This window comes from Rattus norvegicus, chromosome 2 (genome assembly GCF_036323735.1).
Source record: "Rattus norvegicus strain BN/NHsdMcwi chromosome 2, GRCr8, whole genome shotgun sequence".
Taxonomy (NCBI): domain Eukaryota; kingdom Metazoa; phylum Chordata; class Mammalia; order Rodentia; family Muridae; genus Rattus; species Rattus norvegicus.
The window spans coordinates 208,737,129-208,881,307 of record NC_086020.1 but is presented as its reverse complement, the minus strand read 5'-3'; the positions used below and the strand labels follow the sequence as shown (position 1 = coordinate 208,881,307).

Below are 144,179 nucleotides of genomic sequence, written 5' to 3'. Positions count from 1 at the left end.
TGCAAATTAGTTTTTCCTCATCAGTTCCAAAGCCTTCACTCTGGAAGCAGCTTTGCCTGGTCTTTCTCTTCTCTGCCAACTCTTTCTCCACACCCTGGATCAAAACACAACGAAGGCTTTATGTCTTTAACATAATTAGGACGGGGAAAAAACTAACCTCAATTGCCTCTTTCTGATTGTGACAATTGATCTACTGAACTAAAGAGAAAGGAAGAAAAAAAAAATCTGTGTGTCTGACAGAATACTACACACTTTTTTTTACATATGTTTCTACTGTGATAGAAATTGCCATTTGCCCAAGTACTTTTTATATAAATGCCCTCAAATTTCTAAGATGGTACAGTGTGTTCCACCCACTTCTGGGACAGATGGAACAGACATTTGGAATTGTAAAATGCCTGTATGGAGAGCACAGCCTGCTAACGTTGTAGTTTTACCTCGAGATAATATAGTTTTCTCTACTCCAAGAAGGTTCTGAAAAAATGAATCAATTTTTATTGAGCTCCCCAATGCTCTTGTCCCTTTTTATTTAAAAGTCTCCCTGCACTTTCAATGTGCTTTGGTCCCGGGGTACTTTCTGTGGAGTGCTAATAATGTCCTCCTTGATGTCACTTAGAGACCTCATTTTGTCTCAAATCTGTCTTCAACCGTGTTATTCTCTTAACATAGCCAACACTTCTCACTGTCTGAAGATGTTTGCACTGGAGTCTCAGCTTTACTCCAAACAAAACATGTCAAGATAAATTGACTGTGCTCCTGACTATTCATACCAGATAGAACCTTACTGCCTTTGTCTCCTTCCTATGTCAAATAACCAATGCCATGCATGTGCACAATAAATGCTTATTCATAATTTGTAAATAATTATATCTTGGTCAATGCTAGTACATCTTAATTATTACATTCACACATACCAATCATCTATGCATGTATATACTCTAATTTAAATTGAAAATATTTTCTTCTGGTTTATAATATCCAATCAATTTCCAAGCCATGCCCTTATCGCATGCTTGTGGTTACCACTATAGTTAAGGCTGTTATCATTTCAGATCAACACTGTCAATGTGATTTTGCAGATTCTAAATACCCAGTAATATCTTTTCAGAGTAATCCAACATAAAGTCATCTTCCATCATTGTTGTAGTCAACAATCATCCCATGTTTATAGGAAAAATTCAAACACCTTGTTAGTATATGTAATCTTCCCTTTTCCTCTTCTACATCTTCTAAAATTCTTCATGTCCAACTGCAAGTGATAGTCACTTAGGAGACTGGAAGAAGCCTTTATGTAGGAGTTATAGACACTAGATTATAGTGTTCACTGGGCCTTAAATTTCTTTGTAATCATTTAAAAATGATGTAAACTCTGTGAAACTCAGACTTATAATATGAGGGATAGGAGCTAAAACAATGAATATGGTGCATGACATTGTACTGGCCTCAAACTTTCTGTATCACCATCTCTAGCGTTCTACTCATTCTTCCAAAACTTGATCACATCTGTGTTTACAAGATGCACATCCTACAACACACAACCAAACAACTCCCCTACTGGAAATTACTTTCTTCATTTATTTCCCATTTGTGTAATAGCCTCGTTCAGGGTCTCTGTCCCACATACCTGTGTGGGAAGCTTTCTACATTATTACACAATATTCTATACTACTTAACTTTATCATCACTGATTTTCAATCTCTGTGTCTAATACACACAACAGATAATGTTCAGCATATTTCTCACTGCATGTAATTTCTGCTCACTAATGGTCTGGCTACTTCTTAGTGCATTGTGACTGCCACTTTTCGAGATTATTCTTGTGTTAATTAACATTCCTATCATCTATGGCAGACGCAGATGATTAAATATATCAGTCAATGAATTTCTCAATTGCCAAGTTAACTTCTGTTCATTCCCAACAACCTTGACCATATTTTTGGTCCATCATAATCCTTTATCCAGTTTAATATGTTTTATGGTCTTTCAGATGGGGCAAACTCTCCATAGGTAGCAGAAATCCTAGAAGGCTGACATGTGCAATTCTATGCTAAGGAAGCAATTTGAAGTTACCTGGTAGTTCAGGCTCTTGCCTCAGACCAGCATTTCTTGTCTTGTATAGGGAGACACACCACAGTCATCGTCCCCATACTAGGTTATAGGAGCCTACTCCCAATTGGTTCCATTGTTTAAAGCAGAGTAGGATAAAATAAAAAATACCTGGTGCCCAAATCATAGAACATCACTTGGAGGAGCTCCAAGCTCCACAAAACTTTGATGACCAATAATTCCTGGCCTTTTAAAATTTCTAAATGGTAGATTCCATTCACAGAAAAAAAAACCCAAACACTGTAGAATGTTTTTTGTTTTTGTTTTTTTAACAATTAGTACTTGATCATGATTTTCCAGAAAATTCTACTGGTAAGATCAGAAAGAAAGTAGGATATCTCTTCCCAGCAGTCCTTCTCAACATCATATGGGACATCCTAGTTAATCAAGTAAGACAAGAAAAATAAATACAAGACATGTGTATTGGAAATTGAGCCATGGAATGATTGTCACACACATGAGACCTTATTACTTTTATAGAAAAGTTTGAAAAACACATGACCAAAACGATCTCAAGGACATACACAAAATGAGTTCACAAACATCAATCACTTTCTTACCTTCCAGAAGAGGGAAAATCAAATTTGAAAATGAATGTGGAATACTATTTCTATTGGCTGTCTAAAATGCATAGACATCAATACAATAATATACATGGAAATATATATCAGAAAAGTGCAAGGGTCTGATTTGATTGAAATACAATAAATTGTCCGTTAGTGGGAGAATATCCCCATGTTCATGTGATGTGCGTTTTGGTGTTTTCATAATGCCTGATCCTTGTAATTTCATTATTGGGTTCAATGTCATTCCAGTAAAAAAAAATTAGACATTTATTTTGTGGATACAAAAAAAAACATATTCTCAATCTTAGATAAGTAAGTTAGGGACCCATTTGTGAGCAAAATTCTGAGGGAAGCCAAATTGGATGGAAGGAGCTACTGACGTCTAAAGCTACATCAGAGATTCTGAAATCACACACGATGAAACACTGTGTAATAAATAGGTAAATGGAGGAGAAGAGAAAATCACAAATTTATAAGTGTTCACCCAAACTGGGAAGCAAGCATGATATTGTCCTTCCATACGTGAATGAATACATGGGGCACAACAGGCAATGGAATATTATCTAGTGCAAACATAAAACAGAAATAAGCTGTGCAATCAAGAAAAGCAATGGAAGAAACCTCACAGAACACTGCTAAGCCAATCTAAAATGTCCATCCAATGGACGATTCCAACTTTATAGTGAAGATATTTATTTGCTGCTACAATGACAGTCGGGTGATAAGAATCATAGAATAGATGACATCAAGAGATGACTTTAGTGCAAATTATGAGTATTAAATAATTATGCTAGCTGACTGTCTTCATCAAGTATGTTTGATAATGGTCGAATTGTGCCTGACAGGGTCAGAGATTGCCCACTGAAGCAAGTAGGGTGTCAGGGTCCTTAAAACTGAAGTTACAAATAGTTAAACCACCTGCTGTGGGCGCAGACCATCAAACCCAGGTCCACTGGAAGAGCAGTATATGCTCTTAACTGCTGAGCCATCTCCCCATCCCTGGAACTTTTTATTTTAAAAAGTTTATGGAATATGAAAACATCCAATTTTTCCTTTGCTGTCACAGAAAATTTGGAACAATCATAATTTTGCACTGAGTAAAGCCACACTCACATTTCGTTTTTTTTTCTCCTTCTTGCAAGCTGCTAAAAACCATGCTAAATATGTTTTGTTCTAATTTTTAATTTAGCATTATGTCATAAGTAGCTTATCCATATTCACATTTTTATTAAAATTTATAATTTTAATAACATTTTAGAGGAGGATATGCCATTCTTGGAAATAACCTCGAATGCGTTGGCACATGGCAAGGTTCCTGGAAAGCACATCCATGGCTCTAGGATCAGCAATAGATAAATGGGACCTCTTGAAACTGAAAGGTTTCTATAAGGCAATGGTCACTCTCAATAGGTTGTACTTGATGGCAACCTACACATTGGTGAAAAATATATAGAGCCTTCAATAACAATATCCCATACATATATTTTAGCTAATATCCAAAATATATAAAGAACTGAACATGTTAGGGTCCAAAAAACCCAAAACCCTATTAAAAATGGGGTATAGAGCTAAAGAGAGAATTCGCAACAGAAAAGTCCTGAATGACTGAGAAGCACTTAAAGTTCAAGACTCTCTTTTCTACTTTCTCTTCAATTACATTCAGTGTATCTGCTTTTATGTTGAAGTCTTTGATACACTTGGACTTGAGCTTTGTGCAAGGTGACAAATGTGGGTCTATTTTCATTTCTCTACATAATAGCCAGAAACTGAAAGCAAACCAGAAGTCCCTCAACTGAAGAATAGATACAGAAAATGTGGTTCATTTACACAATGGAATACTATGAGCTATTAAAATTAAGGACATCATAAATTTTGCAGGCAAATGGATGGAACTAGAAAATATCATCCTGAATGAGATAACCTAGACCCAAAAGGACATGCGTGGTATGTATTCCCTGGTAAGTGGATATTAGTCAAACAGTTTAGAATATCCATGATGCACCCCCATAGACCCTGAAAAGATAAACAGAAAGGAAAACCAAGTGAGGATACTTCAATCCCACTTAGAAGGGGGAACAAAATAATTGCTTGTGGGAGGAAAAGGGAGGGAGAGACCTAGGTGGAAGAGCGGGGGTGGGGAGGAAGGTGAGAAGGCCAGAGGGCCCGGAGAGTTAATAGAAATATGCAGCTGCTGGCCTGAAGGGTAGGGGGTCCTTTAGAAAATCGCAGAGACCTGGAATGGGAATGCTTTCAGGACTCAATACGCATTACTAGCAGTGGGGAAATGGAACGTGAAGACACCATTTCCAATAGTTAGACAAGGACGCTAGTGGAGGTATGGGGACAACAATCCACTTCAAACTTTTCCATCCCAAATTGTTTCCACCTACTCATCAGGGAAATACAAATCAAAACAACCCTGAGATTCTACCTCACCAGTCAGAATGGCTAAGATCAAAAACTCAGGTGACAGTAGATGCTGACGAGGATGTGGAGAAATAGGAACACTCCTCCACTGTTGGTGGGATTGCAAGCTGGTACAACCACTTTGGAAATCAGTCTGGCAGATCCTCAGAAAATTGGACATAGTACTACTTGAGGACCCAACTATACCACTCCTGGGAATATACCCAAAATTGCATCAACATATAAAAGGACACATGCCCTACTATCTTCATAGCAGCCTTATTTATAATAGCCCATATTTCCTTCAACAGAAAAAATGGATACAGAAAATGTGGTACATTTACATAATGGAATACTACTATTAAAAAACAATAACTTCATGAAATTCTTAGACAAATGGATGGAACTAGAAAATATCATCCTGAGTGAGGTAACCCAGTCACAAAAGAATACACATGGTATGCACTCACTGATAAGTGGATATTAGCCCAAAAGCTTAGAAGATCTAAGAAAAAAATCACAAATCATATGAAACTCAAGAAGAAGGAAGACCAAAATGTGGATGCTTCAGTCCTTCTTAGAAGGGAGGATAAAATACTCACGGGAGGAAATACAGTAACAAAGAGTGGACCCAGACTGAAGAAAAGGCCATCCAGAGACTGTCCCACCTTGGGATCAATCCCATAAGTAGCAAACAAACCCAGTCACTATTGCTGATGCCAAGAAGTGCTTGCTTACAGGTGCCAGATATGGTTGTCTCCTGAGAGGCTCAGCCAGAGCCCTATTGATACAGATCAGGATGGTTGTAGCTAACATTGGATGGAACAGGGAACTCCAATGGAGGAGTTAGAGAACAGACTGTAGGAGCTGAAGGGGGTTGCAGCCCCATAGGAAGAACAACAACCAACCAGACCCCACCAGATCTCTCAGGGACTAAACCACCAACCAATGAGTACACATAGAGGGATGCATGACACCAGCCACATATGTAGCAGAGGATGGCATTGTCCAGCAACAATAGGAGGAAAAGCCCTTGGTCCTGTGAAGGCTCATTTCGCCAGTGCAGGGAAATGCCAGGGCATTGAGGTTGGAATGGATGGGTGGGAGTGGGCACATCCTCATATAAGTAGGGGAAGGGAGTATGGGAGAGAGGGCAAAGGGGATAACATTTAAAATGTAAATACATAAAATATCCAAGAAAAATAAAATTTTGAAAAATATCCAAGAAATACATGGACAAAAATGGATCAGAGACTAAAGGAAAGGCCATCCAGAGAACAATCCAACTTTGAATCTATTCCATGAATCAGCACCCAATTGTGACACTATTACTGATGCCATGTTGTGCTTACAGACAAGCCTAACATGGCTTTTCCCTGAGAGGTTCTACCAGCAGCTGACTGAGACAGATGCAGGTACCCACAGCCAACCATTGGACTGAGATCAGGGACCCTCATGGACGAATTAGGGGAAGAATTAAAGGAATTAAGGGGATGAAAACCCCATAGGAAAACCAACAGTGTCAACTAACCTGGACCCCTGAGAGCTCACAGAGACTAAGTCACCAACCAAACAGCGTACACAGGATGGTCCGAGGCTCCTGGAGCATATGTAACAGAGGACTACCTCGTCTGACCTAATTCTATAGAGACTTGATGCCCCAGGAAGGGGTAGTATGTGGAGGATTACCCTCTCAGAGGCAAAGGGGAGGGGGGATGAGGAAAAGAATTCTGTTAGGAATGGCTGTGAGAGGGTCAACATTTGAGATGTAAATAAATAAAATAATTATTAATAAAAAGATGATGCCATGTGCCTCTAGAATGGTTCCTAGTTCTATTAGAATTGAGATTAAATTATCTTCTTCCAGGAGAAACCAACCTGGTTGTTTGACCGAAGCTCACTCAATTCAAGGAGTACATTCAGGGTTTTTATGTCGTAGATTTGTTATTGCTTGCACTGAGGAAGACTCCACATACATAGTGATAAACAGAAAATGGATTGTTCCTTATCTTCTGCAAGTGTGTGGTTTTATGTAATAAGCAGGGACAGCAGACAATAGGTAGATTCAAACTTTGTAAGGGCAGTTTAGAGTAACATTATGAATGAATCAAACATTTTAGTATGAGAATAAATATTTGGGGAATTAAAGGAGACCACTAATTTTTAGTAGGGTATTCAGGGAACACCCCTTTTTTTGAGGAAAAAAAAGGCTTCTTTTTTTATTCTTATTGATTTTGTTTCTGTTCTATTTGGTACTCGTTCGGTTTGGTTTTGTGTTTAGAACCCAGGACTGAGGCAAGCACTCTGCACCTGTGCTATTCACCCAGCTATGACTTTACATACAGAAACGTTCATTTTAACGAGGCCTAATAGGCTAGTCTTGACATTGACATCCTTCTGCTTCAGCCTCCGGAGTTGCCAAGGTCACAGCTATCCTATTAGGCCCCATTAAAACAAGCATTTCTGAGAAGGGAATCAATTAACCTGAGATTTTGCTAGGCAGTAGAACACTTTGCCAGTATCTGTGAGGACCAGAGTTCAACTCCCCCTAATAAATACACGCTTTGAGCTAAAGAATTTAAAATAGCAAATGACTCAAAAAAAAGAAAAGGCAAGCAGGTCAGAAGGAATTGTGTGTGTTTAAGTCTGAAATAAGAAATGAAGCAAAAGAAAAACAGTGGTGGCTACACGCTTAACAAAGGAAAAAAAAACCCAGATGAGTCCAGATAAATCAGGTTAAACAATGTGTTACTAGAGAGTTTTAATTTGTGTATCATGAGAAGATCTCACAGACTTTCTGTGTTAGAGTTGTTGGTGACATGTACATGTGATATACATGTCTCTGTAGTGTGTGTGTGTGTGTGTGTGTGTGTGTGTGTGTGTGCGTGTGTTGTATACATACAACATATATATATACATGTGTGTCTTTTTTTGTAGTGAGTTAGTAGTGGTGCTGGTTGTTGTGGTAATGATGGTGTATGTGTATAAAAACTCCTTTTTCTTGTTTCAAAACAAACTGCTTTGCTACTGAAAAATTCTTTGGGCCAGCGGGAACAAATGCAATTTTGTTTGTAGGAAATAAAAGAGCCAACTCCCCTACCCTACATTAGTATTCTTCTAAAGATATTGAGAACAAAACGGGCTCTTACTAGACAAGCCAATAAAATAAGGCCAAGTTTGTGGACTTGCTATATTCCTAGAAGTAGTTTTATACTTGGAACTTGTATAAACACTGTGTAAAATTTTAAGAATGAAAATAAGAGCAGGAAAGAAAAAAATGATAAGTCAGGGAGTCAGACAGGGAGGAAAGAAGGAAAGTATTGAGGGTGGTTGGGTAAAACGGTCACACTTTTTTAAAAAAAAATCAGTAATTGAGAAATATGCTATGAAAGGGGCTCACTCTTCCTTCTTCCTTTCTTCTTTCCTTTTTCTCTCCATCCTTACCTCACTCTCTTCCCTCTCTCTTCCTTCCCTCTCTCTTCCCCTTTCTTTCTTTTTTCTTTCTTTCTATCTTTTTCTTTCTTTCTATCTTTTTCTGCCTTTGTCCCCCTTTCTTTCCCTCATCACCCTCCCATCCATTCTCTTCTTTCTTTCTTTCTTTCTTTCTTTCTTTCTTTCTTTCTTTCTGTAATTCTATTTCTCTTTGGAGACAACATGATAAGAGAAGAGCATTCATTACAGAATTTCTTTATATAATCAAATGATTTAACTGACTATAAAAGAAGGACACTCCAGAAATTTTGAAGACAGACATGTCCAATTAACCAACTATTACAATTTAACCCTTATTAACTACTCAGGCAGAGTCTTTGCATATAGAATAGAAGTAGATGATTAAAGAAAAACACCATTTTCTAAATTATCATTTTGATAAATGGCTATGAAATTTCGAATATTTTAAAAGACAGTCTTAATGGGAAAGAAAATAACCATATATTTTAAACAAATTGTCTTCTATCACTGACATGTTAGTCAATATATTGATTGGTAAAATGAATGTAAGTGATAATTAACATAGAACAAAGTTCCTTTTCATTTGGTTGCTCCTTCCATAAACACATGTATGCCCATGTTTTCCAGATCTTGTAGCATTTCTATGTTGCAGACACAGAAATACAATGATCCCATCTAGGCATTATAAATACCCCATGTTGGAATGTTTAACTTTAAGGCTAGTTATAAAAATGTAGGTTCCATGTGGCTTTTTCAAACACCCTTTGTCCTTCCTCTAGCCCCTTCCCTTCCCTGAGCTCTCACCCCTCCCCACATTTAAACATTCCTCTCCATTAACCCTCCTTCCTTTTTCATATCCATTTGTGTTCTACATCTCCTTCTCTTATGGCCCTTCTACTCTTCCCCACCCATAGAAAACCTCTGGCTTCATGGATTCCATGCTCTGATAGATGGCCCTATATCTAGAAGTATATGGGTGACAAAATTTGGAGTGTATGGGTTATCTAAAAATAGGACACAGAGGTTAGGAAATAGGAAAGTGCAGGTAGATCTGGGAGGAATTAAATGATGGAGTTGGAATGAATATGATCAAAATTCATTGAATCCAACTTCCAAAGAATTAATAAAAGTGTTTGTTTTCTTTTTAAGATGAGGGTTGGTCTTTTAATTGTCAAACGATTCAAAGACACCACTGCTTTATTTTAAAGTAGCATCTAGTGTAGACCGTTAGCACATCAGTGTGATGACGTTTTCACATTTTTATTGCATGTACAGCTATTAGATGAAATAGGAATCAGAAGTAGGTTGTACTGCTGGCTTTAGTCCAGGTGTGCCGATACCACTGACGTTTATACAAGCCGAGTACCGTTCTCGGGGCTGAGTTCAGAGATGGACAATTTTCTCCAGGTTTCCCCTTTAACACTAAAGTTAGTTGTGGAAATTAGCTGGACACTTCTGAGTTGCCTACTGACTCTTGAGGGCTAATTAACTAATTTTCAACACCAATAGGAGTTTTTGAAATTAGTGATTTAAACTTCTTGTGGAGGGATTCTCAGAGGCAGATATCCTACTAAGAGAAGTATGTCACTGTCTTTACCTCTTCTAGTATAGAAGTGGTTATATATAGCAATATATGGTAGTTTCTATGAAGGAGTGGAAACAGTAGTGTCTGGAAGCCTGATTATACCTGTTCTTTCTGGGACAAATGTGGTGATTCAGCTGCTAGAAATAACCAACATAAACTACAAAATAAACTTCAAAAGGTAATAAATACTCCGAATTTTATACCCTGCTTACTTCAATACAATCTACTCTCAATCATGCTCTTAAAGTTAAATCCATGTTTTATATCTCCGTGGTGAAGAGACTTCATAAATGTTTCCATGTCTTTTTAATTTTACCTCCATTGTGCAGATAACTCTCAGTCAGTAGTAGTAGGGATAATGGCAAGCGATAGGAATCACTTTTATTTCCTTAAAGATCTGTTTGATAAAAATTTTCTAGAATATGCCTAACTGATACTCACAGAAGCTAAGAATGAGGCCTCCTAGGTGAACGCACTGAAGTCCCCATACACAGAATAGACATATATAAGTCTTCTTCCTATCCAAAGCATGATCAAACTGAAAAGAGGACCAGAGGAAAGGATGGACTGCTGCTCTGATTTCAGGGGCAGGAAAGAAGGTTCTGGAAAGGCAAATGCTTATAAAAGAGGAAGGAATCCTGGGCAGAAGCATGAATATTAAGGAACTCATGTCAAGATCCAAGGAATATGTCAACAAACTAGCATGAAAGAAAAATTGACTTGGCAGTGGCAAACTGAACAAAGAGAAAATGTGGGACTCCAAGGCCAAGGATTGGGCGAGTGTGGTAATTAAAACAGGAGCTCTGCGAAGCCTGGGTGGGCATGCTGGCAGGGCTCGGGGCAGAGGGATTATGTGTTTCACTAAAAGTGATAGGGACGAATACAGCACACCCTTAATCACTTTACAACTAACTGGCATGTGTCTAACAAAGAGGAATCTAAATGTTTCTAATAAAATGGAATTCTCAAACAACTCAGTCGGGGGATGAGACTAAGAGGTTGAAAAATGAATGAGTTCCGAACGAGTGCCGACAAATCTTAAGAAAGACAAGGGAGAGAATCCAAAATGGCAGAGTGCACATCAATTTCCCTGGGCTGGCTATTTTCCTTGTATTTGAGAGTCTCGATAAGGAGCTTTGTGGTGGCGGTGAGGGGGAAGCAATGGAGTTTAGCTGCCCATTAGCTGGCTCTTCCTGATCGTATCCTTCCTCTCCTCTCTTGTCTCAGAACCCCTGATTCAGCCAAGGCAGGGTCAGCCTATGCTAAATGAGTTCTGATCAGCTGAAATCACAGTAATTTAAGTTGGAAATTTTAGTTAAACCCGAAATCTTCCTAGGATTTGTTCAACAGCATGATTTTAAGCAGTACAGTGCAAACTAAGAAGAATATCGTCGAATCAGAAAGTAGGAGTAAAACCAACAACAGCAAAACAACTAAAAACCACGACTCCAGAAGTGGGAAGGGGTAGTGTCCTTAGAATGCCTTACCCTTTATCTTACTGGAGGCTTCTATGTGAAATTAGCAAAATGGTTCAGGCACTAATGTGGTGGTGGACCATATGTTTACATGGTACAAACTCTCCAGATGAACTTTGCAGGAGCCTCCTATAAAAAGAGGATTAAATTTGGGAATTCGATGCTTCATTTTGCTTTTTTTTTTTTACATCATCCAAAGATAATCATGTTTACTTACGCATCTGGTATGCTTATATCCAGGTGATCCCATGCAGATGTGGCTAGAGTAAACTGGAATGCTGTATACTCCATTGCATGGGGACCACCCCTTAAATCCAGGACATGAATGGAGTCTGTGGGTCTGTGATGTCACTGATGACTTTTATTTTTTGTGCAGCTAAGGTTGGCCTTGAACCTGTGGTCCTCTTGCCTTAGCCACCTTCATCATATCCTACCAGCATATGCCACCACACCCAGCCATGGCCGGTCTTTTATTATGGCAGATTTCCTTGTTGTAAACATTAAGTTTTTATAAAAAGGGGGTGCAAAACTGAAGATGGTCCCGGCATTACAGTACTTACTTTGATGGATCTGACTTTGCTCATAGGAAGTTGCAGTTCAAAGGTTGTTGGGAGGAGCTTAGCAAACGCTAGCCATTTCCCCTGACTGGATGGGTGTATACAGTTAGGTTGGCCAAACAAAAGAATTGACTCTCTGTAATGAGGGCTGCTTCTACGCATGAGCTGCTTACACAGCTAGGCACCTGTTCCTCCAGGGTGGTACAAGGGTTGGTTCCATGACAATAATTTGTAGAAGGCATTTGACAAATAGCATCTGGTCCATCCATTTCAGCAGAGGCTCCAAGATGTAGACTTCCAGGTCCTTCCGGAAGAACTGAATTGGTGGGAAAAGACCAAAATGGGGGCCACAGGCTGACAGATATTTGGAAAGACTCTCAGGGCAAGTGGCAGTTGCTGACAGAAAATATTAGAATAGAGGATCCTGGGTCAATATATTGTCTCATTAATAAAATAATATCAATGCACACACTGTTGGAATAGTGGAGTGTTCCTATAATCCAAGGAGTGAGGAGACAGAGACAGGCTTATGTCTGTGGCTAGCTGGCAGACCAGATGAGTTTAATTGTTAAGCTCTAAGCCAATGAAAATTCGATCTCAAAAATAATATGATTTTTGTGGTTGACGTATGAATGCTCTCAAGGCTAACTGCTCTGCATTGAACAATGATCAGGACGCTCATCCCTGGGACACACCTCCTTCTCTCATCAGTCATTAGTTGCCTATAAAGTTCTTCTTGGAACAAGACCTTGCAAAATTTCCCTCCTCATTAACATGTCCATTGTAGGAGCATTGCTCCAGTACTTTTTATGCAACTATTTTTTAAGAGAGATCATTTCAAGGCAGACTATATTGACTCACCATCACAGAGTGGTCAGCCTTAAAGCTATATACATCCCGCCAACAAAACTGGATTCAGAAGGTTGTATTCATATATATTAGTAGACACAAACACACACACATGTACATATATATTATAAATAATAAAGAAAAATATATCAACTGGAAAATGGAAAGGGAAAAGGTTGAAGTGTGAGTAGAGAGCAGAAAAGGATCCACTCTCCTTCAAACCACCACAGCAGTGAAGTTGAATTTGGTTAAGTATCATTATGATTATGCTTAGTGATTTCTGCTTAAATTTAGAAGTTTGAATGTAAGAAGAGCATGTTGTATATGACCACCAATTTTCTCATATTGTAATATGCAGCAGTGGTACCTTCACAGGGGTCTTACCTGTAAGCCCTCATAATACTGCTGTAAACTCTAGATACCTTACGTCAACATATAGATCAGGCTCTTATTATAAGTGGATTGATGGATTCTAGATGTCACAATCTATGACCAACATATACAACTCTGCAATATAAAATATACTGAATTTTTAATGCTAAGTTTTTAGGAAGGACATTTCATCTTCCAAATTTATTGAAGTTGACATTAAAAACAGCAGATAGAATTTACACCTAGTGACATAAACTATATGCATAAAATATATTCATCTTGCCTTGAGATCCCTGCCACTCACATTGACTTGCAATATTATCACTGATAGACATTTAGACTACAGAGTTCAGGCAATTACATCTAAGCAATGCACTGATAGTTCTTGCCTTCCTATTTTCTCTTCCCTTTGGAATTTCTTGTGACATGTACTTTCATTTTGTAACACCCCTCCCAGCACTCAAAAAACTTATTAAAATAAATTAGTTGCTTACAAATCAATGGCTTGGTTCTCCCAGGTCAGATGTTCACCTCTGACTTAATCTGATGTCTATGAAGTGAAATGCTCCATCAATGTTTGTTTAAACCAGAGCATGGGCACGAATTCAAATACTTAGAGATGATAGAATCCCAAACCCTGCTCTCACATTTTATCCAATACATTTATCAGCACATTTGAAAATATCTATACCAATAAAAATAAGAGTAGGAAACTCAAGATAGTATTTACAAAAGCAGCAGGGACTGGAAAGTTGGCGCAGATGGTAGACCACCAATTTAAATTCCCAGAACACATGTAAGAATCCAAATGTAAGTGTTGGGAGATAGAGGAAGGGAGAACACAGGGTCCACTGCCAGCCAGTCTAGTCAATCAATGAACTCCGGATGCATTGAAAGACTGTTTCAAAAGTGAGATGAAGAGCAATTGAAGAAGACATTGGATGTCAAGTTCTTGTTTGCCTTCATACTTATGCCATACTCATGTGTGAACGCATACAGGAACGTGTGAAAAATATGTATGTAACACACACACATGTACACATGTAATGTGTGTGTGTATATGTGTGTGTATGTGTGTGTGTGTTCTCTCTGCGTGTGTGTTTTGTGGCTGGGAATAATATGTATATTCTCAGGTATATTTTTCAGCTTTATTCATATCATTTCATACTGTTTTAGAATATTTCCACTGCATAGCATAGTGCTCTCTGAATTTATAAAACATAATTATACTACTTTTTAATCTTCCTCCCCTCACTGGAGGATAGGCGTATATGTCTGTGAGGATTATAATTTGGAACCTTCTCTAGCTTTCAAAGTCTCCACCCTCTGGCATGATTGTTCTGCCTTCAGTTTCACTAGGCAACTAGAAGACATTCCCTTCCTGATTATTCCAGGTCTATAGAAATCTCTCTCTCTCTCTCTCTCTCTCTCTCTCTCTCTCTCTCTCTCTCTCTCTCTCTCTCTCTCTGTTTCTCTCTCTGCCTCCCTCCTTCCCTCATTCGTTTCTTCCCTCCCTCTCACCTTTTTCTTTTATCTTCTCAAATCCATTATTTCCTCTAAACAATTCTGAGTCTCTTTTGTAGTTACACAACTGTTGTGAATATTAATGGTATCCTTCAAGGGACATTATTTATGGCAGAAATTGCAAGTCTTTGATCAATGGTTTTGCTTAAATAAAAAAACCCTCATGCATTGTGGGTAGATTATACTTCTCTTATCTTATGTTGAGCACCGCATTGCTCATTTCCGTCATTCCTCATATTATGGAGTTGGAGGCCATTGGAGCCTTTTAAGTTGTTCTTTTTCAAAAGCCTCTTTCCTCTTATTGTGTGATCTCTCTAATGCTCACTCTGCGTATGGTGATGTCTTTCCTGGTTGGAAATTCTTTTGCTACACTCCCTAAAGGCAGCAAGTGATTCAGAAGGGAGTGTGTAATTTGTTTTGTACCGTGGAATTCCTGCCATGCCTATATGTATTTAGACCACAGGCAAACCAATAAAGTTGTCATAGAAACAAAGCATTTCATGAATAAATCAATCCATAACAAACTTGTAAACTTCAAACAACCCACTGTGCTTTAACAACACATCCGTTACATACACAAAATGATCATGTTTATAATGAGCAATGCACAATATTATTCTTTCTCATGTATTCGGTCCCGTTTGCCATCTTATAAATATTCCTTAATGTATTTTTATGCAGCCTGTGGATTCCTACTGTGTTAGAATGAAATAAGTAACCCCAGCTGGCATGATAATGTTGGAGAAAACAGACGTTTAAAAATATATCTCCTGGTGAACCCTAGTTCACACAGTGTGTTTGGAATACCTGCTCAGAGGACCAGAGGGCACTGAAATGACAGCTAAAAAAGAAAGTTTCCCCATTTTCAGCAACTCCAGTATTCTTTTTCTACCGTCTAGTTTTCTTGTTTGATGTTCAGTTTCTTGTTCTGCATTCAGTGAGCATCTTCAGGGAATTTGCTTGCCTGCAAGTAGGGTGGGGTGAGCTACTTGAAAAGTGACCCTGGGTATTTTTAAAGAGCCTTGACCAGAAACTGCCGTGGCTGGATCAGACAGAGCATATTCTTTGAGGAGGAAAAGATCGTGTGATTGTGTAAAGCCCATATTCCTTTACAGGTGGTTAAAAAAATATCAAGGGAGAGACAGACCTAGAGGAGGTCAGTGTGATACATATCCTCTGGGGCTCGTTCTGACTCTTAGAATATTTCCTTACTTTCCTGCTCAGTGAAATTCTGTCTGACTCTATTTGGGTATGATACTGCTTAGAAGACATGTTGAATTACATCCCTTTCTTCTGTTCTTCCTGTATTGGTTAATCCCTCAGCTAGACATTCATTTGACATCAATTCGACATCTCCCAACATCTCCCATCTATATTATAATATAGATGTAAATTTTGTTTGCCAATAACTACTTCTCAAATTATCATGTTGAGTCTAATTTTTACCCTATTTGAAACTATTTCAAACTCTTAAACCACTATCTATTACTTTAAAAAAATAGTACCATTTAAATGATAACCTTAATCCTGTGTTTAATTCCTAATTCTCCTATCATTTAAATGCATAGGCTGGATTTGGACATGCCTCTGTTATTTTTGTATTGTTCTAGGGCTTGAATGGACTCTTGGAATAGTCTTTCCTGCGCATTTTTAGGTCTGGGCAAGGGGGATGAACACAGAGGTCTATATTTTCTAAAAGTTCTTAGAAGACTTGTTGATTTACCTTCAATATTTCTACTGTCTCTAACAACTGACCTCACCCAGGATGTATGTATGCCTTTCTTGGTTCTGTGTTGGGCATTCCCAAGCATACCAGCCCCTGATCAGACACACGTGGGATAATATCAGTCTTTACTTTTAAATTTTTAACATATATATATATATATATATATATATACACACACACACACACACACATATATATATATATATATATATATATATATATATTACTTGAGCACACACATATGGCTCTATCATGTTCTGATATGGGCTGACATTGAATAATCTTTACATCTGGCTAAATATGCCTGTATCCTTAAATTAGTATATTTCTTCATCATAAAATATTCAGTATCTTTTTTCCTATATTTTCCTGAATAGCTACAGTACACAATTGTATTCAATAGTCACCCTACTGTACAATCCACACCACAGCTTCTAACTTGGATCAACCTTTCCCCATTTCTGTTTTCATTCTATTCTCCATGTATGTAGTCAACACTACTGTCACCCATGAATATAGCTGTTTTAAATTATGTAAGTTCACATTGTATGTATGTATGTATGTATGTATGTATGTATGTATGTGTGCATGTATGTATGTATGTATTGTAACATGAGTCTTATCTTTCTGTCCATGGATTACTTCACCTCACATGGTGATCTTCAGGTATATCCATATTTTCACAAGGTTTAATTTCTTTTCATAGATGAATAAGATTGTCAAGAAAATACTGGCTGGGATAGTGTCCTCTCAAAGTACAAACCCATTGAAATTTGTGAACATGATCTCATTTTGAAATATAGAACTTTTTGAGTCAAGTTAAAGTTAAAATAAATGTATCTTCATTTAGAGTCTCTTTTTAATGACTAAGTTCTATTTAAAGATAAAGAAACTATGGCACAAACCATAGGGCAGATGAAACCCTAGGAAAGGCAAAGCCAGATATTAGAATGTTGTATTTACAAACCTACAAGTAGGAATGGTCTCTGGAAACCCCAGAAGCTGGGAAAAGTAAGCAGGGTTCTCTCAAGACCAAGAGGGCACATGGTCCATCCAGCACTGGTCTCAGATTTTTTGCCTTCAAAAGTTTAAGAGTGTGGTTATCCTGTATTGTATGGCTAATATCTACTTATAAATAAACACATACTGGGCATTTTCTTTGTCGTCTGGTTTACCACATTCAAGATGGTATTTTCTAGTTCTATCCATTTGCCTGAGAATTTCATGATACCCTTGCTTTTAATAGCTGAGGAGTATCTCATTGTGTAAATGAACCATATTTTCTTTATCTATTCTTCAGTTGAGGGACATCTAGGTTTTTTCTAGTTTCTGGTTATTATGAATAAAATTGCTATGAACATAGTTGGGCAAGTGTTTTTGTGGTACGGTGGAGGATGTTTTGGGTATATACCCAAAAGAGGTATAGCTGTGTCTTCGGGTAGAACTGTTCCCAGTTTTCTAAGAAAATGCCAAATGATTTCCAGAGTAGTTTTACAAGTTCGCACTCTCACCAGCAATGGAGGAATGTCCCCCTGGTTCCACATCCTTGTCACCTTTTCGATCTTAGCCATTCTGATAGGTGTAAAGTGTAATGTCAAAGTCATTTTGATTTGCATTTCCCTGATGACTAAGGACATTGAACATTTCTTTAAGTGCCTTTTGGCTATTAGAAATTCCTCTGTTGAGAATTCTCTGTTTAGCTCTGTACCACATTTTTTTTTGGTTATTTGTTTTGTTCATGTCTAACTACTTGAGTTCTTTATATGTTTTAGCTAATAGATCTCTGTCAGATGTAAGGTTGGTGAAGATTTTTTGTTATGCTGGAGGCAGTTTTGTCCTATTAACAGTGTCCTTTGCCTTACAGAAGCTTTTCAGTTTCATAAGGCCCCATTTATTAATTGTTGAACTTAGTGTCTCAGCTATTGGTGTTCATCTACAGTCCCAAGGAAGCCAAATAACTTGGAGGGCCCAAGGAAGGATGCTTGAATCTTACTCAGAAAGGGAAATAAAATAGACACTAGATGAAAGGAGGGAACTGGGTGAGAGAGGGAATGGGTAGGGAACATGGCCAGGAAACACATGCAAGGCAGGAGTAGGGGGCGTCTTCAGGATGTGCCAGAGACCTGAGACTGGGGAGGCTCCAGGGACTGGTTGGGTATGACTCTAACTGAACCTCATAGCAGTGTGAGATATGGAGCCTCTAATAGCCACCTCCTGTAGCCATACAGGACTCCCAATGGAGGGATAAGGTCACCAGACAACCCAAAATGTGTGCTGTGTTATAAGAATGCAGGGTCAAAGATAGGACAGAAACTAGGGGAATGGCCAACCAATGACTGGCTCAACTTGAGCCTCATCCCATGGGCAAGAACCAATCCCTGACATTATTAATGATACTTTGTTGTGCTCACAGACAAGGGCCTAGCATAATCATCTTCTCATGAGAGGCTCCGCCCAGTATAAATAGATGCATATGGAGGCTCTGCTCCAATGAAAATAGATGCAGAGGCCCACAGACAAACATTAGATAGAGTTTGGGGAGTCTTGGGAAAGAGCTGAAGGAGGATTGAGGGCTTCAAAGAGGACGGGAACTCCACAAGAAGTCCAAAAGAGTTAACTAAGCTAGACCCTTAGGTGCTCCCAGATTCTTAACCTCCAACCAAAGAACAAGTCTGGCCTGGACCTAGCTAACACATATGTAACAGATGGGCAGCTTGGTCTTTGTGCAGGTTTCCAAAAGTGGAGCAAGCACTGTCCCTGACTCTGTTGCCTGCCCCTGGATCCTGTTCCCTTAACTGGTCTGCCTTGTCTGACCTCAGTGGGAGAGGATGTGCCTAGTCCTGCAGTTGCTTGAAGTAGCAGGTGGGGTGATACCTAGGAGGGCACTCACCCTTCTCAGAAGAGAAGAGAAAGGGGTATGAGGAGGAGCTATGGGAGACTGGGAAGAAAAAGGAGTTATGACGGGGATGATTAATTAATTATATAATTAATTAAAAAGGAAAGCAAAGTTGTCAGAGAATGTTTATGGGTCTCACTTGATTTATGGGTCTTTATTACACTTACCAAAATTAACAGACATAGGTTTAGAACTTTCTAAACCTACTTTAATAAGGGCTTTCAAATGCTTCTGTCTACCTCACCATCCAAGAGCATGAGAGAAAAGATGTAAATAGGGCAAGGGCATATGAATCTGTTTAGAAGTAGTTCTTGAAGCAATTCTAATCTCCATTTGTCAGGATCCTAGTAGTCCAATTCAGTCGTGTCAGGACACCAACAGTACAGTTCAAAATTATCACCAACGTGAATCAGTGATGGCAGCATGGTCCGGTAGAGACTGACAGGCCTACACCAGATCAGCATGAGTTAATGGGAGCAATCAAGGCCAGCAGGGATGCCAAGAGTTCTCTGTTTTGCATCTCTCAAGGAAGTGAAGATCAGCAAAGGCACAATACCACTGAAGAATTACACAGCTAGTTATGCAAGCATTTCATTCACTGTCCATTGAATCCCTCTTATACTTTCTCCAAACATCACTTATCCTCCATTGGGTCTTGTCTCAGCAAAACACCTCATGAGTCTACATCACACAACACAACCAGGATGGGTTCCCTGGTGTTGTAGCTGTGAGTCCTCCATGGTCCTGAAGTTAGCCCCAATAAACTCATTGGTTCACTAAGCTAGACTCACATGAAACTCTTTCTTTTGTCTGCTTGGGACAAATAGATATTACTTCACATCACTTGAGGAAAAGTCACATAACACAACACTCCCCATGCTAGCAATTCTGCCTTGCTTTCAGGGGGCTGTCCAGAGTTTTGAACTTTGTCTGAGTTTGTCATTTGCTCCTATACCAGAGATTTTACACAAGGCTACCTGGACACCTGTTTAACCTATTATGTCAAATTCCATCCTTTATCTAGCCCCCAGCTAATGACCCTATCCCTTCTTTATTCCTTTGCCAAGCCACTGGTATCACCTTCTCAGGAAGGAAAGGACATTAGGAGATTCCTAATGTTTCCTTCCTGACTCAGTGGCTTGATTACATCATGGTATGACAGAAATGTATGGTATAGATGGAAATAAATGAATAAAGCTTTAGTATGAAAAGACTAAAGACTCAGAAAGGCAGTATGTCCCATAATGGGTTAACACTCCTGGAACTTCACTTCTCATAAGTAGTGAAGGGACTCCTAAGAGATGTGTAATAAATGCATGCCAAATGACAGAAAAATGATAATATGTACAGATGGCTTATGGTGGACCAGACCTGTGCTGCATTTCACCTGCATCTCTCATATCATCGACGAAATGGTGTATAACAAAAGTGTTTTCCTCTCATTAGTGATGCAAATCAGACCCTAGGCTATTAAGTAACTTGGCCAGGGCCACACACTTTGTAAGAGGTAGGTATGAGAGTCAAACGCGCATATGTCTGAATGTAATCACCGCTTCTGCAGGTAAACTTTGTGGCAGTTAAGTGATGAGAGGCATTTTTATAGAGCTGGCTAATGCTGTATTTTCTTTTTATGGACCATATCAATCTAAAATCTCTAAGCGATATCTTCACTAAGAAATTTTCACACCTAAGCCATTTATTTAATTATTGTAGCTGGAAATGTAGCTCAGCAGTAGAGCAAGGAAGGGTAGGACATTGGCTTGTATTTGTATCACAGAAAAAGATGTATGTTAATGATTTTAGAATAATAGTGAAAAAACTTTTCTTAAGTATTTATGATGTTAATTTTGTAAAAATAAGATGGAATTATCATTGAAACTGATGATATGTGAAATAGTAGAAAATGTTAATATTTTGTCTTTTCTATTGGTTATATGAAATACTAGGAAAGGTTAATATTTTGTCTTTTTTCTCTCTTTTGAACAAGTTATTATGCCATAGCAAATTATACTGGTATTAATTGCATATGTACAATATAGAATAAGATATGTGAATAATATATGGTTGGTAGTGATAGATATGTGAAGACTCAGCCCCTAATAGATTCTCACCCTTAGCCTGTGCCACATATTCTGGGTGGTCATCAGTGCATGTCACCAACTCTGAGTGGACATTCTGCTCTGGAATTCTTTTGCTACCTGGTAACCAGTCAGGAATTAGTTGTTTAGCACATCACAGCCAACACTCATTATCAGGGAAGCCTTGCTATGAAGAGTGCACAAGAAGAGTCATCATTCTAGATTACAGCCATTTGTAATTTTAGGCTCAAGGTTTTTTCTTTCAGTTTTTTTGGATTATTACATTTTTATTGGACATTTTATTTATTTACACTTCAAATGTTGCTGGGGTCCAGCCTCGACACAGGATCAGAGTTCTCATCTGGAAGCAGGGATATCTGGAAAGCACATAATAAATATACACAGACTACTCTTTGGGTACAAACTGACAGGCAATTTCAAGGCTTAAAGTTTCTCTCTCTCTCTCTCTCTCTCTCTCACATACACACACACACACACACACACACAGCTTGAGGCTGCACACACTGCATTCTCTTGCGCACTCTGCTTTTTTAATGCGTTTTTTTCCTCAAACTTCCACACTCATGCACACCTCTATTCATTACCCTTTCATTCTCACACACACTCTTCATACACACCTCACACATATCTCACACACACCACATGCACTCTCCTTTCACTCATGCACACAATCTTCAGGCACACCTCACATTCTCTCTCCACTCACTCTTCACATGCTGTTCTCATGCTCTCTCACTCGCTCTCACATTTGTTCTAGGACTCGCTCTCTCATTTACTCTCTCATTCACTTCCTCATGCCCTCTCTCATTCACTCTTCACATTCTCTCTCTCATTCACTCTTCATATGTTCTGTAGTCTTTCTCTTGCCCCAGTCTTTTATTGATAATCCAAAAGCAGGTAGAAAAAAGACATTGTATAATCATTGCCAAATCAAATTCAAAAGAATAACCACATTCCACAAAGAACTAAGAATTACAATTATTCTCCAAAGTTTCAAGCTTCCCCTATTCCCAGGTCTGTGGCCAAAATAATAATAATCGTAAACTTATCATTATTTAAACTTTAACGTTTAACTTATTATACTCCAGAGCTCAAAGCTCTGAGGTCAGCTACTTGCATTTCCCTGTGAAGCTCTAATGATAAATGACATAGGCGAAGCTGCCAGGCAGTGGCCAGAAAGAATCAAGTTAACCCTTAACTCAGTCATTCCGCTAGCTTTCTGTTCCTTGCACACAATGACTCTCGTAAGAGTCCCAGTATTTTGACTTAGTTTACTAGTATATAATTTTATATATTCTATACTTCCTTACCCAGGTACCACTCTCACATGTTATGTAAAACTTATTTTCTAACTTCAATAACTTTTTCCTTTCTTAAGGGCCCATTGTTGGCTCTAATTCATTTTCTAATAATTTCTTTAAAGTTACATTGCAAGTCAAGCATTAATCTGGAACTACTATTGTGCAGTTAGTACATTGTTTCCAAGATGAGAACACTCAGCATGCACTTGGGCCATTAGGGCTGTGCTGTGCTGTGTCCTTATGCCTCAATTTCCAATGTTTAAGAATCATAACATCAAGGAACATCTAGTTTCACAGAATTCACCAAAGCAGGAGAAAGAGGTAGGAAAGTCAGATTTAATAGAATAATTATGCACACTAAGGCCAACTGAAAGGCAGTCACGCACAAATGAAATCTATGCAGCCGTTGTCCAGGGCTAAGGGTAGGAGAGATGGGAACAACCAGTTTTTATAAAGAGCTTCTGCGGGCTATTGAGATGTCTCCATCCTGGCCTACTGCTGGCAGCCCCTGTCATTGTATGCTGTCCCCAGCAAAATGTTATCCCCTTTCCCATTTAAATACCAACTGAAACTTGGTACTTAAAAATCACTGGCACAAAGTAAGGTCCCTATGATTCCTATCCTATGTACACAAATGTGTCTCCTCTCTAGAAAACATTGGTACTCCGATTCAACAGATTTCTGAACATTGTTCACGAATCAATAATAGTAAAGAATCTTTTTTGCAGGACTGCTCTAGGACCCCTAGGAACTGCAGAAGTCTGATCATATAAGGTTCCTTCCTCCTCTGAAGCCATTTGAAGTTCACTTAAACTTAAAAGCCTGTAAAAGCAGGTCTAGGCTTTGCACAGCTCTCTTTCTTACTGCTCTTAATTCATTTCCAGGCTGATAATAGTCCTGGCGTTTCACCCATTGATGCTGCGGAAGGATTAGAGCATCAGATACTTTGACTTCCTATGTGCCTGTTCGTTGAATCTCTCCCATCTTGGTATCACCCATACCGCCATTTTCTCCACCTGAATTTCTGTGAACATTAGATTATAATAAAAATTTACAGTTTGAACGAGTTCTCTGTGTCTCAGTTATGAACCCCTCTGACGCATACAGATGCCAAGTATCTATTTTTTAACTCGTTGGGTCACACACACACACACACACACACACACACACACACACACACAATCTAAGTACTTAGGAGGCACGATGGGATGGATTTAGTGTTAAAGGAAAGGTTCTGCCATAGGTTATGGAGAGGGAAAATACACAGAGTTTACTAATACATAGTTTAGCTACGGTTGTTGTGATAAAACACTCTGATTAAAGCACCTTAAGAAATAGATGGTTTATTCTCCTCACAGTTCTAGGTGAACGTTTATCAAGGCAGAGAAGTCACTTTGCAGGAATTTGAGGGAGCTGGTCATATCACATTTAACTCAGAAAGAAGAGCAAGATGGATATTCACTCCTGTCCTATTTGTTTTCCATTTATACCATCCACGATCCCATGCCCAGGGAAGAATCCATAATTGAAATGTTTATTTTTTTCACATTGGTTAATGTAATCAGGAAGATATCTCATAGGCAAGTCCAAAATGTCCATCGTGCAGGGGATTCTAGATTCTGCCAAGTTGATAACATTATCACTAAACGTATATAAAGTTTTCAAAACATAAAAAGTCAGTATAAGACAATTCTTTTAACTGTCAAAACAAACCTCTTAAAGAAATCTCTTTAAAAAAATGCTTAAAGAAATTTTAAAAAAAACTCTTAAGGAAAGGCCAGGAACCCTTATTCATTGATTAATCACTGTCATGCCTGTGTTGTTCCACCTGTGAAAACTTACAATCACAGTTACCATCTCCCCCAATGCAGTTCTCCTAATCAGTGAGATCCAAGTTTCCACATTCTGTCTTCCCCACTCTGAGCTAAGAGCTAATCGTCATAGAGATAACACACCCAATGTTCATGATGGTAGTGGCCACACAACGACTACAACTATGTTTTTGTATCACCCAGGCATATTGCCAGGACAGCACTGACACTCAAATCTGTGGACCCTAAAATTCTTCCTGGAATATGATGTCTGCACATGGCCCTCCCAGTCCTCTTATATACCCTAATTGTCTCTAAATTACTTATAGTACTTAATACAGTGTGATTGTTATAAAAGTGGGGTTTATTCTGTGTTGTTCATAGAGAAATGACAAGATAACTCTTCAAATACCTGCTACCGACCATGGTCAAAAATTTCCTATCTGCGAGTAGTTAAATTTACAGATGAAAATCACCTTATGGGAAATATGCTAAATTTGATGGTATTTACTGAGTGGGATTTGTTAACATCTCAGTCATGACATTAAGAGGTATAATAAGGTATCTCCTGTTAATATTTTAAATATCCAATGTTTGGGCTGGAGAGCACTTGCTTCTCTTGAAGAGAAGCCCACTTTTGGTTCCCCAAAACCACATGGTTGTTCACAACAATCAGTTATCTCTAGGTCATAGGGATCTGATGCCCTCTCCTGGCATCTCTGGGCACCAGCCATGCATGAGGTAGACATAAATATATGTAGACAAACACATAAAATAAAAATAAATATGCTGAATTAAAGGCAAGGATTTTAAGCTTCAGGGAGATGGAATAGTGATTCAAGACCATAGTTAAGCCTTATACCCAATACTCTCTCAAGAATTGGGGAAGAGCATTGTCTGTGAAATATAAGATTGCTTTTTTGTTTCTTTTTCACACAACTCCAACCCACTGGAAGGTTATTTCTTAGGGCCCCACCCCATGGTTTTCCCCTCTTCCAGAACTCTCTAACAAAAGCAGATATTTTACTAAGAGGCAAATACAGACATTATCTGGTAATTAGGCTCATTAATTTCATAGGAAATTTTTTTTTCGTTTTCTGTGGAACCGAGCTCTTGAAATGCATTACCTCCCTTTTAGGACTTCATTTGCCTGGGTGTCAGAGCAGATGAAAGGTGACGTACCCTGCTGGGAGCAAACATGATTTCCAGCAGCTGCGTTTTGTTTTCCTTAATAATTAACAATGGCTGCTGACTAACCCTCCCCGCATCAAGTGCCCACCTAATCACAAAGAAGTGGGCATTGGCTTGAGGAACTCACAAGGGATGTCAGAAAAAGAAGTGTGATTAAAGCATTAAAGTTTTAAACGTTGGCATTAGGATGAAAGGTGGAATTACAGTAAATATAACGCTGTTTAACATTAAATGGAATGTGTGTACTTGAAACAGTTTCTCCCTTCAACATTAATTATTAAGGGTGCCTGACAAGTCATTTTTAATTCGCTACTAAAGACACAATTTCTTAAGATATAAATACAACAAAGGAGCTCAGAGACTTGCCTCTTTTTCTTTTCATGGTTCTGTGTTTCTTCCTTGATGTAATCTATAAACAAATTAGAATGTGATGTGCTAACCTCTACACATCCGGTATGGTTTATGGCAAGTTGATATCTTGACACTAGGTAGATTTAAGAAAAAATGTTAAGTTACACTGGAAATTGTCTTATACAGCACTTGTTTTGACTTGAGTGCATACTTCTAGGAATACACAATTTATAAAACATGTAAAACAAACTACAATATATACTTTAAACCTTATTCTGGGGGCCAAGCCAGGGGACTAATTCTTCGTTCTTTAGTAAGAAACGAACAGCAGATGAGAGATCAATCGAATTAAGCATCGCTTGGTTCCCAAGTAAAGCTGATAAATATTCAAATTGGGCGCTAAATCTACTGCCCATTAGGATCTGAGTGGTGCTCAGCAAGCAAACCTTTGGAGGAGATTCTTGACCATGTGTCACTGTACAAATGTCCCCACCAAAGGATGGACAGATGGGCAGGGAAGGGGATTAGTGCAGGGATTCTAAGGGCAATCTCAATCATTCTGCTGGCAAAGTATGATAGCAGTTAGTCATGCCTCTGTCGGATTCTGGATTTATTTTCATATTAATAGCTGTCCAGGGCCCTCAAGATAACAAGGTCTGGGCACTTTTATTCCATAACCGGAATTTTTAAATACATACCAGTGGCATCTAAGATCTTGAAATTCAGGCAGGAAAAAATGATTCCATGAGTAAAGGTGCTCGCCAATGAGGATCGCGATGAGGATCTAGATTCAATCCCTGATGTGGGAGTGATGAAGAAAGAAGAACCCTAGCAAGTTATCCTCTTTTTTTTCTTAATTGGATATTTTAATTATTTACATACATTTCAAATGCTATTCCCCTTTCTGTATTTCCCCTCTGCAACCCCCCTATCCCAAAACCCTTCTCCTGCTTCTATGATGATGCTCCCCCACCCACCCTCACCACCTGGCATTCTCCTACACTGGAGCATCGATCCTTCACAGGACCAAGGAGCTCTCCTCCCATTGATGTCTGATAAGGCCATCCTCTGCTACATATGCAGCTGGAGCCATGGGTCCCTCCATATGCATTCTTTGGATGGTGGTTTAGTCCCTGGGAGATCTGGAGGTGCTGGGTCAGGTTGGTTGATATCATTGTTCTTTCTATAAAGCTGCAAACACCTTCAGCTCCTTCAGTCCTGCCCCTAACACCTCCACTGGGTTCCCTTTCTCAGTCCAATGGTTGACTGTGAACTTCTGTATTTGTCAGGCTCTGGCAGAGCCTCTCAGGAGACATTCATATCCAGCTCCTGTGAGCAAACTCTTCTTGGCATCAGCAAGAGTGAATGGTTTGGTGGCTGCATCTGGGATGGATCCCCAAGTGTGCCAGTCTCTGGATCCATACTTTGTCCCTATATTTTCTTTAGACAAAGGCAATTCTGGGTTAAAATTTTGAGAAGGTTCAGTGGCCCTATCCCCCAACTGGGGGCCTTGCCTAACCTTTGGATATGTTCTCTATAGGTTCTCCCTCCCCTTTGTTGGGCATTTCAGCTAATCTCATCCCCATCGGGGCCTGGGAGCCTCTTGCTTTCCTGGCATCTGAGACTTTTTGGTGGCTACCTCCAGTTCCCCATCCCCCATTGCTACACACCTCTGTTCAAATTCGACCCTCTGTACATCACCTCCATCTCCTCCCATACCTGATCCTGCCCCCCTCCTCTTATCCCCATGTGAACCTCATTATGCTATCTCTCTTCACATACCACAGACTAAATGTATAGATGTGGTTATTTAAAACAATCTTTTAATGTAAACATCAATTGGAGAATGAGAAATACAGAATACTGACAAAATTGAATTGAACAACTATCTTTTTGCTTTCCTCTTGGGTGAGTTTCACTATTATAATCTCAGTTTATTCATCTACTAACAAGAAGATATCATCATGAATGTATAAGTGGTCAATACTCTGAATATATTGTCACACTCTGTCTAGGGTACTGATTACGTCATAATGGGGATGGAGCAAGAAAGCAGCAGAATCCTACGATGGTTCTAGAAGTGACTGCTGGAAAGGAGCACATGTCATTTTCTACTCACTTTCCACGGGTGAGTGCAAACCATGATGTCGATTTTGATGCCAAGGTATAGGAAGAGGCAAACTACCTTAGAGAAGATACTAATGTGGGAAAAGTTACATTTGCTTCCCTTCTTTGGACGGAAATACTGAAATGGTTTCATAGTGATATAATTAGAAATCTATGAAAATCACAACATGTGGAGGGTTTTTAGGTAGATAGCTTGCACCCATGCTCTCTTTAAAAATATCATGAAAAAAAAAGTCTTAAAACTGATTTCACAGAGAGGCATTAAATATAATAGTTTATGTAAAACAAAATGAAATGCCAGTTAATGTGCTAGATTTACTGCGAAAACAGAATTACATCAATTGGCCAAAGCTGCAGGGATATGAATGAAAAGAAATCAGGCAGGTCTTATCAATAAGAAACTATTTTTATATTGCTCTCCTGCAGTATGCATCAAACCAATACCCTATTGGTATTGGACAGCTAACTTGTACTTTCCACTTTGAGAATAAGATAAAAGTTATTACAGAACATAAGGACATTTCTGTAGATTCTTCAAGAAGTAGGTGTCCTGAATTAGTTATAAAACTCGGATTTACAAAGAATAGAAATAAAATGTATTGATGGTGACAGAACTAGTTTTTAGAAGGTCTCTTGAATTAAGTTAAAAGTTTGCAAAGCTCTATAGGGTCTGTATTAGAGAATGACACACATATACAATAGCCTTTTAGTGAGGTCATCCTGTCTTCAGTGTGAAGGAACCCAGGGTTAGGGTATGAAGTGACTTGTCTAGGAAGTGACAGAGCTGAGATTCAAACCCATGTTCCTACACCAAGTCCACTGGCTACTTTGCTGGCATGAATTGGTTTCCAGTACACATTTCCAAATCCTACCACAGTTTTCCTTCCTGGAAAAGAGGGAAGAAAGTGATGGAAATTCTTATCTGAAAAAGCTCATGGACTCAATTAGTCCCAGGAGTGGTCCAGTTATGTCGACTGCCTCAGTGTGCTAAGCCCCAGAATCTTCACGGGCAGAATCTAAGGTTTTGGTTATCCATAGTACTTTACCGATGGGAAATCATCCAACGCCTACGTCATTTAGATCCTGTACAGTTCAGAATCAATATTTACTCTACCAACAGTAATTCTGAACACATCTCAACCTTTCAGCTTCTGTGATGCCCATTTCCTCTTTTCCTTCTCTCTCATCCTCACGTTTATTCTCTTCATGATCAGTTTTGGAGCTTTAGATCCTCCATGGTGTCATTGCAGAGCTCACAGGCTGCTTCACAGATAATTTTTCCTTGCTTCCTTCCTTCCTTCCTTCCTTCCTTCCTTCCTTCCTTCCTTCCTTCTTTTCTTCTTCCCTTCTCCCTTCCTCCCCTCCCTCCCTTCCTCCCACTTTCCTCTCTATTTCTCTCTCTGTTTCTCTCTCCCTGCCTTTCTCTCTCTCTCTCTCTCTCTCTATCTCTCTCTCTCTCTCTCTCTCTCTCTCTCTCTCTCTCTCTCTCTCTCTTTCTTTTCAAGAGAGGGTTTTTTGTATAATCCTGGTGCCCATACTGGGACTTACTTTTAGAGCAGGCTGGCCTCAAACTCACAGATCCATGTGCCTCTCTACCTCTGGAGTATTGGGATTAAAGGTGTGTACCACCACCACTACCCAGTCAGATACATCCTCTCAGCATCTAAAATATGGGATGGAAACTTCAGTGTTCCTTAGGCCTATGCGAAACAAACTTTGAAAAGGATTCCAGTGAGTATGGCTTGACCCTGCCTCACCTGGACTCATCATTGGCAAAGGACATGTCAACTATGACTCCCCGGGCCTTCCATCACTTTCTCTCTTTCTTCTGCCTACATCAGGAAAGCACATTAAAAACTACAGTTTACCAATATGGAACTACTGCAGACAGTGGGAAGTTGCTCGATAGTAGGATAGAAGCAGAAAACATTTGGATTGTCACAGCTGCACTCCCTGAATAACGAATGGGAACTTGACCAGAAACACAACTGTGGTGCCATTCTATTTCAGAAGAATGGCAATACCACATACACATTATACGAATAGGCCTACAGCCCAGGCTGTTTTACTTATTAAAGGCATTGAGAGAACCCAGTCTTTGGCATACTTTAATTTTATACATTACCACACACACATACGTATGATCCTTTAAGGATACAGTGAAAATGAGTTTTGCAAATGTGAGTAACTTCTAAGAATATTTCCCAAACCATATTTTGAGGGTTTCCAGTAGCAGAAGGTGTTGTGAGAAGACCTAAGGTTAAATTCTTGGGGTAAATATTTCATATTAACACATCCCTGGAGAGGCAGGATCTATGTGAAAGTCTTCCTTTCAATCAGCATTACCCAAATACATTTGGTCACGGAATGCTTCAAGCACACACACACAACAGAAGACAATGGAAAAGTCAGGAGGGTAGCACAGGATGTTTGACAATATGATCTGAAAGGCCCTCCTTGGAATACATTTTGGAAACCAGTGACCAAAATCATTATAAAACTGCATACATTTGTCTTACACCCCTGATGGGGCAGGAAATTCTTCCAGTGTGTCCCTGCTGCGCTGAGTTAGCTTTTTCAAGTTTCATGGGGGGAGCCAAGAGCTTTAAGCTACTTTCACATGGAAAATAGATCAAAACCTACTGAATAAATACGTTTCTTGATTCAAGTAGAGACTTTTCGGATTCAAAGAAAAAAACATCTTCCCAACATAAATTCATTAGTTTGCTTTAAAAATTGATCATTGCATACTGACTGTAAGACTATTACTCACAAGGAAATGTGTATGCATGGAAAACAGAGGCAAACAAGAGAGAGTATCCTTTCTCGGGGTTAATGAAATCCTGCCTGCTGGTTTTCCTGAATTTTACTTTTCTGACATGGAAACTGAGGTAATATTACAGTCTTTTCAGGACTGTTTGAAAAAAAAATATATATATATATAAAATAGTTCCCTGAAAATAGTTTCACCATTTCTCAATATATTTCAATTAAATTAATTCATTAGAATTCATGTTAATTTAGGGTAAATTTGGTGAGCTTCTACTGAATGAAGGACATCCTTCTAGGTGCTGAGGATAAGGCTGGTAAGCTAAGTAGAATTAAGCTGAAACAGAAGAGAAAGAAACAGAGCTCGGTGGACATGCATGGCTGCTTTTCTTTCCCAGAATCACAATTTCTTCAATAACTAGAACATGGACTTGCCATAATCAGAGAAAATTCTTCAGCTTACTTAATTAGTAGATCCACTGAGGCATTGCTCCTTTTGAAGCACAAGGCTTCACACGTGCTTCCTAGGAACTGATTCCTGAAGTCCAGGAAGAAGAGGGTCACATGCTCCCACCACCTCAAGTCACCTCTCCTGCAGGAAGAGTCTCAATGCTTTGCCAGAATGCACAAGCCTGTAATGCCTCCCCCATAACCTGATATCATGAGAGCTGCGAGAGGCTGCCTAGGCTTATGTGCCTTCCATGAGGAAAATAATTAGATTTGAAATAAAGAGACGTCTACTAGCTGCTTTTTCTAAGTTCCAATGCTCGTGAAGAGCCTCGAAAAAGTATCCCTGTGCTGCCAAGCCTAGTCCCAGACCTGTCCTAATGGTAGATATTTTTGAGCTAGCGGTGCATGCAAGGACAAATCTACTTTGGATGTGGATGAGTAAACAACTGGGACTATCAAAGTATGAATTTCTCAAACAACAACCAGCTTCTCCCTTTCTATTCCAATTCCCATCACTGTTTCAAGGTTTGGGAAATAATCCAAACCTGAGTACTTATACGTCTATAAACACTTTCCTACTATACTCAGACATGTGTGTGTGTGTTTGTGTGTGTGTGTATATGTGTGTGTATGTGTATGTGTGTATGTGTGTGTGTGTGTGTGTGTGTGTTCATGAGCTATGCATGAGTGCATGCATCCTTTTGCATGTGTACAGGGACTTTTGCGTAAAGTGGGTTGCTTACAAGACTCATCCTCAGACAGTGGTTCACCATATCCATTGAGGCAGGGTCTTAGTCAAACTCAGAAATTATTTATTAGACTAGTTTTGCTAGCCAGCTTGCTCTGGGGATCTCCTGTTTCTGTCTTCTGAGAGTGGAATTGTAGACAAGCTACCATACCGACCTAACATTGGTATGCCTTGTTCAGATTTAAATTCAGGTCCTCAAATTTGCCTGGCAAGTGCTGTAACCACTGAGCAATCTTCCCAGTCTCTTGTTTGTATTTCTAAGGTTGTCATTGGTTCAACAACTGTCAAACGGTAGTAATAGGCAATCATTCACCTGACCATATCTTCAGTTCATGCTAATTATACAAGAAGGAATATAGGTATATGCATTAATATTAAGTTAAATGTGCTTAAAAGGATTCTTCAGACTTCTAATTCCTATTAAATTTCTTTCTTGTACTTTTACACAAACTGTATTTTACATAACATCATTTGCCCACACATTATGTTCTTATTAAATTTAATTGACAACAAGGAGGAAAAAAATATGAGTTGCCAATTTGAGGGAATTAGTACTTAAGTAAATAAAAATCAAACCTGCCCCCCACACTGAACAACTAAAGAAGGATCCACAAAGAGCCATAGTCAAAACAAGATCATTAAAGTACAAAATGTACTTTGATTATTTATCTTGACCAGTGTTGTTTGAGTTGAATTATTTATGATAATAATATCCTTATAAATGTACAGTAGGCTATTTTCTGTGGTAATGAAGTTTAAGTAATGTGAATAGCCAACACATTACTCTGTGCTTGCAAGCCTTTTCTGAGAAAAGCTAGATGGAGTATCTCAGCACATTCCATTTATCTTATGATGTCACAATGCGTTCATGAGAGTTTTGAACATTGATAAGTAACCAGAATGGAAACTGTCTCGCGCTGTGCACAGACGTGTAAAAGGGGACTTGAGTAGTCCCTAAAATCACGAGTTTCTTCATATGTTCTGCTATGGTGGGTTGTCATTTCTGCTTGTCACTCGCTATCCTGAAGAGAAGGTAGAAAGAACAAGAGGACAGACTGAGCTCGTTGCTTAGAAGGCTCCTTTGGTACCCTGTCATGGTTGAATAAATGTCAGCATATCTGCAGGCACTTAATGGGTGATATGCAAATGAGTTTAGGAAAGTCCGCCTTCATCTTGATAATACAATGCTTCAGAATACCTACATTATCATTAGACCACTTATGATGTAGTGTTGCCTATGTGCTTTTGATTCTTTGTGACAAATTGTTCGTTAAGGTTTCTGAGTTGTACTGTTTCTCACCTCATGTCCGTTTCTGCGCTGCTTCTTTTCCTCTTTACCGCCAACCCATCGATAGTGTCTCCAGCCTGAGGTTTTTGGAGGGTGATGCTTGTGACTCTCTCACTCTGAGAGAAGAGACTTGATGACTTCTCTTGGGATATATATGCTGAAGAGATAAAGGGAAGCTTTTGGGAACAAACCGCACAGCTGACCTTCATCCCTCCCTGGGAGATAATACCATAGAGAAAAAATTGTTAGCCAAGGGAGTTTTAGTGTTTGAGGAATTCTGTGATTTACTGTTCAATATAGCAAAACTTACTGTAGAAAATACCGTGGAACACCCTGATGTACTGTGAAACACAGTGGGTCTTATCATGTAACTATTATATGAGAGTGTTAGGAAAGACAGGGTTTTTCAGAGACTATTAAGAATGGCTGACAAACTTTTCTCCAATGAACCAAAGCAGACGTTTACCGGCACCTGAAATTCTACTCTTAAATGTATAAGAGGTGTTAGGGGTAAGTTATGTCTTTTCATCATTTGTAGCTTAGTTTCTGCCTTAAAGTAAATTGCTATATGGTGGTTTACTGTCTTATGATTCTAACATCCATTCTGCAGGTTTTAAAGTCTTTTTAAGGAGACTTTGTAGCTGAAGAAGTGTCCTATTAAAGACACATATAGCACTGGGATTTCCAACCTCACATCGACCCCTGATTTAAGTCCCTCTCAGCCTGCCTTGACAGTAAGATAGGATCAGAACTCCACAGATGCAGACACATGTCCTGCAAATTAAGCTCTGATGTCTTTTCTTAATGCAGAGTCTATGAAGTGGACAGACACAGTATTGTACAGTGTGGAAATGTAGTTCCTCTATTCTCTCCTTCCAAACAGTCTGTGATAGACCTGTGCTCTTTCTCAAACTAAACTCCAAATTAGGTTTTCATGTCTAGTATTTTTGGCTCTATTGGCTCTATTCTAAATTGAATACCCACTTTAATTTTTGAGATAAGTCAGGTATTTGCTATATAACTGGATAAATGAACTTTATCCTTCATAGTTAATAGGGATTATTTGGGATAACTAATGACAAAATTGACAGCATTCCTTTCAGGAACAACAACTTTTAAACAATACATAGAAATAAGCAGGTTAAAGAAGAGTGTAGAAATTGAGTAATAAAGGAAAGCGAGAGTTTGTAAGGAAAAGAATTAAATGACAGCGTGCTGAATAAAAGCAGGAATTTGAGGACATCGATACTGATTGATTTTGTATTAATTTTTGAACTATGTGTGTCTATGTGTATCTTTATGTGTGGGTCTGAGGAGATGCAAGGTGAAGTATCCTAGAGTCTAGTAGAGGGCATCAAATTTCCTGGACCTCAAGTTAGAGATGGTTGTGTTGGGAGCTGAACAATCTGCAAGAGAAATACATGTTCTTAACTACTGAGTCATCTCTTGAGTCCTTAGCTGTGACTCTTTTGGAAGATAATAAACTTCAATGCCTGAGTCTCTTCACCTGTGAAATAGATTGTGAGCTTCCTGGTTAATGCCAACTTAGATAGTCACTGGAGAGGATGAAGACTCAATTGAGAAAATGCTTTAATATGCCTGAGCTATCAGAAAGCCTGTAGAGTATTTTACTACTAAGTAATTGATATGGAGGGACCAGGCTTTTATGACCATGGACAAGTAGACACACCTGGTTTCTATAATAAAGCAGATTGAGCAAGCCATGTGGGAAAAGCCACTAAGCAGCACTCCTCCATGGCCTCTGCATCAGTTCCTGCCTCCAGGTTCCTGCCCTGCTTGAATTCCTGTCCTGACTTCTTTTGCTGATAGAACAGTGATGTAAACCAAACAAAGCCTTTCCTCCGAAAGTCGCTATGGCTGTGGTGTTTCATCACAGCAGCAATATTCCCAACTAAGACGGATCATAATCCTGCACACTGTGTGACATTACTAAGACAATCATATTGAGTAGTTATGGGAAGTACAGCAAAAGCCACCCATCATCTAGATGCTTTATATGCAGACAGTGACTGTAATGATGATTTGATCTCTGGATGTTTTCCTCAGTCTCTTTAGAAAGACGTCCTGAGCATAATGGTCAATGATATCATCCCTAAAGAATTTTCCAAGTGAATGTTGATGGTTAAAATTCCATTCCTTCGAGTTGTACTGGAACTCAATGGGATTCGATGCCCAGGGTTAGAAACCCAAACTTGCTACAAAGAAGAATCAAGAAAAATGTTCACACTTGATTTTTATGCTTATATTGCCTTTTGGAAAAGTCTGTGATCCTGACTGCAGAATCTTAGACAATGACTGTGGTTTACCCTCAGGGAAATCAGGAAGTTTCATTATGGAAAGCTGGGGTTGCAAAGATTCCTACTTTCTGTTCAAGAGTGAATCAGAATTAAAGGCCAGTGTAAATCATGACCCACCAAAGCACTTCCCCAATTGCTCATGTTCTAAGGTCACGTTTCAAGAGAATAGACTGGCATATTTGGTGGAGGACATTTCAAGGCAGTGCAGGCTTTAGGAAAGCAGCAAGTTGGTCATGAATGGATGCTTTTAACCAAAGGTCTAAGAACTGAGAGCACAGGTGAACAGACAGACAACATTCGTGCAATTTAAACAGAAAGGGCATAATTAAATTTCCTAGAAAAGACAGAGATGTTAAAAGATTTGTGCAACAAAAATTAATCCAAAGGTCTTTTTTAAAGGATATTAGAAAAAAAGGAATACAGGGCATCTCAAGAATAGGCAAACCCAGTCTGTCACATGCTTAATGGTGGAAAGACACAAATGTGCGTCAATGGTTGGAAAACTCATTTTAAAAATAAACTTTGAAATTTTTGACTGCATACAAACATAAGAAGTATCACTTGACAGAGCTTATTTCAAAGAGCAAAACACTTCGAGGCAATGATAGGCGTGGATCCTGCAAGGCTGGGTTTACCTTGAGATGATGACTAACATTAACAAGGTCTACATGGTACTTTTATTCTTTCAGTCATAAAGAAGTACAAGAGTCACAGGGTTACAGAAGTTTCCACTGAAATTTCCAAAACGAGACTGTAAGTCAAAGAGCTTGTGGCAACATCTGAACCTTTAGCTCCTGTGACCAGAGAAAATAGAGTGAAGCTGTGAAAAGGAAGTTAGAGTTTCACTGGAGCAGAGAAAAACCAAAGATACAAGCATCATGGAATACCCACTGAGGGACACGACAGGCTATGTGCAAAGCCAGCGCAAGAGAGTGCATTTGAATCTTGTAACCTCAGAGCCAAAAGGGTGAGGCCACCAAAGCCCAAGTCTCATTACAGTATCTCTCCAGATACAGGTACCAATAAAAGATGCAGTAACCTCCAAACTGTGATACAAAATAATCCTTTGCATCACATATCTTGGGTTAGATGATTCTCAGATACTTTGCTACAGTAATAGAACACCAACTAACGTACTGTTAGTGGTTCTGTTATTACCTCTCTGGATTACTTTAATGCCTTCCCAACTGGTCTAAAGACTTCAACACTTTAAGATGTTTATTGACTCTCCTCTCAGTTGCTGGTTTTATATGTGTCATATGCACTGAACCTTCAGCTGAAATGCTCCTCCTAGGTACCTTCTGATCTATGTATTCATGTACCACCGTCTTGGTATTCTCCGGTCACATCCTGTAGAAATTCTATTTCTCATGTTTCCCATCTTTCGGTGAATTTTCCTTCTGTAAACTTCATAATTTTGTATAGAATATGCTTAGGTTCTGACTTACCCTTTCTAAGTTATAAGATTCACGGGGTGTGACATTCCTTTCTCTTTTATTGACTGTATCTCGTCACCCCAGATAGTGTCTACATACACCATGCATTTATAATCAATGGACATATGGCAGTTTAAGCAACCGAGAGAAAAAAAATCAGCCAAGGAAAAAGATGAATCAAAGATTTCATTCATTGTAAATGGTGTATATTGATGTTAACACTATATATTGGGAGGATGAGGGTGGGGTACGGGTGAGCATTGCAGCCTGGGTGCAGAGGTCAGAGGACAGCTTCTAGAGGTATGTTCTTTATTTCTACTGTATGAGTCTTGAGACTAAATTGAGGTTTTCAGACTTAGCAACTATTTCTTTTAAGATATTTTCAGCTGAGCAATTATCACAACTGGCATCACAAGAAGCAGAAGCTATGGGCTGAGAGTCAATAGGGAGAATAGCATTAGGAGAGAAGCTTGCGAAGACCGTGGGAGAGGGTAGATCATATAGTCTTTTGCCCTGATGCTAACATTTAAGAGCTATGTACATGTGGAGTTTTCCATTAAGATTTATTTATATTTTCTTGTTCACAGTATACAATCTATATTCTAGCCTGTCTACCGTCTTCAGCTACTGAGGAACTGTGACTCTTGAACCAATAATTACCATCTTCACCCCTCCTGTGTCTATGTGTATGATAACTAACCAGAGGATTTTACACACACCACCAGTCGGAGTGGATATGCAGTCCTTATACCCATTACTTGGTGTTCTAAGATTTGCTTTTGTTTTTAAAAGCTCGGTCCTCCATCCTCTTGTGGGTAAGGATGTCCCTGTATACTGTGAGGGGGTTTAGTGTGACTCTTTAGGGCAGTTATCGTTTCCTTGAAGGGGCTATAAAATGGATATAAGCAAAGAAGAGATGCAGGTTCAGCAGTGGTGTACTAGGAGGTCTGGATTTTGGCAGCCCACAGCAGCACCGCTTTCTTGGTTCTGAACTTCTCTCATGGCTTGAGGAAGTACAAAGAAAGGTGTAACAAACGTAGGATCTGAACAAAAAAAAAGGTGTCCATGTGTTAGGACTGATGCTGGAAGATAAAACCAAGAAAACCAATTAGATCTCTAAGCTTTAGAAGAAAAGGTCTTGTCCAAAGATTTAATATTTCTAACTTTAGCCCCTAGTGCCTCCCTGTTCTTATTGATCTCTGATAGTGCCTGGCTCACTTTCTTTAACGGTCACCCTAGCAACCCCATATCCCAACAGATCTAAGAATTTTCTTCATGTTTTACACATAACTTAGTTGGGAAAAACAAGGCAGCTGGGATTCCTAACATGAAGAGATTTTCTTTTTATAACTGCTAGTTCCACTCTTTAGAACAAAGATATTGGACTCAGGCTAGAGGTCAATAAAAACTGTAACCTACTTGTAAAACCTCTGCTCCTCTTCCGTGCTTCCAAGCACCGTGCTGTCCCCGCAGGCACTGTGAAGTGTACAGAGGATGACGCTTCTGCCGTCCTCATCAAATTCTACCTATTGTAGATGGGATCGTATTTTTCAAGGTTATTATCAATTTTGAAGTTCAAGAAATAAGAGAGAAAAATCAACAGTCGGTGTTTGGGGAGCAAAGAGAACTGTTTTAAATAACTCTGTAAGCCAGTACTCAATTTTACCGCAATATCCAGGAGAATGCAATCAGTGATTTTATTAGATAGGGAAATACTCTAGATGACAGTGTGTGTTATAACAATAAACAGAATTGGAATGAAACATTGCTCTATAGAGCTTAATTTATTAAATGAAAACTTAAAATACAAGGCAAATGTCTGAAAGAAGTGAAAACATGAACAAGGCCAGGAAGTCAGAACTGTTCCCTGGACTGGGAAGATGGTTGAGTTGGTCTCTTGCCTACCTTGCAAACATGAGGACTTGCCTTCAGATAAACAGCTCTCATGGAAAACGTCAGAGTGGTGGTCAGCACTTGTAATGTCAATACAGAACGACAGTCAAGAGGATGATCGCAGGGCCTAGCAGCCTACCTGTCTAGTCAGAGTCAGTCTCAAAATCTAAGATGGACATAACTGAAGCAAGCTTCTGCCATGAAATTCTGTCCTCTACACAGTTATACCCACATGCCCTTCTACACACATGCATACACTCACAGAATAAACAATATTTTTAAAGGAGGATATCGTTTATGTTTAATGTGAAAATCATATGGTTATACATAAAATAAGGTTAAATCTTAAAAGTTTTTAAAATGAATTGGATGTTTTTGTCATGCTTTCGATACAAAATCATCTACATTTTATTTCTCATAATTAATAATATATGGTAATTGCTTGGCGACAGTTATTTACTCTTTATTAAGAGTGCCGTTTTTTTCCAACATATTATAGACATACAACTTGATATCTAAATTTGAAATGGAGGTATTTGTGTCTTTTATTCATTCTTTATTCCACATGTCAAACACATCACAGCAGGTTTTACATATAAGCTTCAAAATGTGAATTAGGAACTCATATAACTCGATCATTTTTATAGTCATGACTGTCTCCTTATCTCCCTCAAATTTCATTTTTATAGTATATAGTATTTGGAGAAGAACAGAAGAGATTTTTGGAACTATGAAGCAGAGCATATATCCATTCAAACACTTGGGAGATAAAAATGAAATAAGAGAGATAAAATTCTAAAGGTAGGCACGAGCAGAGCCTTTGCTAATGTAGCTTCGTAAGGCTCAAGTCCAGTGTATTAGCGAATGGACCTTCGGAAATCTTTTGCCCTCGGTTAGTCATAATTTGTCATAATGAGCGGTGGCACAATATGGTGTGAATATAAAATTGCATAATGTGTGTTAAGCACTTGCTACAGAGCTTTGCAATTCTATTAGATCACCACCACTTCCACTACTAATGTAGTAAGCAGTAAAATAGAAAATATGCCTCTTCCATTCACATATGGACACATTATCATACTGAAGAAAACTAGACTACTTTCTCCAATTTTTTTAAAATTCATTTTAGTGTATGGTTTCAACCGTAACACTTTCTTCCTCTCTAAATTCCCAAGTATGAAATAACACAGGTGTACAATTTATGGAGTTCATGCTCTTATGCCTGCTCTTGAAAGGCCACACATACTCTTTGTGTCGCCAAATTACATTCCACCTGTTTTCATATGTACCTCTTTTATCCTCAAATCCTATCCATCAATTTCCAGATGGCTACACCTCCTTGATCTTATCTGGATTTTACAGTTGTAATTTCCCTGAGTTCCTTGAAGATGATAATATTCCTACATCTAAAGGGAGCCAGTGAGTCAACACGTAAAGTTAAAACTGCTCATGAGGACAACAAAGGTTTAAAGATGCTGTACTTAGCTTTCATTTCCTCTTTCAAGGTCCTTTTGGTTAATTAGTATGTTTAGCTTGCTTGCGTGTGTTTAGACTCTGAGATTCTTATTCTTTTCCATCCCTTTAACTCTTTCCCTTTCTTTGAGTCTTTTGCATCAACTCTATACAATCACCACGCTCATTGCGCCCCCTTCCCAGCCCAGAGAGAATCTTTTTTCTGTTGTTAATGCTCCTAACACTTCTCTACTGAAATCATGCTCAGTGTCCTGCTAGAAGAATTTCAATCAAAGTTTGCCATCTGGTCAATCTTATATAGTAGAGGGATGGCAAATTTAGTGTAACAGATAGAGTAGGGCTTGTTACATATCCCCATGTGCTCCCTGAATTTCCCAGCCTCTTGTAATTAGTTTGAAATTGGGTAATGAGTCCTGGCTGATAGTCGGAGGATGAATGACTTAGGGCTCCTGTATAAAGGAGCAAATCATAGAAGCTACAGAGCAATGGCAGATGACAGATGCACCGATGTTGGTGAGTCCTTTAATGGCTACAAGCCCACAAATATACCCTTAACTACTGGTGTACGTACATCACGATTGTGAAATGTATGTTTGTAGTGTAATACATGATGTTTCTGATTAGGCATCAGTCCTCAACATACCCCAGCCATGGTCAATTAAACTAAGTAGTGATTAACTTAGTAGAAAAGTCAAGCCACCAGTACAGGCAACAGCACTGAATCACGGCTGCCATTTCTCCAACAGTAAAATCATTTCCAGGAATGACTGCTTTTTAATGAACAGAGTCAGATAAAACATTAACAAGAGTAAAAGTAATCAAAACCGTGAAGGTTTTGTGTGGCTATGCATGCTTCATTAGTGCAGTACTGGGATGGGGCATGGATGGCTTTCAAACATTTGGTAAGCAATGCCCATTCAGAAAAACATGAGTTCTATCAACTGACTGACACAGAGCATAGATACAGACGAGTCATATTATCAGACTGTTACTTGGACTCCTTTAAACATCTGAACCTTGTTCTAAATAAAAATTGGGATTTTTCCATGTGCCATGACTCCGTTTCATATTTTCATAATCTGCCTACTTACATTTGAGGGAAAAAGGTGGAATCAAGACATGATTTTTCTTTGGTTCTTCAAGTTTAATTGGATCGAGAGGCTTTTATGGAAATACTCTGTTTCATTTAAAAGTAAAGACACCTTCTTAGCTAATCTAAGATGGGTATTTGGAAATCTGCAACCAGAGAAAGACTCATCAGCAGAGCACAGTAGTTTCTTTGGGAAAGTTGTCTCTATCTGAAGCATTTGCAATAAGAGAAAAGGAAAAAGCAGCCATTGGCTAAGTGCACCTTTCTTTGCTTTTTAACTTTAAAGCTATAAATAGGCCCTGGGAATTTCCTCCCTGTGACAAACTCACCAACCCTTCAACGTCACATTTAAGTTTAGTAGTTCTACTCTCTATATCCACATATCCTAGAGCTTCTCAGATCCCTCTAGGGAAGTGTGTGGCAAACACTATGTTCAGACCAGGAGTTTAACCTGTTCTTGGGAAAATTTTTATCATGATTTCTGTTCCAATAACATGTATTTTGGTAGTTCATGAAGAGGGTACTCTGAGATATTAAAAGGTAGACATTTGTCAGAAACTGCAGCCAGGGGCAGTGTTCTTTACAAACATGACCAAGCAGATTATTAGAACCAAACATGTATAGTTTGCTTCAAAGAGAAACCGTTCATAGTTGTACGTAGGTGTGCTGGATTCTTGACCACCTTATCCATGTATTTAAGGGTCATCTTTGACACTAGAATTTAACCTGTACCTCTTTCTATCACATACATATTCTAAAGATTTTTCATATACCTTTCTACTCACTCCAGTATGACTGGATCACAGCTCGTTAAATGTTTCCTAGCCAACTATGTTTTCTCTTAAAATAAAGCTAAACGGCCATTATGAACCTTAATCCATGACTTATTGCTATTTATAGTATCCATCTCACTCTCATCATTCCAGCCACATTGACCGTCTAAAACTATGATTTGCCTTCTTCATGCTTCCTTAAACCACAGGGCTCTGGTACACACTGCCACCTCCTTTGGAACCTGAGTCTCTCTTGCCTTCATCAGCCCCTTAGTCAAAGTAGATGTGCAATCTTCCTTCAATGAATCCTCAGTGATTCTTGAGAAATGTTTTCTCTGGGGTCATCTTGTATCATTTTGTATGCCACTAATCAAAATTGGAATTCCATTTTTCTTCACATGATGACATATACATATATATACATGTATATATATATATATATATATATATATATATATATAAATTAAACTCCTCTTTACAAATGAATAGATCCTGACTGCTTGTTTCTTTTAGAACTGGATATATAATAAGTATCCAATAAATACACATTAACCAAATGAGTATAACTTGTGAATGAGCCTCAGCCTTCTATCCGAAAATCTTTCATACTTGCTATGAGGATGTGTGAGATATGGTTCATAAAGTGCTTTGCACAGTGCCAGGAACTACAAGTATTCTCTATAAATAATAACCACAATAAAAATAAAAACAATATGATCACATGTGATTTCCTTCTTTAAATAGCACCAGAGAGTCAGTCTACAGAGCAAGTGATTTGGGGTTTTTTTTTCTTTTCTTTTTGGTTGCATTTTAATGAGCTAATCATCAATGCCTTTGCAACCAGTAAAGTTGTAAGGTAGATAGCCAGGTGGGGTTAATAGTAGATTAAGCAGAAACTGAAGAATGAAGTTTAAGATCAAGCCTAGCAAACTTCAGAGAGAAACTGGTCTGCCAGCCCCGCACAGTTGGCACTGCAGGGTGACAGGATTTCTGCATCTACAGGAACAAAGAAGCACTAAGCACAGTGCAGACCAGAGATTCCACTTTCCATACAGAGTCATGTCACGAAAACAACAGGTAAAAGAGGCTGAACTGTGAGGATACAGTAATCCCTTCATTCTATCTCACTAGTCAGGTAAATAACTCCTTTCGAATATGAGTAAAGAGGCAGGTTAATGAAAAGGCAAAAATTCCAAGTCAAATGGAAACCCACCCGTATGTAATGAGACATTGAGGTGCAGGAAGGTGGCTCATTTGATAAAGTACTTCATATGCACGCCCGGAGATCTATACATAAAAGCTAGGCTAGCAATTCTTGGGGTGACATTAAATTTCTGTAGGACGCTGGCCAGCCTGTTAAACTGTCCGAGTAAACTCTAGGCTCAAAAGGAGACCCTGTTTTCAATAACAGAGATGCAGGCACACAGCTTTGGTAGCAGTACTTAGGAGACAGAGAGACTTGGATTTCTCTAAATTCAAAATCAGCTTGATCTCTGGCCTCCACACATGTGTGTACACATTTGTATGCATAGCTCCACATAAATACATATACACACACATACACACACTACACACATACACACACATATACACACATACACACACATACACACACTATACACACACACATACACACACATACACTACACACATACACATACACACACATACACACACTACACACACATACACACACACATATACACACTACACACATACACATACACACACATACACACACATACACACACATACACACACATACACTACACACATACACATACACACACATACACACACATGCACACACATACACACATACACACACATGCACACACATACACACACTACACACGTACACATACACACACACACACACGCACATCAGAGAAGAGCCTTTGATCCTTGTTTATGTTCATGTTAAATATGATATGCATCTTCCTAGAGTCCCTCTTTCCATGAGAATTTTCAGTGTAAAGTCCTGTGCGGCCAAGGTGTAATGTGTGTTTAGAACTACAGTATCACTTCAATGAACTTGATGAGCCTGAGGCTCTGAGAAGCAGTGACCTCATAGGCATGGAGTACCCCCACCTCTCCATGCTATCTTTTCACCTTCAACACCTCTGTGATCACTGCCTGAATCAAATGGAGTTCCTTTAATCCTGTTCTCAGGCTTCCTTTCTGAAGGAAATATTTTGAAGTATATATGATATTTAAAATGAAATTCTATGAGCCCATTTGAAAGTCATTCATCTGCATGTGAGACACTGCCTGCTGTTTCCCTGTTATCTGTTCTCTTTCCCCGTATATTAATAGGAGTTTAGTGGAGCACATTTCTCAGATGCTGTTTGTATTGGTTATGGCTATTTAAATTAGGTGCTGGCAAACAGAACAAGAACAGAAATAATATTTATAACTGCAAATTTCCCTACTTGTAAAGAGTGCATTCCCCCTTTTCTGATTCTATCCCTATTAGCTGGAATTTTAATATAATGGCCACATTAAGTCAGTCCTCTTCTATCAGAAGGTGCGGCTTTGTGTGAAGGGTGACAGAGAAAGAGGGAACCAACGCACTAAAGCACCAATCAAGATGAAAGTGTAAACCAAAGACCAGTGAGTGCAAGAAATATATCCTCATTTCATTTAAATCATCACCATTCAGTTCACATAGGTATAGGCTACTTGTAGTCTGGTGTATATTGTAATTATTTTTAATTAGTTACTAGAGAAATGTGAATGAGGCACAGAAACTTTTTTCTCTCTCCCTACCTCTCTCACTCCTTTTCTCTCTTCCTGTCAATCTCCTTCCTTGTTCTTTACCTTGTCTGTCCTTTAAAAACAAAACAATTGCTTTTATTAGGGCTTGACAAATGGCTCAGAGGTTAAGAGATCACTGTTCTTGCAAAGGACTAATTTTGTTTCCTGATACCCATGTTGGATGGCTCACCACTGTCTGCGTCTCCAGCTCCAGGATGTTCTAGTGTCATCTGGCTTTTTTCTATACAAACTAGTCACGTGTGTGTGTGTGTGTGTGTGTGTGTGTGTGTGTGTGTGTGTGTGTGTAGGTCAGCATACTACTCACAGGATTCAATTCTCTCCTTCCTCCATCTAAGTCCAAAGGCTGAAACTAAGGTCATCAGGCTTGGTGGAGATTGCCTTACTCGGTCTCTTAGGCATTGTTCTAGGGTTGCAAAGACACATCATAACCATGATATCTCCTATAAGAGAAAGCATTTAATCGGGGGCTCACAATTTTAAAGGGTTAATTGTGATCATCACAGTGGGAATCAGAGGGGTATACTGCTAGAGCAGAAGGTGACAGCTTTACATCTGACACAAAGTTAGCAGGCAGAAAGGATAAGACTGGGTCTTGCACAGGCTTTTTAAACCGGAAAGCTTATGCTCAGTGATTTACCTCCCCCAACAAGACCATACCTAGTGATCCTTCCCAAAATATTCCACTCCCCAGTGATTAAGCATTCAAACGTATGAGGCTATTGGCAGGTGAGTGCCTTTCTTATTTAAAGCATCTCATTGAATAATTTTGCCATCACACTAGGATCATGTTTATAGTTTGTTTTTGTTTGTAAAAAAAATTTACAGGAGTGTATGAAGTGTACATTTGTGCCCTTGTGCCTGTACATTTGGAGGCCAGAGGTCAATAGTACTTGCCTTTCTCTATTGATCTTCACTTTATCATCTAGAGACAGTCTGTTAGAAAACCTGATGGTGGCAGTTTTGGTCCAACCAGCTGGCCAGTGAGGCTGCCTCTGCCTCACAAAGGCCAGATTATAAACATGCGTGACTACACTTAGCTTCCATGTGGGTACTGAGGATCTTGATTCAGGTCCCCATGCCATACAGGAGACACATTACTTACTGTGCCATCTTGCCAAACCCTCATTCAAAGGTTGGGCTCTAGAACTATTCCTTAGTCAACTTTAGCTGTTATAAAGACTCAGCTGACTATGTGCCGACCATGGGCCAGGCCCTTTAGGGTAACTAAAGACTTAATGATTTTAATGAGGCTGTGTGTGGTGTGAAAGCAAAGTATAGTCTCTGCTCCACTCTTTGTCCCCATATTTCCTTTACACAGGAGCAATTCTGGGTTAATACTTTTAAAATGGTTGGGTGGTCCCATTCCTCAACCAGGAGCTGCGCCTAACCCCTGGATATGTCCTCTGCAGGTTCTCCCTCCCCTTCGTTGGGTTTTTCAGCTAATGGCATCCCTGTGGGTCCTGGGGGACTCTTGCTTTCCTGGCATCTGGGTCATTTTGGTGGCTACCCGCAGTTCCCCATCACCCATTGCTACACACCTCTGTTCTATTTGCTGAACCTTTTCCCTCTCCCTCCTTACTCCCTCCTAAGTCCCTCCCTCCCTCTACCTTCTTTAATTAATTTGTTGCCCCTTCTAAGTAGGACTGAAGCATCCACACTTGGTCTGCCCCACCTGGCATCCATCCCATATGCAGACACCAAACCCAGACACTATTGCTGATACCAAGAAGTGCTTGCTGACAGGAGCCTGATATAGCTGTCTCCTGAGAGGCTCTGCCAGAGCCTGACAAATACAGAGGTGGATGCTTGCAGCCAATCATCATCAGGCTGAGCATGGGGACCCCAGTGGAGGAGTTAGGGGAAGGAGCTGAAGGGGTTTTCAACCCAGAGGAAGAACAACAATACCAACCAACCAGACGACCCCCCAGAGCTCCCAAGAACTAAATCACTAACCAAAGAGTACATGGAGGGACCCATGGCTCCAGCTGCATATGTAGCAGAGGATGGCCTTTCTGGCATTGCTGGGAGGGGAGCTCCTTGGTCCTGTGAAGGCTGGATGACCCAGCGTTGGAGAATGCTAGGGGAGTGAGGCAGGAGTGGGTGGGAGTGTGGAGGAGCACTCTCATAGAGGAATGGAGGGGGAGGATGGGATAGGGGATTCCAGAGGGGAAACCAACTAAGGGGATAACATTTGAAATGTAAATAAAGAAAATATCCAATTAAAAACAACAACAAAAACAAAAGCAAAGTACTGTTTTGGAAGCTGAAAGTTCTGTAAATCAATTTCATTTCCATCCCATCAGTCTGCCATTCTTCCTCCAAGTCTATTGACTGGACAGTCACCCACTGATGATCTATACGGCACAAGCTATTGGGTGTCACATTTCTAGATGTTTCTAAAAGCACACAAAAGATAAACACTGGGTTTCTAAAAGAAGGAGCACACAATGTTACACCACAATCAACAGTAACCAGGAAAAAATATTTACGAGCATGTGTGTATGTGTAAATTATTTACACACATATGTTCATGTGTAGACAAAAGAAGGGAGACACATTTTTCCCCACAAAATCCATTTTTCCTTTATCAGTTAATTTTTTTCTTAGCCATAGTTCCATCCACACACCTACTAGTTAACTATATGGCATTTAGATGTGCATAGAATCATAAAGTAATACAGGAAAAATGTGAAGGAAATGGAAAGGAGGGGAGACAGGATGGATGGAAGAGAAGAAGGAGGAAATACAGCCAATGATTACCAGAACCTTGGTGTAGTGTGAGGCACTTGGGCGCCTGAGTTCATGAAAGTTAAACTTCCCCAAGGCAGAACAAAGTGTGCCTCCTCCTTAGTGCCCACTATTTGTGAATATGGAGGAAGAACCATTTTAATAACCTTCAAGTGAAAAAATGGTTCAGAGATAATCAATGTCCTACATGCACACTGATCACAATTATGGCAGCATCACAAAAAAAAAGTTTTTCTCTAAATCTCTGTATGTTTCCATCAGAAACTGCCATCACATAGGGCGTAGGGACTCCTGTGTGGACTGAGGGCTTCCCCCACTGGATTGTGAACACAGAGGCTAAGTCCCTAAGCTAAACCACAGTTGTTCCTTTGTTTAGGCTCAGTAAAACTTTCCTGGTCAGACCTTTTACCCTGTCATGGAGGTTATAGCTAAAGTCATATCTATAAAGTAGTAAAGGGTAAGTGGGAAAATGTCTCAAATTTTCATTTGAAGAGGAATGTAATGGTGGCTCCTGTACATTTCAAATCAGCAGCTCTAAATTATTATATTCGGTTCATCAACATATGCATACGAATGTTCCATATTGTAGGTTTATCATTATTGCTAAGATAGCTCAGATCAAGGACTAACACGATGATGTCATTCACACGGACTTATTTCAGGCAGAGACCCTGTTACTTGCTTCCTTGAAATAATTATAGATAGTTTTCGAAATGGAGCTCAATGGAAAGAGCTAATATTTTCTAATTAATTTCTTGAGGAATAGTGTCTTTATTATATGACTCTGAAAGTTATATCAAGGTGATTTCATAAGATTTTTTTTTCATTTTGAACAAGGGTTCTATTCAATTTTTACATGTAAATTTTCATCCCTACTATCCATTTTTACTGTAAATCTAAGATAAAAGAGTTTTTTTCAAGCCTTCGAGCTGTAATCCAATGTCATATTAGAGAACTTTAATACGTTTTAGAATTTTATTCCATATTCCAGAATTCTCGAGTCACTCACGGTTGTGCAGCAGTTAGAGGCAAGGGGAGAAATCTAGAGCTCTAAATGGTATTTTAAGCAATTTCTTTTATTTCCATTGAATAAAATCATTTAAAGTAGAAAATGTCTCTAATGAAACTGTTTCAATTTCTTTTGAACTTCCTGGGTTTTCTACAGCCTCGCATGGCCTGAGAATGACAAGGGTTATGAAAGGCGCATGGTAGAGCAGAGCTCAGCACTCCTGTATGAGGAAAGATAGACATACGAAAGGAAGGGTATAGACTTTTCCCAATCTTTTGGTTGCCTTTTTAGCCTATTGACAGTGTCCTTTGCCTTACAGAAGCTTTGCAATTTTTACAAGGTCCCAATTGTCGATTTTTGATCTTAGAGCATAAGCATATGTTCAGAAAATTTTCCCATGTCCCTGAGTTCAAGGATCTTCCCCATTTTTCTCTTCTACTCGTTTCGGTATGTCTGGTTTTATGTGGAGGCTCTTGATCCACTGGACTTGAGCATTATACAAGGAGATAAGAATAGATTCTTTGCTTTTGTCTACATGCTGACCTCCAGTTGAACCAGCACCATTTGCTGAAAATGCTATCTTTTTTCCATTCGATGATTTTAGCTCCTTTGTCAAAGATCAAGTGACCATAGCTGACTGGGTTCATTTATGGGTCTTCAATTCTATTCCACTGGTCTATCTGCCTGTCTCTGTACGAACACCATGCAGGATTTATCACAATTGCTCTGTAATACAGTTTGAGATTGGGGATGGTGACTCCCCTAGAAGTTTTTATTGTTGAGAATCGTTTTTACTATCCTGCTTTTTTCTGTTATTCCAATTTTCTCTTTCTAAATCTATGAAGAAATAAGTTGGAAGTTTGATAGGGACTGCATTGAATCTGTAGATTGCTTTTGGCAAGATGGCCATTTTTACTATATTAATCCTGTCCATCCATTAGCATGGGAGATCTTTCCATCTTCTGAGACCTTTCTCAATTTCTTTCTTCAGAGACTTGACGTTCCTGTCACACAGATCTTTCACTTGCTTGGTTAGAGTCATGCTAAGGTATTTTATATTATTTGGGACGATTGTGAAGGTTGTCACTTCTCTAACTTCCTTCTCATCCTGTTTTCTTTTGAGTAAAGGAAGGCAACTGATTTTCTTTGAGTTAATTTTTTATCTAGTCACTTTGCTGAAGTTGTTTATTAGGTTTAGGAGTTCTCTGGTAGAATTTTTGGGAACACATAAGTATACTATCATATCATCTGCAATTAGTGATATTTTAACTTCTTCTTTTCCAATTTGTATCGTTTTGACCTCTTTTTTGTTGTCTAATTGTTCTGGCTAGGACTTCAAGTACTATATTGAATAAGTAGGGAAAGAGTGGGCAGCCTTGTCCAGTCCCTGATTTTAGTGAGATTGCTTCAAGTTTCTCTCGATCTAGTTTGTTGTTGGCTGTTGGTTTGCTGTATATGGCTTTTACTATATTTAGGTATGGGCCTTGAATTCCCAATCTTTCTGTAACTTAAACATGAAGGGATGTTAAATTTTGTCAAATACCTTCCTCAGCATCTAATGAGATGATTCTTTGAGGTTGTTTATACAGAGGGCTAATGTCTAATGCAGACAAAGAACTCAAGAAGTTAGACTCCAGAGAACCAAATAATCCTATTTAAAAATGGGGTACAGAACTAAACAAAAAGTTCTTAACTGAGAAATATGGAATGGCTGAGAAGCACCTAAAGATGTTTAAAATCCTTAGTCATTAGGGAAATACAAATCAAAACAGCCCTGAGATTCTACCTCACACCAGTCAGAATGGCTAAGATCAAAAACTTAGGAGACAGCAGATGCCAACGAGGATGTGGAGAAAGAGGAACACTCCTCCATTGTTGGTGGGACTGCAAACTGATACAACCACTCTGGAAATCAGTTTGGTGGTGCCTCATAAAATTGGACATTGTACTACCTGAGGCCCCAGCTATACCACTCCTGGGCAGATACCCAAAAGATGCTCCAACATATAACAAGCACACATGCTCCACTATGTTCATCGCAGCCATATTTATAATAGCCAGAAGCTGGAAAGAAGCCAGATGTCCTTCAACAGAGGAATGGATACAGAAAATATGGTATATATACAAAATGGAGTACTACATAGCTATTAGAACAATTGCTTCATGAAATTCATAGGCAAATGGATGGAACTAGAAAATACCATCCTGAATGAGGGAACCCAATCACAGAGAACACACAGATATGCACTCTCTGGTGGATATTAGCCCCAAAACTTGGAATACCCAAGATAAAATTCACAGTCCATATGAAGCTCAAGAAGAAGGAAGACCAAAATTTAGATGCTTCAGTTATTCTTAGAAGGGTGAACAAAAGACTTATGGAAGGAAATACAGAGAAAAAGAGTGGAGCAGAGACTGAAAGGAAGACCATCCAGAGACTGCTCCACCTGGGGATCCATCCCATATGCAGCCAGCAAACCCAGTCACTATTGCTGATGCCAAGAAGTGCTGACAGGAACCTGATATGGATGTCTCTGAGAGGTTCTGCCAGAGACTTACTGGTACAAATGAGGATTCTTGTAACTAACCATCAGACTGAGCATCAGGACCCCAATAGAGGAGTTAGAAAAGGACTGAAGGAGCTGAAGGGGTTTGCAACCTGTAGGAAGAACAACAATACCAACCAATCAGACCCCCAGAGCTCCCAGGGACTAAACCACCAACCAAAGAGTATACATGGAGGGACCCATGGCTCCAACGACATATGGAGCAGAGTGTGGCATTGTCTGGTATCAAGAGTAGGAGGCGCCCTTAATCCTGTGAAGGTTCTTTTCCCCAGTGTATGTGGAATGCTAGGGTGTTGAGGTAGGATTGGCTGCGTGGAAGGGGGAGCATCCTCATAGAAGCAGGGGGAGGGGAGAACTGGGAAAGGGGATAACATTTGAAATACAAATACATAAAATATCCAATTAAAAAAAAGAAGGGTATCGCAATAATGCATGAATGAACAGATAACAAGCACTGAATGTATGCTGCTTCATGATAGCTAAGAGCAGGCAGTGGACTCCTGCATCCTTTGAAGTTACTATGAAATGAGTAAACTCTGTTTTGCCTAATGATTTACATTCTCCCTTTTGCTACCTGTAGTCACCTACATCTAAAATTATTTTGAGAAAGCACAATGCAGACTATCAACATTCACTATTAATACAATGTCTTACACTGTAAACAATGTAACCCTGTGGAAAGATTGGCATATGATCAAAGAATTGCCAAAATTAGACAAGAGGAACAGGTCAATTCAAGCACTGTGCAGGAGAGTAGTGGGCTATCTGCCTTGGGCTAAGAACCAGAGATATTTTATGTAGGTGCTATCATTTTTATTTTTCAGTTTCTGCTCCTCTCACCATGTAAAGTAGGGTAGTGCTTATTGGTCAACGTTTGACATAGGCTGTGTATAATGGGTTCACAGAGTGACAGATTAGTGGGAAGAGGTCCTGACTGGTTATGCTAAGACATGGCACTCCTTCAATATTGCCCATGCTTGGGTCAGGTTTTAAGCATCTGGGTAGCTGGAAAAGTGTTTATTTGGTCCACAGTGAGCTGCTATTTCTTTTGTGACAGCTAAAGGATGATTCCAAGACAACTTTTATGCTGTAGAAAGTTCATGCTAGGACTGTTGCTTCCATTTAAATTCTCAAAATTGATCTTCTCTCCATAATACTTCTTTTGGCATAGGTACTATTCACAGTATATGTGGTGGTTTGTTTGTGAACGTGCTCCGCAGGCTCATATATGTTTGAGTTTATTGTCCTCCAGTTGGTGGAACTGTTTTAAGAAGTGTGGCCCTGATGGAGGAAGGGTGTCAACTGGGGAAAGGCTTGATGTTTCAGAATAGCATGATTATTTGCAGTTAGCTCTCTCTCCCTGCTTCTGCCTTCTGCTTGTGCATCAAGATGAAAGCCTTCAACTACTGTCCCATGTTGTCCTGCCTGCTGCCATGCTCCCAGCCATGATGGTCATGAACTCTAACCCTGAAACTATAACACACTCTTCTGTAATTTGCCTTGGTCAAGGAATCATATCATAGCAAGAGAAAAGTAGGACAGTGAGCTGTAATACCTCATTGTATTTTTGCCATTATTGCTGCTAGACTCTTATTGTTGTCGAAATACATTGTGGGAAGTATGAAAATACTCTGACAATAACTTTTGGTGATATTAGAAGAGAAAGAAACTACAGGACAGAGAACACCTCCTATACCATTTAGCTTATAATTTGCTGTGCAAATAATGTTTACAGATATCTAGATTCTTGCATTACACCACACATGAAAAAAGGACCCTTCTGTAGTATAGATTGAATAAATTCCAGATAAAATTATTCCTATCAGATATATTTTCACATATGCATTACATTGACAAAGCACATGTACATAAATGCACTCTCTCTCTCTCTCTCTCTCTCTCTCTCTCTCTCTCTCTCTCTCTCTCTTTCTCTTCCTGCAAGTTCAGTAAGCACTTCTTGTTACTTTCTTATTTTTACTCCTTACTTTTAATAGAAGAGGTCAGATCTACCTAACTCAAGGTGAAGGAAATATTCCTCAGGGATATGGAGACCTCATAGAATCTATAGGAAAGCTTGAAATGACTACCTATCTGCTCTCAGGAGTGAACCTGAAATGGTAAGAAGGGAATGGTCTTACAGCAAACAATAAGATCAATTGTTGCTAGGACATATGATGGATGGGCCTGTATACAACTAGACAATCATGATTCACAACAGAAACACTATTTGGACTTCTTTCTAGGTTTCAACCCCAGTGGATAGAGTGCATCACTTCAGTCCAGTGTAAGATACTATTCCAGTCCAGAGAACCGGAAATGGGTCCAGAGAGGAAAGAGGGAAACCCTACCCCAGCAATACTAACAACAAAAACAGTCACTCAGGTCGCAGTGCAGTGTACTGTGTAGAAAGAGGAGGAGCACAGAAGCTGCTGCATTTCCTTCTACATGTTCTTCTGAATAGACACAAAGGACTTCACAGTGTTCATGTTCTGGACCTTAATATTAAAAACCAGAGGTTATGGCCAAATGCTTTGAAGATGTTTCTTCCTTAAGATATGTGTGTGAGAGAGGGCAGTATATTTTCTGTGGGCATGCAGTCATTGGAGGAAGAAAACAAAGTATGGCTGACAGAACTCAAAGCAAAATGGAGACACAGTCCTCAGTCTCTCTGTCATCCCCACTGTGGCCATTTTGACCTGCTCAATTCCGTCATCTCAAAATGCCACGCAGTCGCTGGTTTCTGAGAGACATAAAGACACAGACTATTTTTGCATATTTGGTAAAAACTTGTCCATTTTTTAACCTGTATTTCTGTGGGGAAGTAGGAATTCTATACTAGCAGTTTGACACGCCACTATGTGAAATTTACTTTCTGATGAGGAGCCTGACAGGTTAATGTTTCCAAGCCTTTTCCCTTCAGAGTCAGGGACCATGGGTCTTGGCTCTCGATAGTGATTGTTGTGGCAATCTTTTCCCCTCAGCTTCATCTTCTCTTTACGTCATACCGTACTTCTTCCATGCCAGTCAAAAATTGCCTTTGTATTCGAGATTCTATCACCCTGCTCGTTCCATTTTCCCATCCTGGAATCTATCTAAAGTCGACTTCTTAAGTGGAAATTCTTCACCGCTGATTTAGAAGCAGCTGTACTAGGAACTCTGCAGCCACTACTGTTTGAAGTCTCACACTTAGGCTGGCAGAAGCAAGGTATACAGCGAGCATACTCACCATGCGACAGAAGGGAAGGAGTTAATTATCAGACCCAGACTGGGCTAGACCTAGCAACATCTCATTAAGATGTCTGGGGGCATCAAGGAGGAAATGAAAAGCAAACATCAGAAAGCTGGAGATGAAAGGGAAGCAATACAATAATAAGGAAGAGCTTCTAATTTCTCAACTGTTGCAATTTTTTTTTCCTTTAAAGAACCTAAGTCTTTTTTGGTTTCGAGCCTGCTTTGTCGCAAAGCCATTAATGTGCTGAGCCACAACCACTCTATAACAACAGCAATCAGACCGGGATTGAGAAACATGATGTCAAATTGGATGGTGGGTACATTGGAATCTTATTTCCCAAACACCGGATCAAGAAACGTCAAGACTTCAAAGTGGATAAAGAGAAAGGGTCAAAATTGTTGAAACACGCATAGATTTATTCACATATACACAATTATAAAATAAGAAGGTATGGGCAATTTCTAGGGGTTAAGAGGGAGTTACCCTTTATTTCTTTCATTTGAAAGATGATTTTTTTCCAAATGCCTATTAATTCTATAAACATACAGCCTATTGGCACAGAGAGATGGGAGTAAGACATGTCATAAGAAAAAGACTCGGATATTAGAACTATGGAAAGCAGAGTAGATCTTTAGGACACTGAAAGATCCATGGTAGGGGTGGGGGGATCCTCTCTATAAAAGAATAAAATCAAGGAACCTCAGAGAGAAATTTGTGCTGATCTATTTCATGATATTTCTTACAAGACTGAAGCCCACATAACAATACAGATAAATATATTATTAGAGTCAATAGGGTATATCTTCATATATTTATTGGAAGGACTTCTAAGTGAGACATATTCTATAAATATTAACTAGTAGGAGAATTATTAAATAGTTAAATATAATGACCTACCAAATGTTTCTTTTAAATAGGCAGTGCTATAATGAAATAGAATGGCAGTAATACTTAACATCTTAATAAAGGGAATGAATGTTACCGGAAGTGACTGCTTGTACAGAGCTTAGTTTAGGTTATAGAGCATGGAAAAATGTACACCCGCCCCTTATAAAGCCCAATCTGCTGCATAATTTTGTAAACGGGTTTTCACTGGGGTACAAGCACACCTCTGAGTTTACCTGTTAGGGCTACTTTTCCTCAAGCTGAGGGGAAATGTTTTCACAAAGTTCATGGGGTTCATAAAGTCTATTTGTTACCTTGTCTCCTGAGGAGTAAAACATTGTTGATCTCTAGAGAATCAGTGATGAAATCAGTTAACATTTTCTAAGCATTCACCATGGGTAAGTTCATGAAGGTACTGGTATTCTGGTGTTCTACCCATTCAGTAGAAGAACCAAAACCTTAGTAGCAGAATCTCAGATTGCCAAAAATGACAAATAAAAGCATAGAAAATCTGCCTCCATTTAAAAGGCTCAGGTATCCAATGAGTAATTTCTTAATATGGGTGTGCCCTCTGCAAATCTTTCAGTACATGCTCATACCAATAATTACCTACATTCTTAAAATGTAAATTCAGAATTTGACTGGACACCTTCTAATCCGAACCCCACGTCTCTGGGCCTAGCATTCATTCTAAATCTAATCTTTCTTGTTTTAAAATGGCGGTAAGTTTATTTGAATAGGTGCAGAGTACATGTTGTATTCTGTCCGCTAAGTAACTGAATTGGACTGTCCACAGTACAGGCTTTTCTCCAAGACCATCATAGACCCTGGCTTTGAGCTGATTAAATTAAATCAGTTCTTGATTGACTTCTATGCTGCCTACTTTTTCCCTAAACTGATTAAATACCTTACCAGAAGCATCTCAAGGTGGTGAGGGTTTATGCTGGTTTATAGTTGGGGGGGGGATCATTCCTTCACCATTAGGGAAGGCAAGGAAGCAAGAGATCTACTAGTCACATTGCATCTGTATTCAGGGAGCAGAGAGTGAATAGGAAGTAGGAACGGGTTTTAAAGCCTAAAGGCCTGCCCCCAGTTACCTCCAACTTGTCACCACATCCCAGTAAAGCTTTCTGCAAAAAGTCCTAAGGACTGGAGACGAATAATTCAAGGATTCAAGCAGTTTTCACAACCAAACCACAGCAGACTTCAAACTGAATCCTCCGAATTCAAAGTCTGAGTGTCAGAGATTAAATACCAAGGGAAGCATAGGTTAAGGGGCACACCTTTAATTGTAGAATGGGGGAGGCAAAAGCAGGTGGATCGCCGAGTCCAAGGCCAGTCTGGTCTACCTAGTGAGTTCCAGGACAACCAGGGCTGTAAAATGAAACCCTGACTTGTAACATGCCCCTCCCAATCACATAAAAAACAGTCTTATAAAAATCGTTTCCTTCATTGTAATTAAGTACAAGATGACACGAGGCACTGTGGCTACTTTTTAACCCTTTGGTTGCATTAAGACTGCTCTTCTACCATGTAATAGTCATGTACACCTGCAATTCCAGCCCTCGGGTGGGGAAAAGAGGAAAATCAGGAGTTCAAGGTAATCCTTAGCTACAACAGTCCTGGATTATACAAGACTTTGTCTCAAACAAAAACAAAAACAAGAGCAAGAATAAACAAAGAAAAAACTAAGAGTCAACTGCAAGCAAGTGGTAGTGGAAAATAAGAGTAAACCCTATCTTTGTGGACTTCGGATGTGAGTATTAGCATAACTTAGGCCTGCATGATGCTAGCCGTGCTACATTGGTAGCACTCAGAAAACAATCCAATATGCTTTTCCCTTTCATAATGAAGGTGTAGACAAAGCAGCATTCTGCTTTTTCATCCATACTTAAGGAAAGCTCACAGGAAACTCATGTTATCTTGCAGACTCACAGGTCCAGGAGATGTGTGGGCCTGGCTAGAAAGGAAGCCCTGCCCAGCCGTTCAGTTCTTAGCTGGAGGGCCACAGATGTGGAAAGGAGGAGATTGCAAGGCACAGGCCATCAAGAGCAATAAAATTCAGCATGGAGAAGGGCTCTTAGTTGACTTAGGGGTGTGGCGTGTTGCTGTGGAACCATAAGGCTGCTCTAATGGATTATTTTATACAAAGCGGCATGAACGAGGGAAGCTCTAGCTATGGTTGCTAGAGTCGTTACAGGCAATAAGTCCGTGAGTCCAATTACATGCAGGCAGTGCCCCAGACACTGAATTTGCTAATTGCTATCCCTCAGACTTGGAATTCCTTTTTATTCCAATTGCATATTTTTTTCCAATGAGAGGATATGATTTCTATCATAATGGGGTGGACTGAAATGTTAGCTGCTTCCTGACATAATTGCTTGAGTTACAAATCCATCATTTGTTGATTTTTTTTTGAATGTAGCAAATATAAAGGAAAAAAGTGTGATTTAAATTTATAGAAACTGTTTCTCCTACATGCTTTTATCTCAGATAATAATGGATGATTTGTGGCAATTTGAGAAATACCTATGTATATACAAATACATCTGTATATGCATTCACGGAAAGAATTATGATGTTCTACACAGAGGAGACGCCTAAGTCAGTCTTGCTACCAGGGACCACTGGTTTAAAATTAGAGATAGATGTTTATGCAAATGAAACTTGGGGCTTGAGCCACAGGAGGAGCCCAAGGTAAATGGTTCCTAAAGAGGTCAAGACATGTCTCATGGAAAAGGTCTGGCAAAGCAGAGTCCTAGTGTTTAAGAGATAATATCAGATGAAAAAGGAAAAGAGTGGGTACTGTAACTCATGGCATCACTGAGGAAGCACATTGTGGAAAGAAAGGAAAATGAGGATGACGAATGAACACACACACAAAAGAAAGAATGGGTGACAAACAACAATTTGGAAGCCATGTCCAGCACATTGCTTGTTTTAATAATTTTATTGCATTGTGTGTGTGTGTGTGTGTGTGTGTGTGTGTGTGTGTGTGTGTGTGTGTGTGTGTGTGTGTGTAATCTGGTATGCATATGGAGGTCAGAAGACAATTTCCATGACTGGTTCATTCTGTCCACCTTGGTATCGAATTTGTCAGCCAGCATCTTTTACCCCCTGAGCTATCTCTCTGGTCTACACTGCTTGCTTTGCTGTTGTTGTTGTTGCTGCTGCTGCTGCTGCTGCTGCTGGTGGTGGTGCTGGTGCTCCTCCTCCTCTTCCTCTTCTTCTTCTTTTATTTACATCTCCGCTTCATCTTCTCTTCCTTCCTCTCTTCCCAGTATCTTTTCCCCCTCCTTTCCATCCTCCCATTCACCCTTCCTTCTCTGAGAAAGAGAGGCCTCCCATGGATATCATCTTACCTTGGCATATCATGTTGCAGTAGAACTGGGTGAATCTTGCCCTGTTTGGGCTTGGCAAGGTAGCCCAGTTAGAAGAAAGAGATCAAAGGCAAGCAACAGTCAGAGACAGCCCCTACTCCTGCTGTTAGAGATCCCCCATAAAGACCAAGATACACAACTCTGCCAAGGTTGAGCTAGGTCTGTCCCACGCATGCTCTTTGGTTGGGTGATTCAGTCTCTGTTGGTCCCTGTTAGCCAGGGTTAGTTGATTCTGTATGTTTTCTTGTAGTATTCTTGACCTCTCTGCTTCCTTTGATCCATCCTCCCAAATAGGATTTCCAAAACATGGCCTAATGCTGTGTCCACAGGACTTAGGTCAAAACTGTGTACTACCATATTCAATTTATGCTATGATATTGATCAAACCCTGGGCATAGTCCATAATAGCCACACACTCTACCGCGCTCCAAATGTACTTTTGACTGCTTACTCTGCTACAAGCAAAGATCTAAAAATGAGGGATCAGTGAGGGAACCAGCAAAGGGGGAGCATAGTCTTTGCTTTTATAAAGTGCAGAATACAGAGAAGTCAAGGTTTTCATAACTGTTTTCCCCATTCAGTTGAAATGGATCCTTATGTACAAAATGGAAGGTAAAAGAAGTAAGGAAACGTAACTACCAACTGAGAGTTGATTTGTAAAATGAAGAATCATGGTTTCTAACATTCATTCAGAAGCCCTAAACCGGAAAACATTAGCTATTGAAACAAAGCTTAGGAAGCTAGAGAGATGACTGGACTGTTAGGAGTGCTTGCTTCTCTGTCAGAGGAATCTCTGCTTCCCAGGACACAGGTCTCTCCATCTCCTATAACTCCAGCTGCAAAGGATCTGACCCATCTTCTGTCACATGCATGCACATACACACAAGTAACCTAGACAGCAAGTTTGGCTTAAATATCAGTGTTGGTAAATAAGAAACAATGCTTCTCTTTCATGGAGCAGCACAGTAAGTTATCCTTAGGGGATGGGGGAGTATACAGTATACAAAGAAAGCTCAAACTTTCCAAAAAAAACACCCGATCTGACAATAAAAGCACACACAGGAAAAAAAATAACAGCCACACTGTATACGGGCAAAATTTAAAGCTCATATGTGTTACTTTGTAATAAATACAATTTATGGCACGTATTTTTTTTACCTTACAAATTTAGTGTATCAATATTCAAACATGACAACATACACATAGAAAAAATGCAGTGTAATAAAAAATTGCATTGATTTGAACTACTGGCTTTTCATAAGGGTTATTTCATCCTTGTAGACAGTGAAGGCTCCTAGAGGCTCCTGCCTCTGTTGTCACCTGTCTCTCCCTATTCTGTTTTCCAAATAGGCCTCCCGAGAGCAGCTCTTAGGAGGAGTTACTCTGCGGGATTCTCTCTTGCCATAATTCTAAGGCTTATTAGAAACAGGATGTTTCTACTCAAATGGTCAGACCCTTTCCTACTTGTTTGGCATCTTTTATCTTTGTTCCCTTTAAGACATCACGTGCTCTTTCCTTCCTTCCAAAAGTTTTGTCCCTGTGTCACCAGAGCATTGGTTCAGCCAAATGCTCTACTCTGTTTTCCCACCAGGGAGCACAGAGCACCTGCAGTGGGCACTTTGCTACAAACTATGTCTTGTCCCCATCCTCTCTTAATGGGAAACGAGCACTTTGCTGAATTCACTTGTAGAAAAATAGCAATTTTTGCACTTCCAAATTACAGTTTAATTTCAGTGCCTTCAGCCAAGACTGCCCTGAAAATGCCATAAAGTTTGAAGGAAAGTCTCCTCTTCTTTCAGCTTAAGGAAAGTATGTGTTTATGTTGTCTAATGGATTAGCATGGATTAAGGAAACTAGAAATCTGTTTCTAATCTTCCTTTTAAACAAGTGCTTGGCCCTGGACAACCAATTGGTGTGCTCTCCATTAGAGAAGAGCACTTCTATGGATTCCAACTTACCTCAGTTGCCTGTAGATCGCTGTGTAGGTTTGAGATCTCATGGGCTTTTCCCTGTCCAACTTAATGTGCCTTTTGATATTATCTTTGTCTCATGTTGGGGCAATGTGTGTGTGTGTGTGTGTGTGTGTGTGTGTGTGTGTGTGTGTGTGTGTGCGTAGTTTGAATGAGAATGGCTCCCATAAGCTCACATAGCTGAGTGTTCAGTCCTCCTTTGGGACTGTTTAGGAAGGATTAGGAGGTGTGGCTTAGTTAGACCAGGTGTTCAAAAGCACACACCAGACTCAGACTCTCTGGGGTTGTAGATGTAAGTTCTTAACTGCTTGCTGTGAATCACCACTCCGATCCAGTGCTGTGCCTACCTGCCTGCTGCCATCCTCATAGAAATTGCCTTGTTCATAGTGTCTCTTCACAGTAATGAAAAAGTAACTAAGACACATATACACAGACGCCAGTAACAACAATTGAAAAAGGAAGTAACAACAAGTGAAAAAGGAAGCCATGAATTTGAGGGCAAATAAGGAGAGTATATAGGAAGAGGGAGTAAAGGGAAGGAAGAAATGCAATTATAATATTAGAAATAAAAATATTACGTTAGAAAATAAGTGTACTGTGTCTGCTGTATTTGTATGTGTGTGTATGTGTGTGTTTGTGTGGGGTGTGTGTGTGTGTGTATGTGTGTGTGTGTACATGCACATGGCCTGTGTGTAGTCAGAGGACAATATCAGGTGTCAGTGTTTGCCTTTCGCCTTGCCTTCCATAGACTCTCTTGTTCGGCACTAATACTTGAGCTTTAAGCTCCTCAGAGCTTCCAGGTAGTGCCCCGTCTCTGTCTCCATCTTATGACAGGATTGATAAAATTACAGATACTAGATTCTACATTCTGTTTTTAGCTTGGGTTCTGGGCGTTCAAATTCAAGTCTTCAGGCTTATGGCAAGCAACTTAACCACTGAACCATATCTTCAAACAAGAAACTGGAATAGTGCCTGATCAGTAAAACCTGAGGTTTCCTAGACCCTGGGTCCCCCAGCAGTCTCAGGGGCTCATTGACATGGTGAAAAGAAAGAAGTAGAATCAAATTCAAGAATTTGCCTGGATCATTCAGGGAGCAGAGAGCAGATTTTTGTGTGCACTCCAGTCTTTGTCATTGGTGTATTCTGTAGAGATGTTGATATATAGACACTAGGTGCTTTGCGTAGATTTGGGAGAATATTTTTATAATAGACAAGTACCATGACTAGAAAAGAAATTGTTTGAATGCAATCATTTTGAAGTAGTACCCTAGTTCCAAGGAATAACTTTTCTCTGCTTATTTTTTTCCAAGGTTCACAGAAATAGAAAAGCCATGTGAGATTTCTTGGTACAATTTCTTCAATATTGAAGTCTTGGATTTAGGATAAAATGTAAAAGGAGGGAAAAGAGGCCTATATTGTGTTGATTGGTTAGCAAATTGAAAAACTGCAGGGCAGTTCTGGTTTGGCAAATGAGGCCAGCATAGTGGGAAATAAAGCTGTATGTAAATCACTGGTGAAATTAATACATTTTAAAGGTTATTAAAGCCAAACTGCTGAATCCTCCAGTTTTTCATCAGTAAATTAGAGGTGGGATCTATCTCTAATTTAATTTGTAAGAGTTATCAGTCAATGTCTAATATATAGAATAATAAGAACTAATGCTATTTTATGATCCAGGAATGAGTTTTCTTTTCTTTTCAAAAGAGCAAAATGACAAGAATAAAGCTGATTCAGAGTCCAAACATTTTCATTTGAAGCAGTTTGTGGACTTCTGGGGAAAAAAAAAGAATATACTTCATGAGTGTTATTTGCAACTTCTTCACTAAAAGTTAACTCAGATGAAATATCAGAAGACAACGTCATCCTTGCAAAGTTTATCTGGTTTAAGCACAAGAAAAGAGGACCCTTGTGGAGGGCCTCTGAGGCCTGGTGCAGTTTATCTGAAACAGGCATCTCTTATTTCCCTCCTCCATGTTTTTCATCAAACATGAAATGTTGAGCTCATGAAATTGACTGAAAAAGAGATGCAATGTCTGGCAAAGTAAAAAATTCAAATTCTGAAGTCAAAAAACTTAAGAGTAGAACATTAGCCTACAAAGAGCCTAAGGGGGTATTTTCTTCAGCTATTCATTATAAATAATGCAAAGACTGAGAGAGAGAGAGAGAGAGAGAGAGAGAGAGAGAGAGAGAGAGAGAGAGAGAGAGAGGTGTAGAGGTCAGACGCTATATAGTTAGTGCCACCCGGATTCAAAGTCAGTAATTGGAGCTTGGACTTCTAAATTTTCACTAATCCCCAAACTAAGTGAATTCTGTTATTCTGTTAGAAAGCAACTCTTGCAAAAACGCATATTTCTTCCTTACATATACATAATTGGGTTTTTTTGGTTACTTAATATACATAACTATGAATCTGTAACTAAAGTGACCCACAAGAAATACTTAGTGTGACAAGAGGCCATACGTATTGGGTTACTGTTTCTCCTTCATGGATCTTTTTTTAAGATGTACATAATGTATTTAGTAATCTTCCTGAGTTGAAAGCTCTTAACATCAGAGAAATGACTTGCAAAGCAGTTTCCCTCTGCTTTACAGACATCTGAGAGATGTGCCTGCATGGCTCTGGAAAGTATCTCCCTACCTAGCGAAGTAAAGAATAAAACCGCAAGATGGATGAACATAGTAAATTTCCAACTGTTTCCATATGAAGTAGTTTTAAAGGAGCCAGGGAGTTGATTCACTGATTCCTGATAGTGTGACAAAGAGAGGCATTCGTATTTTCCACAGGCGGTATGGAGCCCAGCCTTCCCTAGTTCTTTTCATGAAGATGCTATATTTGTGTGATTGTTGCTGGTTTATTTTTATTTTACCTTTTGCAAATGGACTTCTAGCTGTCCAAAACAACACACTGATCCCTTTCCCACTAAGAAGGCAAAGCTCAGAATGACACCAAATTATGAGTCAGAAAGAACCACAGTGAGCACAGGTATTATATTTTGTCCTTTCCTCGGGTGGAGGAGCTGAGGAAGCTTCAGGTCGAGGAGTCCAACAAAGCTACTCCAGCCTGATTTTCACAGGCATGGATCAGAACAAGGCTTCTCAGTGATAATGTACCCTTGTGCTTTAAAGCAAAGAATCATCTGACTGCATGGATGGAGATGGTGGCCAGACTCTCAGTCTCAGTGAAGAATGAAATCCCAGGTCTGAAACTTGCTACAATCATCACAGAATTGCTGCATCTGCGTGTGCTGTGTTTTCTTCTTCTGCACTGAAGGCATCAAATAGTCCCTATTATATCGAGTTGTTGTGAAGATGAATACGCTTACCTCAGTAACTGGCTAATAATAATGTCAAATAATTAGAAGTATTTAGGAAGAGGAGGAGACTGGGAAAAACAGTAGAAAATGCTGAAAAGAAAATGCTGGTCACAGAGAGAGCCACCCAAGCAGTATCTCAGGTCTATATGGGAGTACCTATTGAATAACAAATACTTTCATAATTATTTTCCACACTCAGTTCACCACTGAAGGAAGTCAGGACAGAAATTCAAACAGGGCAGGAACCTGGAGGCAGGAGCTGATGCAGAAAACTTGGAGGGTGCTGCTTACTGGCTTGCTTCACATGGCTTGATCAACTTGATTTCTTATAGAAACTAGAACAACCAGCCCAGGGATGGCCCCACCCACAATCGCCTGGCCCATCCCCCGTTGATCACCATCCCAATACTTTGGTAATTAAATTATATAATAATTTAAGTACTTTCACAAGATTAAATGAGGAAGTACTTTCGTAAATATGTACAAGCATGAAAACTACTTAGCATTCTCTTTAATGACATTGTATACACCAACTGCTACTGTTAGCACTCTCCTTTATTAAAGGATACTGCCTGATCAGCTCTGCAGGGATCTTACATTTTTCCAGTTTCTTTAGTCAGTACGTGCTTGTACTGGCTGGTTTTGTGGGTCGACTTGACAAGCTAGAGTCATCAGAGAGAAAGGAGCCTCAGTTAAAGACATGCTTCGGTGAGATATAACTGTAAGGCATTTTCTCAGTTACTGATGAACACGGAAGGTCCCAGGCCACTGTGGGTACTGCCAACACTGTGCTGATAGTGTTGGCTTCTATAAGATATCAGGTTGGCTTCCTATCCTCTGAACAGGATGTAAAGTGAATAAGTAAAAAATTAATTAATTGATTAATTATTTTAAAAAGAGACTGAACAAGCCACTTACATAAAGCATGCCAGGAAGCAGCACCCTTCCATGGTCTCTACACTAGCCACTGCCTCCTGGTTCCTTCCCTGCTTGAGGTTCTGTCCTGACTTCCTTCAAGACAGAAGGAAATTGAAATATGGACACGTAAGCTGAATAAACCCTTTTCTCCCTGTTGTGGTTTGCCCTGGAGTTATCTGTATTTTGATACTAATCCCACTGCCCCAATGACAGCTGCCTAGTCATGTACTCAGGAATCAGGTGACTTCACCAGAACCTTCATCCCAATGAATTTGCAAAATACAGGTGAGGGGCAGGTACAGGATAGGAGGAGGCCTGTCATTGGAGGATAAGGAAGGATGGGAGGGAGATAAGTTTGAAGGAAGAGGAGGAGACTGGAACGGAAAGGAGGAAGAGAGAGGAGGGAGAGGAAGATTCTGCTCTGTGTATTTACAGGTTATTATTAATGTTCTTAAGGGATGAATGGTACTGGCCTTTGTATGATTAGGTGGGCAAATTTATCTTACCAATTGGGTCAAAGATTATTGTATTGTGTGTTCTTTTATGTGATGATTTGAGTGTAGGAAAGTGTGTGGCGGCTGGAGACACTGGGCCGCCTTGGTGGAGTTGGGATGTGTTTCCGTCAAGATATCTAGCAGAGGGGTTGGAGATTTAGCTCAGTGGTAGAGCGCTTGCCTAACAAGCACAAGGCCCTGGGTTCGGTCCCCAGCTCCGGAAAAAAAAACATATCTAGCAGATATCTTGGGGCACTGAGGTGCCAGACCTAAGCGGGGAAAAAGACAAAAATACTTTTTTTAATTTTTTACATTTTACAACATCTCCTCAACCTGTGTTTTGGTAAATGTTTGGTTGCAGCAGTATAAACCTTGACTAAGACAGTTCAAGTAGAAAATCCTCAAGACTTGCCTTACCCCCGGGGTTCTCTAGAAAATATACTCAATAGAAAATATACCTACATCAGATTTGTTATAGGAATTGCCCTGTGTAACTATGGAGGATGAGAACCAGAAAGAGAAGAGGTATAATTCGATCGTAGACAAAATGACCGTCTGAGGACAGAAAAAAAACATAAAATAATTCATTTTCTGTTCTCCCGACCACTTTTATTTTAATCATTCCTTCATATGATTGGATCATACCCACCCATGATTATTAGTGCAAAATTGTTTGTACAATCTACCAATTAAATGGTAATTTATTACAAAATATTCTCAGATATATCTCAATATCATGTTCTACCAGCCATCTGGGCATTTCTTAGCCCAGTCAATTTGATAAAAAAAAAATTAACCACGAATTTGAATTTTTAAAAATTAGACTTCAGGGTTTGGGAAGTGACTTAGTTGATAAAGTACTTGGTAAATAATCCTGAAGACCTGGATTAATTTGTACAACAACCATGTGAAAAGCCGTCTTGTGGCATATTAGTGCTGGTGGGAAAGGGTGGTAGAAACAGGCCGACGCTCAGAGATCCTTGGCTAGCCAGTCTAGCCAATTATCAGAATCTAGCCTCACCTATTAGTGATATGTGATGTTGATGTTGGTCTATGGCTTCCATATGTACGTGCACACACACAAGCTTGAGCTCCTGCACACAGGCATTCACACATGCAAACTCCTCTCTCTCTCTCTCTCTCTCTCTCTCTCTCTCTCTCTCTCTCTCTCTCTCTCTGATCATATGAAGCCCAAGAAGAAGGAAAACCAAAATTTGGATGTTTCATTCCTTCTTAGAAAGGAAAACAAAATACTCACGGGAGGAAATACAGGGACAAAGAATGGAGCAGATACTGAAGGAAAGGCCATCCAGAGACTGCCCCACCTGGGGATCCATACCATATGCAGCCAACAAACCCAGTCACTATTGCTGAGGCCAAGAAGTGCTTGCTGACAGGAGCCTGATATGCATGTCTCCTGAGAGGCTCTGCCAGAGCCTTACTGACACAGATGAGGATTCTTGCAGTTAACCATCAGACTGAGCATCGGGACCCCAATGGAGGAGTTAGAGAAAGGAATGAAGGGGCTGAAGGGGTTTTCAACCCCATAGGAAGAACAATAATATCATCTAATCAGTCCCCACCAGAGCTCCCAGGAACTAAACCACTAACCAATGAGTACACATGGAGGGACCCATAACTCCAGCCACATATGTAGCAGAGGATAGCATTGTCTAGCATCAATAGGAGGAAAATCCCTGGTCCTGTGAATGTTCATCTCCCCAATGTAGAGTAATTCTAGGACATTGAAGTTGGAGTGGGTTGGAGTGGGAACATCCTCAGAGAAGCAGGGGGAAGCAAGTGTTAGAGGCGGGAAAGGGGATAATATTTGAAATGTAAATACATAAAATATTCAAGAAAAATAAAATTTAAAAAAAGAACTAGAACAGGGAGAGAGAGAGAGAGAGAGAGAGAGAGAGAGAGAGAGAGAGAGAAAGAAAGAGAGAGGAAAAAACATGTTTTCTTTCTTTAACCTGGAAAACATTTCATCCATATATTTTTTCAACCCAAATTCATATATATGGCTCAAAAGGGGATCCACACACTCCTTCTTTTAGTACTTGTCCCTTCCACTGGAGCCCAGCAAGGGAAATACAATTAAAGTGCAATAATGGTCTCAACACAGTCACCCCATGCTATTTCCTTGTGCATCCTTCTTTGTTGTGGCTGATCACGCTGTGAATCCAGGCAAAGCCAGCACCATCTCACTGGGCCACCACTTACCTTCTTCTGTCCTTTCCAACTAACGTCAAAGCTATTTCTGAAATCTGAGGGGAACGAAAATTTATTATTATTATTATTATTATTATTATTATTATTATTATTATTAATCAATATCACCATCATTCATAGTATAGTCCTTGCTTTCAAGCCCCTCAAATACCTAAATCATACCCAGGCAACAGACATTCCATCTATAAAGTTTACATATCTTTAGGCACATGATAGAGCTCTAGCCAAAATAAATTTACCTAAAATAGAATTGCTTCTTAGCTGCCTGTCTTCACCACCACCACCGCCTCCTCCTCCCTTCTGCGTTTATGTCTGTGCAGAGCTTGTTTGCCTGGTGCTCATGGAGGCAGAAGAATCAAATTCTCATCCCAAACCTGCCAACAGCTCTACCTGACTGTTTCCATCACTCCACTCATTCTCCTTTACTCTTACTCATTCTTCCCTGAGATTGGCCATCCGAAGGAGGTGAGAATGTGTGAACATTTGTCTCACTCAAGCTGCTCTCTAGGAACTAGAGGAAGTTAGAACTGCTTTCAGTCAGGTGGGGAAACATATCCAGAAGTGTTTATAGAGCCATTGGAAGAACCTGGGCTGTTTCTGGAAAACCAGCGTATAAGAACCAAGTGACGCAAAGAAAGACAAATGTAGGTAGAGAGGAAGAAGAAAACTATATGCTACAGTGTCTGAAACCAAAAGGAAAGGAAGTCTGGGGAAAAAGGAGCAACCAATGGGACAAACAGGAGCAATAGTCAGGGTTCTATAGAGAAACAGAACTTATAGAATGAATCTATATCTAATACCTAAATAAATAGATAGATGCAAATGTATATAGATGTATATATTTATATATCTAATATATATAATCCATCTACATATCTGTATGTGAGTGTGTGTGAGTGTCTGTGTGTCTATCTATGTCAAAGATTTATTAGAATGCTTACAGGCTATGGTCCAGCTAGTACAACAATGGCTGTCTACCAATGAAAAATTTAAAAGTTCAATAGTCATTCAGTCCACGAGGTTGAATGTCCCACCTGGTCTTTAGTACAGTCCAGAATCACAGAGAAGTAATTTCTAATGCTAGTGAAGGTATACTTATTGGCAAGAGCAAGCAGGCAAAAGAGAGAGTGAGCTTCCTTCTGTGTCCTTATATAGGCTGCCCACAGAAGGTGTGGCCCATATTAAAATGTAGATCTTTTCTACCTTAAAGATCTGGATTAAAGTTTATCTTCCCACCTCAAAGATCTAGATTCAAAATCTGTTTTCCCACTTCAAATGAGTTAATTAAGGAAACATCCTTCACATGTTGCCCAGTCATTTGGATTTTCATTCATTCCAGATGCAGTCAAATTCAAATCAAGAACTGCAATGACAGAAAGAGTTGACTTTTTAAAATTAGCAAGAGAAAAGCCCTTGCTGACCTAATCTAAAGACAGAATTGAAACCAAGATACAGGAGATTTTAAAACAAATCTAAGTAGATCAAGCAAAGGTAACAGGCATAGGCATCTCAGTGGAGGGACTACAAAATTAAAAGATCACTAGCTGCCACCAGAATTTAATATAGGCTTGAACTTCTAATTTCTGTTTTTGTTTTTTAATTGGAGAAGCTGCATGCATTTTTATCCTGATTGAAATGAGCACACAGAGACGATGAACTTAAGGTTCATACAATAGACCAGGAAGCAGCAGTGGCAGACACTTTCTGACAGAATGAAGCATTTTCCTACCGCTGCCCTTGAATGCTGTCACATAGGAAGAAATTTGTTTTCCTCCCCAAATCCCCTATTAGAAATGTGACCAAAAAGTCTGTCTAGAGATGGCAGCTCTGTTTCCAAGCGAGTCAGTCTAGACAGGACAGCAAGGAGAATTGTATTCTGTGGGCTATTTTAGGGAGAAGCATAGTCACCCAACTCATGCCTTTGACCTTCAGCCTTGAAACCAAGTTAGACTTCAGCACTGGGGCAGAGTTCACAGGGTCATGATGATCTAGCACTTCTAGAAAAGAAGGAATCTTCCTGTAACCTCTTCAGCCATGACCTGTGGGAGCCCTAGTGAAAAAGAGAAAGAGTAGCAAGGATCTCAATTGAGGGAGTGGGAAGGATATCAAGCAAGGCAATGAGAAATGAACTTTCTTGCTCTCTGAAGCATACACACACATCACACATACACATATACATACGTACACTTACACACATACATACATATTTATGAACATGTGCATGAATACAGACACACACAGAAACAATCACATACACAAACACACACCACGCACACATGTACACACAAATATATACAGACACACACATGCACATACATGTATACATATACACATATTCACACCCTCAGTACACAAATGTACATACACACAGGTACATACACTCACACACTGTGATACACACATACCATGTTCTTGCATGTGCACACACACACACACACACATATATATACATATATATATTACACACATGAATATATACACATACACACATATATAATTGGGCATACGAGCAGAAACAGACAAATACAGGTTGTCCAAATGTTACTCTGTTTGTACTTATTTATTTTGTTTGTAGACTCATAGATGCTTAGCACTTAGAAAATAGAATAATTTAGTTCAAGTTGAATAAATTATGGCATAATGAAAACTTAGAATAATACCGGAGCACAAAGTCATGAATCATAGAGTACACTTTTCATACAGTAACTCAGAGAGATGGTGGGAGACGGGAGAAAAACCAAAGTAGATTAAATTTTGTCTCAAAAACATTGCCTTAATCCTCACAGTTCCATAAAACAGAGATGTTTTTATCTCCTTCTTCTGCCAGCTGACTTCAGAGTGAGAAGATGATACTGAAGTATTTTTTTGATATTAGACATGCGTCCTCAGTCTAAAAACCATATTTGGAACCAACAACAGACCCCCAGAGTCTTTGATTTCTGGTTTCATTTTTATTTCCTATATTGTAGCACTGAATACTTATGAAGGCCATGTCCAATTCAAAGTTTAACAAGAAAATATTTTAATTTTTAATTTTTCTATTTCTTTTTTATTATTGAAAACACTTTATATCAGAGGCAACAAGGAGAGAGAGGAGTATTAGGAGCCGATCGGAAGTGTTCTAAGTCTTCAAGGACTCCCTCATATGAAAGCAACCAAGGTCTGAGGTTTCTCCAGACACCAAGTGTCCCTACTTGTACTTGCTAATCGGAGTCATCAGAGGAGCTAAGAAAAATTGCAGATGCCTGGGCTCCCCTCTAGCCTAACTGGATGAGACTGTCCAGTAGATGGGCTATCCATTCCATGGTTATGTATTTTTAAAGCATCTGGTAGATTCTTAGATTCTTCATCTATTTTTTTTGTTTGTTTTATTTTAGCATTCAGATGGGATGCTGAGTTCATTTCTTTAAGTCCTTGAAACTGTACTCTGTGTATACAAGTATCCTGTAATGCAGCAGTCCTATGAAAGTATTCCCTCTCAAAGCAAAAGAGAGAGAGAGAGAGAAAGAAAGAAAGAAAGAAAGAAAGAAAGAAAGAAAGAAAGAAAGAAAGAGAAAGAAAGGAAGGAAGAAACCCAAGACAAAAAGCAAAAAAACAAAACTAATCTCAAATCTCAAATCTGTTTCTGGTGGTCTCTGCATCTATGTGGCACTGGAAGGCTACATTGTCTCATTACCTACATTGTTCAGTAGAAATAATAGAAGCCATGTGCCTTTAATTCTTGGCGACAGTGCCTTCTATATAAGCGGGAACTCCTTGTGACAGAATGAGGAAAAGAAGGCAGATAAGCACCAAGCTGCCAGTCTCTTATGCCAGAGCCCCCTGTGTATTACTGCTGGTATCCATGTGTAACAGATAGTCTTGTGCACTGAGCTGGAAGGTAATAAATAGATGTGAGGTGATGATTTACAAAAGGGTGCTCACAACTCCTTGCCAGCAGGAGGAGAAAACTGTGAGAGAGAGTTGTGCTGTCAAACTGAAAGTCTATATACAGGTCTCTTTTCCCTCCAACAGTCTTCTCTTGGAGACATAACTTGATTTTTGCCTTATCATCTGGATATTTGCTAATTACTAAAAATATTTTGTCTGAAAATTTTTACCTAATCTTCTCTTGTTGATTTTCTTTCCAAAAATCCCATTTTATTTTTATTTTTAAAAATTATTGTATTTATTTACTTTCCAAATGTTGCCCTCCTCCCAACCCCCCTCCCAGAGTTGTTCACCTGAACCCCTTCCCCTTTGTCTCTGAGAGGATGCTCACCCACCCACCAACCTTCTCGGCTTCTTGGGCATTTCACTTCCCTGGGACATTGAGTCTCTACAGGATTAGGTTCATCCACTCCCACGGAGACCATAGACCATACAAGGCAGACCTCTACTACATATGTGCCAGGGGCCATGGAACAGTCCATGTATGCTCTTTGGTTGGTGGCCTCATCTCTGGGAGCTCCCAGTGGGTCTTTATTAGTTGAAACTGTTGGTCTTCCTATAGGGTTGTGATTCCCTTCCGGTCCTTTAATCTCCTAACTGTTCCATAGGAGTTCCCTACTTCTGTCCAGTGGTTGTCTGTAACTGTTTCTGACTCAATCAGCTGCTAGTAGAGCCTCTCAGAGGACAGCCATGCTAGGCTCCTCTCTGCAAGCACTCATCACCTCAGTAATAGTGTCAGGGTTTGGTGCCTACCCATGGGATGGATCCCAAGTTGGTCTCTCGATTCAAAAATGCACCAACAAAAAAAAAATCCCATTTTAAACTTTTGTATTTTCTTTACTTTGGGTGGGGGTCTTTCTATGATTATTTTTACTACTTTTTAAAAGTTCATTCTTCCTCTAAGCTATTGCAGTTTAAGAAAAGTATGTGGCTATTTAAAACTATGTGATTCAAGAGCTTAACAGAAATAAGAAGCTTAAAATATAAACAAAAAGAAAAAATAAAAGGCCAGTGAATTCTTTGCAGGATTTTCTATGACACAATTGTTTTCTATCAGGCCCTCCTTATTGGGAGAGAAGGAAGCAACCTTAGAAAGTGATGATGGTAGATATATTAGGATGATTAATGTATTGTTTGGTTGGTGGCTCATCTGTAACAGGTGAAAATGGGTTGCTTATTTATTCAAGAGTATGCTTTTTGAAACAATTTTAATATTAAAAAAATAATCAAATGACTAAAGTCCTAACTAGAATTGCCAAAAATGGAAAATGATTTATCTGAGGGGTCAGCTTAAACCAGATGTTCTGGCAGGAAATGAATTGCCATTCTAGAGTCAGTTTTACATACAGGGCAATGAAACTAGCCTACCGTGTCTCATGGGCCCAACAGCTTGGCAGAGTGATCAAGCACAGTGCCCAATAGTATAATTGCTACCTGGGTGGTAGGGAATGATTCTAAAGCATTCGTGTACAGCATCTTCTCTCGTTAAAAAAGAAATGGGAGCAAATAGTCCATACCTCATGGAGATGTTATGAAGTTTCAAACACTTCAAACTTCTGGTGAGGTTCATAAACTGAAGATTGCATTGCGATTCTTAAAACACAGGATGCCCTCATTCAAGACATATTACACTGAACCGGAACTTGATTGATCAATACCTTTGTGAAGGAAAAGTGAAAATGGCTTAACCAGTGCATTTCACTGATACTTTCGTCAGTACATCAGCATTCAGTTTAGGAGACACTAGATTAAAAAGGAAGTGAATCAAGCATGAATTGTTCTCTGCCAAGGAATTAATATATAGAGCCCAGTGTAGAACAGGAGAGATCATCAACATTCATTTGAGCCTGAGCTCTACTTTATTCTTTGATATCCTAACAAATCATTGAATGTCAGTAAGTAAGCTTTCTCACTCCACTCCTCAGCTTACTCCAAAGGAACTTACAATGATTTAAATGATATCTATATTTAAGACATGTCTCTAGTTACTAGTGCTAATCATAACTACCATCATCACCACTACCACCATCATCATCTTGGGAGAGAAGATAGCAGGGAGACACTTGGATAAGTTGAATTTGGAGAAGCCAGGAGCCATAGGACACATGAGGAATGTTTTACCAAAAAAGCAGTTTTCTGAGTCTTTCAGCTTTATCCGTGTCCCTCTGCCATCTCTTCCTATCAGGTTCTGAGTACCATAAGGTCTGGAAACCTTCCAGTGCAAACAATTAAGTGCTAAAAGGATCTACCGAGTTGGGAATAAATATTCTGCATAGATCAGCAATCCATACCCTATGGGTCATGATCTGCTTGGGGGTCAAACAATCCTTTCCCAGGGGTCATGTAAGATCATCAGGGAAAACAGATATTTACATTACTATTCATAATATTAGCAGAATTAAAGTTATAAAGTAGCAATGAGAATGACTGGGGGGCGGGGTCACCACAACACAAGGACCTTTATTAAAGCATTGCAGCATTTGGAAGGTTAAGAACCAGTGACAGAGATGAAAATGATTCACATGAACCAAGAAACAATGATTGGAAAAAAAAGAAAATAGCTTAGTATGACATTCAGTGTGAGGACATTTTATCCGGAGTCCAAGAAAAACCCAATTTACAGGTAAAATTGTCCTAGAGGCAAGAGGAGCAATCTTCACAAGGATTTTCATAAAGGTCATGAGCATGACAGGGCATTGTTTACAAAAAACATATGAATAAAACGTTGTATTTGTGATGGTTGGTTAGGATACATATCCATAAATTTGAAAAAAGCAAGAGACTACGTTGCTGGAAATGGAAGGAAGAAGTCATATAACTGTATTATAAACTTAATAAAATAAAATAATGAAGATTTTACATAAATTCTATTTCTAGGCAGCTATGTCCACTGCTGATGTTAAATGTAATAGAAAGGGCAGCAGAGCCAGGTAGAGAAGGGATTTCTAAGCCATTCAACAAATTTCTTGAAGCCATAGTTATTGAGAGTTTTATAACCCACTACATAACCCATTTCATGGTTTCAAATGGATGGGGGGTGTTGTTATTAAGAGCATAGGCTCTGACTAAGAGCTCAACAGAGTCATTAAAATGTAACCCTACTCAACTCTTCCCAGCAGAAAACCTGAAAAAGGCTCAAAATAAAGATTTTGCTCTCCCACAGTGTTCAAGTTCTCCAACCAGATTCTCATGTAGGTGTAGAAGTGGTTGCTGGTGGCAGTGGTATGGGGTCCAGAATAGACCTGAGAATTCTAATCCTGACCTCTACATATAAGAGCAAGTTCACATCACACTTGATCACTTGATCATATATATATCATATACATTAAACATAAAATTATATACATCCTTTTTCTAATATTAGATTTTTTTCACACTTGTTATTTTTATTTGGTTTCCCAACAGGTCTCAACAACTAAGGATAAACTTCCTGGATGCATGCATTAGGCTCTATGAGTCAAAATATCTACAGAGATATGAAGGTACTTCAGTTAAGCACAACATGAATCCTCTTCATGCTCCCTGTCCTGGGTAGGCAGAGTGCATGCAGTAAGAAGCCTGCTGAAAGGTTGAATCAGAAACATGTCCTAGACATGTGAGAAGATTTCCTGGGCTCCTTCCCACTTTCTCACCCCCTTGCATCTCATGAAAAGAGTGGACACAAGGAACTTTGTAAGATGTGCTAACTCCAACATTTGTGATTTTATATTTGTGTTATGTACGGTTCCCTACACCACTGGACCCAAAGTATACAATAATCAGAATGACAGTAGTCAATGGTAGACCAGGTGATGACAAGGAGTTTCTCAGAACTTAATGAGAGACAGAAATCAGCTTCTCTTGCAAAGTAGAGGTTCTGTGCTACTAGAGGTGACATGTGTGATTTGGAAGCAGGAGGTGAGACTGCATGGGCATCATGCTAAAGAGTTAGGGGAAGTGAGCGCTGTTAATCAAAAGCAGTGAAAAACATGCTCACTGATTGTATAGTTTTTAAGTGGCACTGTTTTTTTCCCCATTTTCCTGTTTGTTAGGAAGATGTAGGCATGCATTGGAAACACTAATTCTAATTATTACTATAAGTGGGAGTTTTTTGGCACAAGGTCAAGAAATAATAGGAAAATGTGTGAATCTCACTATTGAGCTGCACTGAGCCTAATCATTTGAATAAAGCCAGTTTTTTTTTTTCTGTCTCTGGACTGTTCAGTGTTCTGGATGACTCTAACACAATCAGGCTGTTCTCTGGTGTATAACCACTTCCTGCTGACTCAGGGCAAGCTTGCTTCCTCTGCCGTTTATTAAAATGAAACATTTGTATTAAACCACCATTTTTTTTAGTGATGACCAAATATACATTAGTAACAACATTGTTAGAACTATTCTGTTTTAAATGAACTTTCACACCAGCGTGTTGCAAAGCAGCACAGACAAATCTGTCTAATTTCTCTGGCGATGGTTTGTGAAAAGCTTGCAGTCTTTCTGGCACCCTTACAGAAGAGGATTTGATGTGTGTTTGAGGAGACAATCGAAGTTTTTATGGCCATGAAAAATGAATACTGTTTCCACTACTCCACATTGCAAATAATGTATAATTCATGTTTTTTCATTAACATGCAAATGTGAAATAGTGTCTTCTATGTTTGCATCTACTAATAATCTATTAAATATTTAGAAGCATAATAAAGAATGCTAAAACTATTTGGTCTGGGCACTGTTTAAGGACAATGTCCCCTTATTTGCTTTTTATTTGTTCGCGTATTTACACATGTAAAATGTGGAAGAAACAGACAAACACATAATCAATTCACTAACTGGCAAACGTAAAATAAGATAATAGCTTGTTTATGTTGTTCTCAGTGCTTTTGAGAGCATTTCCACAAATACTGTATTTGCCAACCATAGCACCACTCAGAAGAGGCTGGTATTAGCCCCATTTCATAGATCGGAAAACCAAGACAGTGTTTTACTGGAATTGCTTTGTAACTATTTAGCTTCCCAGCCAGCACAGCCTCTCAGCTACCACTCGTTCTAGTTCACTTTATCAAAGGACTACAGTACAATCTTAATATAAGATCATAGAGTTTCTGGTCTTCGATAAATATATAACCATAAACAGCTTACACTGGCTTTAGGAGACAGGATTTTTTTCAGTGTTATTTCTAGAGAGCCAGAAGTTCTCATTGTTTGTTCAATAGATATTTTTAAAGTATTTATTTTAGTATTTGATTATGTGACTCTGTCTGTATGAGGATTTGTCTCTATGTGTGAGTGTGTGTGCTGGCAGAGGTCTGAAGAGCCTGCTGGGTCACCAGACCACCATCTTACATTAGCTCTAAGAATTGAATTCGAGTCCACTGAAGGAACAATATTTGCTCTTAACCCCTGTGCCATCATTCTTGTCTTACAAATATTCTTTGAAGAGAGTACTTGTTCCTGGGAGATTGTCATTTTTCTGTGAACATGCTGGGAACCAATGAAGCATTAGGCACTAAGAGGCTATCAACAGTAGAACTGTAGAGTCCAGACAGCATTACCAGAAAGGAAATTACTATCGTGAAGGGAGTACTGTATCAGAAACCATTAGTATGGTACTAAAAACGTGTAAATACAAGGAAGGGTAAGTGCCCAGGAAGAGAGGATCTAGGTAGATATCTCTCTAATTGATCAATTAGACATCAATTAGAAGATGTCTACCTACATCCTTGTGCTAGTTTTTAGTCTAGGGCTGAGATGCCATGAGTCTTCTATCTTCCAAATTAGCATGTCTATTGGAATTGTGCTTGTTTACTTCATATTTACTGCAGTCGTGTTGATGAGACTTGCTTGGTATAGCTTCTCTAATCCATGAAAGGCTGTGAATTTAGGTTCCTATGGTTGACAGAAGTCCAATCATGAGGTGTATAAAGAAATTTAATCTTAGATACCATATGGGAAACTTATGGAAAGGATGATTAACTGATCCCAAATTACTACAAAATAAATGGGCATAGAAAAGGACAATGGGAACATTTTTAGAACATTTAAAATGTACCATTCTGGAAAATGTTAAGAAGCATGTGCCTCTCTTCTTTATACAATTAAAAACTAACTGTAAAGAATCAGAGATTAAAAAGAACATAATTAAATCAGACACAATGTCCATTTCTCATGACCTTCTAGACAGAATGAGCATTGTGAAGTGGTGGGGCTTCCCATTGGATTTTACATGTTTCACTTCCAATTATATTTTTAAGTACTTATCTACCAAACAAAGATGATTGGGTTAAAAAAAACAGTTAGCTTTACACATTCTTTTATGACTTGTCTCCCTTGCCTGGATTTCATATTTTCTCATCTACTAATAGTATAGAATTTCTCAAATAAAAACAGTGATGATTTTCTGACCTGAGAACTGTCCCCTCTACTACAACCATCATGACTCAAATCCAGTAGAAATAAGACAGAATATAAAATATCGCTGTTTACTGTACTTCCCTGAAGAATTCTGTCACACTACAAGGCGTAGAAAATAGAAACCTTGCTCAAGCAGGACTAACATTAGAGCCCCTCATTTTTCACAAAATTTGTGGAGTAAGAGCCTGGTAAACCCATGTTTGTTTGTCCCTAGACAAACAAACAAACAAACAAACAAACAAACAAACAAAAAGAACTTTTTATTAGTACTTGTTATTTTTCACATTAATATAATGTGAAATATTAATATAATTATATCATTTCTCCCTCCCCATCCAGTTTTGCTCTCTTCCCTCTCTTAAGTTCTTAGCCTCTTTTTTTAATTGTTATATATTTATGGATAACCATTTGGTATTGGGTCACTAGCTGGTATAATCTTCCCTGGGGTAGAATTTTTCCCTGGGGTAGAATAGAACTCTTGGAATTTTTAAGTTGCCTGTTGTTCTTAGTCTGGGTTGAAACATGACGAGACTTGGTGTATCTTCTCTGACATTTTTTAACACATACAATTGCGTAATAAAATCTCTGTTCCTCTGGCTCCTACAGCCTTTCTCTCCTCTTGTCCCTAGTGACCCTGAGTCTCACACGCAGGAGCTGTGTTTCAGATGCATCAGTTAGGGCCGGGTTCCACAACTCTGCACTTTGATCTGTGTGGTTTTCTGTAATGGTCTCATCCGGGACAAAGAGAAGGTTTCCTGATGAGCATTCAGAACTACACATCTTTGTGGTCTAATGATAAATATTTAGAATGATTTAGATGCTGGCTTACTAACATAGAAGTGGTAGTTTTCTTTCATGATCTATGATTTCATGAGTTCTGCATAGTTAGCTAGGTTTCCAGTATCAGGTACGATTTCCTTGTTGCTCAAATTTTAAGTCCAATTAGAGACCTGTCGTTTCCCACCAAGGTGCGGGTACTGCTACTTTACCTTTATGGTATAGGTTATTTGGTTGCTTCCATAATGTGGAAGCTTTCGTGGTCTCTTCTAGTAGTCCTGTGATGAGGAAACTTTCAGGGCAGATCCAGCTCAGGCTGGATTGGCCAGCAGAAATTTGTTGTAACAGTCGTACTAACATCATGCTATTTTGATAGATCAACCTACCCCTCAGGAGAATGCCTTTTATGTGGATGCCTTTACTGTCACGGATTTTTTTTTTTTTTTTGGATATTGTAGGCTCCAGACAGGTAGAGTACAACTGACTGGAGAGCTGCACGGAAGAAGAATCATCCTACAGTCACGGGACATCAACTACTGTTTTAAAAGACATTCTTAACTTTGACTGTGATGATATTTTAGAAAACATGGTATTGTGACAGCATAGATGTGACAACTAGGATTGTAAGGAGAAAAACAAAGGAGTAGGATGAGAAAAAACTCACAGTGGTCATTAGCATGGGTTTCACAGAGAGAAGCAGTGATATTGGTGAAATTGATATCTACTTATTATTTTTAAGAGAGTCCCCAGAAATCAAAAAATATCCCCCAGCTTAACCAAAGCAAAACAGCAATGAGAGTCACAGCATTGGCACAGAGAGAGAATCTAGGAAGCCATGACTGTTCCACTGTTTAAGACCATTGCCTCAGAGGCATTGTGGGTACATTTGAACCTTGTCACCCATAAAAAAAAAATTAGAAAAAAAATAAATGAAAAGAGGATCACATACAAGAATTTAAGAATCCATTTTTAACTTTTGGAAACCTGTATTTAATACAAAATTCAGGCTTAACACAGTAGAGGTATAAGCATAACCATAGACATTCTTGAAAATCTTGGATATTTTCAAATACTGAGATGGTTAGAATGCACAGCTCTAAATATATTCTCTAGGGAAGTGCAGTAAAAGTATGAAATATTATTCATATAGCAGCATATAAATAGATTAGGAGAAGAGTACAGTGTAAGGATATGACCTAATGTTCAGACAGAAAGAACGTTCTGAAGCATATGTTTACAATAGGAATTCAGAAACAACGGGGCTAGACACTGTGTGGGGTGACTGAGCTTATCTTAACCTACTTTAGTACCATGGTTTTCTGTGTCTCAACCCACTATGTATTATCATGCCATGAATGTTTACTTTAGTGTAAGAGTAACTGGATGGATCTAGATGTAACTAACTCTTCTTGTTAAATAAAACTAGGGTCATCTCCATAAAAATATAGGGCAATGGGATCAGAGCAACTGTGTGAGACTTAAGCAGGAACATTAAAGATGCATTACATTTGAATATTTGTAAAGGAGAGTTTACATATAATCAGCTCCTTGGACAATTTGAGAAACACAATGTTCATCTCCTCTCTTATTTTTTCTTACCCTGTATATCTATGATGATTTATCCGGTAATTACAAAATGAGTGTAATTTAGCATTTAATTGTTGGAGCAAAAATGTTTAAATTTTTCTCATTACAAAATTCACGAAAGAATATATTTCTACCCATTTTATTTTATTTATTATTTTTGTCCTAGTCCACGAGCTCTGCTTGATTTACATATTTCTACCAGCTAAAAATTACATCTGTTCCTTTGGACCAATTTTGAAGTTCCCAGCATTAGCAGTATGACCACAGAGATCTACAATTCGATGCTCTATTTGATTTTTCTGTGTTTGTTTTAATGGAAAAGTAGAAGGGAGGGGAATATTTGATTTGCTGTCTCGCCAACACAATTCTAAAAAGCATTAAGCTGAAACTGGTACAAGTGTTTATTTTCTGACTCTCTCTTGTATAATGGGAACAGTCAAGACCTGAACATGAGTTGATATAAGGTTTGTGGTTTTTTTGATAAGCGCATCAGCCAGCAGATAGAATAAACCCCAGCGACAGCTGTGATAGTTCTTGGAATCCGACAGCCTTCAATCACATCTTCCCTGTAGCGTATGGACACAGTGGTAGAACAGGGTCAAGGCTTATGGAAGATGTTGAATGTCTCTGAGCTATGAGAAATTTCTCTCTGTGGACCCGTACCTAACAACCATTACATCAAACCACAGGTACAATGAAGCCCATTTTCCTGTTTGACATGGTACTGCGGTTACTCTGGAGGAAAAACCTTACGATGTTGCTGGCTGGGAAAGACATCTCTCTGAAAGCTGACGGATTTCAAACATAGAATCTGGAACACTTGGGGCTATTTCAGTCACCAGACGATAAAGCAATGATTTTCCCTGGTGTTTTACATCACTCATTACATTGTGATGTCTTTAAATCAGGAAATTTAATGTAGTCACAATCTTAGCTAAAAACTACTTTTTTGAAGAAATTCTTATAACATTTCAATACTTCATGGATACGAGTCTGCTCAATGCTAATTGTTGTGACAGTAAATACTCCTGGTTTTCATGGGAGAGCCTGGCTACCTCATTGATTGATTTGCTGAGCAATCAGGCCATGTTTACTGTGAGCCTCTGATAAAAGAATAAAGACATCAAGGGCTCGAGTGTTTCCAAATATCAGTGAAGAGCCAGGAAATACCGGATGAATAGAGATTTTCTAGGTACTGTGGAGAAACTAAGAGGGAAAAAAGTAAAAGCTGTAGACTCAATGCACATTCTTAGACAAATTAAATTGATTTTAAGAGTAGTAATAGAAAAAACAATCAAGGAAAGGTTAAGAAAAAGTACAGAATAGGGCAAATTATTAATAATTTTAATATGGAAGCTATAGCCTTGACAGTCTATAAGATGATTATACTTCATCTTATTTTATACCCCAGAGAATTCCATGCAGTTGAGAGTGTAGTCCTATCAGAACATAAATCTAATCTACTTTCGCAACCAGAATGCTCAACGTTTGGCATAATTTTGCCACTGAGTCACAGAGAAAGCAAAACAAAACTCCATAGAATAGTCCACCAGAAAGTAGGAACAGGCTGCAAATGCATTTGACTCTGAGTAGAATACCATTTATTTGTGTGTGTGTGTGCATGTGTGTGTTTGTGTGTGCATGTGTGTGTTTGTGTGTCTGTTTGTGTATTTGTGTGTGTGCATGTGTGTGTGTTTTTGTGTGTCTGTGTGTTTGTGTGTGTTTGTGTGTGTGTGCATGTGTCTGTTTGTGTGTCTGTTTGTGTATTTGTGTGTGTGCATGTGTGTGTTTGTGTGTTTTTGTGTGTCTGTGTGTTTGTGTGTGTGTGCATGTGTGTGTACATGAGTGTGTGTGTGTGTGTGTGTGTGTGTGTGTGTGTGTGTGTGTGTACATGGTGTACAAGGATGAAGGCAAGAGTCCACTTTGGGTGTCATTTTCAAGGATATTCTCCAAAATGTTCTTGGGAAAAGTCTTCCATTTGGCTTGAAAATTACCCCTTCGGTTATCAGCAAGCCCACATGCCTTAGGGAGTTCCTGTCACCATTAACCCAGCAGTGGAATTATATATCACTACAGCTTCTTAAGATAGAATCTGAGGGTAGAACTTGGGTCCTTCTGTGTGCTAGACCATCACTTTACCAATTGAGCCATTTCCTAAGCTTGTTCTACAATACATTGTCAAGAACCAAGAAAGAGTTAAAGTTACCTGAATTTGTGCCTCTGGTGTTTAAAGTGGGTTAATTCTAGGAGAAATAAGTGTTTTCCTGAAAAATTGTACAGAGACCCCAACCCACAAATCTTTGTAGCTTCATCTCCTTGCCTCCAATAAGGAAAGGAATTGTTATCAAGAGGAACCCAAGCACCCGAAGTTTTGTTACTTTGGAAGATGTGCCACAGCAGTTACCTCAGGAGAAGAATTCATCCTGAAAACCTCTGGGGAGGAGAAATCTAGAAAATAGAGGGGAAAATTGCCTTATACACTACCATGGTTACTGGATATTTTTTATATTGTCACTGGTTTGGGAAAATCATACAAACTTTTAAATCTCTTCTTTATGACCAGAAGAATCCATTTAAGAAAGAAAGAAAGAATGAATGAAAGAAAAAGAGAGAAAAAGAAGAGAGAAAGGAAGAGAAAGAAAGAAATGGGGGGGGGCTGGAGAGATGGCTCAATGGTTAAGAGCACTGACTGCTCTTCCAGAGGACCTGAGTTCAATTCCCATCAACCACATGGTGGCTCACAACCATTTGTAATGAGATCTGATGCCCTCTTATGGTGTGTCTGAAGACATTACAGTGTACTGATATATAATAAATAAATAAATAAATAAATAAATAAATAAATAAATAAATAAATAAATAGAAATGAGGGAAGAAAGAAAGAAGGAAAGAGGAAGAAAAGAGAAATGGAAGGAAGGGAGTGAGACAGAGAAATAGAAATACAGAGAGACAGAGAGTGAGTGAGCTTTTTTCTTTTTTCTTTTTTTGGTCATGAAGAAATATTCACTTTCTAATAATTTTTGCAAAAATGTGTACACATTTGCACATTTTAACTTGTCTTTTTTCTTTTCCTAAGCATCTATCCAATAGCTTATAAGAACAATGATGAAAAGGTGATGTGTTTGAATAGATTAGTGATATTCTAAAGTTGTACTGATGTACCTTTTATATCTAAAACTTTTGTGACTATTAAAAAATGCAACTGCAATTGCTGCATGTGGAAATCCAGTCTGCCATATGCCTATGAACAAAGATTTCTGTGTGTGCGCATGTGTTTTGTGTGATGACAGCTGACGTGGGTGCTTGGTATCAGCTTTTGTCCCTTTTCCACTTTATTCATAGTGAGCTGGAGTTAGTCCAGTGTAGCTAGCAGGAGGGATCTGCTGTCTCTGCCTTCTCCAGAGTGCTGAACTCACACTGCAGGCCACCGTACCTGGCTGGCTTCTGTCCTGGCTTCTCTTTCATTCCTTCTGCTTATGCCTAAGTGATTCTTCCACTGATCCATATCTACAGCCCTTTATTACACATGTAAAATTCACACCAGCCGCCATCAGACAAGTTCAGTAGGAAACCATAGTAGCGTTGTTCCATAACATGTTAGATGATAAACTGAGCCATCACTCATAGTAAATCCAGTTTTCCTTGTTCTTGCCCCCATATCATAACAGAACTCTTTTCATCTGAGAACTATCTTTGTCCCTTTCTTCCAGTGATGATGCTTCTGGGAGAAAAAAGACATTCCCTCATCAGTCACTGAATAAGAACAGAGATTGCTAAGGAGGAAAGTCAGCAAACTTCAAGAGTATGATCCATGTAAACAGTCTCTAAAGAGTATTCTGTCTGAAGCAGTTATACAGCATTGGCAGATTACATGTTTCCTTACACACAAAAAATAAATATGAATTACAGTGCCAGACAAACTTACTTCCTTCTTTTGCAGGAATTAAATTATTTGGGTTGGTTATCTACATTGATCCAATTAAAGCTCAGACAGCCAAATCCTCCCTTTCATTTTGTGATGCACATACCCAGTCTTTGTTGTGTGCCCCTGGGAGTTACAGTTGAAAATGAAAGCAATTAAAGAGTTTCTGGGAATTATTACACTATTAGGAAATGCATACTCATCTGCCAGAAGGGGAATGATTGCAGGAAGCTAGAAAATGTCTGTAGAGTGGTAGCTATGAGCCAAAAAAAATGGAAATGGGGATAAAGGAGTTAATGAGAGCATGATCGCTCAGACATGTGTGTGTCTACCTGGATTCTCCCCATAAACATACCTTTGTTCTACCAGAGCCCTTTACTAAGAACAAAGAAGCATAACAAGTTATTGTTGTCACGTGATCCAAGTGCTCATCTTAATGAAAGTCTCCAGAAAACTCTATAAAATAATAGAAAGTTGTGGAAGATGGAAATTTGGTGTAGATCATGTGGGAAGTACCAAGAGTGCCCAAATAATATAGAGGGACTTCAGAAACAATCCCAGATACATTACAAAGCTTGTTTTGATGAAAAGGGATGACCGTATAAGCTGGATATTTCTGAGGGAAAGGAAATCCAACTGAGGGCAAAAATAATTTCTCAAGGAGGCAGAAAGGTGCAAGAGTCTGGCTTGCTCGTGAAACATAAACAAACGTTCTTCCATCAGCACTGACACAGGAAACTCACATTTAAAGATGTCTCTGAAAGTAGCATGTACACTAGAGTTTAATCTTTTTCCTGAAGACGGCAGATGGCTATAACATGATTTCAAGTTGTGGGGTTGCATGATCTGAGTAGTAAAGTGGAGAACAAACACATGTCCTTGCTAGGATGGTGGGACTCTTTCTTGACTGGATGAGGAAGGTTGCAGGAGAATGGTTCTGAGCTCGGTCACCAGGGTCACCTCACAATAACTGAGAAGGTTTGAGAACATACTCTACAAACCAAACCAGCATCGATACTAATGATGTTCCTTGCAAATGTAGACATCGAGCTAGATGAACTTTAAGGTGCTTTAGGCTTGAAATGTCTACACTTTGTTTTTCATTTTGAATTCTAGCATTTCTCTTTCTTTTTAAGTTAGCATATACGTTATTTTTTGGTTTCAGTTTTTGGCAATTTCAAACAAAATTTCCTCTGCTGACTCCCCTCCTCCTCTTTGTACCCATCCCCATGACATCTTCCCCTGTTACTTCTATCAATAAACTCACAGAGATGTATGCCAAATCTTCTACTGTACAAATGAATTGCTGAGCAACTGACTTGGTTGGTTCTCAACGTTGAAAGGAGAGTCAATGAGTCACAGGACAAGAAGAGCCAGTCCTCATGTTAGGAGGTGGTCTGTCCAGGGAATGAGGCACGCAGGCAGCATGCTGCTTATAAAACTGTGCAGTGTGCTCATCTGTGACAGAAGCCAGGGGAGCATGGTACACAGGGAAGGAGAATAATTAATTTCCACACCTCCTACTTAAGCAGCAGTCCAGCACTGTAGAATAAGAATAAAAGTGAAATATTCTAAGTCCATCTGTAGATTTTGTTTTTGTACTGAAGTGGGCCAATACATTTTAACATCACTGCCAACTTTTAGTTTTAAAAATTCAAGTGAAACAACAATAAAGTAAAAGAGAAACAATCCACAATTCCAACTTTGTAGCCGTTTCAGTTTTTAGAAAAAGAGTGAGAGATGGTAAACTGAGACAGGATCTGCTTTTCTGAGGCCTGGATTCACTTAAACAGGGCTGACAGCTTCTGTGACTCAAAATTAAGATGCATCAGTGCCACCGTACAGTGCAATGAATTCTGCATTCACAGGATGAGTCACTGAACTTCTAATTGACCTGATGCGTTTTGAACTGCCCATGACCCAGGGAGGCCCTCTCGAACTCATTATAAAAGACTTTCTGGAAATTTCTGATCCCCACTTTCAACCTCACACTGTGGAGTGATCTACAAAATTTACATAAAAAGGAGAATGTTTATGCTGTAGGTTAACATTTTAAATGCTAAAGGAAATAAATGACCTATTTGAATAGATATTTAAGAAAAGACCAGGGAGAAAGGCCAAATGTGAGAAGCCAATCACAGGAGTGATGCACAAATGCTCATAAGAATACCAAGGTAATTGGCCTGGCTCAGAGGAGGATGGACCTCTTAACTGTCCAAACTGCATTATTCTAATGGGTATAGAATGTTCCTAACAGAAAATTAAAATTCATACAGATTTTCAGGTAATGGGAATCACCACAGTGGCATAAGTCAGAATTACACTATCTGTCTAGCAGAAGTGAAACTATATAAATACATAAAAAAATATTTTTGAGATGACCACAATTAAGTACGGTCTCCCTAATTTCAGACTTTCAGATAATTTGCATTTTGGTCAGACGTCAGCTCAATAACACATCAGTTTAACGTTCATCCTGATAGGAGATACAACAACAACAACAACAACAGTGTGGCCAGGCATGGTAGTGCCTACCTTCTCCCATCTCAACAGTAGGAAGGCAGAGGTAGACAGATCTTTGTGAGCTTGAGGAAAGCCTGGTCTCCAAAGTGAATTCCAAAATAGCCAGGGCTGTTACACAGAGAAATGTTGTCTGGAAAACAAATAAACAAACAACAACAACAACAGCAGCAACAAAACCCAATGTTTTAAATTTTTAATTATGTATTTATTCTGTGTGTACAGATTGCATGTGTGTTTATAGAAAGAAAAGCATACCAGCAACTCTGTCATCCATCTCTGTATCTTTTTATCCAAGTATCCATATTTTTACGTATCCTATCCATCCAAATCATCATTCCCTATAAACACATCATAGATCATGGTCTATGTCTACCAGACACCTCTTTTTGACAATAAGGTTTTATTGAAACACAGATATGGCTTCTTGTTTATTATGTTGTCTCTTACTGTTAGAGCAGTATAGTTACAGCATAGACTAAACAATGTTTAATGACCCATATATTTCCTATATATGTGGGACCTGATCATAAAAGTCACTTTTACTCAGACCTTGAGTTTCTACAACATATATCATCATTTCTTTTGTGCTGGTCCAGGGGTTAGTTCTCCTGGACTGCTTTCTTACTACTGCTCCTTTAATGTGAAACTTGAAGTCGATATTTTCTTATGTCTCTTGCCAGTAGCCATCCCTCCTTTTTCAGACACTGACCTTTGACACATAGATATTCACAATTTGGCTTTGCCTATTGGTTCCCTGAACATTCACTAATTCCAAGTTTTCCCAATAATGGTATATGGTGACCTCATATGAAAATGGCATCCCCTTCTACTTAATCTCTGGGCTTCCTTTTATATTTTAAAAAGACAGTATCAACCGAACAGACCCCCACCCCACCTCCAGAGCTCCCAGGGACTAAACCATCAAACAAAGAGCACACATGGAGGGACCCATAGCTCCAGGTGCATATGTAGCAGAAGATGGCCTTATAGGAGGGAAGACCCTTGGTCCAGTGAAGGTTCCATGGCCCAGTGTAGGAGAATGCCAGGGCAGGGAAGTGGGAGAGGGTGGATAGGTGGGGGAGCACCTTATAGAAGCAAGGGGAAGGGGAAGTGATAGGTTTGTGGAGCAGAAACCCAGAAGGGAGATAACATTTGAAATGTAAATAAATGAAATAACTGATAAAAAAAAGAAAAAAGGGATTTGTTTTTCTTCCTTTTTTTCTTGGATATTTTATGTATTTAAATTTCAAATGTTATGCTCATTGCTAGTGAACCTTAGGCCCCTTCCCCCTGCACAGGGGAATCAAGCCTTCAAAGGACTGAGGGCCTCGCTCCTCACATTGATGCCCAATAAGGCCATCCTCTGCTACAAGTGTGGGTGGAGCCAGGGGTCATCATTGGTCCCTGTGTGTACTCTTTGGTTGATGGCTTAGTCCCTGGGAGCTCTGGGAGGTCTGGTTGGTGGATATTGTTGTTCTTCCTATGGGGTTGCAAACCGCTTCCGCTCCTTCAGTCTTTCCCTAACTCCTCCTCCATTGCAGTCCCCGCGCGAGCTGAGTGCGGTGGTTGGCTGTGAATCTCAGGAGAGTAGTGTACATCCATCTACATTATGCCTTTGTCATCTTCCTCCCTCATCATCCTCTTTTATCCCTTTCCACGCCTTCTGGAGCTGTTCTTCCCCCAAAGCCCTGCTTTTACTTTCATATGATTTTTTTAAAACAACCCACCAACTTTAGCAACAGGGCCAGATGTGCCACGTGATAGGGAGTTATACACTGGAGCACAGATAGCTTACTTTTGGCTACATCAAAGAAGAAATCTCAACTCCTCCCCCAGCATCTATTAACTGCCAACAAACTCCTCAGGAGTGGTGTTTTGTGGTGTTTTGTGAGACCCTCCTACATGCAAATTTCATGGACTTGGGATATTCTGTAGATTTAAGTTTTCCCCATCCCCTCCCTCATTTTGTACTATAAAGGCTTTTTCTTTTATCTGTTTTTTCCTCCATCTTTATTAAATTGGGTATTTCTTATTTACATTTCAATTGTTATTCCCTTTCCCGGTTTCCAGGCCAACATCCCCCTAACCCCTACCCCTCCCCTTCTTTATGGGTGTTCCCTCCCCATCCTCCCCCCATTACCGCCCTCCCCCCAACAATCACGTTCACTGGGGGTTCAGTCTTAGCAGGACCCAGGGCTTCTCCTTCCACTGGTGCTCTTACTAGGCTATTCATTGCTACCTATGAGGTCAGAGTCCAGGGTCAGTCCATGTATAGTCTTTAGGTAGTGGCTTAGTCCCTGGAAGCTCTGGTTGCTTGGCATTGTTGTACATATGGGGTCTCGAGCCCCTTCAAGCTCTTCGAGTTCTTTCTCTGATTCCTTCAACGGGGGTCCTATTCTCAGTTCAGTGGTTTGCTGCTGGCATTCGCCAGCTTGGCAGAGGAACAAGTGTGTTGCCATCTTCCGTAGAATTAGTTTCCTATGTCACAAAGGAAGGCTAAACTTAGATTGTCCCTATAAAATTCCTTTTACATCGTATATTCTCTATTACAGTTTTAAGCCCCTCTAAAACTCAACCTTCCTGGAGATGTGAAACTTGACCGAATGTAGGAAGAACAATGAACATGTTCATCAAGCTCCTAGGTGAGACAAACCGCCTTCGCTGAGTGACACGCGGATGCTGTGTTTCCTGTCTGGTGCTGATTCACGGTATTGAACACTTCCCTGTAGTTTGTTTGTGCGTGAGCACTTGGAAGCTTGCTGGAATCGCATCTCTTGTTTGGAATTCGTTCAGGGATGAGAAACGTTCACACCTCAAAACAAGCCCTTTTTCTTCCTGACAGAGCAGCTCGGCCACCGTAAATTCGGGAAGTTATCGAGTGAGCCTGCCAGGAGGTAGGGGATTTAGAAAATATTTTCAGTCAGATAATATTTTCTCCCAAATATGGAAAATAAAAAACCTTTCTTTATAATACACTGTCAAGAATGACAAAGGGAAAATAGAACCAAGTGAAAAAGCAGCCTTAAGGAAGCCTAACCGGGACCGGAGCATCTCAAAGAAAGGCAGTATCTGGCTCGAATCAGAGATGCATGGCACAAGTTGACTGACTTTACTCGTCTCAGAAAAAGTCAGACCACTTATACTGAAAACTAGGACTCGGGATGTAAATTATTCACGGTTCATTAGTCTAAGACAAGCATTTCTCCAGCTTAGCTCCATGCTTGAGAAAAGCGACATATTGAACCCTGTTTTACTGAGAAGCTCAAAACGGCAATTAACGGTCTTGAGCTGCATATAAAACCCAATACGAACTGCATTTACAAGAAAATTGTGTGAGAATCAAATTATGTTATCTTTGGTTTGAAGAACTAAGAAATAATTGCCAATAAGTATTCATGTATAGGACCAAATTTTTTTTGAAACAAGTTATTTTAATTACTACCAGTGTTAGGAGTACGTGAGGGTGATTTTATTAGATTCAATGTGTTTAGTGGCACTGACTGGAGCTCCTATTCTTGACGAGACATTGGAAATTATTTTATTCTTGCATTGTTCAGCACAGACCACTACTATAATAAAACTATATTATATTCATCTTTCACTTTGCAGTACAAAAAAAAAACTCTCCTAAAAATACAGAAATACAGAGCCAAATGACACATTGCAAAGTCTTATTTTGAAAAGGTGCAGAGCATATACCAAATGAAATAAGAAGTAGATAATGTGTTTAAAGGCCATGAACTCTTTCCCTCTATTCATATTAGAAAAATGCTTGTCTGTGTTAGAGCCCTGAAAAAGCGTGGGCTAGTTTTATCTGTCCTCTCTACTTCAAAACGTCCCGATGCTTGAAGCGCATCTGTCCCCTTTCAAATGCCTTCTCGCCAGGTTGCAAACAAACATTTCAGAAAGAAACTAAAAAAGAGCTCATGTGGGCCACTAAAAGCAAACAAAATAAACTATAAACGCTCCTTCTACCGTAAGCTCTAATAAGTTCTCTGGAAACTCACCCAGGCAGAGACATCATTCTTCCTGGTGAACACCATAGAAATCCAGTATATCTGAGGTTGGCATTCGTGGACTGCCTTTCACCCCCATCTACAGTTAACTGCCTTCTCGCTCAGGGCTATTTTCCCCTTCCAGTCCTTGTAAATTGTCTGCTCTCAGAACACCTAAAGGCTGGGCGCGCATACATCTAGATTGTAGCTCCGACGAGAGCAAGATTCAGGGGAGACACCTCAACCTTTCTATGAACAACTGATGCTATAAATTAACACCCTGAAAGAGTTCCGTTGACTGCTAATTTCTTATTTTCCTACCATGAAAAAGCTTTCAGGTAGTCTTGTGAAAATCAGAAAGAGATGTGAACTGTAGTTATAAAAATAAATCTTCAGAAAGGAGAGAAAAGAATGGAGAGAAGGTTCTCATTTACCTTCATCATAACCTTATTAGCATTTCTCTGTGAGCAGTTCAAGTATCAGACCGTAGTCCTATGACTCTGTCTCATAAATATGTCAAGTGCAAAGTATAGCGATTTTAATAGCCTGTGTTGGTGGACCATCATGGATTTAATTAAGAGACAACTAGTATATGAAATATGACACAAAAGCACAAGTCTTAATGGAGAAATGTTTTACTGCAGATTTAAATCAGGACCACAGACTTAATGATGATCCAGGCACAGAAAATCTACTTACATTTAATTAATGCAGACTAGTGCAGACCTGTTCATACACAAGGAGAAACACAGACATTAAAAGAAAAAAAAACCTTTGTGATTTAAGATTCTCAAAGTACACTGCTTTATTTATAAGGTTATGCAAACATGGGTTATTAATAGCTTATTGTTTTGAATTTTATGATATGAGATACTTAGAGTAAGCTGTATAAAAGTCCTTTAAAACAGTACTTCTAGCCTCCTCATTTTCTGTAATAAAAAGCCACCTCCTTTGCTTCTTGCCAAAAAAGAAAAAAATTAGTGAATGCAGCGTTAGCCATTTTAGTCAGACAACGACTGCAGCAATATGAAGTCTTGTCCCTTGGAGAAGTGCTCCTTCTCTAACTTACTTTACAGAGACAGAGTGGGGACTAAGCCCTGGGGACTCTTCGTATTACTTGGAACATTCCTTGTTTGGTAGCTTCTTGTGACTGACACATAGTCTGTCTGAAACTCTACTATCATAATAGGAGAAAGCATCCTCAGAAACTTCATGCATTTGTTTTCCTGTGCCCCCTTTAAGTCACTGACACTTTTATCCATGTATATAATGCCATTTTTACCCTTCAGTGCCCTCTACTATAGATAGCCCGTCTTTCCTCTCTTGCTCAAACCTTTCTCCTTCCTCACAAGTCCCCTACTAGCTTCCTGTCTCTGCAACACAGAGTTCAATGGGTGGCTTGAATGAATACAGGTGAAGAGTTATTTCCTGAGCACAGGAACACCAGGGGCTACACCACTGACACACTTTCTCCCCAGCTACCATAAACTAAGAATCTCTTACGAAGGAGTAGGGCCCCACGAGCTCTGCCCCTTCCTCCGTGAAGTGTACATAGACTAAAGACCATAATTCTTATTACATTTAAAGGATGCGCAGAGTTTTTATAAAGTAAAACTTTGTAATGCTCAGCTCTCAACTGATTTAAGAGCAAATTACTTGTCTCAACTCCTCAGCTGGGCTCATAGTTCCTTTTCTATTTTTATTTTATTTTATTTTATTTTATTATTTCATGACTGGATATCCTGCATCCCAGACTGATATCCAACTTTTGTCTGTGGCAAAGGAGGATCCTTACCTTCTGCCCCGCCTGCCTCCTGCATTCCCATCACACCTCTTTTATGCAGTCCTGGTGCTCAAGCTCAAGGGCTTCGCGAATGCTACGCAAGCACTTGTGCACAGTCCGTATTTATATTCTTTGTCTTGTTTAGCCTTGTAGTTTTTCCTCAAACTTCCTTCAAGGGTGTCTTAGCAATTCTTCTAAGGTTTTCCATGAGAGAGGAGTGCAAGCGCTTCCGAGAGCCTTCCGTTTAGTCTGCAATGTTTTGTTTCATGACTGTGTCTATCCCAGCTCTCCCAGGAGACTCTTTTCTCAATATATTCTTCTCAGTTATCTCTTTCTTCATCCATAATATTAAACATTAAGAATAATTACTCACTCGCGCCTCTGTTTGTTGATTACTGATGTACATTTTACCCTTTGCTAATCTAATTATTTCCTTCCATGCACTTGTGTGTCTCCTCCACACTAGTATAGATGGTGCTGAAACTTAAACCCAGGACTTCAGATGTTGGCACCCCATGCCCCAATCTATGTGCCCAGCATTCCTGATATACCTTATAAAAACATTCTCATTCAATATCCTTTTATATAACAAATTGAATCATTCTACTACATGTCTTTATTTTATTTGCACATTTTAGGGAAAAACATGTTCTATTGAGCTCCTTTCTTTCCTCATTTCTTGCATAGTTACCTCTTTGCTGGGGAACCACATTTTAATGGAAAAAGAGAATAGATTCTGTGTTATTTTCTAAATCTATTTTTGTTGACATATGCTTGTTTAGAATGCACTTTATGACTTGCACATATAGACATTCTATTTTATTCTTGCAAATAAAAAGATGCCTATACGTGACTACATAAATAAAGGAACATATTCAAACTCTGACCACTCGTCTCTTTGATCTAAGTTTCAAATGCCACTAAGTATGTCAAGTTTTCTCTGCTGATTTGGGCAGCTTTTGGAGACTTTGATTGGGGTAACCTTTAAGAAGTTGGTTGTTTCAAAAAGTTGTTAAAACTATCATAGCTTTTATTAACTTTACATTACCTAAAATAATCACTGCAATGGGACTTTAATAATTAGAGAGCAGGTTTTTAACAGAATTCACCTTTCTGGCACGAAATGGCCAGAAACTAATTATTCTGCATCATCAAATATCAAATTAAACCTTTAAAGTAGCACACACAGTGAGATTGGATGAATATTTTAAGTCATCTTAACATTCTTTATGATGAATATCAATTTAGACATTAAAAAGACAAAACTCAAATACTGGTTTAACAAAACGTACCAAAGGAATTTTCCAATTTCTAAAATATACTCCTCAAAAGTAAAGTAGTGTTCCCCAAGTTAGCAGCCCTGTGACAGCTTCCGGTGCGTTTTTATTTGTTTATAACCTAGTACTGACCCAGATGCCCTGCAGCTGGGTATGGATTACATGAGTTGGGGTTGGACAAGAGAGAATGGTGGCTGGATTTCTCCTACTACCTCAGCTCTTTTGTGAGTTCCAGGAATGCAATCACAACTGCTCCAGTTTCTGTGTTGCAGAGACATGTTGAACCCAAAGGACACTGGTGTACACCATACGCCACACTCATCTTTGAAATCTTGGTTTCTGAGAAAAAATTAATTTATCTTGCTTCTGTTGTTTCCTCTGCCAGGTAAAATACCAGTGCCTAATGAATTGCTCAAATGCTACACAGTTGACTAAGAACCTAGCTTTGTAAGAAAGACCATTGTAACTTACAGTTATATGGCGCTTCCTAGACTGTAAGCAATATCCGCACATCTTCTGTTAGCTGCATAAGGAACACTGGAACGAGGCTACATTTTCATGTTTATAAATTGTTGGCTCACTTTGCTTGTTCATATGACAATGAATGTTTTTCTATTTATTCAGTGCCATGAGGTAGGCCCTGACACCTTTCTTTGTCTCTGTGAGCTGGAGACAATGTGGTAACAGAATAGTCGTGAAATCAAGCCCTTTCTAGCAGGAGAAATCAGGAGGTAGTGTGGAATCATCAGGCAAAAAGAGTCATCCATTTTGCTCTGTAAAATAGTACTGAGAAATTAATATTCTGCTCAAAGATGCAAAGGCATTTGACATAAAACAAATATGAATGACTAGAAAATTAACAATAAACTGTATAGCTTCCTTAAAACTGAGGGAAAATAGATATTTGAATTCTTGGTCACCATCGAACCAGGCAGCTTTTTAAAAAGTGCCATGCAGTGTTGATCAGGGTCACAAGAAGTGAGAATTTCAAAATTCAGTTGTTTTCTTTCTGATTGAGACTGGAACTGCTTGCCTGCAGCTTCCTATAAACTGATAAACTGATCGGAATTTGGATCCAACTTCCTTATAGAGACTTAAATAATACACTTTAAATTCAGCCACACAGAGAGGACTGAGATTATACCATGCTGGCTTTCATTCTCTCTATTCTGGTTTTTCTCCCTCGGTTTTCCCAGCTACATCTTCCTGCTTTAATTCTCTCTTCGTTGTTGTGAGGCTAAATACTGTCCAGGGATCCCCTCTGGTCTCTCCAGTCATATCTTTTCTGTCTTTGTTACTTATTAAGGAGCTCACTGGGGGCAAACTAATTACCTTTCTGAGTCTCAACATCTTCATTTGTTAAACAAACAAAACAAAACTTCACCCCCAATGAAACAGCCTCAGAGATTTGCTGAAGGTTAATTCAGATGGCACACGTCAATGGCTGTGCCTGTTACTCAGATGGGACTCAACAAGGTAAGTCTTACTACTATAGGTACTGTAAGAGAGGTAAGATAAGATGTTCTGGAAATGCACAAAGGCTGGAGATCAAATCATAAGAGAATTAGTTATCAAGTTTCACAAGTGATATCACCTTTCATTTTGTTGAGTAGTAAGAGCTTAACAAAAGGAAAATATTCAATGGGGAGGTCTGGACATATGTTTTAAGTGTATTGACCAGCCATTTATATCAAATAATCTGTTGATTTCTTTCAATAATTTAGTTGATCAAATTAAATAACTCAATTGATTTACTATTCCACACTATTTTTATACAAAGTGCTACATTTGTTTTCTTTTGATTTAGGATTTTAGATTCTGATTCATAGAGTCGATTTCCTGTAGGAAGAAAATGCTATAAACTATAACACTGCATTTAAGTGAATATAAAGTCGGCTGTATTAAACAACTGAATACATTAAATTTGTGTAGATGGAAAATAGTGGAAATTGCTTTACAAAGAACATTTTATCTTAAACCATTATCAGCTACTGGGAGATTTCTTCCACTGCATTTTAAATAATAATCATACAAAGAGTGTATAAAATGTGTATGCCATGTTCTCTCCTCCTACATGTAATGGAACAAAATATCTCTATTACTTTCTAAACTTCTGGGGCAATAACTTCCATAGTTGATTTTTCCAGTACAGCTAGTCTCCCAGAGGCTGATGGGCTTCTCTCCATGAGCGACTCCTATGACTGTTGACTGAATGGCAACACTGTCACCCGGGTAAAACCACAAAAGGAGAATTTACTGCTATAAAATACTAACACTACGATTACTTTGTTTGACCCAGAATTTTTTGAGTAAGCAACTTGCTTCCTCTTGACACAGCGTCTCGTGGTGCGAGACGGCAGAGTCTTTAACAGGTAGTTCAGTGCCTCTGTGTCCCCCAAGGGCATTATGAGAACTTCAGCCTCTCTGGTTTCCTTCTACAGACTGAATCCATCCCTTCTAGATGGGTGATGCCTGTCACCATCTGCCATGAGTCCCAGTCACAGCTGAGTCAATGCCCAGGCCTTGCTCTTGGATGTCTGACACTGTGAATGAACAAGCCTTTTGGATTTCTGACATCAGCTTACCTCAAGTATTTCATTAGAGTAGCGGAAAACAGATTAATCCCATTGCAGTGTAGGGAATGGAACAATGTTATATAAAAGTGGATGCTTGTTAAGAGTCAGTAATATGTGTATGAATATGTATAAATTCATGAGCTTATAGGTACAGAGAGTTTGGTATAGCAAGATTTATCGGGATGTGTATACACGTGGCTTAACATACAAAATTACATCTCCTCGCTTCTTCAGCTAAAAGGCCTGAAAGCAAAAGGCCTACAAGTAGCAAATTTATCTGATTTCCAAATTTTATTATCTAGTTCGGTTGCCCAAGAAATGGAGTCAGAATATCGGAAGAATGGCAGATTCTAGGACTGGTGCAACATGGAGGGATGCTGTTTCCTGCCTTGTTTCCTCCGGCTTGCTTTGGGATTTGGGGGTGCAGGTGATCTCTCTCTCTCTCTCTCTCTCTCTCTCTCTCTCTCTCTGGTCTTTTTTAAGCAAGAGATAGCTGCCTCAAGAGAAAATGTCTGTATTGGGCCATAGAATAATTTTCAAGTATTCCCACCAAGGCACCTGAAAGGAAGAGAGAGGCAGCTGTAGGATAGATGAAGCAGAGGGAAATAAAGTAAGAGGGAACTTAAAACGAAATTAAAAGATTATAACAGTAGTAACTGGAATTCAAAATGTGTGTATTTGTTAGAACAAACGTGGCCGGAAAGACTGTACAAGAAATGATATGTCACAGCCCGTGACTTTTTTTGGATCAGTGATTTTTATGTTGGTGAACTTATTTCGGGGTCAAAAATACTACAAAAGTAACAAGCAGCGGTGGCCATAGCATTTGCAGAAGAAGCAGCTGAAAAGAGGTAAAGAATGCTCGCTGGTGACTGCTGTTAAACTCACGCTCCTTCCTTTTTAGGAGAATAGTGGTGATTGTTGCGATCATTATTTTGCAGGGCGGTAATAGAGAGAATCAACTACACACACACACACACACACACACACACACGTATGCAGATATGTTTAATTTCTAAATCTTATCCCTCTAAAGTTACAAGAATATTCACAAGAAACAAAGAGAGAAAGAGCCAGAGGCAGGTGGCAGATACCTGTAATAAGCTTCAGTAGAACAATTTTTTGAATAAGCCCACTTGTCGGCCATGGCATTTTTGCTAGTTTTTTGGAAGTACCCATAGTTTTGACATCTTTATAAAAATTTTGACAAGTATACATTAAAGTTTGTGTGCACTTTTTGAACCTTCATGGCTTAGCGATGTCAAATTGGGGAAGGCAGTGTGGAAGTGTGCCTCACTTGCTCACAGGGTGAAGATTCATCCTTTATCATTTATTTCTTTGCAAGGAGATAATTGAGAGGCTCTCAGTGTTAAATTGTTTGCACTCTGTTAAATGATTTGATGCTGATGGGACCCAGATGCCCTGAAAAATGTTCCCACACCCTTGATAGATCCCTCCATACACTCATTATTGTCTTAGCATGGATGAACATATTAACAAATTCTAGGTCACCATCTGCAAAGATGTTATGTTGTGCCAACTTTGGATATGTGCATTCTTACAAATTCTGAATAAATGGATGTCCTTTGAGAGATGTAATAGCAAAAGAGTATAATGATTAATAACATACCTTTGTTGTTACAAATCCAGCAAAAGAGTTCTGCAGATCCACCTACCCATTAATTGTGTGACTTTGAATAAGTCACATCATTCCATAGATCCCAGCTTTCTTGTGGAAAAAAAAAAGGAAAAATCAATAACTCTCCAGTTCATTATAAGGATTTGATAAGTATTATGTAAAAGGCCCAGTGCCAAGTATATAGTCAGTGATTTAACAACTAAATGGTTCTGTTTCGAATATCACATAGTAACTTTGCAAATGTAAGAAAAAACACATTTTCATTTATTTTCTAACTGTGCTTTCTAAACTCCTGCATTGCATGGCCGTTATTCCTGAATTAGCCATTCTATGCTAAAGGGAGGCACACGGGACTCAAAAATGAAAAATGGTCACAAACATCAGAGGGTAAAAGACATGTGCAAGGCTCAGCAGGCAAATAAAACCTACAAGCCCCACAGATACCTGTATGCCTCATGTATTCCAACAGCTGTCCTTGTTTGGGCATAAGAGTCTCCAACCAGGGGAGGTACAACAAGCTGGAAAGAGAACTCCAGGGATGTACCTTTCATGGGTTCTTAACCATGCTAGGAGTGTGCTTCTGAGTGATTTAGCTGTCTTTGATTTATCCATGTTTTCATGAGCAAGCCCTCAGCCATGTTCCTGCCACTATGATAAAACCGCATTTCTTAAAATTGTTATTACTACCCTCTCTAGGGTAAATAGACAACTTTTCATATCTCTCCATGAAAATCAAGTAAAACAAATACTCATTTTTGAGATCATTTTTCCCAATAGAAAGAATAGATATAAAAGTAAAATCTCTAGGGAAGTAACTTATTGTACTTTCCTCACTTCCACAGCACATATCTATAGTATTGAATCTTAAAAAAAAAAAAAGGACTTCCTGATATGAAGAAAAACTAAGCGAAGTGAATATTGGATGTCCATGAAGGGGACACTGATGTCACCCCCTCCAACACACAGGGAACATTTTAGAACAAGGGGCAAAAATGTAGGAGTTGGAGAAAGGGATAGTACATTGTGGAACACTGTCTAGTGGGACTACGTGGCCATTGCATTCTTGAACTGACAGAAGCTGTGATCACTAGCATTTGACCTATACAGGGCTGCCCTGATCAATTCACCTCATGGAGCAAGAAGGAACGTTTGAGGCCCCATATGTCCTCAAGTAACTAAAGGCAGTCAATGGTTGTCAGGGGAGGGAGAAACATTTTCTTCAGTAGTGTAGCCACTGGTCAATGCTCCTGTAAGTAACTTCCTTATTCTTCCTCCTGTGATCAACCCTACCTAGTGAAGCCCACTGGGTTATGGATAGATAAACATTGCAGAAGTAGAAAGCAGACAAGATAGAATGATTACTCCAACAATGATGGGATGGAGATTGAAGAAATACATACGAGGGTAGGCAAACACCATGGAAATACATTATATACATATATTAATAATGGAACCCATTATATACATATATTAATGATGAAGTCCTTCTATTAAGCAACTTGTACTTTAAAAAGTAAAGAATGAAAAGTAGGCTAGGCATAGAAGTGGACTTGTCCTTTGATGCTGAGCAGACTATGGGGAGAGAGGGTGGGTAGGGTGAGATCCCTTCCACCGTAAACAGAGGCTCAGTGAGGCCAGTAAAGCAGGCAGGCATACTCACTTCAACAAGTGCTACACAATATGTTGAGTATGAGGAAAATATTCTGGCCCTGCCTTTTCAAACTGATCTGGAATCCGTGGTATGGCTGGGACACTAATATCCCTACTGCCTCTCATGAGGTGAATGCCAGCCGGTATACCAAAAAGATGTCAGTAGACTCTGAAGTAAAGGCTGAGAACACTGAGTAGAGAACAATATGATAAAATATTTAAATGACTCCGAAGTTTCCAGAGGGCTGAGACCATGCTCAGATGAAACAGGAGCCATTGCAGCGAAATCCAAAATGCAAACCTTTATCATTAACTCCCACAAGATAGCAATCAGGCAGACAAAAGAGAGGCCAATTCCATGAATGGCCTGCTGTCTCTCTGACAGAAAGCTGCCCAAGGCTAACTACCCCACCTGGTATCTGGCACCTACTTGAAGAGAATCTTGGAGGGACTATTGGGCTTTACTGGGCTAAGACTTCGTCTTCACAGCAGGAAAAAACATCTACAGCAACAACTCCATTTTTTGAAAAGAGAAAAAAAAATCCTGGCCTCCACAACTCTGCATTTTGATAAGCCGTGGTTTTCTACAAAGATCCTCTGTTGCAAAAATATTCTTGATAAGGGATGAGAACTATAGCTATTTGTGGATGTAAAGGCACTTCTTAAAATATAGTTAGATTACGCTTGTTCAGAAAACCATAGGTAGTGGGTTCTCCTCCAAGACCCATGAATTCACTATCCCTGGGCCTAGGCAGCAGCTAGGCTTCAATAGCAGGTATGATTTTCCTCTTGTTGAACAGGCCGTAAGTTCTGTTTGGAGAGATGTTGGTTCCTGAGAAGGTCTGTGTCAGTGCTGCATGTTTAGGGTTTTAGAAGCAAGCTGCTTATTGTTGTGATTCATGGGCACCATGGCTGGTGCAACTACAGCATAAACTCCTGCACCAAAAGCACGGGCACCATTACAGAAGAGGGAGTAGCAGGAGTAAGATCCGGAAGAACAGGGATATGGCTGTAAGTAGGTGTCTCCTATCAATGTCAGAAGCTGCATCCATAAAGGCTCACTAACACGACTACCTAAACATGAGCTGAGTGTGAAGGAGAGCAAGGCATGTTCATGTGGACAGGAGAACTCCCAGGAGGCCTCAATCATCCACAAAGACTAATGAGCAACGTAGAAATGCTGAGAGGAAGAGAAATCGTCTCCTCCCAGGTAAGAGCATGTGGGTTGGTTATGCAATACCAAATGGTCAGCTTTGAAAACGTACATATATGGAAAACGATAGGAACTGAGCAGGTCATATTGCATTAAGTGTTTGTGAGTGTGTGTGTATGTGTGTGTGTATACGTGTGTATGTGTGTACATATGTGTATGTATAACAGCAACTAAAGAAAAAGACTGAACTTGAGGAGGGACTGAAGCCATGTGGAGGGTTTGGAGAAAGAAAGAAAGGGACAAATAATATGATTATATTATAATCTCACAGAATTGTGTTGTGTGTTCATGTGTATGTATTTATACTTTCACTACACCTTCAAATTTTCAGTTATGGTTGTGTGTGTGTGTGTGTGTGTGTGTGTGTGTGTGTGTATCAGAAAAGAACTGATGACTGTTTTGCCCCAACAATTGTCCTATGTGTCTGGACTCAAAAAATTCAAAAATCCTGAACTAGAATTAAACAAAGGTGAACTTTCCCCTCTAGTCAAGAGAAAGTTTATTTCATTGTCTCTGTGGCTTCCCACTCAGTCAGTAATCCTCAATGCCTTCAACTCCCTTTAACCAGAAAACGCTACATGGAATTTTCCAAGGAAGGGGTTGGTTTGGACTAAGAGTATGCTCTCTCACCCCTCATTCTGGCCTCCATACAGATATTAAAATTTGGCTTTTGACCTCTCAACACAGTTTACTAATTTATAAAGGATATAGTCCAAACTTGAGCTTCCTAGCAGCAGGTAGCAACCTACTAAGCTAACACTGAAGGGAAAGAACCTAGGCAACTCTGAGGACATTCACCTGTCACCAAGGAGGACCTCCCATGATGCCAATCAGTAGAAACACCTGTGCCATTCACTTATCGTTTTCAGGGACTTCCGGAGACTAGGAAAACAATGTAAAAGAGGTTTCAAATCATGAGTGGTAAGTGTTACGTGTAACACCTGAAAGTCCACCCGGGGTTCCCTTCCTATGCATGTTGTTGGGTATGCATTAAGGATATAGAGGGTCCAGCACCTCAGACAGCTCACTGGAGAGGATTCTTCACGGAAGAATGGAAGCACATACCAGCTGAGCTACTACAAGTGTGATTACTCAGTTTCTGTGTTAACATTTGCAACATCCTGTATGCTTGCTTCATTCATGCTTTGGCAGGTATGTCTGGGGGAAAGATTGGATTTGATACAAAAATCAAATCGGTTCTCCAACCTTGGCTAATGTTTATTTTTGACAAAATATTTTGACACATGAGAAACATTTCAGACTGTGAACTTTGTCTTAATTTCTGTCCACCCTAATGAATTTATTTTTAATTCAGTAGGAGAAGTTAGCGATATGTGGCCATTGCCTTTAGATCATTTCAACATAGCAAAATATACCTCAGGTAGCACACGTTCTATCCACTAGTTCTATGAATGTTCACTCTGAAACATTAGACTCCTTTTTGGGATATACAGAGAAAGAAAAATATGTCTCTGCTCATGAAAATTTTACTAGAGAACAGTTTGTCTATGGAATTTGGAAAAAGACCTGAGTCCAGTAGCAACTAGAGGCACAGAGGACATGCCATTGTAGACAGCAAACGGATAGGGAAAACCATATCCTGAAACTCACAGCTAATTCTGTTCTTGCTTTATTTTCTTTTATTTCATGCTACTGTTTTATTAGATGTGTGTTTATATTCTAATGAGAGAGAAAGAGAAAGGGTGTGAATTTGTGCTAATGGGGAGTCAGGGAGGATCTGGAAGGAGGATCATGTAGAGAGCAAACCAAACTCAGGATATGTTGTATGTACATATCTGTTTTCAATGAAGAAAAACCTATTCTTCTTAAACACAAACAACTGTACAAAGAACAAGTATCAAAGCATCCTGTGATTGCCATGAATCAAGAAAAAAACAAAGAAGAAACAAAGCAGAAGATCTTGTTAGAAGTGGGAGGACATCCCCGTAATTCCAGAACCTGGTACACTCAGGCAGGAAATCCTCAAGGTCAGCCTAAGCTGTCTAGTAAGACACTGTTTCCAAAGCAACAGACGAGGGACAGTGGCATAGTCACATGTGAGCACTGACAAAATAAACTCAGCGTCCCTGCTACAGGAATGAATAGTTAAACTATATGTATCTCCTGGCTCTGAGAGTGGTGGCTTTGCTACAAAACAAACCAGGAAGCCCTATTTCATCCTTTCCCCCTCAAGAAAGGACTCAACAAAGTAGAGATTACAGAATTACCAGTTTCCTCATAGCATCAGTCTAGAGTCAAGACCCACCTCCTTAAAGCCTGTCCCAATTCACCAGCTCCAGACAAACCCTGAAGTAAAGAAGTTCGAAGACTTTTACTGAGATGCTCACAAGCTAATCAGGCAGCAAGGGCAGTGAGCTCCAAGGGAGTTGAACAGATATGAGTAAGTGCATCACATCACTTTGCCTCTTCATTCTCATTTATTACACTTTAAAAAGCCATATATATTCATTTATTACACTTCATGCATGTACTCATTGATTTACCAATTATAAATACATTTTTGACAAAACGTCCCCCAATTTATCCACTCTTATATACCTATCAAATTTATATACCTATCAAATTCCTTCTTCTCAAATTTTCCTCCAGCTTTCATACCTTTATTTTTTGTATGTGACCCATTGTATTTAGTGATGGTTGCCTGCATGAACATAAGTGGAAGAATATTATGAAATCTTATATTTCAAACCTGAAATGCTTAAACCTTAGCAGTAAAAATTTTAATTATGTACACATTAAATTCTATGAAATCTTTTGTATTTTATGATGCATCCTGCAGAAAACAACAATAGTGCTAAATTATATTTGCATGGTAAAGGATCCTACTCATCAGTTATTTCTCAGATAATAATATTTATTAGAGAATTACAGTTCCTATTGAGGTTGAAATCTGCTACTCATTAAACATGTTCTCTTGACTCAGACACAATGAGAAACTCTTTTTTTTAATGCCAAAGGTTAAAATGTTTTAAGAGAGCTATTGTGGTCTTGGTTCTATTTATTTACCTCTGGTTTTCAGATGAAGAAATATTATTAGCATATTATCACTTCCTTTGATCCTTGGTTTTCCAATGTCTTAATATACTCTGTAAATCCAAATACTCTACAATTATTTGTTACCGTCTCTTGACCAACATTTCAGGTCAAGCATGGAAGATATTCCGAATTTGGAACTATATTGTCTAGTTATTGCCTCAATTCAAAAGTACATCAAATACTCTCACAATTTTGATGTAAATTGATCTGATAGAAAGACAGACAGAATAGAATCTGTAACAGATTCTTACTATATTTTTTATCTTAAATATATACATTTTCTATTATTCAAAATGTCTCTTCATTAATCTAATAGCAAAAAAAGGGCACTTAAATAACAGAATTTCTGTTTTCTCAAAATGATATGAAAGACATTTTCTCTGATCACTTGTTCCTGTTAGAGCATAGGTAGATCCAGGTATCTATGAAGCTGTCAACGATTGAGTTTCTCCATGTCTGAAGATGCTAGCTGCTGATGTTATATTTTTTGAACTTCAGATTTCATGTTTGGCCCTAAATCTTATTCTCCCAAAGGCATTTTAATTACTCTATAATATTTTTGATTTCTAATATACTTAAATTTTATGTCTCACAAAAACAAAAGAAAAACAAAATCATGCATTCAAGTAGAAAATAAGGAAATTATTGGGTTTTTCCTCTAGATTAAAGGGATTAAAAACAGCTTTCAGAGGTGGTCATTATTAAAAAAATGTAGCTAGTAATAAATAACTCAGCCATATCTTTTTCATTTTGACAGTAGAAAAATTTTCTGTCAAAGGTCTTTTTGAAATCTTGGCATTGTCTTTAACATAACTCCAAACCAATATCTAAGAATACTATTAAAGATAATGTATTCATCTGGCATGACTTAATGACAAAAATCTTATCTTTCCCCCTCTTAAGTTTTCAGAGATATAACATATTATCATTTTATAATATTTTCTGTCACAGCATCAAGCTCAGTAGCTCATGGGAGTCACTAACTTTACCCTGGGTTTTAAAACATGCATGGTTTATGCTAATTCTGTCCTTCTCCTTGGTTGCTATTTGACACAGCTTTCTATATATCACCTGAATTGGTTTATCAATTTCATCTTAACCCAATTAAAAAATTAATAAATTCTTCACCAAACTCTAAGAACAAGTGTTTGAGCAGAAAAGTTTGAGAATGTGACCCTTTGATGTCCCCATGCCACAAACCCTTTGGGATTGACTACTTACAGGAAAATACATCAGTGAAATGTTCCAATTAAGCCAGTTGCTTTCAAAATGTTGATAGCAAGTTATACGAAGAAATACATTTGACATTCACCTCTCTTCTGTTCTCTGTTACACTCACCCACACACACCTAATTTTACTATAAGGTATTTCTAATCTTTTCTAGAACAAAAGTGAGGGCAAACCCCATTATATTATTTTTTCGCCTACAAACAATGCAGTCACAACCGATGGTTAAAAAATTACTACCTAGCACAGCATTTGCATTCTTCCTGTGTCTGAACCTGATATTTCACAGGCATCTTTGTAACTCTGTCTTCACTTTGGATAGAAGTTAAATTCATTGACCTGCGTTTTTGTAACAATACCCACATTGCATTGGCAGAAAACAGCAGTACTTTAGCCTTTAGTCTTCATGCACACGGCAAGCTTCTAAGGTATCATTATGAAAGGATGAGAGCTAAGGTTACCTTTACCTCTGCACTATCATTATTGCCAGCCAGTCAGGAGCAAACAAGAGCCAGGCAAAGGTTGAGGCAGTTCTCCTCTCAGGCATGACCCCATGAGTCCTATCCGTGTTTACTTCACTGGTCAAAACAAGTCACATTAACTCCCAAAGGTCCACGTTACCACACACATCTTACCTCATTGCAAGTCTAAATACAGGAAAAATAGAAAAGTGCTCTTAAGAAGTAGCACAATGCTTACCAAAGCCTGGGATGGATTTAAGTCTCTCATCTAAGCGAGCCATGAGTCTAAAGAACAGGAAGCCTGGTTGTCAGTTTTCTCTGCAGTCTCCACTTCTTCCTCCTGGGTTGTCCTGCCTCATCATTCTCCATATATGGCATGCTTGGAGTAAGTGTTCATGGCTTGCTCTAGAAGTTGAGAAGTTGAGGTTGGAGGATAGGTCACTCACTTTTGTGCTTGTTCTAAGAGCCTAGTTTTGCCTTCCATCCCCAAGCTCCCAGAATAACAAATCTGAGACTAAAAATTTATTTACAAACACCTCAGCCATAAGATTTGGTATATTCTTGGACTAGCCCCTGAATCAATATCCCGTTAATTCTGTTATAAGTTCTGTCATGTGGCAGGTTACCAGGTTACCTCTGCTTCGGTTGCATGTATCCTCCTTGGGGTTCCAAATCCTTTGGGGGCACATCCATCTGGGCTAGGCTCTGTCTCAGAATCCTTTCTGACTACTGGCTGTTCCACTTTCCATTCTACCTTTTCCTATAGGCCACAGGTATTTTGTTGACAAATGATACATACACACAGGACATAAGGTGGTCTCTCCACAGCTTGTCTTACAAACACAAAGGCCTTAGTTCATTCCTAAAACTCACAGTTTTAAAAGGCCACCATTATGATATGTGATTAGAATCAAAGAACTGGAGAAATTGAGACAAACAGATCCCTAAAGGTGACAGGCCTACTCGCCCGTACTTCTAGTCTACTTATCTAGTTCTAGAAAGATTGTCTCAGTCAAAACAAGCAACAGCAGCAGCAGCAGCAGCAGCAGCAGCAGCAGCAGCAGCAACAACAACAACAACAACAACAAAAGGTTAGAGCCCAAAATGGCACTTGAGTTGTCCTTTGGCTTCCTCAAGTAGGTACCCACCTTGTACATGAACCATTACCACAGGTATACACAGGAATGGGAAAATCATTGGTCATTATATTGTAAATTCGTTTTTGCTCTATGCTGATAGATATTCAGTTAAATGAGTTTCTCAGATGTAAATGTAAATATTCAAAAATTATTTTGTTTTCAACCCAATGTTTAATACTTTGATGTATCTCCTTGTATTTTCCACACATCCACCCCATGCCTCACTCTCATTAGACACATATTGACTTACAAACCTTTTTCTAATCAATATTGCTCCATTAGAAGGAATTGCTGATTGTTACTATCGTAATTGGGGCTTTGCTCTGAAATTAATTAATAGATTTTTAACATGGGAATGAAAAACCAAAGCATCGACTTGATCTTACTTGGATAGGCTTTGTAAAACAGGCCTTTGCTCCTCAAAATCTTCCATGAGAAGTGGTGGTCTCTCTAATCCAATGAAGAAGGTCCTCAGGTCCCTGTAATTCCTGCTTGCAAAAGAGGTAAACTCTTCTTACCTTCTTATTGTTATAGCTTTTCAAATTAAGAAATGAACTCTGACACACAGCTTTCCAGTCTCTGCTCCTTGAGGTCCAAGCTTATTACTGACTTGTGTATCTTTCCAATTCCTGCAAGTACTGGATTTGTACAAAGTTTGGAATTTTATAACATGGGCCATCTTCCTACTGACACCAGCAGTCTCTGGCTGCTGTTGGCAGGACACCTCATTTTCTTTCTAACTGTCCTCTGATAGATACCCATATGCTAAGCATGCCAGTGCAATTTAGAATCCCATCCAACACTCACATTATACTGCAGTTATTGAAAGCACAATGGGTTACTTTGCATTCAGGCTATGCCTCAAGTGTGGGTCAGCTGGAACTCTGTGCAAGTTCATTTCTTACTCCTTGACAACTCAGAGCATTTGTCCAGGTTCTCCGATGGAAATCCTCTACATACAATTCAGAACATTTCTGCTTCCCTGTTCTTTGTTGCACCACCTTAGGGCCTTATCATCATTTTCTCTAGACAAGCTTCACCAACTATAAGTCATACACCTCCATTTTGCTCACTCTGTACTTCATACTCTAATCACATGGTCATACCCAAACACAGATCCGAGTGTCATCTTTAGTCTAGCATCTGCTCTCAGCTACAAGTGTATAAATTCGGAAGAGGATAATGGATATTTACAAAGGTTTAGTCTGTTTAACATGCACACACATGCAGGAACACATACATACTAGTAACATATTCCTCACTATCTGCTCCTCGAAGATACTGTGATATTAACATTAATATGACAGTAATTCAATATTTCTTTGAAAGTTTTCATGGAAGAGCAATACATTCCAAACTTAGTTTTGTTTCATAAAATCTTTGCTATGTGAAGCTTCATACTCAAGAAACTTGGAAAATACTCATCCAAAGGAAAGGAAAGAGTATTAGTTTGTGATTTTTCCAGAAAAAGGACATAGTTTTTATAAATGCATTGATATAAATTTTCAGAAAAGGAATATTATATATGGGTTGTCCCCAAATATTACTCTGCAGAACTCCATTTCTTCCTTCCTTCCTTCCTTCCTTCCTTCCTTCCTTCCTTCCTTCCTTCCTGCCTTTCTTTCTTTCTGCCTTTCTTTATGCATGCCTGCCTTCCTTCCTTTCTTTCTTTCTTTCTTTCTTTCTTTCTTTCTTTCTTTCTTTCTTTCTTTCTTTCTTAAGATTTGTTTATTTCATATTTGTAAGTACACAGTTGCCCTCTTCAGACAAGCCAGAAGAGGGCATTGGATTCCATGGCAGATGGTTGTGAGCCACCATGTGGTTGATGGAAATTGAACTCAGGAACTCTTGAAGAGCAGTCAGTGTGCTTAACTGCTGAACCCTCTCTGCAGCCCAGAATTCCATTTCTAAAGGTAAGTTTTTGTCATTTTGAGATAAGATCTTGCCTAGTGAACTAGTTTTAGGAATGCTATTTTGGATTTTGAAGAACCTAAAACATTGGCAAACTTAAACTAATCAAGAACCAAATTCCTAACTCTAAAACAATATCACACACACACACACACACACACTCTCTCTCTCTCTCTCTCTCTCTCTCTCATACACACACTCACACACACACACTCTCACACACTCACACACACACACTCACACACACACAGACACACTCTCAAACATACACTCATACACACTGAACTTTACCTCTATAACTCTGTCTACTCTTTCACAGCAGATCACTGGAAAAAGGCGTCCCTGAGTCTCAACATTCTTTTTATTTATTGAATATATTTTTATTTACATTTCAAATGTTATCTATCCCCTTTCCTGGTTTCCCGTCCATAAATCTCCCATCCCATTCCCTTTCCCCCTTCTTCTATGAGGGTGTTCCCCCACCCATCCACCCACCCCTTCTTGCCTCCCCACCTTGACACTCTCTTACATTGAGGGGTCCACCTTGGCAGGACCAAGGGCTTATCCCCATTGGTGGTCAACAAGGCCATCCTCTGCTACATATGCGGCTAGGGCCATGGGTCTCTCCATGGATTGTGGTTTAGTTCCTGGGAGCTCTGGTTGGTTGATATTTTTGTTCTTATGGGGTTGCAAACCCCTTCAGCTCTTTCAATCCTTTCTGTAACTTCTCCATTGGGAACCCCGTTCTCAGTTCAATGGATGGATGCAAGCATCCGCTTCTGTATTTGTCAAGCTCTGGCAGAGCCTCTCAGGAAACAGCTATATTGGGTTCCTGTCAGCATGCACTTCTTGGCATCAACAATATTGTCTGGCTTTGGTGGCTGTATGTGTGTGGGCTGGATCCCTAGATGGGGCAATCTCTGGATGGCCTTTCCGTCAGTTTTTGCTCCAAACTTTTGCCTCTGTCTTTCCTCCTATGAATATTTTTGTTCTCCCTTTTAAGAAGAACTGAAGCATCCATACTTTGGTTGCCCTTCTTCTTGAGTTTCATGTAGTCTTTGGGTTGTATCTTGGGTATTCTGAGCTTTAGAGCTAATATCCAGTTATCAATGAGTGCATAATCATATGTGGGTTTTAATTTTCTCTGACTGTAGAATGGCTCCTGCTTTGACAGACAGAGGCCAGGCAAGATTTTGCTGCCCTCAATACAATTCAAGTCTGAGTTGTGCTCACAGGACCAGAGATCAGGTCTTGGGTCCCCAGGAGTCCTACCAAAGGAAATCATCTTCTCGATTCTATGAAGTCTCTACCCAACTGTGTGCCCCTCTCTGCAGCCAGAGAATAAAAATAATGCCAAAGACAAACAAAAGATTTTGCTTGCTGGCCAAATTTCCGATCAATAGAGCAGTTGGGAGAGAGCCAAGGTTTAGAAGCTTGCATGTGGAGAGGTCCACAGATCATTGTAGGTGAACAGAGCCATAAATACACCAACACAGTTGGCACAACTGATTGTAGTGCTTTTGGTAAGCTTGGAGCAGAGCCTATATATTGAATGGTCCTGGAAATTAGCACAACCCTCTCCTCAAAGTGAGTGTAGGTGACGTCCTAGGTCACACGCAAGATCATCTATGATCCCAAGTAGGAAAGCAAGTAAACTTTGCTACTATACATAAGTTGTGGTTAAGTTAGCAGGTTGAGTATAGTAATTCTAGCAAGCTGTGTGATTAATGAAGACAATCTGCAGAGCATCAATCAAATACCAGGATCTAGTATGTTGCTCCCGTTTGCCACACCTAGAAAGAGTTAACAAATAACCATGTAGCTCTCTGGAAATAGTTATTAGAAGTCATAAATTATTGCCAGTACCAATTTTAAGTAGATGCTCCTATCAATTTGCAGGGAAAATGGCAATTTTCGGGAGGGGAAAGGTTATAAGCCATTTGTAACAATACAGGAAGAATGGATATGTAAATGAATGCATGGCTTCTATTCTGAAAGCAGGGTTCAATGGAAAAGATTGACTATCAAATCCTGAGGCTCAGCCCCACTATAGTTGCTCACACTTCCTATCTATAAGCAAATGTGGTTGTCATTTCAAAATTTATTATTAACATTCGAGAAAAAGATGCAAGTTCCTTTACAAACAGGATATTTTTCTTTACCGGAATTACTTTTGAAACAAAGGAAAAAGAGAGAAGCATAGTACAATGCACAAATCTTTTTGTTGTTTTTCTTTTCTTTTTCAAGACATTTTCACTCCAAAGCCCAGGGTGGCCTTGAACTCATGATTCTCCTGCCTCAGTGTCTTGACAATTTGTGGGTCTTAACTGATTACTTCAGGTGTTTTGGCAAATGTGTGTTACCATGTCAGAAATACTGCAATCACAACACACATCATCTAAGTCATTCTAGTGAGTTCCACAACACTTCCCACTTCCAACTGTCAGCTTCTCTTCCCCATCCACGTATACTGGTCTTCTCTGCTCTGACTTTCATATGTTAGAATCCCACACTGTGTGCTCCCGGTGTCACGATACTTGCCATTCAGCATAAAGGTTGTAAAGTTCATCGATACTAGTCGGTGAAGTTAATAGTACTCTTAGGTTTGAAAGTAATATAATATACATTGACTGTATAAATACACTTCTGTTTGTGGATAGTGACTTGACTCTTGTGAGATAAACTGTTAAAACATTCTGATATGTTAAACTTGTTATGTTTTTGTGAACATATATTTGTTTTCATCCTGAGAAAAAAAACCTGATTTCTTGCCTCAGAGATTGGTACATGTTTGCTTTGTTAAAAGTGTCAAATAGTTTTGTGAATGGATTAGACAGAGATTTTGTGTTAATGCAGTTTCATTAATATTTCCAGAAGTTACAAAGTTAATAATGTTTTGATACATTTTCTTGTATGCAGTCAATCTTTTTCTCTACCTTATTTTTGCTGAAGAATTACTCTTAAAACCTCTATAAAAATACTGATTTTATATGCACATATGTTGCTATATACACATATGTATATAATACATATAACATATATATGTACTTATATTATAGTACAGCATAGGCAATGAGTGCACACTAAATTAAACATAAACTTTCCCAGTAATTTGAAAAAGTTAAGATGATTGTGGGAATTTCTGAACATATTTCTCTATCCATTGAGAAGTTGGGAAATAGACATAAGGTGGGAGTCTATATGATCCTTGCTATTCATCTACCATGGACATTTAGTCAGTACCTTCCTACGTTACATAATGATTGCTACATGTAAATCTACCTGAGTGACAAATAAGAGGCATTCTGGGTAGAAATGGAACAATGAACAATACTATATATTCCACACAGAGAACAATTAACAATACTATATGTTCCACATAGAGAACAAGAGTAAAATATGAACTTTACTATTAAAATGTGAATCTAGGTACAGGTTCTGGTACAAGCTATGTGTAGAACTTGCAAAAGGTCTCTGAGAGTCTGCTAGTCTGTATAAAAGGTACAAAGTGTCACTTCTCTCAGAAGCGTCCTACGGAAGGATCTCAAACTGGACCAGAACTCTTACTATAGTGTCCCACCTTTTAAAACTCTTTGATAATTTCATAGAGGTATACAATGTACTTTTATCACATGCACTTTTGCTTACCCTCCCCCCATTTAAAAATGGTTCCTTCCAATAACTATTTCTTCCTTCTGATCCTTGCAGAGTCCAGTTAGAGTTGCCAGTAAGTGCACAGATACAGTGTCCTCTGGTAGAGCATAAAAACTTGCCAGTGACTACACCTTGAAAAGATGAACTCTCCATCCCAGAGTGCCAGGAGCTCCTCAGTTTGGGGCAGGGCCTCAAAGCTCCTTCCCCATCGATACTGACTTGTTGAGCAGCTTGTTCTAGAGCAGGTCCTGTCCAGGCAACTACTTTATACTTACACAGGAGAGGTCCTTTCACGTCCAGAAAACAATGATTCATCACAGTCCTCCCTGACCGACTGCTCTTACAGCGTTCCCTCTCTCTCTTCAGTGACATCTCTTGAGCCTTCCAGGTAAGACAGAGATACAGACGTTGCATTTTAAGTCTCAGTAAGATGTTGTTTTGATGAAGGTTAAGAGCTGCGACAATCTCTAAGTATAAGGATAAGTATTTAGAAGGCAGTATTAAATAGTTAGTCATCATTTGCTGTCAATTATAAGAATTTTGTTTTGGCTTGCCCCATCCGGGGCTTTATGACTCAGAATTCCTAAAGGCTGGGCACTCTATTCCTGGCCTTTATGTCAATAAATTGCATCATTGTTGTGTTTAACTTCACACCTCAGGCCTAGCCCTAAATACCTCTGGCCTACTCAAACTCTGATGTGAGGATGTGCTAACCCATCCCAGTTAGAAATAGCTGTTAAGGTGTAGCAAATGAACAAGTTAACCCGTTAAATACCAAGCAGGGCATGACAGCATTTTATATCCGTTCAATCGTCAAAATAACCATAAGGGATTGCTGGGTCTGTTTTATAAGTATGGAAATCCAATCTCAATAGAGTAACACTTCACTGCAGACTGTGAAGCTATGTTGTTCACTAGCTTAAAAAAATACAGGTTTATTTCATGTAGTAAAACATCTTTTTTCCTTCATTATTAACAGAAACACACTCTTTCAATCTTTATTCCTTTCAGTTTCTACTAAGGAAAATCAGAGACTAAGGCCATAGTAGGGACAGAGAAAGGGCTTCATGTGACCTCATTTGTCGGAGTTACTCCATTAGAAGGGCTTATATGAACAGAATAATAGACAGAAGTGTCAAAACCTTGTGGAACTGTATTTGCAAATAGTGATCTCAGAGTACCTGAACTTTGCTCTCCAAGACTGAGGGGATAAATGTATATGGCTACTGAGTTAGTTTAGATATGTGAATCATGAGTTTGTGGAAACATATCCTTATGATTAGAAACAGACATTAGTATTAAAGGCACTTGTTTTAAAAATGATGTCCAACTTTAGCTGTTCAAGACAAAGGATGGACCTGGATCTGTGTGACAGTGGACCAGGAGAATGAGTTTTGTTTGAATTTTGAAGTTTACGTTATTTATTATTGAAAGTCATTTTTACTACTATGCCCCAAGAAGAGTTCCCAGGCTCTGGTTCACCGGGATCTATAATGTCTGCTGTCTCTTATGATTTCTCAGGTACTGTGTTCTACATACTAGCCTGGACTTGAAGATAATTGAGATTCTCATATTTTCTTTTAATACATTCAGTAAATTTGTAAGGACAATAACCCATCATTTTACAGAAGGTACAAGTGGGGATCCAGGAAGTCAATTATTATTCTTAAGCATTAGGACCCATAAGGAGTGGAGAGGAGCCTAATTCAAGTCAGGTTGGCAAAAAGTCGATATCCTTGGCAGTACACTGTCCTGCTTGCCCGCTTCTCTGTTGTACCTGGCCACCTGGGCTCATAATGCGTCAACCTCAAAGCATATTTTTTGTAGCAGATAGAGTTGTTCCCCAAGCCTCTCCAGCAGCAATTCTCAAACTTTACACTGCATAAATATCACCTGGAAGCTTGTGAAAAAATGCTGATTTGCCACCTGACCATGCTTGGGATGTGATGGAGAAGTTGAGGCACACATGTTAGGCATGAAAAGAGACACAGTGAGGAAAAGCTCTGCCTGCCATTGACTGCTCCCCTGCTACCAGGAAGTAATGTTTTCAAATAGCTGGTGCCACACAGAAACCAGGCTGAGGGCAGCGGGCTGAGACTTCCTTCTCTGGTAGGTAATTATGAGATTTTCAAACTTCCGCTATTCAGCGGAATTCCATTGTTAGTATACAGAATTACCAACTAATTCAGAGTCACGCTCAAGTGCTTCAGAATGGATCCAAATACAAATATTGGAAGAGTTAAATCACAAGTGCAGTTTTGCCTTTGACTGATTTTAGAAGGAGATGTATGTAGGATTATAACAACTTAGCACACATTGTTACATAATCCGTTTTATAACAAGTGGATCAAAACATGTCCAAGTAAGAGTAGTGTGTTAAAGCACTCCCTACCTCAGTGTCTACCACTCAACATAATATCCATACTTCTTTTTTTTATTTTATTTTATTTTTTTTTATTATCTTGAGTATTTCTTATATACATTTCAAGTGTTATTCCCTTTCCCGGTTTCCGGACAGACATCACCCTCCCCCCTCCCCTTCCTTGTGGGTGTTCCCCTCCCAAACCTCCCCCCATTGCCACCCTCCCCGCATAGTCTAGTTCACTGGGGGTTCAGTCTTAGCAGGACCCAGGGCTTCCCCTTCCACTGGTGCTCTTACTAGGATATTCATTGCTACCTATGAGGTCAGAGTGCAGGGTCAGTCCATGTATAGTCTTTAGGTAGTGGCTTAGTCCCTGGAAGCTCTGGTTGCTTGACATTGTTGTACTTTTGGGGTCTCGAGCACCTTCAAGCTCTTCCAGTTCTTTCTCTGATTCCTTCAACGGGGGACCTATTCTCAGTTCAGTGGTTTGCTGCTGGCATTCGCCTCTGTATTTGCTGTATTCTGGCTGTGTCTCTCAGGAGCGATCTACATCCGGCTCCTGTCGGTCTGCACTTCTTTGCTTCATCCATCTTGTCTAATTGGGTGGCTGTATATGTATGGGCCACCTGTGGGGCAGGCTCTGAATGGGTGTTCCTTCAGTCTCTGTTTTAATCTTTGCCTCTCCCTTCCCTGCCAAGGGTATTCTTGTTCCCCTTTTAAAGAAGGAGTGAAGCATTCACATTTTGATCATCCGTCTTGAGTTTCCTTTGTTCTAGGGATCTAGGGTAATTCAAGCATTTGGGCTAATAGCCACTTATCAATGAGTGCATACCATGTATGTCTTTCTGTGAGTGGGTTAGCTCACTCAGGATGATATTTTCCAGTTCCAACCATTTGCCTACGAATTTCATAAACTCGTTGTTTTTGATAGCTGAGTAATATTCCATTGTGTAGATGTACCACATTTTCTGTATCCATTCCTCTGTTGAAGGGCATCTGGGTTCTTTCCATTTTCTGGCTATTATAAATAAGGCTGCGATGAACATAGTGGAGCACGTGTCTCTTTTATATGTTGAGGCATCTTTTGGGTATATGCCCAAGAGAGGTATAGCTGGATCCTCAGGCAGTTCAATGTCCAATTTTCTGAGGAACCTCCAGACTGATTTCCAGAATGGTTTTACCAGTCTGCAATCCCACCAACAATGGAGGAGTGTTCCTCTTTCTCCACATCCTCGCCAGCATCTGCTGTCACCTGAGTTTTTGATCTTAGCCATTCTCACTGGTGTGACAAACTGTTAGACAAAAAGCTCACAAACTTTTTTCCAATTGATTTAGCCGCCAAGATTTGGTGAAATGTCTTTCTAGACTTTATTATTGTACCAGTTAAGAGACTATTACACAAAATTTCATTTTTTTTTAATGAAAGGAATGCCCACCAGATTACATCGTTTTTATCAAATGACTTAAAATAACTTTGGGCCAAATTCAGAAATCATAATTATGTGAGGAAAAAACACCTTGGAAATGTAGAGATGCTCATCTGTGGGAAACACACCTGTCTCCTAGAGTACATTTAAGGGAAGGTATTCACAGGCACGTTAGCAACAGAGCCAAATTTTAATGATTTTAGAGTATTTCCAACAGAGGAGTTTTGAGAGACAATGGTAATTTTAACACGCAGAGGTTTTTTGCCATTTATTTATTTATTTATTTATTTATTTATTTATTTATTTATTTTGCTTCTATCTTGAAAGGATCATGTGGCCCTGTTCATTCTCCTTGAGCAACTTTCTCACTTGAATTTTTAGTTTTTCTCCATCCCCCACCCCCTCCCCCGGCTACCTGCTCTTAGACCTCTTCGTCTGCCTTTTCCCCATCTCTGTGGAAATTTTTGAAGAAAGATTCTGTAGCCACTACATGCACGTTCTCATTGCCTAATGCACCTCAAGCAGTCACCGCCATAGTTTATTCCGGCAGTGGACATATATATTATGGCAGCAATGCCTGCCTGATTGGGCATCTCACTTCCCTGGGATAAGGACCACAGCTTACTTCAGGTGGTCCTCCCTTCTGTTTGTGTTTTAGTCACTGCTTCCACCCATTTTCAAGAGGTTATGTCTGGAGATTGCACTTCAGGTCTTCCATTTTGCCCTACATTCTGTACCTGGGGTTATTTCAACCTAAAGAGTCTATCTTCAAACCAAACTCCTAGTTCTAAGCAGATTAGAACAATCTACAGTGGATGTGTCCACATGAAGACACAGTGGGCTTTTTAGGATCGTCTATTCGCAGACTCTTTTTCCTCTCTATACTTTTTGTACTACTCAGGAAACAGAATCCCCATCCGTTAACAGCCTACACCCATCAAAGAATAGGCAATGTCCAAAGAAAGCACTTTCACGTCTCCTTATTCGGATAGAGCAAGCTGAGTGTATATTGACTTCCTCTCCTTTATGCAACCCATTCTAAACTTCTGTTTTCTATTTCTCCTGATGCAAGTAGAGGATAAAAAAAAGAGAGACTTGAAGTCATGTCCTACTTTGTTCCATAACCCAAGCACTTTTAAATCTTTCCTTCCTCCTACTCCGACATCTTTGAGGGTACCAACTACCAGCACGCAATGATGGTGTTCTCCAACGCTTTAGAGACATTGTTTTGCAGCTCGGGTTTATATAGGTTGTTGGGTTTGTTGTTTGTTTGTTCATTTGTTCATTTGTTCATTTGTTTTGGTTTTTTTTTAGATTATCACCATCGTTTTATACAATGAAGAAATTACAAGAAGTGCATGCCGACAGGAGCCTGATATAGCTGTCTCCGGAGAGGCTCTGCCAGAGCCTGACAAATACAAAGGCAGGCGCTCGCAGCCAACCATTGAACTAAGAATGAGAACAGGGTCCCCATTGGAGGAGTTAGAGAAAGGATTGAAGGAGGTGAAGGGGTTTGCAACCCCATAAGAACAAAAATGCCAACCAACCAGACTGCTGAAGAAATAACGTTTCAAAGTTTCATAGATGTGAGAAACAGAGTTGTAAAAGCAAGGTTTTGAGAAATACATCTGGCAGTCAAGGATGCCTATGACAAACTTGTGACCTTTCTGAAAGATGCATCTGAGGTCATGATGCCCGGTAATATGAAATAAGTTTGGTGATCAAGATTCTGACTAAGCTAATTAAGACAAAACAATAACAACTGTTCTTGAAAAGACCCTCCTTCCCCTCCCTGTGGTAAAGTCCAAGAACAACCGCAAGGTGTCATCCTGACCCTGCCCAACCACCCAGTTCACCCCCCCCTCTAAGGGATGTGCCAACTTAGCCCCTTCCCAGTGATTCACCAAGGCCAAGTGTAGGGCTGGATGAAGAAAGAGACTGAGTCAAGAACAGCCCCTTGAGCAGGCCAGCCAATACCTGACCAGATCCTTTGTCCTGTGTACCATCAATGAGAATAGGCCAGCTAACCCTGTTGTTGAAATCTGCCCTCTGTAATGAATAAAAGTTGTGTGCCTTTTGGGTTCGGGGCTGCCTCTCACTGCGTGGATGAGCAACCCCATGTACGTGGAATAAAAAACCTCATGCTATTGCAGCGGTCACTTTGTTAATCTGTTGCGCTCCTGAGGTAAGACCACTATGGGGTTTTACAACACTCCCAGAAACTAAACCACAACCCAGAGAGTACACATGGATAGACCCATGGCTCTAGCTGCAAATGTAGCAGAGGATGGCCTTGTTGGGCACCAACGGGAGGAGAAACCCATGGTCCTGCCAAGGTTGCCCCTCCCCCAGCATAGGGGAATGTCAGTGCAGGAAGGCAGGAAGGGGTGGGTAGATGGGTGGGGGAACACCCTCATAGAAGCAGAAGGAGGGGGAATGGGATAGGGGCTTTATGGATGGGAAATGGGGAAAGGGGATAACATTTGAAATGTAAATGAATATCTCTAAAAATAGAAAAAAATGAACAAGAATAGCAAAAACGAAAAACAAGAAAGAAATAAAAGGGAGAGAAGGAAAGGGGGAGGGAGGAAAAGGGGGAAGAATCAGAGAGATGAATGGCTGTAGACATTATCAGGAGAATAAAAAATAAGAATTTTTGATTTGTGGTTTAGCTACCAACCAAAGAGTACACATGGAGGGACACCTTGGCTCTAGATTCATATGTAGCAGAGGGTGGCCTTGTTGGACATCAATAGGAGGAAAAGCCCTTGTTCCTGTGTAGCCTCATTTCCCCAGTGTAGGGGAATGCCAGGGTGGTGAGGTGGGAGTGGGTGGGTGGGAGGGTGAGCATCCTCATAGACGCAGGGGGAGGGGGAAGAAGAGAGGGAGAACCCGGAAAGGGGATAACATTTAAAAGGTAAATGCATAAAATAATCCAATACAAAATGCAAAAAAAGAGAAATTACATTTCATTCTTTTCTGCATGCCTTCTGTGGAGTGCAATACTTTTACTACATGTTGACTGAGTTAACTCAAAGAACAATAATTTATGTGGCAAAGTGAAATAAAATTTAATCACCAAAAGTAATATTTTATAATATTTGGTGAGTATTCAACTTAAACCATAAACATGGCTCACAGCAGCAAGGCTATGGCATAAGTCACAGCTCCTATTAAAGCAGAACTCTTATGCAAACCATTCAGGAAAAAAGTCCTGAGTAAAAGTAAAACAAGTAGATACGCAGAGAGATATTCCTCGGAACTGTATACCTAAAATGTGTTCCTAGGAAATGAATGGCCATTCATTTCAACGAAATAATAACACAAACTTTCCCTCTGAATCCAATTTTCTTGATGCTAATGTTTACCTTAGAGGATAGCTCCTTTTCCTGGCATATTCTGACAAATGCAATAAGGCCTTTATGTTTTCGTCAAAGAGACGTGTACCATTAAAATTCATTTGAATGTTATCAGGCCAAATATTTGAATGAGATTATAAAACTCAGTGTCTTTTAAAACAACTTACCAGTGTAAAGGATATTTAAACAAAAATTCAATGAAATGCAGTAACTAAAGCAAAACCGCCACAACAAAAAGAGTCTGGAAGACCTGGTGGAACTAAGAACATTCTAAGCCCTGAGTTCCCCTTACTAAGGTCAACTTTCTAGACAAAAGTACAGGTCATAACTGTGAGAAAAACCCCAAAAGTGAGGGGAAGGCCAGCTGATGAGAAACTTCCTGGATCTGTTTTGTTTTGCTTTGTTCCTTGTTTTACCCCCTTCCAGGTACTGAAACAAGATATCATACACTACAAAAGTTTATTTTATATAGCCCAGAGTCTAAAAAGTCTAAGTTCTGGGCACTATGGTAATTAGTATCTGTTGTGGAACTACTTCTGGGTAGACAACACTGTTACAATGTTTCTTCCTGTGGTGGAAGTGATGAATAAGGTCTTTTGGTTGTTGGGATAAGGGTCCTAATCTTTTTCTCAAGTGCTCTCTAACCAAAGCAACCGGAAGTGGGCAGCCCCTCCCCCGCCAGGAACTTTTCAGTGAATATCTTAGGAAATATCCCCTGTGCTGCTCTCTCTGCCCATAAGCCCCCAATCCCATAACCTGTCGCAGCCTATGGATTACCCAGTTTCTCACAAGCAGAATTGTGTTCTTATTTAGTAGGCTCCATGCTCAGACAGATGTTTAATGATATTCCATTGACAAACCGTTATTGTATTTAATATGAGGAATCAAATGGGTAAAAAAAAAACTCATCTGCTGTTTTCAAAAAACGTATTTACATACTACTGTAGGTGAGTTAAGATAAAACAATAAACATAGATTGGCTTACAAACATCAGTGAAGAGTAAGCTGGTTGAACTATAATAGGCTTTGATATAGGGAACCTTGGAGCAAAGAAAAGCACCAGATGTCAACAGCTGCAGTTCAAAATGATACAACAGCTGATTCGCTGACACTGTGTGGCAGTCATGAACATGTGTGCACCAGAACACTGTTGCATTTTCAAAGCACATGAAGCAAAGCTAACAAGATTGAAAGATAAATGCAAAATCATATTTGGGAAGTGCAACATTCCTCCCTAAGTTGTAACCGGAATAACTAGTCATAAAATCATTAAATATGTGAAAAGACTAAGGGGCCTAATAGATATAAAATATGACCATTATTTGTACTATACATTGCCATATTTTCAAAGTTTTCATTCTTTTGAAGCTTGTAGTTTTTCTTAAGTAAATCATAACAATGGTCGTAAGAAAGTTTTCGCAAACCAAACAAAAGTGAGATTCACTAAAGTCATAGTGGAATCCAGTTAAATATCAAACCCTAAAATCCACTTACATATCAAAACACCAATCTGGAAATACCCCTAGAGTTGTGCTAGTATGAACTGAGACTCAGGTTACTTCATATCGTAACTAGAATTTGTTTTGGATTTTTATTGTCCTAATATCTAGGTGGACTAGTGGAATATCCCGTAGTTGCTTTAATCTAATTTCCTAATTATATAGGAAATTGAGCACTTGTCTCATATATATTATATATATTATGTATATGATTTTTAGGGTACAGATGAATATATATTATTGTTTATGAAGCCCAAAGCTGTTCTTAGGATCGTGTCCTTCTGACGTAGCCTTCTCAGTTCTGGTATTGAACTGTGCACATCCTAGGCAGCTTCAATATGCTTTGCTAACTTCCTTGAAATCTGCTCTTTGACCAGGATCTTTAAAACTGAGTCTCAGTTCATACTAGCACAGTTCTAAGTGACATCACATTTTGGAAGGAAATCTTGTAATCATAAGCGTCATTTTTCAATGTAGTCTGACAACAGTGCTGACTGCCATTATTCACATGAATTGAAAATGTTTGTCCTCACAAACATTTTGACATTTATAGGCATGGCAGTGTTGTGCATGATTGACAAATCCTGAAAGAATATCTATACAATAGTAGAGATATACAATAATACACAAGTATTTGCTGTGTGTTTCATACATATCAATACATATCATGTGTTATAGTCGTTTTTAAGGGTGAGAAGGGTGGGAGAGATAATAAAACAGGGACCAGAGAAATTTTTATGAAGCAATGAGAGTATTTTGCATGATTCTATATTGGTTGACTTGATATGTCATTAAAATACAAATATTGTAATAAACTGAAAGAAAGTTAGGAGGGAGGAACAGCTAGTAGGGTATTAGTATTTAAAAGGTTAAAGTGTGTATAATATAAATTTTTATATATTTAAAAATAGGCAAATTTTAATTCAGTCACCTATGTTTTTAACTCAAGGGACTAGAAAAAGAAGAAAAGCATTTAAATAAAGCAGAGCAAAAACACACATATACATGCACACACATATATATGTACGCACATGGCCCAAAGTCAATAAGATTTAAAGCCATATACAGATCAACTAAATGTAACTGATGGCTTGTTCTCCTATTATGTAATAAATCAAGACAAACAAACAAAACAAAATTGAGAAAGGATACAAATCGCAGATATAGTAAATGGAAAAAAATGGGGTGTCATATTGACTTCACTTCTTCACATATTAATCCAATGACCTTGAATGGGATCAATTCATTGCAAAATAAGCACCACCAGCTCAAATTCACAGAAGTTTAGTCCAAAAAGTAAACCCATCCAGGAAACGTGTGGCTTGGAAGACAAATACATCTGTCTGCGTTCTGCTATTTCTGATACCTATATGTTTGCCAAGTTTGTTGTCAATATGCATGTATATATGTATGTATATATATGTAAACATATGCAGAATTTTCTCTTTGGTTTGGATGCATACCTATGGATATAAATATGTTTTGTTGCCTGTTGTCCACTATTTTTCATTAGTCTTCAATAAGGGATTATTTGAACAGATCGTTCTATCATTAAAAGTTTTTATAACTGTTTAATTGCACAATTGCTCTAGTCCTTTTGAGGATTCTTCAACTGACATGGTCAGACCGATTGGCAGTTCTATGTGTAAACCTGGAGTGGATGCTGAGTCCTGAAAAAATTGAACAAAAGAGTATATATGATTGAGCCTTTTAATGTTCTTGCTACAAGTCATTTCATGGTCTTCCATGAATATTAAATATATTTCCACTTTAACTGGGAGCAGTCTTAAAAGTAAATCTGTAATTGAGTTGCTTCATCAGAGGCAGTACCTTTCTTAGGAAATTGCTCATGGTATACTGAGAGGAAATAGTTTAAGTTTATTTTGCTCACGCTTATATTAAAGTGATTTTCTTATGCTGAATGTAGTAGCTCTCGTATGCTCTTATAGTGTTTTCTTGGAGAGAGGTCTTATTTACATATTTTTATGAGGGGATGTGCCAAAATAATGTCAAAACATGAAGAACAAAGTGAAAAGGCAAAAGATGAACACAGAATATTTGAGACTGAATAAATGGAGTTAATATAAAATATTCTTACAAATCAGTAAGGAAAAGATGCAATGAGTGCTGGGGCCAGAGGTATCAATAGCCTATTCCCGGGGGATCAATACGCTGTATAAAGACCACATGCAAATGTTCAACAGGAAGTGATTTAGGGGCACTCTCCCTCCCCACCTCCTTTCTCAACGTCCTTATTATTTAGAATTTTGGACTCCACCATCTTGAAATGAACTAGAGATGTGCTTTTTATTTGAATATTTTGTTTTCATTTGTTCATTTGACTCTTTATTCTGTATGAAGTTTATTTTCCTGCATGCAAATTGGGATGTAGGGTTTTAAAATTACATGGTTAGAGGTGTTTTTTCCCTTATTTACAATGACCTTATTATTATCATAGGCTTAGCCATCAAATAGACAGTAGGTAAATGAGGGCAGGTGCATGGAAGTCAATGCTCTTTGAATTTATTTTAGCATCTGGACTGTAATCACAGACCCAGGGCATGCCATTTAACTCTTATTTGTAAAAATTGGATAAAAGAGAACTCACTATAGTAATAAATTAACTCATTTGGGCCCCATAAATAATCAGCACAATATTAAGCCCATAGAGTCTAATTGTGGTCATGAAAACTAGGTCCTAAAGATCTGGGTTTAGAGTCCAGATCAATCCCTGCTTAGCAGTGTAACCTTTGACAAGACAGTTACCTTCCAGAGCCCCCCGTTTCTCATCTAGGATGTCTAACTTAACTTTTCATGGTGTTCACCAGGTATACTCACGTGCCATGATATCACACATCCTTCCTAGAAACCAAAATTTTATTTTCACTTTTTTATTTTTGTCAATGTAACAGAAAAGTAGATAATCTCTTGGCTCTTAAAATACGACTAAAAGATCATTACACTACCTACAGAATGTCATTTCTCATCTATTGTCTATAGTCTATCTTCTCTTTAGTGGCTTCTGTTCTTTTTGTTCCTTTTAGGAAAAATAGGAAAAACAACGGTTCTCACACCAGTCTTCATTCATGTGGACATGGAAATCCGTCCTGAAATCCAAAGATAAAACAACGTTGCTTATGGTTTTAGACCAGTGCTCATCCAATAATTTCTAAGAATACAAACCCCAACCATTGTCCCCAGACATGTTTTTAAAGTCATCCAGTTTATTACAGCTGCACAAATTAGAAATCACAGTGCAGACACCTTGAAGTGCAGTGACAGACACAAGTAAAATTTGCACATCATACACAATCTCAGGTTAGCCACTGCTGAGCCAGGTGCCTCCACTTGATACCCCAGCAGAGGCATAGAGAAAGCGTCACCAGTGGAAACTAGGCAGTAGGATAAAACCTCACACAATGTGCCAGCTCTCTAATACACTCTGGATTTTTTGGTATCATATGGATAATGAATAATTCCTTCCTCTGTAGTCTGAGTCCTTTTTCCAATTCATGTTATGTTCCCCTTATCCTTAAGTTTTAGTCTGTTTAAGAATGTCTATCTCATTCCTTATGAATTCTGAGAGTTTTGGCTCCTTGAGGAGAGACACGCTACTTAAACTCCCGCGAACATATATTTTCATTTAAAACCTCAAACATTTTTTAGGAGACAAACCATCATAAGGTTTAAGGGCCTTAAAGGTAGAATTGACTTACTATAAATGGTAAGATATTTTATAATTAATATAAAATAAAATCAATCTGGGGTACACTGGATTATTGGAGTGTGTGTATTTCCAGCCATTTTACAATCATTCCAGCCAAGAGTTTACAAAGCTATCTGTGGAGTAACTATTAAAATGAGGCAAAATATTTGTGTGTATGTGTGTGTGTATGTGTGTGTGCATGCGTGTGTGTGTATATGTGTGTGTGCATGCGTGTGTGCGCATGCGCGCATTTGTGCATATGTGTATCTGTGGTGGGGCATCTGTTTCATGTGTGTGGCTCATGCATGTAAGTGTGGTGTGTGCACGTGTCTGTATGCTTATGAACAGGGCAGAGTAGGACATCAGCTGGCTTTCTCTTTCCGTCTTTCGGTCTTGGGACAGGCTTTCTCCCTGCTTCGTCTAGGCTTATTGATCAGTGGCTTCTGAGCTCTGCCTGCGTCTGTGCTCCAACGCTGTGGCTGGAGGAGGCACCTATAGGTAGCAGTTTCTCACTTTTTAAATGAATGCGGGGGATTCAAAATCAAGGTCCTATCTCTGAAAAGCACCTATTGTTGATCATACACACTGATGGTACTCCCTGAGCCTGCTTCCTCAGAACCCAAGGCCAAATGTTTCAAATTAGCAAATTAAATGGGCTAAATTTTTCATGACATTAGCAGGAAGGTCTGTTTCTATTCTAAGAATAATATATAAGGTAAACACGAAAACATTCTAGGCATTATAGCAGTCACCAAAATGACATTGCATAACCTCCATTCCTGTTTGCAAACAAAAATGAGTGATACCTCTTGTCTAGTCACCCTGGAACCCACGTTAGAGAAATGCCATATTGTCCGGGAGATTCGAGTCCTAACACCTGAAATGTTTGCACCATTCGTGTTTGAAATACATCTATCTGCAGTGGTAATATAGTATGATATTTAAGAGCCTCGATTCTGGACTAGTCCTGCTGGTTTCAAGCCTTAGCTCTACCATTTCAGATGTCAATGGCCAATCATTTAAACCCTCCAATTCATGTTCCTCACCTCTAAAATGAACATAGTAATCTCCCCATTACAGAGTGATGTGGTGAAGAGGATGCGGCCAGGTATTATGGTTAAAGTGTTTTTGAGAATCTAGCATGACCTCGTGTGCTATAAAGGTTACCTTAAAGAACTACTAGTTGTTTTCAGTTAAATTATATAGAGACAAAACAGCTATTCGATACAAAGATGAGGCATTTAGTTGTAAAATCTTGTATTAGAAATTGGTAGAGTTGTATTGTGCCTGCCCCCTCTCGGGATAAATTGAGATAGAAGAGGAAGAAGATGGACACATTTCCCCTCTTTGGCTCCTCTACCGTTCTGCCCAAGGCACTACCATTCTTCTGGCTATCTTTTCCCTCCATTCCGGTTGCCATTTTCCTGTGAAGAAACAGACACACACACATGGACATAACTTCCAAAGAAGTCCCCTAAACTGGGTTTGTTGCTTAACAAATACATCTGGGTATTCTGAATGTCTTCACTGACATAGTACGGTGGCCAATAAAGCTTCCACAATAAAACAAACTACCGTCTACTGTCAGAGTGAGCATTACATTTTATAATGAGAGACATCGTCTTCCTTTGGATTTAACATCTTGTCTTGTTAACATCTATGTCTCCTCTCGTTCCACTCTATCATAATAAAGCTTTTACTGGGGGCTGGGGGGGTGGGATGAGGGTGGCGACTAACAGCAGTGAAAGAGGGCTGCTTTTAAGGGAAGCAGGACTCAATGACAGTGTCATCAAACTGGCTGGCGTGTTTTATGTCCAGCTTCCTCCTCCCACTGACATTTTAGTGTGGCTGAAATAAATATCGGCTACTGAAGCCATCTAAAAGTACATAAGCAGCCACATAAATCTGGCTATGACTTTCTAATCCATGTCTTTACAGAGGAAAAAAGAATAGCTCTTTAAAAGCTGTCTATACGTGCTGCCAGCGGTATCTTTAGAGTTCGGTAGATGGCTGTAGTAACAAATCTGAAAATAGTTTTGTAACTATATTTAAAGTTTGAAATTGCACCCACTTTGCTTTCATTTCCCAGTAGTCATTGTGCAGATTTTTCCATTATTTCTCAAGTTATAAAGTCCTTCTACTGAAAAAAATTTCGCAGCACTTCATCGGCAGAAGATAAAACTGCACTTTGCTTACAACCAAATAAAGTTGCATTTTTTACAATCAAAACCCATTATTACTTTCTTGGCTAAAACTGTGGGGAAAAAATAAGAGTATACATCTTCCCCTTTGAAAATGAAGCTCGTCCCTTAGGGCACACATGGAATGCTTGCATCTGATTTCTAAGGCAGAGCACTCCAACTGCAGCATCCGCACCAAGTGGGGAAATAGATTATTTAATTAAAAAAGATCTTCATGGCAGAGTCCACACTGAAGCCCAAACAGAAAATAAGAAGATAAAAATATTCTGTACATATCTCATTTAGTGAGTAGAAACCCACCTCCCGGTACAGTATGTGCTTTTATAGAAATAAAATTTTAAAAGGCCAGGTTCTCACAACACAACTAATAAAAGTACCACACTAACAAACTGGGGAGAAAAAAAAATCATTGTTTTTGATACCCAGATTCAGTGCTGTTTTTACATGCAGTTACGTCAGGAGTCTGAAAGACATGAGGGGGGGGAGGAGCCTTTTTAAAAATAGCACGTATACATGTAGATAGTTTTATTCTTGGAACCCAGAGACACTTGAAGGTACAGACAGGTTCTCTGAGAACAATGATTTTTGTAGAACTGTTCGTGAACCCCCTTAGCTAGTTTGTATTTTTTTAACTGTTTTTTTTTCTGATTCGCTTCTAGCTCTGTAGTTCCAGCTGTTTCATTCTGTAACTCTCAAGCCCGATCACTGGGGATTTCTGTGTAATTGCCCATAATACGCAGCACATTATCCATTTCAGGAACTGTGCTGAAAGACAGCAGCAATAAGGGGGTTTCTAAAGGCAGTCTGGCTTACACTAATGGACCTAACAGGAAGGAAATGCAATTTGAAAGAAGCTGATGCATATGTTCTATTGCCGAATATAATGTTTGATTTAATTATTAACTGTCAGTGATGGAGAGGCAGATCCTGCTCAGCTCCACTCCACTGCGGTGCCCTTGCACTCAGAGAAAGTAAATGACAAAAGTTTGTCTAGCAATCCATGGCTTAAGAAAAGAATATGGTCTTTCTTTCCACCCACAAATCACAGTTTTCTCCGTTACCTCTGCTTTAGACATGAATTGGGCAAGGTTTATCGTTCAGCATTCGTTTTAAGAATATAGAGAGGAAAACACTCTGGTTAGAATCTTCTCTTCTATTTCTCTCCTTATATCTCATTATTCTCCCTCTCTTCCTTTCTTCCCTCCTCTCTTTCTGTCACCATCTTTCTGTCTTTTTCTCTCTCCACCTTTGTCTCTTCCTTTCTACCTCATTTTTGTGTATCTTGATCTATTTCCTTCTTTGTTTTCTCCCTCTCTTCCTCCTTCCTTCTCTCCATCCCTCCTTCTCTCCTTCCTTCCTCTCTGTCTCTTTTTTCTCTCTGTCTCTTTCTCTTTCTCTGTCTCTCTCCCTCTTTCTTTCTTTCTTTCTTTCTTTCTTTCTTTCTTTCTTCCTTCCTTCCTTCCTTGCTTGCTTGCTTTCTTCCTTTCTTTCTTTCTTTCTTCTTCCCTTCTTTCTTCTATTACCACTATCCTACATGAAAATTGTCTCAGAATGATTTCATGTTAAAGTCCTGCTCCTAGATTTGGTAAACTTTGAAATCCTCTGTGTTGTTGGGGATTTTACCGTTTTCCTGGTGACGGGAAACAGTTCTGTGAAGAAAGCTGGGGTGCATAGTTGTCTCTGTCTTCCTTGTTTTCTCAGAATGAGTGTTTGGCATTATGATCCTATCTGTGTCTTTTAACTGGCAGTTTGTGGCTTGCAATAGCACACCTCTTCCTTTTAACAGCCCACAATTGTATATGAAGGCAGAAAACAATATGCAAAGAACAAATTTACTAGAGAGCCAGCACACACAGGTCTTTCCTAAGTTACTTTCTGCCTATGTTGGGAGAAAATGATTATATATATATATATATATATATATATATATATGTATATATGTATATATATGTATATACACACATACATATATATGTATATATAATGATTTATATATAATGTATATATAATGTATATATAATGATTTATATATAATGCATATATAATGATTTATATATAAAGAAATAGGTACCAGCCTACTGAATTTGCAAGGGAGTTCAATGTATGAAATGCTCTATTGGGTCAGTCAGCTGGAAAAGAAAGGCTTAGCACTCTGTGTAAACAAAATAATGGAGCTGTGTAATTTTAGTTGTGCATTTTACATCTATCTGGTGAGATTATTATCTTTGACACTAGCCTGGGCAGATGCATAACAGGGGCTGAAATTAAACAATAGTGATGATATTTGGAACTCATCCAAAATGTTCTCTATTGTTTATGTAAGTGGCTCCAACATCATTATTTGATCCATGATTTCTCATTTTTATTACACATATGTTCTTCCATATAACAGCATAAAATACCACCTCAATGGGAGGCATTTTTCTTTATGATTTCAAAAGGAATTGTTTATTTTTGTCATGAGGATAATAGAAAGCAATGAAGCTTCCTGGAAATGCAAAACCACAATTCAAATGTCTAATTGATTTAGACGGATTAAAGAAAAAATATAAGACAAATCTATATCTTGTTCTAACAGCACAAATGTCTGTTTTGAAAGCCTCATTCTGAGCTAAGGGCTTTCCTACCTCAGTTATAAATGACTAGAATATGGCCCCTGAGTGATTATTAACAAACTAAAAAAGTTTAATTCTAATGTTCTCGATTCTAAGGAATTCAAAAGAACATACTCTATTTGTAATAATGCCTAGTAAAAGTGGCCTTTGATGAACTTTGAGGTGTTTGAAAGCTCACTTCTGAGAAACAGATCAATTACAATTGATGCTACTCAAATACTGTCATTTAGATCAAGCTGGAAGATAGCCATTCTTTTATTTTCTCTGCAGATTGCATAGTTATCTAAGTTTGATAAGTTCTCAAAAACAACTTTAAATCAAATGATGTCTTCCTAAAATTGAACTGCATATTATTTTAAATAGTTTGCTACATCACTTAAAATAAATTCCACGTGAAAATACTTTGGGCTGTATTTTTAAGGATGCATTAATTGAAATTTCTAGTTATAGACAGGCTTAATTTTTAAGTGACGAGAGTTTTAATATTTTAAACGTACTCAGGGGAATGCCCACATGAACCATGTTCTGCCCATCCCTTGCAGCATCCAGAAATACTGCTCATATGGTACGTAGCTTACTCTGTTGCAAAAGTGGAGAACTGCTTCCTATCTGTATCTTATCTGTCTGATGTTAACACACAATTGTTCAGTATCCTCCACAAAAATTATAGCGCTTCAATCCTACTTCCAATGAGAGCGGGGTTTAGAGAGATGACTCAGCAGATAAAGCACTTGCCCAGAATTCAAATCGCTAGCATCTACATTAAAGTCAAGTAGATGTGATAGTCAGTCTTCCGTCCCAGTGTTTGTTTGGTAGAGATTCTGAATGCTGGCACAAGGTAAGTAGCTAGACTTCTTGAATGTGTAAATTATGGATCCAAAACAAACCATGCCTACTAAATAATAAAAGATCAGTGGAGGAAGGCATCCCACATCAGTATCAGGCATCCATACACATAAGAACATGCAAACACACACACACACACACACACACACACACACACACGCAAAAACTACAATTCATGTTTTGAATGGCTGGAAGAGTGTACCGTATGTGGCTAAAGACATTTGGGATGATGTGGATAATGTGGATACATACCTTCCGACAGATGAGAAGATATCCAGCCCACAGGAAGATAACTCTTTTTAAATAGAGTGCAAATCCTGCAGGTGTGTCTCCATTTCTAATCTGATTCCTCCAAGCAACCACACTGGTGTTCTGGCTGCATGTTAATTGGGATGAGTGTCTAAAATATTCATCTGTTCACTGACATCTGGGAAGGGATCGTCCAACACGTACTCATGTGGAGAGCCTTAGGAAATAGGCCTGTTTTCTTCTGCTTTGCTGAGCACCAAAGGATGTCCTCCATGTGTGGAAGAACCCGCAGTGAGCAGCCATGAGGGACTGCCAACTTTGCATGTGGCTGACGAGGTGGCAGGGCGGTGGCTCGCAAGTTAGCTGAGCTGAAGAGAATTCAGAGAAAGTTCTAGTTTGCCAGGATGAGTTGTACTCTGATGGCAGGGTGTGCTCTCCAGTAAGGCAGAGGTCAGGAGTTCCTGGAAGAAACACACGAGAAGGAAATGTTTATGCAGAATTTGCCCATTTGGCTCCTTTCCTTTTGCGATATTCGCTTCCTTTTCATTTTAATTCCTCCCTTCTTCCTCCTCTGGGACTCTTCTGCTCTTTTCCCTTCCCTTAAAATAAGATCTGAATTTGAGTTGATGGGATTTTCGGAATACAAAATATGGTGAGTTGGATTAATTAGAATATTTCACCGAAAGCTCCCTGCTTTCAGTTAGCCTCCTGACGAAAATAAATGCAAATTCTTTCAGGACTCATAAACTCCAGTTGTATCTGAATGCATTTCTATAGGTGCTAGACGAGGAAAGTAGCTTAACAAAGAGGAGAAGAAATGAAAAAAAAATAAACAGAAGATTTGCCGAAAATTACATTCTCAGTTCTTAAAATGCATTCGGTCTGAATTTTTACTTGGTTTGCCTGCACATAGCATTAATGCAATGATTTTTTCCCCCAAAGATACATGGCCATGTCTATACATCTTTAACATTAAAGTGAATTAGCTTGTCCTCTCATACTGTATTTTTTACTTGTGTTTAGATCTAAAAAAAAAAAACCATAATTGTGCCCTCTAGTCTATGAATGTAAACTGAGGATTCTGACTGTCTCCAGTCTTATTTATTAGCCAGAAAGACAGTTCAGTGGGAAACAATTCCAACAAGAAGCCACAGGCCACAACTGTTCACCTTCCTCCCAAAGTCATGTCCAGCTGGACCCCAGTTAGATGCATGTTCTGTCTTTTCAGTGACTGACAGGTTAATGGAGGGAACAATGGGAGCCAGAGGTCAAGAACACTGCCAGATTTTCGCCAAGCCCATTACTGATTCTTAATTTCAAGTACCCTGTGTTCTAGATAATGTAAGTATTTCCCCCATTGTAAGATTACACATTTAATGAACATGTGCACAAAGCAGCATCAACTAAGACTCTAAAGTTTTCTAGAAAATCACATTATCAGCGTGAGGACGGTACTTCAGGGGCTGGGGTTATAGCTCAGTGGTAGAGCGCTTGCTTAGTATGTGAAGGATGTGATGACAGAGTGTATGACTGAGCATCACAGAGGGAAAGCTCTCAGTCACCATTTCTTCCCATTCACTGACTTTACCCATCTATTCCAAGATACCACCAGGTTCTCTTGACATCAGTTCCTACTTCATGGTTCTATTTTAATGACATAGAGTCCAGAAAACCTCCTCAATGTTATCGTACCTGGTAATCAAATAATTTCATCCATATTTTCATAAATTCAGTCAATATTTTGAGATAGATCTAATAAGATAGGAGAGTAACAAGAAGAATTGGTTAACTGACCTCACAACATCCAGAAAAACACATACTTCAATTATGAAATTTCTATGAATAAAAACAGAACGTGGTATATTGCAACTGAAGAAGACAACTGAGCTTTTGAATGGGTTAAGATTTTTTTCAAAAGTGAAAAAATATGGGAGATAAAAGATGATGTCCATTTTCAATTTACCAGTTGCATCTTAAAAATACCCTAGGATCGTTCTTTAGCTAAATGGTGGTGAGACTTGAGTGAAATGTGTGGGCTTGCAGTTGGCAGCACAGGCAATTCCAGCCCGCCAGGTTTTCCGTGGGCTGCTGTCTTGACTGTCCCTTCCACACAACCTTCGGGTTGTATTACAACTATCCACACAGCATAGGGCTGACCCAGATAAGTCGGTATGTGTCAAGAGAGTCCTAGCCTGTGCGGCTACCTTGTAGGGGGATAGCTGCCTGTATTATTATTCATCAGAATGAATTGACTTATAGTAACATATCTTTGAGCACGGGAATATTGATTGGTCTACTTTTCTTGAATGTATGAGAAACAGAACTGACAGCATGGGAGCTCAACTTTTATAAATCATGAGGTTTTTTTGCTTTTGTATGAGGAGTTGAAGTTACTGCAGCAAATCACTGGTAAGCTCTTTTGGGATTTGTTAAAATGTTCCTGAAATACCTTTTTAAGTGAACAAGTTTCATACAAGAAAACGTGTGAAATAGGTGCTGACTTCTTTTAACCATGTCTACTCGTAGAAGTGAATTTGGAGAGGGGAGGGCTCAAACCAAATCATCTGCTTTGAAATAGACAATTAGTCTTTGGCTAAAGAACTCCTTTCCCCGATACTCGTAAAGGCTCTACCAACTTCCCACCAGCCAATTTAAGTAAAATGTTAAGAAAAAAGAGGAAAACAATAAACATCCAGAAACCCACGGAGTCTACATGGTATAAGGCAATTTGTGTTATTTGGTGCTTCAAAGGGGAAAAAGGAATGAATAAATTACGTGTCTCTGAGAAAGGGAAAATCTATCTTTGAGTCGTCCTTCCTACTTCGCTCGGAGAGCATAGCTTACAGAGAGAGTGACCTTTAGGCCATTATTGTTTATGCTCATGCAGTGCGTGCCAAGAGTAGAAGGAGAGAATATTCCAATTTATTTCAAAGGTTACACATCAAAACTGAATATGCAGCACAACTGCATTATCATATGGCCTAACTTTTACATAGGAAGTAGGAGCTGAATCATAACCACTGTTTCGCTTCAACCCAGTGTATTTTGATTTCTGTTCTGTGAAACGTGTCCCCTCTGATTCTGAAATGGAATACACAGTACCACGATGCAAAATAAAGCAGGGAGGAAATGTGGTTGTTTTGTGTTGTTGCTCTTGTTTTTCCAACCGAGAGGTCTGATTCAAATGAGAGAGATCTGTGGAATTATTTCCTCAGGATCTCATCCAAAAGAGAAGGAGATTTCATTCCAGTTTTGGGTCTTTTTAAACCTAGACAACCCCTTCATCCATCAGTGCTATAGTGGTTGAAGCAACAATATAGCCATCATGTGGACCGACAGCAAGAGAAAATTCTGCTTCGAGCAGAGGAAGGGAAATTGACCAATAGGGACGTGTTAGTTACCTTGTGCCCCACTCTCACCCCTGTCCTAAAGAGCTTCTCAGGAGAGGCTACTTACAGTGCATTTTGCTGTCTTCAGTTATCCTGGACATGCAACTTAATTCCCTAGCTCAGTAAGCTTTCCCCTCCCCAGGTTATCACTTTGCACAGCCAAGAGAGCCTTCTTTCTCCCTTCTCTTTCTCGTTGTCAAATTCACTTGTCAGAGAAACTCCAGTGCAGGATGTCCTCATCTAACCTAATTTATTCCTTTAATTTGCTGCTCGGGAAGTGGAAGAGGTGGCATATTTTCTCACTGAGTAGGGAAGCAGTTACTTTTACAAACCGATCCATACAACATGCAAATAGATGTGTAATGTCCACAGCCCTTCAGGACATGATATAATGTTCACAATCCTTCAGGACACGATGGGGCCTGAATTCAACACTGAGGTAATCATTGTATCTTAGCGGAGGTAGAACAGCTGCCTTCTTCTCTGCCATTCCTGTATGCTCCTATTGCCAGCCCTGACACTGTAGATGTGGAACAATGGCATGGTCTATGGTTCCTCTGGAAATGCTGCTATGCAGTGTCAGAACAGAAACAGTTTTCCCTCAGGAACTGGGCATTTCAAATGAGGACTCTGGGTGCTTAGACCATGAATGCATTTCAAATAGGTAGCATAGAGTCCAACACACCATCTCCTGGCATCAGAGCCCTTTCAATACGAGAATATTCAATACAAGAATAGCTAGCTCCTGCCGCTTTTGAAGTGGCCTCTGATCTCCATGTCTCTAATGCCTGCTCTCACGTGTACTTCCATGGGTTCCCGAGGCAACTGACAATGTGGCTTCCTGGGACTTCAAAGCCAGGCTATTGGCCTTGTGTGATAGAAGGGAATATAAAGAATGGTAACAATGACGCCTGCACAGCACTGGATATTGGAAGTTGAAGGTATCAAGCCTGAAAAGATGTGTATAGAAATAGAAAGTTCTATCTGTCTGTGAGAAAGTCCAGGCAGACATGCTCGTGGCTCTGCCAACATGCCCCTTCAGTGTTTATTGGCTTGTCTCTCAATTGGCAGATGGGCACAGGTGTGGTAAAAGATGCTTTGATGGATTATTCATTCTCTTGTTTGTCTTGTTTCTGTGTGTGCGTTTATGTGTGTGAGACTATGGATGCCTGCTGTGTGTGGAGGCCAGAGGACAAACTCAGGTGTGGATGCTTGACTTCCATTTTACTTGGGACAGGGTTTCTCATTTTTCTGCTATATTTACCAGTCTATGTAGCACGCAAGTTTCACAGATATTCTCTAGTACTCTGCTTCTCATCTCCTTGAGATTGTGGTTATTTCAGATATAGGTCTGGCTTTAGCTTCAGTCCTGAAGATTATAACTCTGGTCCTCACATTGACACAGCAAGCAATTTGCCTACTAAACCACCACCCAGCTTTAGAATGTTCATTCAATAGCTGAGAAGCAAGAGGGTGCAAGTCCCAACCATTTGTGACTCTAGTTCCAGAGAAGATGACATCTCTGACTTACACACACACACACACACACACACACACACACACACACACACACACACACGAATAAATAAGCAAGCAAATAAAATAGAGAAAAATGCATCAGTCTTTCCAGACTGTATTTGTCAAGCTTTCTCATATTACACTTTCTTTCTTTTTTTTCTTTTTTTCAGAGCTGGGGACCGAACCCAGGGCCTTGCACTTGCTAGGCAAGCGCTCTACCACTGAGCTAAATCCCCAACCCCACTACTTTCAATTTATGTTTTTAATCTATTTATCTCCTGAATAGATGTTTGTTTTCTTCTCAATGCTGAGGACTTAGATTAACAATTAGATACTCAAAAATGTTAAGTAACTTGGCCTAAGCTAGAAGTAATAGGCAAGGACTAAAAGACTTGGAACTTTGAACCCCCACCTAAGACAGGCATCCAAGAGGAAAATAAATATCCCAACAGACTGTCACAGAAGCAGAGTTGAAGGTCGAGGAAAGGAAGGAGAGATAAGGAGGAAAGATCTGAGCACGGTTTGTGGACAAAGTCATCTGCAACTGGATTTGAAGAATGGTTGGATGATGATTCAAAATAGAAAGAAAAATACAGTGATGTGTGGGGAGGACTTGAAATGGAACAATGTGGACTACGTGCCGCATGTGAAAGGAACATGCCATTTATTACATGAAGCCGTATATGTTCAGGTGTTGTGGAGGTGAATTGAGGGGACTGATGGAATTACAGGTGAGTGAGGGGAATCATGGGAGCAGGGTATGGAGGAGGAACGTGCTTGAAGCACCTTATATACTTGCACAGAAATGTCCTTAACTTAGACGGAACCGTGGATAATGGCAGTGGGAAGAATCATAGTTCAGTGAAGGAACTGGAAGACTGACTTGAATAGTGAAGGCAAGGAGGAAGATGGTAAATTCAGAACAAAGTTGTCACAGATAGATTGGATATGAGGCCTGGTGACAGATGATGGAGGCCTTCGAGCCCACCACAAGGAGTTAGGCGTGCACGTGGCGAGCAGAAAACAGGATGGAATGTTATTCAGAGTTGACTGGTGAGGTTAGGCTATGATTTAGGATGATTTTAGATCACTATCTGGAGGCAGGAGAAAGCAGGAAAGCAAAGATTCCAGTCCCTAAAATGCCTTTCAGTCTGGAGGTAAAGAAGCCTCACCTCAGGTGAAGGACATGGCAGGCTAGTTAGATAGTCAGAAATAAATTTGCCTGACGGAAGCCAGGCTTTGGGTTCTACCCTCAGCATTGTGAGGAAGCAAACTCTCAAGACTAGAGTCTGTGATGAACAGGAGATGTACAGTAGAGATTAGCCACAGGGTAGCTATCGTCATCAATGGGCAATCTAGTCTGTGTATAATAATCAATGCTAGTCTAGGTAAGACCGCAGAAGCACAGGCCTTACACCAAGCTTGTGAGTCAATCTCCTGGCCAGTTTCTGCAACCAAAATATGGAACCAAGTAAACCTTGTTTCTGCTTTTGTGTGTGCACAGTTATAGGCTTTGCACACATGTGTATCAGCAGTGCTCAACGCACTTGATCTTGTGTCACTTCTGTCCCCACCATTCATTCACTGCATCTCACGACACTGGTGTTTAGAGGACCAGACATATCTACTCACTGCTTCCCCTAAATTTCACTCAGCTCAGCCAGTTTCTACAAACCAGAAGTGTACATCCTCAAACAGCAGGGCCATGGTCCAAGAGGAGTAAATTGAAACTAATACTATCCTTATAGTTTTATGGATTCTTTTAGAACATGTACTGCTTAGAACCTATCTCTATCTTAATCACAGTCTCAGACTCTATCTCTGTATTTGTGTGTGTGTTTGTGTGTGTGTGTGTGTATGAAAAAATATATATAGAGAGATCCACTCTAATATTTCTTCTTTACTGTTCATGCGACAATTTTCTTATTTATCTTCCTAGCCTCTCTATGGTTAAAGATTACCATAGTACCTGTTAACTCACTTCACAGTAAAGTACCTGAACTGTAAAGAGGTTTGGTGACAGTTCCAGAGTTACCTTGTGTGCCCCTAATCAGGAAAATAAATGTCATACTTCTGTGTCCCTCAAGATCATTTCCTTACCTTATGCCACCTTATGGGGGAAACTTGCCCAGTTTTGAACGATACAATGTTGTCTGTTCTTATACTTCCATATCGAGTTCTCCGTTATTGCTAAGCTGTTCCCTAGGAGATACGAGAATCCACAGTGTTGCCTTGGTGTTTGCAGAAGATCATTGTCTGAGCAACAAAGATTTAACCTGCCAGAAACCCACTCTGTCATTTTCCTTGCTTTATACATGGGCGCTCTAAGGACAAAAGTACCTTTTGAATAACTGGAAACCACTGTTTCAAGACATGCCATTGCTCCAAGCAGGCTATGGTTCAATATATGTGACTCAGCTGCTCTGTATAAAAAGAAATAATTTCTCATCAAGAGAAGTGGAGCCCATTATACCCTTGAAATAATTTGAGTTAAAAGCTTAAAAAACACTATCTATCCTTCACCTTCACTGACTGAAGAATCTCAAATCACAGTATTTATTAATATTTTGTCTAGGAGTCTATCACTTTGTTATTTTACATTGTACCACAAAGATAAAACTACATCTTGCTAATTTTCACCTTCAATCTAAATGAGGGCCTTCAGAAAGACTTCATGAATCTAAAGATTGTCAGGGTGTGTCTGTTGATGTGTACAGATGTCGTCAGTTCATGGTCTCTGAGGCTGCCTTGAAATTGTTTAGTTACACTATTATCTCATAGCAGGAAAGCACTCGCTCAAAGGCACCCTAAGATATAGAGGTAAACACACTACCCAGTCAATTCAGAAACCATGCTGTCAGGTATTTCTCTGAACGTTGATTCTCCTCAGCTGGTAAACTGAGGCATCCTTAATCAGTTCTTAATGCTGTAGCTCCATCTCTTGCCACTAAAGCCTTCTAGACCCAACCTTAACTGCTGAGTCTTCACTACTCTATTCCAAGGTCTAGGGTGCTATCTTGAATCAACTTTATCAATAGATCTGTCTCGTCCTATTACGTCTGAGCTTGTGTCTGGCCGATGCACTCAGTGACAGAGCGTCAGAGAAGAAGTCAGTGTCTCCCTGGTTTCCTACTGGGACTCCAATGAGCTGGGTGAACCAGTGAAGTGAAGATCACACATTTTGTTCAACAGATTTCTTTTTTCTGTTCTCAGTCCAGGGATTTCTATCTCCACTGTTTGGTGAACCCCATATGTGTAATGACTTCTAACATATTAGACAATTGTGTTTACTTGAGCTTGCCCACATCTTGATAAATGGACACTTTAAAAGCCTTTTCTGTAATTAACCACTCAGAGCATGACCTCAGTGTGGAACATGTTTCCACTGAACTTCTGGTACAACTTGTAGGTGATGCCATTTACATCAGAGACAGTCACCTTCTCATCTGTCTGCCTTCAACACGTTGGGGAACTTTTGAATCCTTACAATGTTTGGCACAATATAGATACTCAGGTAAAGTTTATGTAAATATATCCAAGCATGTGTAGCAAAAGTTATTAACAAGGTAGCGAGTAGTAGGAGGTGGTAATGGCACTTGATACCAAGCTAAATCCATAACCCAAGTGCCATCATCAGAGCCCACGCAGAAAAAGAGAGAGCCAACTTCGCCAAGTTATCTGTTGCGTGAAGTTGAGCACGCAAGTAAAGTAAGTAAATTAGTAAAAGTCATCTTAAAATTTAGATAAAGGTGATCTAAGTAAAATAGCCAATTAATGGTGGAAGGGTGGGTGACAGAGTGCCCACTAACCAACTCTTTTCACCAAATATCTCTCTCAGTGCCAGGATTGGATTTTTACATAACTGTGTTGCTTACCAATTGGCCCCATAGGGATCCCCAAACAATTCAAGTTGTTGCCAAGACTATAGGTTGTTCTCCACAAACTTACATCAAGGCCCGATATAGGTTTCCCCAAGATTAGGCCTCCTGTATTGAACATGGAGATGTCAAGCTAGTGCCTACATAGATCCTTAACCCCTATGCTCCAATCACTTTGTTATAGGAAAATATTCTGTATACTATCAAAAGATTAACATAAACACCAAGCCAGGCACAAATCCTTCATCAAAAATGGTATGCTACCTGCAAGATGTGTTAGGGTACTATTAACACAAAGTTTGTGGGAGTAACTAACCAGTAACTGATTTGACTCCTCAAAATGTAACCCATACTCAACACTGCTTGTGTGTCCAAGAACCTGAGACTACATAAACTAGGGTCCTAGAGTAAAATCAAAACATACTGGCCTAAAAAATGCAGTGATAAAATGACTCTTGGTGGTATTCTGTTATACTTATAGATGACTCCCTTGCTCACCTATCTTCCTCTTGTAGGAGGTGGGAACAAATATAGAGACCAACATCTGACATGACACAGGGCATGGGAGATCTTGGAACACTCAGCTCTGAATGGGGTAGTTCGACCAAATCCCTCCTCTCAGAGTTCAGGGAAGTTAGTATAAGGGCCAGAAGGAATGGAGGACATCAAGAAAGCAAGGTCCTCTAAATTAACATGGGCAAAGCTCATATGAACTCACAGAGGCTGAACCAGCATCCACAGACCATGCACACGTCTGTACAAGATCTTCTATGCATACATTATGGCTTTCAGTTTAGTATTTTTTTATGGAATCCTTGAGTGTGCAAATGAATGGATCTCTGATTCCTGGGACTTCTCTTGGGCTCTTTTCCTTTAATTGGTTTGTGCTGTCCAACTTCAATGTGATAGTTCTTGTTTTAGCTCATTATATTTTATTTTGTGATATTTTTAAAGTGAATGAATAAATGAATAGGTGCATGGATGAATACCTAGCCACTAGGGCAAAGTTAATAAATAAATTGTCTTTTTAGCTACTGTGAGAGGGAAAATCTGTTTTCTCTAAGAAGTGATACTGGGTATATCAACCACTCTGGGATAGGCCTTACGTTAAGGAGTAACTGACCAACATCAAATGGATCCCACAGATTTTGCTTTTCATTTGTTTTGTTTGTTTTCATGTATATGGTTTTATTTGGTTACAGTTTTGTGGGGTTTTGATTTGTTTGATTTGGTTTGGTTTTCTTTTGGGGGTGTTGTCTTATTTTGATTTCTTGGTTTGGTTGTTTTTTGGTTTTTGTTTTCTTTTTTAGGAGAAAGATCTTGACATTGGGTGGGTAGGAAGAAAGAGAGTATCTGGAAGGATTTGGGGGAGAGGAAAAGAATATGATCAAAATATATAATTTAAAAATATTTTAAATGATAAAAAACTTAGATGAAATCTTAACTGTGCTCCAAGTATATGAGATTGTCATTTCCATTGCAAGTTTAGAGAAAAGAACACATATATCCTGGTTTGGAGTCTCAATCTCTTATCATCAACTAAGTCAGACTTTGTCACTGTGGGTTTGAAGTTCATGGCACTGACTCAGTGCTTAGTGTTCAGTGGACAAATTGATGGCTCTGTTTACTTCCTATAAGAAGATAGATTAAAAAGTTGGACAAAATAAATACCATACTTTTTTGTTTTCTTAATTTTAACAATCCACATTCCTCTTTTGACAATAATTTTTGGAAACATGAGTAATACATTAATGACAAATGATGAAATGGATAAATGAAATCCAGTTAAGACAGACAAACTAGAGACCAATAATCTACTTAACATTTGAATGTCTTTTATAAATCTGTAACTTTTTATTAATGTTATAAAATTGCCACATTTTATTGTTTCTTATAAATTTTAAGAAATCATATGGATATACATGCCCATATATAAAGATTATAGTATACTTATTATGTGCTGTTTTACCGGAAGCAACACACAAAATTTCTATCCCTATGAAATTTACACTAATTAAAAGGGTAGAGGAAAGAGGTAGAGGAAAGGAGGAAGAGAGAGAGAATGGGAGAGAGGTAGAGAAAACAAACAAGAGAAGTTTATAGTGAGTGAGTTATTATTGAGGGAAAGACCAGTGAGTCTCAAGGCTTGCTTCCTCTGTCACAGGAAAGCCACCACCATATATGTAACAAAGTGACAGTTGATTGTACTGTTGAAATCAGAAGAGAGCATTTTCAGTGATAGGAACATTACCTTACAAGTCAGCTACTAGCGTTCAAAGTGTTTGAAGATCGTTTTCCTTACACAGAAATCTGGTTGTCTTTGCCCAAAATAGAAAAATATGTACCCAATGGCAGCAGTTTGGATTATAAAATATGATGTCTATCCTTCAATGTCACCTTGAGTGGTGTTAGGATATTAAAGGTGATTCACTTCTCTGATGATATCATTGTTGAAATACAAGGGGAAAATGAAGAATATGGTCAGCACAGCTTCCTCAAAGGGAACCCAATATGCCCCGTGGCTCCTGCTCCTGTTGGACAGCGGGAGGACCATGTGATTCCCCGGCCTACCTAGAGACTATTTCCTCAAAGTAGAACAAAATACACCCTTCCATTTCTAAATTGTTTCCTGTTGGGTGTTATGTCACTGAAATGAAACCAATCCATTCAGAAGAGAGGTTACTAAGTTTCACTACTCAAAGTATTAAGGATATATCAAAAATTTCTCTTGACTTTCTTTTTAAATCATAATTCCGATACAACTTTATATGATGTTAAGGAGGTAACAGTGTTATCAAAATGTGTTACTGACTCACACGTCAGAGAATAAGATCCTTGTACTTATACTGGCTCTATCTTCAGTGAGAGCTTCATAATGTTTATTTCTAGTTTCCTAGTGACCTGATAGAACTGCAAATGTCCAGAATACCATGCCATGTGTGTGAATTATATACCCTTAAAAATTAAGAAAGTATGCATATATATGTAAACACACACATATGAGACATACAAATATATGTATATGTATATGTATTTGTATATGTACTTGGCACTCTTGCTGCTTCTGAATCTTTGGTATAAAATAATTTCTCTCTTTTCAGAAGTGTGTGTGTGTGTGTGTGTGTGTGTGTGTGTGTGTGTGTGTGTCTCAAAAACTTGGGGTCTCAAATGAGGAAAATGTGTTTTATTTTTACAGTGATTTGGTCTTTACAATCAACATCCAACCAACTTTTGGCAATCTTAGTTTTATAAGGATAATCTTATAAATCTTAGACTGATTACCAAGAAAAGCCTCCAAACCTTGTTCTTTTTATTCTAATTAAATTTCATGCTACCAAGAAATTTTTGTGTGGAAGAGTAACAAACGGCTTTACATTATAAAGTATTGTAATGCTTAGAAGGCATTCCACGCACATGTTTGGGAGACATAGGACTCTCTGGAGCCTCATCTCCCTCTATGTACTGTTTACTCATTTGGGCACCCCAGTGCTTCAGATCTTCAACATAAAATGGTTTGCCCCCACCTTTTAAAGAAAAATGTGCATCCTCTGACAATGTCACACAAATAATGTCAATCTGAAAAAGGATATAACTTGGTTAATGTTCCCAAATATAATTACCCCTGAGAAAAATCTGTCTAAACATACATCATTCTTTTTCTCAACCAAAGGCAAAACGCTAAAAGTATTCTTATGAAATGTTTTTGTATATGAAAATATAGGTAAAATAATTCTGGCATCTAAATCTCTCCTGTGCTCTTAAAGACATCAGATGGTTGAGTTAAGCCACACTCATTTAAATCTACATCTTTTAATCAGAATCCACAGGCCCCTGGGGAAAGATCTACATTTTTTTTGGAGGTTTCAAATGGGAAATAACATGACTGATTATGAAGGTTATGTCACGGATGGAACAGGGTCAACCACCTTCCTTCCTCCCCTTCTGACATTCAGCTATAATGTGAGGTCCAGCCTTGGCAGGATCAAAGGCTTCAACTCCCACTGATGCCCAACAAGGTTACATATGCAGCTGGAACCAAGGGTCTGTCTATGTGTACTCTTTGGGTAGTGGTTTTGTTCCTGGGAGCTCTGGTTGGTTGCTATTGTTGTTCTTATGGGGTTTCAAGCCCCTTCAGCTCCTTCAATCCTTTCTGTAATTCCTCCCTGTTTTCTGTTCAATGTTTTGTTGTTAGCATTTGCCTCTGTATTTGACATGCTCTGACTGAGTCTTTCAGGAGACCGCTATCATGTTTATAATT

The 144,179-nt window shown here is 39.2% G+C and overlaps 4 long non-coding RNA genes across 8 annotated transcripts; 2 read left to right on the top strand and 2 right to left on the bottom strand.

Annotated features, from left to right (window-relative positions):
* The first annotated feature begins 28,321 nt into the window (after window positions 1-28,321).
* Window positions 28,322-54,262, top strand: LOC120100929 (uncharacterized). Of its 3 annotated transcripts, XR_005501238.2 has the most exons (3): window positions 28,327-28,396; window positions 31,464-33,351; window positions 36,658-37,014. It is a non-coding gene; the product is annotated as an uncharacterized LOC120100929 (long non-coding RNA). The 3 variants fall into 3 exon arrangements; XR_010064396.1 differs by lacking the exons at window positions 31,464-33,351; window positions 36,658-37,014 and adding an exon at window positions 53,979-54,262 and having other exon boundaries at window positions 28,322-28,396; XR_010064395.1 differs by having other exon boundaries at window positions 28,345-33,351.
* A 35,551-nt stretch (window positions 54,263-89,813) lies between these two features.
* On the top strand, window positions 89,814-118,808 carry LOC120100928 (uncharacterized). 2 transcript variants are annotated; one of them, XR_010064394.1, is made up of 5 exons: window positions 89,814-89,931; window positions 97,606-97,771; window positions 101,249-109,220; window positions 112,927-113,260; window positions 117,976-118,808. It is a non-coding gene; the product is annotated as an uncharacterized LOC120100928 (long non-coding RNA). The 2 variants fall into 2 exon arrangements; XR_005501236.2 differs by lacking the exon at window positions 117,976-118,808 and having other exon boundaries at window positions 101,249-101,419; window positions 102,292-109,220; window positions 112,927-113,328.
* On the bottom strand, window positions 89,930-115,321 carry LOC120100927 (uncharacterized). Of its 2 annotated transcripts, XR_005501233.2 has the most exons (8): window positions 113,148-115,321; window positions 107,694-107,795; window positions 106,407-106,573; window positions 102,221-104,084; window positions 98,551-98,649; window positions 93,080-95,117; window positions 91,984-92,010; window positions 89,930-90,173 (listed from the first exon to the last, which is right to left on the bottom strand). It is a non-coding gene; the product is annotated as an uncharacterized LOC120100927 (long non-coding RNA). The 2 variants fall into 2 exon arrangements; XR_005501234.2 differs by lacking the exons at window positions 91,984-92,010; window positions 102,221-104,084.
* A 5,575-nt stretch (window positions 118,809-124,383) lies between the features above and the next one.
* LOC102549046 (uncharacterized) lies at window positions 124,384-138,238 on the bottom strand. The gene is made up of 3 exons (XR_351976.5): window positions 138,144-138,238; window positions 131,140-131,597; window positions 124,384-124,626 (listed from the first exon to the last, which is right to left on the bottom strand). It is a non-coding gene; the product is annotated as an uncharacterized LOC102549046 (long non-coding RNA).
* Between the last annotated feature and the right edge of the window lie 5,941 nt (window positions 138,239-144,179).